This window comes from Lagopus muta, chromosome 1, assembly GCF_023343835.1.
Source record: "Lagopus muta isolate bLagMut1 chromosome 1, bLagMut1 primary, whole genome shotgun sequence".
Taxonomy (NCBI): Eukaryota; Metazoa; Chordata; class Aves; order Galliformes; family Phasianidae; genus Lagopus; species Lagopus muta.
The window spans coordinates 178,496,155-178,606,534 of NC_064433.1; the positions used below are offsets into that span (position 1 = coordinate 178,496,155).

Consider the following 110,380-nt stretch of genomic DNA (forward strand, 5'->3'; position numbering starts at 1 on the left):
GTTTCACACCACAGGCAAGCCACATAGGCAATTACTGCCATGCACACTGCTCTATAGCAATATGTAGGCTGCATCCCACGCCCTTAACAGTCCTTTGCAGTGTGTTTTTAAATGTACCACTGTTGCAGTGATGAAGATTGTTTATCTATAGTTTTGAATTACTCTGAAGGTTAGTACCTTTATTTAAAGACACAAAATTTTATTAGCATTTGGGATAACATAGTAAGGTTTTCATTTATTGTTTTTTCCTGTTGGTATGGTTTTGTTAATCAAGGTTGTAATACAACAGTATATGAACTTAAATAAATGTTATAGTTAAGCTTATTTTGTTCTTGATCGTATTTTTTGAAGAACACTGGGCAATCTCGTAAGAGCAAACGTGGCACTTTTGTTCTCTGTACATCTACTACTATCAGTAGTAGGAGATGTGTGTCATCTTGCATGTGATAAAAAGGGTCACAAAGGCCAGGCATCCATTTGTAGGACTGAGCTTATGAATCTTTCATAAAAAACACCTGCTCCCTATTATTGCACAATGATAAATCACCTTGATACAGTAAAAAACCTGTAGCCTTCCACAAAAGAATACCCTAATTTTCTTCCTGATAAAACATTCTTTGGGAAATTTTAATCAGTTTATGGGAAGGCTTTGGAAGACCAATAGTGAAATAATGAGTTCTTCATAAATTGGATCTGTTGAATGCATTGCAGAAGCCAGTGTTCAAAGTAAGTGACTTACATTATATACTGGGCATGCTGTGACAGCCTCTTCCTCCAGCTAAGAAATCCATTAAATTCCTCAGTGTACAGATCACTTGGTTACAGAGACATTTGTACCTCTAAAGATTAGTTGGACAGCACTACGGAATAGAAACGCAAAAATATTTTCTCTCTTTATGCCATCAGATTAATTTATTAGCATGATTTTACATACATACCTTTTTTAAGCGTTGTCTAATTGAAAGCAGCTTCAAGTGTGCCTCCAATTAAGCGATGGGTAACTCTTTTACAACAGAAGAATACAAAAAGACCCCTCAGCTACATCTGTAATGAGGCTTTGAAATCATCAGGACGAGGACTGAAGGAAGGAGTTGGCCAGGACAGAAGGAATGGTGCAAACACGGAACCCACAAGCTTACTTCTGTGTTCCATGCAATGTAAACCTTGCTAATTTGGAACTAAATGATGACGGGACACTGTTGCTTTATGTTATCAGTGCATATCCTGAGGAGAGCCGCAGTCTCAAAGGCCTTTGTTATCTTTCCCCATGTAAGATCTACCTTCACACAATACCTCATCTATTGCCATCGCCTTGCGAGACCTGGTGTGTAAAGGACAGAACTCAGATGAACAGATAAGAGATGGTTATAAACAGTTGGTGTGTCACATGGCGGATTGCAGCCACAGTGCTTTTCACAGACCTGAATAAAAAGATTAAAAAGTGGTTTAATTACACTGGTAGGACTGCTATGTGCTGATAGGGCATCAGTCAGCTCTCTGTGTGTTTGGCATAGCCGAGGGGCTCTTCTGTGCGTGATGTAATAGGTATTGAGCAACGTCCAGGTGTGTGCACACATCACCGACTGATCGGAGTAGTGAGTCAATACAACACAGCAAAACAAAATCAGAGTCAGATTCTGTTCTCACTGACACTTACATAATTGAAAATGAGGTAATTTAGGATTCATGCTGCTGTCTGGGAAAACAAAAGCCCAACAAACTGTGCTTGAAAGCCAAGCGTAGTCTCATCTCATGAGAAATATTATTTAACATCTGAGCAATATTAGGTAAAAAGAAGAGCAGTGTTAGCTGGTTAGGTGTTTAGTCTTAAGGACAGTTTATTCCAGCTTCATGTCTGTAACAGAAAAGGCATCCTCTCTTGATTTGACTATTTTTCATTTGATTATTTTTAAAGCAGTTAAAAGATTTGTAGCAGGTAGCAGTAGTGCTTGTTTAAAACCTAAACACCTTGACTTGCATTTCCAGTCTGCTGTTTAGCTTTCCAGTTTCTTAGTTACAGGGTGGCCCACATCAGCTCCCAGATTCCAAACCGTAGCAGAATAGAAACTCTTCTTGTTTTCTTCTAAGAGCAGCATCCCGTAAGTCTCCACATGAGAACCAAATGTGGCACTGATGAGTCCACGTGTTCTCTGAGGAAGATTTTTTAAAAATCAACACAAATTCTATGTGGTAGGTTTCATAGAATCATGGAATGGCCTGGGTTGAAAAGGACCTCAATGATCATCGAGTTTCAACCCCCTGCTGTGTGCAGGGTCACCAACCACCAGACCAGGCTGCCCAGAGCCACATCCAGCCTGGCCTTGAATGCCTGCAGGGATGGGGCATCCACAGCCTCCTTGGGCAACCTGTTCCAGTGCATCACCACCCTCTGTGTGAAAAACTTCCTCCTAGGGTTTGCTGGTCTTTGTTTCTATTTTCTGCTTCGTTGTGGTGTGAAGCATGATTATGAATGAGCTGCCATGATAGCAGCTGACTAATGAAGAACTGCCTGCCCAAAAAAGCACAGCTCAGCCACTTTGTAGTGAGCTCTGCTGCTTAGAAGCGTGTATGACAGTGGGATCTAGATTTGCTTTATATCGTATTCGTAGTAATTTTCCTCTTCAGAGCAAATTTCCTCAGAGCACAGCACAGAGGTTCCATGCAGAGGATTGTGTGTCAGCACTCAAACTTCATCCTGTAAGCTGAAAAACTTACTACAAAGTGATTCTTAATTGTAGCACTGAGCACTGCCAGGAATTTGTATCTTCATCTGTTCCCTGCTGTTCTCAGTTCAGCGTGAGGGGGAGCTGTTTTACTGCACTCAGCGTCACTCTGGGGAAGAGGAAGCCTAAGGAGGGCAACTGTCCGAAGGACTGGCTCGCAGCCTGCAAGAGCTGTGTAATTCACCTTGGATTTGGTTCTAACTAAAGTCTGTCTGTACTGCTGAACGAAAAAGGGGATGAGAAGCATGCCACAAGTTAAGCAAGCAATGCCCCTGATTCTCCAAAGTGCTTCATAACCATCTTGGCACTTCTTGCCAGCACCACCTTGCTCTGCCCGAGCAATACTTCACCTTAGTTTGCAAGATCATTCATTCCTAGAACACCGTCTGAAAGGGAGGTGGGTAGAACTGCAGGGGGTTTTGCTCCTCCCAACCCCACACTGCCCCAACACCCTTTACATCCTTGAACAGCCGCAGATAACCTTGTGTTACATCCTGTTTGTGCAACACAGTATCCAGTGTCACTCTAAAACAGCCTCTGTAAGTCTTTCTGCAGCAGGGGGCTACTTCAGAAATGGACCAAACTCCTTGTGCAATGGGCCTAAGGCAATAATGTACATGGCACCCAGCAGAGAGCCAGACACCAACCCATCCTTGGTCTGAATGCCTGCTAGACAAAAAGCAAATTCAGACCCATGCGATGGCAAGCAGAGAAAGACACTAATGAGGCTGGCTAGATATTACTTCTTGTATTTATGTCTGACTTTGTTTTAAAATTTTAATCGTATAAACTGATATTAATTGCACATTAAAGATCTGTATAATGTAAGAGTTATTTCAGATACCTTGGCAAGCTTCATGGAATGACAATTTTAAAAGAGGAGTACCAGTTTAGTCCTGAAGTGCCAAACACCTGAACGCAGCTCAGGAGCACAGTAAGGTTCTTCTCTCCATGTCAACCCTTGATTTGGGAATTCCCCATGGGAAGTACTTACATAGCAAAGACTCTCCTGCTGACAAGTGGTCCTAAATGGACCCCCGTGGCAGCTCAGGAGGTCTGGTATTAAATGGGGAGGTTGGTGGCCCTGCATGTGGCAGGGGGTTGGAGATTCATGATCTCTGAGCTCTCTTCCAACTCTGGCCATTCTGTGATTCTGAGGCACACTGACACCTGAGTGCTGACACTACAGCTCTCTGCCTGTGAACATTTCAGTTAAGCTTCCTGATAAATTCCCTCAAAGAAGAGAACAATGGAGGTGGAGTGTGCATGCTGCGAGCACAGCCTATGGATGTACATTCACATTGTCCTTTGACTGAGTGTATGCACATTTAGTTATTATTGGGCCAAAATAAACAGCAGATTATTCAAATGTAAGCTCGTGGGTACAATGTCTGAAGGGTTTCTGGAAATTTCAGCTAAGCACAAGTACTTTATCTTTTGTTTCTTTTCATATAGCCTGCAGTTGGTACAGAGCACTTCTGGATAAAGGTTTCAAAGCTGTCATTCTTTAGTTGCCCCACAGACCTGAGAAACCCCTACGAATATACTCCTTGTCTTCTATAAATGAAAATCCATCCCTGGGGGAAATCTGAATGCTATCACAGACAGAAGATTTGGGACACAGTAAGTAGAAGCAAAGCAGTTCTTCTTATGGAAGCCTTAACACCTTCAGGGAGAACCTAAAAGATCCGTGTCCAGGTGAAAAACAAAATCACATGAAATCATTAATCTTCTCTCCCTCTATTGAGGTTACACATGCTGTAAAAATGCTGTAATCATTAAAACAAACCAGGAATCCTAAGTACGTGGGCTTATATGAGGGGCAGGTGAGAACTAAAGAGTGTAAAATCTGTTAGTATAGGTAATTCTTTAAATGATTTTTTAAAGATGTAAATATTGTAAGTAGGTACCCAGGTAATACAGCTGTGCTCACATACTGCACATGGGAAAACCAGGCAACCTCCCACTGCCCGCCTGCACCAGAATCACCGTGGTGCGGCTTCCACACACCTTAGGGAGCGGCCATTTTGGCACTTCAGGTGTGGACATCGCCAGCATCTCCAGCATCTCCAGCATCACAGAACTTTCCCAAATATTAAGAAATTAACCTCATGTGAATGAAAAATCCATTCCACCACGTTGCTGAGGGCTCTGCAGGCTGAAGAACCTTTTATGTTCAATCTGTCCAGCTTTCCATAAAATGAGTTCCAGCTGTGACTCAGAAACACCACTACATTTTGGGAAATAGCTTCACTCCTTTGACTCCTTTACTTCACTTCCAGAGCACGTGATTTCCTATCTTTAAGTTCAGTTTTCTCTGCTTTTGGGAAAGGAAACACTGGGGGGTTGAGTGGGAATGAAAAACGGGCTTTGTGTCAACAAATGAAGATACTGAGAAATTTCTACAAGCCAAATACCTGTTCTCTATGGCAGAATTTTCCTGTACTGGTCTGTAGAATAGTGCTTTGGCAACAGAGAGTTGGTTTCTCAATAACCAGCACTCAGGATACGTGGTTTAGGACAGTCAGACTGCATAGCACCCATCACTGGGAATTGGAAGACTTTCTTCTGCAGCTATTAGAAAAGCACTCAGCCTCTCTCCCCACCCCTTCCTTCTCCCAGCATAATGCAAAGAAAAGCCCCAAACACCTGCCTGTGACAAACACAGCCAAATTCTGACACTCAGTAATCTAGAAACAGTCAGGCACCACTGGGCATCCTGACACTGCTTCAGCCCCAAGGTGGCAGGAAGGTGCATCATTGCCAAGGAGTCCTCGCAAGAGCACAACACTTCCTCACAGCTCAATCCTAACAGATGAACTGATTCAAAAGGGGGATCTTTTATAGGTATTTGCATTTCCTTGGTCCCTGCAAATATGAAGCCTAACATTTTAGTGAGCTCAAGAAGCAGCAGTGATGTAACGGGTGTATTTTATAAATTCAGAGTTTCATAGTAACAAACAATAGTGACCTAATTCAGTTACTGCAAAAATTACATTCAGCTGTCTTTATCCATAGGAACAAGCCGTATTTCCACTCACACAGATGGACATCCTGGTTTTATCTAAATAGGATGCAGCTCCCCAGGCAACCAGTTTGATGTGATTCCTATCCACAGACCATTGACAGTGGAAAGTTTCAGTCAGGTTGTATCTTCCAAACTGCATCACCTGCTGGCACCCACAGCGTTGCACTGCGCGCTGCTGAGGATATCTGAGGTCCAACAGAAGTTACATCAGAAGTGGCCAATTTTAAGCAGACAGCTGTCTTCAACAAATCAATATCCATTACAAACTTCACCTCCATATCAGATCACTGCTCATTTTTCTTAGAAATGACCTCTTCTAAATGTGTTTCACATGACTAAGACAATTCCCAGGAAAAAAAATAATACCAAAATGCAGCATAATGTGTCCTCCTGTGTCTGTAGCTTACTAAGATAGTAAATGCATGAGGCTCTCAACTAGCAGTCCGCCTTATCTTCAGAAGAAACATTTCTGCCAATGGTTACGTTGGTCAGAAGTAAAGAGCATTTCTACCCAGGTTTCCCTTTTTCTACTCTTATACAAGGAAACTGTATACTTACAGACAATACAGTTTTGGGAACTATTCACTAATTTTGATGTTTAAAAATTAACAAATTACTGGAACAAAAATAATTAGAAAGCACAGTCTTTGTGGGTTACCATTGGTTATATGAGGCTTTGCAGAGGTAGCATGCCAATTTAGACACTAAACGGCAAGCTAACAGCACTGCAGAGGAATAACTGTATTATTTCCTCTGAAGTTAGACTTTCCATAGACAATTGAATTAATATTAATGGTTTCAGTGCTTGTTTCAAATAATGAGGCTAAATTGCAGCCCAGCAAGATGAAAGTATTCCCTTTCAAGTGGAGCATCTGTAACTCATGAAGGAAGGACAGGATCTGCCAAACACTTTCATGCAACATTCATCTCAATCGGTGAGAGTGTATTTCACTTATTAAAAAATAAAAAAGCCAAAGAACTTCCTCTGTCAGAAGCATGAGAAAGAAACTTCAGCAAACAGGACTGGATTTTCTTTAATCCCTGCTTAACAGTAAAAACTGTCCAAGTGTTTGTTATTCAGTCTTTTGATAAGTTCCATTTCCAGAGAGCAAACAGCTGCACCCCAGCAGAGCACCGTCACTCCTCAGTGAAAGGCACAGGGCCCTTTTGGTTCCAAGGATCAACACAGCTTTATGGCAGCATCATGAAAACAAAGGATTCCTCTCCCTCTGTTAACATTAACATATAAAACAAAGACACAGCATCAAAATTGTGAGAAAACACAATTCAGTGAAATGTAGATTAGACCAGAAGTTCGTTGCCTATGCTGCTGTAAAAACGTGCCAAGTGTAAAGTAGAAGAATGTGAGAGTACTCTGTTCATAATTTTAAACACAGGGATGATTTGGAAAACTTTATTAGATGTATGAATGAGATTGTTGTTTGAGGAGATTCTTCTGTTATCAGCATGCACTGATGAGCCTTTTTATTTCCTTTTATTTCAGAAGCAGCAATGTTGTCTGTAAAAATGAGTACAACTACTATTGCTTTTTGTACTCAAAACATAACATCAGTGTTCCTGAAGGTACTCCAGATACAGAATGACTGTCTCAGAGGGACATCTTGTACACCAGTGTAGAGCCAGTCTCTTTTATCACAAGAGTTAGTTACAAAAACAAATATATATACACATATATTTTACAGTATTATAGTAACACTATAGCAAAATAGAAAACAAGTGATTTATAAAAATAAAATACAAGCATAATTTCACCAGGAATTTTCCACCAGGAAAAAAGCAGCAGTATTACACCTGGCTCAAGGGTCATATCCCATTTAACTAAGCTAAGAAAAATATCCTGAATTTCCAGCTTGTTAAACAGGAAGTTCTCCTGTTTTCAGTTGCACTTCTGCCAACTACCACTGTGGCATTATCTTTAACGTACGTTCCCTTCCCCTCACTCCTGAAATGTACTCCAGTCACTTATTTCATCATGCCTGCTTTTCAGATTGTCCATTCTGCACAGCCATGTTACTATGCCAAATTATTACCTGCAAGACTCGATATCGATCAGTTAGACGAGTGATGATCCTCAGGCTTTAAGAACATTATGTATGAGCAAAGTCCCTGCAAGCCACAGAAAACAGCAAAGCACTGCTTGCTTTTAGGCTGTATTGCAAACATAAGTGGAGGAAGAAAATGTTTTCTTGATAACAAGTTAATGAAAAAAACCACCCAAAGCCATCCACCTAATACTGATACATATAAACATTTACAGTTCACCTGATCCAATGTTTAATATGCAAATAGAAATCTGAAATGCTAAGACATTTGCTGCTGAAAAATAATCTCTTCCAAAAACACACTGGATCCTTCCAAGTCACACCCAGGGTTTCCAGCCAGGAAAGAGGCGGCTCAGGTTTTTAGGGTCCATGGCCTGCTGTATCAGCAGGTTCACCTGCCCTCCCACGCTGAGCACCGTTCCCTCTTCAACGCCCTTCAGCTTCTCCTGAAGTCTCATCAGAACGCGCTCAGCCACCTTGTTAAAGCTCTGGTCATCACTGCTGGCAGAAAAAAGGGAAACCAGCACTAGACACGGATCCTGAACAGAACGAGCAATGCTGATCTATGGAACTGTAAAGCACAGCAACAGTGCAGTTGGCAGATCAAAAAGAAAAGTAAATCTGGCACCTGGCTTTCCTTTTACATGCTCGTGGATCAGCACCGAGAGTAGAGCTCATGTCAGCCTCGTCCTCTGGTCTCTGCTGCAGATATAAAGCTTTCAAAGGGTTCATGGTCCAGTCAAAAAGGGGATCATAGAGCAGCACCTATGTCATAAACAAGCATTCACTTAATTTCAGCTGTTAATTATGTCTAGTTCAGTGCCATAGAAGGAAGGGAAACATTCAGTTGACGCTCATGCTAACTATAATATCCATACTGACTTACTGGGGGGAGGGGAAAAAATTGCTTAGCAGACAATGCAGCAATAAAACCACATCTAATCATGCCAAGTTCTTCATACTCGACTCAGTTTTGACATTCAGTCCCATCGTAACAACAAAGAGGTCTTCTTTTTTCATATTTTTCTAAGCACTGAATATCATCATTAATTTTTGGTGCACAGTATAGGCTGCTTAAGGGTTTAATTCTTTTCTTTGTGACTTATGCAAAGAGTATCTACTTCTGTTAGCAGCACTCGTGCAAAGAACACAGCTCTGTGGCTAGAAGACAGTCACAGGTATTTTAGATACAGGAAGGGGAAATCTGTTTGTCTGAAACAGTCCCCAAAGAAAATGCAGATTAGCATGGGCTTGATTTTACTGAATTAGCATGAATTAAGAAATCTGACCAACTATACTAAGTCTAAATTCAAGAAAACAAACAAAAAACACGTAAGTATTTGGTACAGCAATCTGTTCAAAGACCAGAGATTGAAGATACTGTGGCAGTTTGCTCTTGGAAGAAAACAGTTACCTCCACAATAGTCAGCAAAGCTTCCTGAGAGTTTCTCATGACAGCCATTGTTTTCTCACAGCATCTAGAAAATATTTCACTGTATTATTTAACAGTTACATCAATAACAGCGCATGATTTAGAGAGCAGCACTTAGATTTGGGTATCATCAATAGATATCTAGGTCTCCCCTCAAGCACTGGGACTATTTAACATAAAACAACCAGAGTGCCTGAACTACTCTGCTGCCTTCTTGTGACCACACAGTGGTACAATACAAGACCACTCACCTTCTGAAGACTCCTTCTACTCCAGTAATGCCCATTCCATCCACAATGTCCCTGGTTAATCTAAATGGAACAGTCTCTGGTGTGGGAAGGATTTTACCTTGCTCAAAAGCAACTCCTAAAATAAAGATCAAATATATGTTAAAAAAACCAAAACAACAAAAAGAAAAATAAGGATTCTCTTATCTTTCCACTTACCCAAATCTATATGCACCAGTTCTGCAGTTTGTTCATCTATCAGGATATTCTGAACATGTCTGTCTCCAAGTCCAAGGATGTAGCCAACTGAAAGAAAAAGGCAAGTTTGAAACCCTAAGTACACACCATAAAAACCAGGGAAGATTTTACTAAATACTATTAGAATCACTTTAACACATGTAAACAAATTGAGACTAATTCTTCCCCCATGTTCCACTAAAGAGCAAATGCACTTCACAAAATTCCTACAAAATTCTGTCATTTAAATTCTGTTAAACTGTAGATTTACTTAATTTTTCAGCAAAAAAAGAGAGTGTTTCATTGATTCATAGAATGCCTTGCACTGGAAGAGACCTCAGAGATCTTCTAGGTCCACTCCTGCAGGCAGGTTTGCCAATCACTAAATCAGGCACCAGCTGAGGCTGCCCAGGGCCCCATCCTACTTGGCCTTGAGCACCTCCAGGAATGGGGCACCCACAGCTCTCTGAGCAGCTGCGCCAGTGCCTCACTGCCCTCTCAGTTCCCCAGGCATCTGATTTAAATCTCCCTTAAATGTACAAGCAATATGCTAATATCTAAAGCAGGGTATATTGCAACGTATGCAGTATGCTAACAAACATATTCCAGAGATTCAATACTGAACTGAGTCACCCAGAAGTAATGCAGAACTTCTGTACATATACTTCCTTATGGAGACAGAGAAATCAAAGAAAAACGCCAGATTTGAAATCAGCGTTTCAGTCACTCCTAATGACAGCACTACAAGGAAATTAAAATACTGAAACATTTTAGGATACAGATGAAGTGCAAAAACCCTTAAAGCACAACAATAGAATTATTGTTTGAAAAGGTCCTGAACCTAAACACATAAATACTCTATAAAACAAAAAAAGAAAGAGGAGAGGGGGGAAGAATCAGCAGCTTTAGTTAGAAAAACAGTGCAGGTGCTCTTGCTGGCATTTTTTGTCCCCTCCAACTCCCCTTTTCTGACACGTGACAAGACCAGAAGTGTCATTACCTCCAAAGTGGTAAAACTTTCTCCTTCCACAATCTAAAAAGCCACGTTAATAGATCAGTGTGATACCTATAGAAGATGTAGCCACGCTGCGAGTGTACGCCAATCGCTTCTCAAACCACACAGCTGGGTCCCGGAATTTTTCCATGCAGAAATAACGAAACACAGGTTGAAAATTGTCACAGACCTTCATGAAGATGTTGTATTTCTCTTCAGAATGTTTCTTTTGTGCATCCTTTAAACACACAAACAACGTTTTCTGTGTGATCAATTGATTTGGAAGGAAATATGTTCCTTTTCTTTACCCTTTTCCCCACCCCTCAAATGCTGTTCCCACCCCCTTCTCTGAGCTGTGAATGAATGTCTTTTAACAGCAAGTGTTAACACACCCAGCTGTCTGCTTTACTGAGCAATTAAGGAGCTGGACCTTTTAATGCTGTCTTATTGCAATTAAGACAGTAATTCATCTAAACTTCATTCTAAATTCATATTCTTGTACTCAGGTATTTTGCTTTATTCCTAAAAATAAAGTATTTCTCAATGCAATGAGAAATATGGTGACTATCAGCTAATTCAGGGTAACTTCATATTGAATCTCGTGGGTCTCTGCAATGATTATTTTGAAATTCCAATATATTTACATTCTAGAAAACATTTCACTTCTTCACAGAATCACAGAATGGCACAGGGGTTGGAAGGGACCTCAAGGATCATGAGTCTCCAACCCCTGTTGCCCCACATGCAGGATCACCAACCTCCCCATTTAATACCAGACCAGGCTGCCCAGGGCCCCATCCAACCTGGCCCTGAACACCTCCAGGGACGGGGCATCCTCAGTGTCTCTGGGCAGCCTGTTCCAGCACCTCACCACTCTCACAGTACAGTTCTAGGAGATTCAGTCATATTCAGTTCTTTCTTACAACAGGAATTCATTCAGCAATTTTGATTTTGCAATAATTCTTCCCAAGCTGCATTCAGAACAGTCTGAAGATCTATTTGAACCATGCCACAGGTCTCATTTGTTATTACACGTCAAAAGCATAAAGGAACCCTCTTGGAATGGCAGAGAATTTTTCTTTAATTATTTTGACTCACCATCATTATCTTCTGGCACTGCAAACTGGAGTAATCGTGAGGCCTGTATCTCTTGTGGGCTCCCTTGTCAGCGTTCACAAGGAACTCCCCAATGGGGGTTGTTCCTGTGCACCACTCGAGCACACCGCTCCTCTGCGAAAGGGGAACTACCTGCACAGACAAAACCAGTGCTGCATGGGGCAGAGTTAAACACACACTCACACACACGTCTCCACAACCATGCATCCTGCAGAGCAGGGTGGATGGATATTCGCATTTGTTTAAGGATACACAAAACCAAACCGTACAGCAGACCACAACATATGATCTTAATACACAGGTAATATAAAAAAGTCATATACAACGAATACCAAGCTTTTCTAGCAAATACCTGCACATTTTTTCCTTAGCCCAGAGAACCCTCTACTACATACTTCAGTACAACTTAATTATTCTGCCCAGTTTCCCTGTTTGGACCAGTGTTCTAGAACACAGAACGGGCTTTGAGAGCCAACAGTCTGCTGGCCTCAGAGAAATAGCTCTGGCCTGTTCCCTTCAGTTTTCTTTCCTTATGGAAGTCTCTTCATCTCATTATACAATCCCGCCTTTCTTCCTCTCTGTTCCTGTTCCTTTTTAAACACGTAAAACCACACATCTTTATTGAAAATTATTTTAAAATGTGCATCAAACTCCACCTGTGAACTCCTGGACTACGCTGGCACTTCAGATACCTTTCCTTAGAGATTCTGGAATGCACAATTCTCACTTGTCAAAGACAAGAACTTCAACTTTTAGAGTACTTACTCATGGCTCACCTCCACAGCTATTGCTGTAATTCCCAACATACAAAAAAGGAAAAGGAGAAGAAAATTTCTGTTGAAATGCTCTTTCTGCATTTACACTTAGAATTTTTTGCCATTCTCAATTCCAACAGAAACAGATCAGCAATTCAAATCCCGCAGGAACAGATTCCAGACAGAATTTCTGGATTCTACTGCAAGGAACACTGCACAACTAAACAAGAATTCATTAAAGAACTATGCTCATGTTTAATAACTTACAATTCAAAGGCTGCAAATGACTTAATTTCAGTCATAAGTTCATACAAAGAAAGCTTTGAACAGTATCTCTATATACAGTGAGCAGCAGCTTTTTAAGGGTTGGAAAAAAATGGTCTGTGATAACAAATTTATTCCACACTTTAAGGCACAGGGCCAGTTCTCACAACACACAAATAAATACAGTTTTATATTATCCTAGGGTCAAAAAGAGGAGACAACACACTTTGTCATGTATCAGCAGTATTTTTTCTCTGCTGCAGCAGTGGCCCAGGGTTACCTTGTATCTTCGGATGGTTAATTTTCTCTTCCGCGTTTCTGTGTTCTGCTGGAGCAATGCGTTACACATCTGGAAAACCTGCTGCATAACAGCATCTTGCCTCAGATCATCACGGCCCTTTTGCATAAATAGGAAAAAAAAAGCACTTTTTCCAGCATCCAACTTCCTGTTCTGCCACTCAGAATATCATTAACTTGACAAGCTGCCTTTTTCTTTTCACAAATGCTATTCAATTAAGGTTTCAAACAACCTACGTACCTTAAGGTACCCTTTTGTTTTATTTTTTTTACAAAAGTTGCCTTGTTCTCTGTTTGTAGCAATCTGACATGCAGACAGAGAGCATCAGTTGGTATTGCTATTGTGAGAATACAATGCATGCCTGGAGACTCCCATCTCTCCTTAAAACTTTTATGATTATCCAACTTTGAACTGCCAATCAGAATTCTCACAACAGCTCCTGAATGTTTACAAGGCATCGGGGCCAGGCAGAAACCAACCGAGTTCACTGAGAAACTGTTCAGATAGGTAGGTGATATTTACAAAAATATTGAATGTTACAAGGTATTTTGTGATTTCCTTTACTAAAGCATCATTGAACAGGGAAAACTGAACTGTGTAAAGTTTGCTTATGGCACACAAGTGATACCAGAGAAAAATGATCCGACAATTTAAAAATTGCCACTACAACAGACAGAGCCTACCTTCACCAGCTGCCTTCTTTCTTTACCATCTGATCCTATACAATTGATTATTTTTGGCAGATTCAGACCTCCTGCTAAGTGAAATTCTGGCTTAAAAGACCTTACTGTCACCAAATTTTCATATCTTCCTGTGGGATCCACCTGAAATTATAAATTGGCTTAACATCAATAGAAATAATACCTGCATTTGACTCAGAGAAAACATTAATGAGACGTTTGCAAACCACATTTTAAATATTATTGTAAGTGTTCTGTCATTTACAATGATAATATCCTTAAAAGCTACAAAAATATGCTGAGCAAAGGCATGAGAGTGGTTCCTGCTTGCTCGCCTCACTGGTAGAGGGGATGTGGGGCTGTAGACTTCTCAACAATGACACAACTTCATCTTGTGCCAACAAGCATTCTGCCAGAAATTATTCATGTGTGGTCAGAGGACATTCACCTTACACTGGGCTGCAAATGGGCCTCATCTATGATTCTCAAACTGTCCATATCTGTGACCTGTCTCTTCAACCACCCTACTGTCATGGTTCTATGTTTTTTGTTTTTGTTTTGTTTTTTGTTTTTGGGTTTCAGTATTCCACATCAAAACATCATGCAGTGTACGGGGCATTAAAGTGTCACTGCCCCAATTCCAAGTACCTATCCCTGTACATTACAGCAGTCACGGGATCTGGCCCTTCCGGGTGGGGGGGGCGCTCTCTTGCTGCCTGGCAGTGGGTGCTGGAGGGTGCTTTCCTAGCCGTTCCAAGCTTTTCAGGTTTGAATCGGTCCCGGAAACTCTCTCTCTCATCTTGTCTGATTTTTTAATCTCAATTGCAATTAAATTGTATCTATTGTGTTATCTTGTATTCCAATATTATAGTAAAATAAGTTCTCCTCCATAGATTGTTGCCGCTGTTCTTTTCCTCCCTTCCTTCCTTCCCATTTTTGTGGGACTGGGGTGGGGGGGGAGGGCAGAGGCCTGTCGCCCCTGTCACGGACATAGATTGATCTGGTCAAATCCGTGACAGATTTTTGGCGCCCAACGTGGGGCTCGACTGCTTTTTAGCTTTTTGAACGAATCTCTTTTTCTCTCTGCTCTTAGAGAGCTTCTTTAGGGAGCATTATCAGTAGTTCAGGTTTCTGTGCTGGAAAACCTGACCTTGAAAGATTAGGCATACTGCCAGTGTTCTGGGATATTTGTAAACTTTGAGCACTACTTAGTCTGAGTAGTGCCTTTTTTCCTTTTTTTTTTTTCCCCTCCTCTTGTTAGCTTCAATTCATTAACCCTTTTTTAGCAAGCACCAGTGATGAACCCACTCGTTATCGTGGGGGTGCTGGGTAAAGGATTTAAAGCAATGGTGTTAGTCACAACCTACTGGCCAATAATCCATCTCACACTTACGTGTTGTGGAATTGCATTCATATATAACTACCTAAGGGCACTGATGGAGACACCTATGTTTTACCTATTTGCAATGTGGTATGATTTGAACTTTGACATCTACATCCCAGAAGGAATGGCTAATTTCTCAAACAACTACATCCCAGAAGGAATGGCTAATTTCACAAACAACTACATCCCAAATGGAATAGCTAATTTTACAAACAACACGATGTTCAGACCAGTCTCCGGGTTTTCTTCTCGGTTTGTCAAACGTTTTTTGAATCCTGAATTAATACCCATGTTGTTGTTCGCGTCATCAATTCTCCTGAATGTATTCCAATTCATTCGTAATAAGGGAAAGGAGTCTCTTCCAAAACTAGAGAATGATGATTGGCAGGGAATATGGAGAGGTTTAGGAAAGGTTTTAGAAGCATGGGGACCCGCAGTGTCATGGGATTTTACTCTTGAACACCTGTGGGATCCTGAGAAACTAAGCCAGTATCTGAGTCAGGGACTATGCGGCTTACATAAATCTAAGGAGGTACAACTTATTTGGGGTTTGGCTTGTGCTTACCGTGCCCTATATAATACCATTCGGGAGAGAGAGAGTTTCCGAGCTGAGGTTCAAGCCAAAGGGGAAAATCCCCAAGTCAAATCTAATCAATCACAGGAGACACCAGTAACAATACCGGTTGCTCCTGTGGAGGGCAAGAAATGGAAACGAGTGTCTTCGCGTCTTGAACGAAAAAGAGAAGAAGAGGAGGAGGAGGAGGAAGATCCAGGCGAGGGGCCCTCCTCAGAACCACCACCATCGCGAAGGGCAAAAGCGAAAACTAAGAGACATGCAGAAGAGAGTGATGAAGAGGAAGTCTCTATTGCTACTCGCCGGCCTCTAAAGATGACTGAAATCCAAGGTTCAAGAAAGGAGTTTACACGGCACCTGAATGAAAGTATTGTTTCCTGGTTGGTTCGCTGTTGGGACAGTGGGGCCCACAGCTTGTCTCTGGATGGTAATGAAGCTCGCCAACTAGGTGCCATTGCCAGAGATCCAGCTATTGATAGAGGAATTAGTCGGTGTTCGGATGAGGCTGCCTCCCTCTGGGAACGAGTGTTAATAGCCGTGAAGGAAAAGTATCCCTTCAAAAATGGCTTGAAGATTGCGATGAAGAAATGGGATACAGTTGAAAAGGGTATCCAGTATTTGAGGGAAATAGGCGTGGTGGAAATGTTGTATGACCCTGACTTTGTTCCTAACCAACCACACCAAAACCGCGACCCTGAAAAGGTGAGGACAACGCCTGAGATATGGCAGAAAATCGTGACAACAGCACCAGACAAATATGCCGCTACACTAACGTCAGCGTGTGACAGGTACCAGGAACAACAGAGAACGCCCTTAGTTTATGAATTAATTGTTACGCTTCAAAACTACGAACAATTGCTGTCCCCAATTCATTCTGCCGTTGCTGCTATATCAAGAATGATGACGGAGCAAGTGTCTCAACTGATTAACCGTGACAAACCTGTAGCAGTATCAGAGACGCTGGATGAAGATCAGGATAATCAAAAGAGTCTAATGAAGGAGATCAAGGAGATGAAGGCGATGATGCGAGCCCACCTAACTAAAGACGATGAACCTTCCTTCTCACGTGCACCATCAAAGATCTCAGCTGTAAGAAGCAAACACTCTCCAGCTCAAGTAAGGGGTAATACACCACGAATTGCCTTATGGTATTACCTACGTGACCATGGAGAAGACATGGGGAAGTGGCACGGTCAACCTACTCCTGTACTACGAGCCCGGGTGAAAGAATTACAAGGCAGATCTACCACCAGTGCAGTTGCTCCAGTTACCACAGGTAATGAATAGAGGGGCCCTGCCCTCAGTCAGGGGGGGGAAAGGGATAATAGAGTATATTGGACTGTGTGGATTCGATGGCCTGGCACATCAGAACCACTGAAATATAAGGCCCTGGTGGACACTGGTGCACAGTGCACTCTGATGCCCTCGAGTCATGAAGGGACAGAATCAATCCATATTTCTGGAGTGACCGGGGGCTCTCAAGAATTGACTGTGTTGGAGGCCGAGATAAGCCTCACTGGTAAGGACTGGCAAAAACATCCTATTGTGACGGGCCCAGGGGCTCCATGTATACTAGGGATTGATTATCTCAGAAGGGGGCATTTCAAGGATCCTAAGGGGTATCGATGGGCCTTTGGAATAGCTGCTGTGGACACAGACAACATTAAGCAGCTGTCTGTTTTGCCTGGCCTGTCAGAAGATCCATCTGTTGTGGGGCTGCTGCGAGTAAAAGAGCAACACGTACCGATTGCTACAAAAATGGTGCACAGGCGTCAGTACCGCACCAACAGGGATTCTTTGCTCCCCATTCATAAGTTAATTCGTCAACTAGAGAGCCAGGGAGTGATCAGCAAAACTCACTCGCCTTTTAACAGCCCCATATGGCCAGTGCGTAAAGCCAGTGGAGAATGGAGGCTGACGGTGGACTACCGTGGCCTGAATGAAGTCACACCCCCACTGAGTGCTGCTGTGCCGGACATGTTAGAACTTCAATATGAACTGGAGTCAAAAGCGGCCAAATGGTATGCCACCATTGACATTGCTAATGCCTTCTTTTCCATCCCTTTGGCCAAAGAATGTAAGCCACAGTTTGCTTTCACATGGAGGGGCATTCAGTATACCTGGAACCGTTTGCCCCAGGGGTGGAAACACAGCCCGACCATTTGCCATGGGTTGATTCAAACTGTATTGGAACAGGGCAGCGCTCCTGAGCACCTGCAGTACATTGATGACATCATTGTGTGGGGCGATACAGCAGAAGAAGTCTTCACAAAAGGAGAGAGAATGATCCAAATTCTTCTGAGTGCTGGTTTTGCTATTAAGCGAAGCAAAGTGAAAGGACCTGCCCAGGAGATTCAGTTCCTAGGTATAAAGTGGCAAGATGGCCGTCGTCACATCCCAACAGACGTGATCGACAAAATCACTGCTATGTCTCCACCCACTAGCAAAAGAGAGACACAATCTTTTCTGGGTGCAGTGGGCTTTTGGAGAATGCATGTTCCAAACTACAGCCTCATTGTAAGCCCCCTTTATTATGTGACGCGAATGAGAAATGAGTTTACATGGGGCCCTGAGCAGCAGCAGGCTTTTGAACAGATTAAACAGGAGATAGCCCGTGCCGTGGCCCTAGGGCCAGTACGGACTGGACAGGGTATAAAGAACATCCTCTACACTGCTGCTGGAGAGAACGGTCCCACTTGGAGTTTGTGGCAAAGAGCCTCGGGAGAGACCCGAGGCCGACCCCTGGGATTCTGGAGTCGGGCGTACAGAGGGTCTGAAGAGCACTACACTCCAACTGAGAAGGAGATCTTAGCCGCTTATGAAGGGGTTCGGGCTGCTTCCGAAGTAGTCGGTACTGAAACACAGCTCTTTCTGGCACCTCGACTGCCAGTGCTGAACTGGATGTTTAAAGGAAAGGTTCCCTCCACCCATCATGCTACTGATGCCACTTGGAGTAAGTGGATTGCACTGATTACACAACGAGCACGGATGGGGAACCTCAGCCGTCCAGGAATCCTAGAAGTCATCATGGACTGGCCTGAAGGTAAAAAGTTTGGAACACCACCAGGAGAAGAAGTATCACGTGCTAAAGAAGCCCCACCATACAGTGAACTACCAGAGAATGAAAAGAAATATGCCCTGTTCACAGATGGATCGTGTCGTATTGTGGGAAAGCATCGCAGATGGAAAGCTGCTGTGTGGAGCCCCACACGACAAGTTGCAGAGGCCACTGAAGGGAAAGGAGAATCAAGCCAATTTGCAGAGGTAAAGGCTGTCCAACTGGCCTTAGATGTCGCTGAACGGGAGAGGTGGCCAATGCTCTATCTCTACACTGACTCATGGATGGTGGCAAATGCCTTATGGGGGTGGTTACAGCAGTGGGAGCAAAATAACTGGCAAAGAAGGGGTAAACCTATTTGGGCTGCTGAACTGTGGAAAGACATTGCTGCCCGAACAAAGACTATAGTTGTAAAGGTGCGCCATGTAGATGCTCATGTGCCCAAGAGTCGGGCTACTGAAGAACAGCAAAATAACCATCAGGTAGACCGAGCTGCCAGAATTGAGGTGGCTCAAATAGACCTGGACTGGCAGAACAAGGGTGAATTATTTCTGGCTCGGTGGGCCCATGAGACCTCAGGTCATCAAGGGAGAGATGCAACATACAAATGGGCCAGAGACCGAGGGGTGGACTTAACTATGGATGCCATTGCACAGGTTATTCATAACTGTGAAACATGTGCCATCATCAAACAAGCCAAGACGATGAAACCCCTCTGGGAGGAAGGACGATGGCAAAAGTACAAATATGGGGAGGCATGGCAGGTTGATTATATCACCTTGCCACGATCTCGCAATGGTAAGCATTATGTGCTTACTATGGTGGAGGCAACCACTGGGTGGCTTGAAACATATGCAGTACCCCATGCTACCGCCCGAAACACCATACTGGGTCTCGAGAAACAAGTCCTGTGGCGACACGGTACCCCAGAAAGGATTGAGTCAGATAATGGGACTCATTTCAAAAATTCTCTTGTAAATACTTGGGCCAAAGATCATGGCATCGAGTGGATTTACCATATTCCCTATCATGCACCAGCCTCTGGTAAAATTGAACGATACAATGGATTGTTAAAAACGATGCTAAAAGCACTGGGTGGAGGAACATTTAAGCACTGGGAGAAGCATTTGGCAGAAGCCACCTGGTTAGTCAATACCAGAGGATCTATTAATCGTGATGGTCCTAACCAATCCAGTTCCCTACATACCGTAGAGGGAGATAAAGTCCCCGTTGTACATGTAAAGAACATGTTAGGAAAGGCAGTTTGGGTTCTTCCAGCTTCTGGAAAAGGCAAACCTCTCCGTGGTACAGTTTTTGCCCAGGGACCAGGATCCACTTGGTGGGTAATGCAGAAGAATGGGGATGTCCAGTGTGTACCACAAGGAAACTTGATGCCGGGGGAGTGCAGTTACTGATTCTATGTATATGTATATAGCCATGTGTGCATTTTAATCATTTTTTGTTTGTTTGTATATATGTATATATATTTTAAGCATGATGTAACGATGTAGAATAAGGGGTGGAATGTCATGGTTCTATGTTTTTTGTTTTTGTTTTGTTTTTTGTTTTTGGGTTTCAGTATTCCACATCAAAACATCATGCAGTGTACGGGGCATTAAAGTGTCACTGCCCCAATTCCAAGTACCTATCCCTGTACATTACAGCAGTCACGGGATCTGGCCCTTCCGGGTGGGGGGGGCGCTCTCTTGCTGCCTGGCAGTGGGTGCTGGAGGGTGCTTTCCTAGCCGTTCCAAGCTTTTCAGGTTTGAATCGGTCCCGGAAACTCTCTCTCTCATCTTGTCTGATTTTTTAATCTCAATTGCAATTAAATTGTATCTATTGTGTTATCTTGTATTCCAATATTATAGTAAAATAAGTTCTCCTCCATAGATTGTTGCCGCTGTTCTTTTCCTCCCTTCCTTCCTTCCCATTTTTGTGGGACTGGGGTGGGGGGGGAGGGCAGAGGCCTGTCACCCCTGTCACGGACATAGATTGATCTGGTCAAATCCGTGACACCTACATTTCCTTGTGCCACAAAGCAACCCTACTCAGTTAGCTGTAAGAAAAGTTGTTTACATTACAGAGCTCCTATTATTTCAAATCATTTGAACAGGGGAAGAATAAAAATGAAGAAAATAACAATTTCACCCTACAGATGAGCAACACGTGGGACCAAGAGGGCCATACAAACAAGTGTGACTTAGTGTGAGTGGCAGTTTCACGCCTCTGAAGTCAAAGAGCCTAAAACAGTTCCCTTGCCTATCTGTTCAGCTGTATAGACACAGCCAGGGGGACTTCAACACAGGGAAGTTCAGCTTCAAAATTTAAATTTTAGATGGCTGGCTCAAAAAGCAATTACATACTCCTGAAACTGCTAGGCTTCCTAGGTAAAGGAAATATGCCCACATGTTTGGACACCTAAGGATAAGTGCCAGTACATCCACCTATTTATGCTAAGGAGAATGGATCATTCACCATTACTGAATGCTAAAGCACATAAACTAGTCCCTTAGGAATAGCAGAAGAGGCAGACCTATTACACCTCTCACCTTTCTGAACATTGAATGCTGCCCTAAAACTCTGAGCTAGCACCTACAAAAGAAGAGATTCAGATCCAGATCTTCTCTGTGGTGTAGGGATCTCATCACCCCTTTAGATGATCAAAGACTAACCAGTGACAAAATCATTTTCATAAAAGAAACCCCTATCTAGTAAAGCTAAGAACTTTGGGTCAAGGTCTTCTAAGGGCCTTCTAATGAGAAGGATCTCAGCTGGCATCTCCCACCTCACAGGGAAGTAATCCAGATAAACTGACCTGTAAAGATCTCCAGAATGTGATAAGAGATACGCAGTCTGACTGTCATAAAAACTTGAAGGTAATCCTAAGATACAATATTGTAGCATATAATTATTTCAATTTCAATCACCTTAATTTCCATGGTAGGAACAACAACATCCTCCAGGTTCTTCAGTTTAATAATTGGCTGGTCAGCTGGAATACTTATTCCTCCTGTAATTAAATGGAATTCATACCTTTATACTTAGAATTATAAACATACATTTATGAAAAGCAGTTTACACTGCTTTTGGGACCCAAAATCCCACTGCATCCTTCTGTTCTGAGCTGATGAAGATGACCACAGCACAACTGGAGTTTTCTGGAGCAAAGTCCAAATCTTACAGTGTGAGCAATGCCTACAACCTTTAATCCAAGCTAAATTCTACATTTAAAAAAAGCAGGGCAAAATGTTAGCACACTACCTCCTTTAACAAAGTATCAGTATCTAGATTTTTTTTGTTGCTGAAAAACATGTGTAACACATACCTTCACTACTGAAAATGAAAACCATCAAATCATTTTTTCATGACTTACCTCTTTGGGCTTTCCATGGAGTAGCATCTACATTTGCTAACGTGATGTAAGCATCACAAAGCGCTTCTACATCTCTAACCATGTGAGCTCTCCTTTTTCTTATGATGTTGATTATATTTCTAGCAGCCTCCATTCGGTCCTTAAATATAAAAACAGAAAAGTATAAAAATCAGATATTGCAAATGACACTTTGTTCAACTAAAGATGCATAATAGCAAGCAGTTACTTAAGTACAATTGAGATCCATTGTATGAAAACATAGAAAATTGCAGTAACTGACAGCTCTGTTGATATGAGCTCAGATAAAGAGAAAAATTGAATATTACTGTGGGCAGAAATGGAGCAAGTCTGTCCAGTCAGAGTGCAAGAAAACAACAAAAATTCTTCAGAAAAAAAGGGACAAGGTGGTTTTGGCTGTTCTTTCCTCATATTCCTGCTTTCATTGCTTACTCCCAAATGAAGTAGAAGCCTGAATACAAGGGAAGAAATATGACCATGTGTCCCTTCTGTACCTAATGTTGTCAGACTTAGTTCAGTTTAGAACAGGCCTACTCTGAATGGTGGGATAACAAAAGAAAAAACAGCCACATACAAATGTGGTGAAAATTTGTATCAGGAGAGGGGTAGGAGGGTAATGACAAACAATTGTTACAGTGAAGAGGGAGAGAAAGGGCATTAATCCAGACATGAGTTGGTTCCACAGGCAGGTACCAATAAAAATTAAGTAATCACAAAATTATTATGAAGCTGCAGTTCAGCATTACATATCACCATGGCTTTTAACATTAACATCATATAAAGAAACAAAAGCACACTACATAAGGTTGAACACTTTGAATAGATGTTACCACTTAAGGCTCCTCTCAGTATCAACTTTCAACAACAGATGTACTCAAGCCCCTACTTAAATAACAAGTAAAGGACATTTATCACAAAATGCTATGCAATAACTGGGGGGTATCTATTGCAGGAAATGTTAACCTTGGTTTATTCAGCTTGAGTAATAACCTATTTCAACAGTAGTAATCACTTCACACACAAAGAAAGTTCTACTGTCACAAAAAAAAACCTTTTTTTCCCTCTCAAATTTTCTTAACAAAAGTCAGCTGCTGAGCTCTACAACAAAATATTCATTAAAACAAATAACAGAGATATTTATTACAAGACTGAATGTGATTAATAGAATTTTTCACAGTTACCACATCAAGTTGTGAAATTTCTTTTGGTGCATTTTTAATTAACTTATTTATTCTTTTTGCATCTGTTTTTGTCAGGAGTTCATCTTTGTTAGCATTTGCCAAGGCCAGTATTATAAACAAAGTGTGATGTGGGTGATCCAGTGAAATCCTGGACATCAGCTGTCAGGGAAAAACAAGAAGATTCCATTATTGAAAAGCATACAGGAGAAAGAAAAATTAATTAATTAACAGCATTAGTTTTTTAAGCTTCTAACACTCTCCATGAGAAATAAAGAATAGGAATCACTTAGACATTACCTCCACAATGGTAATACATTCACAATGCATTTCTATATCTGCATAGGACTAGTTTTATACAACAACAAAACCAACGATGTAACAATGTAAAAATCCCAATCTTCTCCCTCCTTGATCCCTCCATGCATCACTCATTTCAATCAGCACTTATCATGTCCATAACTCATTGGACTGTGACTGCACAAAGGAAGATGCATATTGTTTAGGAGAATGTACCACTACATCTATCAAAGTATCTTCAGAAACAGAAATGATGAGTTACATTATTCAGAACTTCATGAAATCCTAGACCTCCCATCATCTTGGTTCCCATTCGAGCAGCCAGCTGGTACATCAGAGGCAAAAACTTGTAAGAAGGGATTTTCTCTGCATTTTTCTGTAGTGGAGAAAATTCAGTTAAAAAGTTGCATTAAACACCAAAAAGTATCATAATCATAAAATACCAGGGAAGGGGGAGACATCCTGTTTTTTTTTGTTATATTTAAACAGAGTAATCATTGCTGTGTGACCAAATGGCAATCCAGTGAGCATCACAGCAACTTGGTTCATGTTCCTAGGCCTTGGTGACAAACAGTTCTTGCTGTTCTATTAGAGCAGAGCTTAGACACATTAATTCAGAATACCCTCAAATCTAGATTCACTAATTAAAAAACAAAAACAACAACAAAAAAAAACTTACAATCTAGCTTAAGACAATAAATAATTGGGTGTTAGAAGTACAATTAAAGGAAAACTTACTATTCTCCAAAGTTAATTATAAGACAAAATGAAGCAACAAATTCCACAGACCTGTTACAAATTCAGATCATTCATTTAAGAATGAAAAGACATCCTGCATCACTGCAGAAATTACAGAACCAACCAGAGAATGAAAACCTTAATAATCCTTGGTTACTGTGTTTTACAGAGAGCCTAAAAGAACATCCTTTCATGCAGAAGAGTGTACAATACATATCTCTAGAACAACATCCTCACAGATGATGAAGAAAGACATTCGTAGCATACAAGGAATGTAAAGAGCAACACTGGAAACAGTGAAGGATCATGAATACATTTCAACCTACAGACATGTCAACTTAAAATGCTTCATTAAATTGAAATAAAATTAAAATGCAGTGAGAATGACATCTGTCACTGATAAGCAACTCACTGATGAGCAATAATGACCAGAAAAGGCAGGCCTTGATGAAAAAGGTAAGGAAATACAAAGAAAAGCATACAGCACAGCACAATTCATCTTCTAGAGACAGGAGCAGAAGAAAGATGGATAATGAATGTAAAAGCATCCTCAGAAAAAACAGCAGGAGACATACCTTCATCATCTCATTGACTCTGTCAACTCCAGAATTTTCAAGCCATAGGGAACACAGTCGGAAGATCCACATGTCATGTTCCTCTCCACTGAGCAAACAGCTGATGTAGTTCTCCACTGCTTTACACAAGAAACGCTGACGATCCTCAGTTAGGGCATGGATGGCACATTCATCCAGCTCAAGCTCTCTCTGAACCTTCACTGTATATCTATGTGAAGAAACATTATTTTTAAACAAGAAATTACTTCTCAATTAACTGACTGGGCTGTCCCTAGTTCTGCTGCTTACCAATTCCATTTTTTTAAACTTGTTTCATATGTACAAGCACAATGAAATAAACATCTATGAAATGAAATGGTAGAAGCTATTCCTGTGGTGCATCTCCAAACAAAGCCATCACTCTAAGTAAATACTTACTGTCTTTTCTCTTTTAATGATTTAATCTCAATCTTGGTATAAATGTGAATATCCAGTACAAATCATTTGTGTAAGAACTTCACTTTCCAACTGCTGAGGTTCAGATTTCACCACCTGCTTGCAACTGCTCTCACTTATTCTTTTAATAGTTCTACATTAAGATGAATTCTAAACTTTCACCAAATGTTTGATAGGAAAAAAATGTCAAACTCGCTTATTTTTACTCTGTCAGATGGGGAATAAATGAATTCTGGCTCATGATCATTCGTACTTTTTAACTGTTGCAAAGCTCCTTGGCTTAGTTTTGGCCCACACCAACCAGAACTTTCCTAGACAATGTCCAAGCCCAGTTCAGTAACTACAGGTAACGAGGACTACGGATTCAGCCATTGCTGTAGAGATGAGAGCCATGCTGTACCACTTGCCCAGACAGATAGAGAACTAGTAAAGATGAAACCTTTAATGGCTCTGTAGTAACCACCTCTCAGTTTGAATGCTCACCTATTGGTCTGAACTCTACGCTCCCTCAGGAGGCCAACCTCCTCCTTGGCCTTCTTCAGTAATGCCTGCTTATTTTCAAACTCTGAGGATTTCATGTAATTCTCAATTCGCTGGTACTGATTATCCGAGAAACGAGCCAAAGACAGGAAAGCCTTTGTCTTTCCTTTCTTCAGTTCATCGCTGTTGTCTCCGTGGTGGCTTGCAGCAATTTCCACAGCCTAAAAGTGAAGTTACAATAACGGTAAGGCTGATAGTTGGCTACTGGACAATATCTGACCAAACTACTACAAGAGAATGGAAGGGACTCCTGGAGGTCATCTTACCAAATCCTTCAGGCAGGGTTCAAGCAGGGCTACTTGCTTGTCTGAACTAATTGTGTTACTTAAGGATGCCTCTGATGAATATATATAAATACAAAATAAAATCTATCAGGCTACTTTTGTAATACAACCTATTTTTAGAGTAGCTAGGCATGAAGTTTTACAACCTCGTATCAAGACATGGTAAGAAAAAACAGAAAAATAGTCAAAAAGGGCAAAAAAGGAAGGGAATTGTATGTGAAAGGCACTGATACAAATTACCAGAGTGATGAAACAATGTAGAAAGAGAAAAGCAGCTACGTAAGTTTTCACAGATTAGAAATAAAGAAATGCGGGTAAATTAGACACATTAACAAAAACATTTCTGCTGTGGCTAAGATTTTTTTTAGGTGTCTGTACTTCGAAGCATGAGTGCAAGATTTTCCAGCACCTGGGCTGAAACTGCTACAAATACAATCCCCATACAGTACATATGACCAAGCCAATGATCAGCCCCTGAAGGTGAAAAGATGAGAATGGGGTGGAAGGAAAAAGGCAAACATTATAAGTCATTATCACTTCTAAGCCAATACTAACAGATATTTCACTGTAAATTCTAAAAACCATATTGTGAATACTTCATATGATTACAATGTTACATAATGCTATCTGAAACTATAAGGTTTTTTGTTTTTTGTTGTTTTTTTTTTTAAACTAAGAAACTGTAGTTTTGACCCCTCAAAAATAAAGGTTGAATTGTAAAATGTACTTGACATTGTAACAAAATATTCTACAACAGCATTTATCCCAAAGACTGAGCATTTCAAAGACTGAATGCACCTTCTCTAAGTATTTCTGCATGATGACTGTAGGGTTTTCCAAACATGTTTCTGCTAACCAGGTTCCACATAGCCTCAGACACTCTGTATACATCAATTTCAGGTGAGGATCATTCTCCACCTTTATGAAAGCAAATTTGGGGAGAAAAAAAAAGAAAACAAGGCATCAAATGAAAAAACACTGACACATTAGGTAGGCAATTTATAAAGCTTTTAACTCCTCTAAACATAATTCAGTCACTTAGGTCTATTCTCCACATACATAGTAGTCAATAATTTGAATCACATAAGAACAGTACATACTTTAAAATATCTGACAAATTGAACAATGAAAAGCACAACAATAATAATGAAAATGAACAAAAACAAAATAAATTCAGAACTGTTTCCAGAACAGTTATTTCTAAAATACCCATTTAATTTGAACAATCACTGTGCACAACGTAGGAAGGATCAGGTATTGTGATAACTATATGTGATCGTTACATTTTTCAGGCAGACGTGTATGGAAAATTGGTTAAAAAGTGCTCTGAAAAGATGATGGAGTAGATTTCCAATGGACTTCCCTGCAGATTGTAAGCTCAGCTTTAATTCTACAGCAGGACAAGTTTCCAAAATATGTGCATAGGACACATACTAAAAGACCACCTGCGTGAGGTGACAACACTGACTATAACAAGCTGATGAATATCACAGACTGTATATCCACACAATAAGGACAAAGGATAAAACAAAGGATGAAATCTTTGTCCTGTAACAGAAGATGTACAATATTCCCAACATAATATACTTAAACAGTTTTGCTTGGACATTATTGCATTTAATAACTGGCACAGAACAAGAAGATATACTTCTATCAGACAGCATTGTACAAAACATGCTAATTTGCTTTAATCAAGGGAAATTGATATTAATTGATATCTGAATTTAAATAGCTATAAATCTCGCAGTGGTGGCACTGGAAGTTGAACTATGAATTCTGACACTTGCCACTCCTATGGATTCCCTCTGAAATCCCTTGTTACAATTTGCTAGTACAGATTTTATTTTGCTTTCACACATCCTGAGACTGAAAAGAACATTTTATAATATTGCAGATGGCCTTTTTATTTTATTCCAAGAGAAAACCACAGATACCATTTTAAATAAGTTAATTTCCTTTAGATCTCACATTACACAGCACATACCTGAAACCAATTTGCATCTAATTTTTTTATCAACTCTTTCAGAATATTCAGTGCAAGGCTCTCTTCCTTTTTAGCCCAGAAAACCTGAGCTTCTTCCAGCTGCCATTCAGAAACTCCATATTGTGTGGGGTTGTGTTGTTTGATCTGAAACATAGCTCTTTCTGGAAGCTGGGAAAAAAAACAGTTAATCAGCAATTCTTTAAGTCAAATACATGGATTTTTGTTTTGCTTCTACACTTCATCTTAATTTGTTCTGTATGTGCAGCATATTCTGTCTATCTAATGCTAAGTATACATTTCGATGAAAGAGATGAAGCAATCTTTCCACAGACTTGAACAAAATCCCAATTTGCAACAAGAACAGAATTGAACTTCACAAACCCCCACATGAAATATCAACGTGAACCTTTTAAACGTCACACAGCTTGAAAGGCCCAAAAGTATGTCCCCAAACTCATACATGACCTACAGCACTGAAAAGATTGGAATGGCAGTGTTTTCAGAAACACACTGGCTCAGCATGTCAGAACCTTTTAAACCTCCCCAGGTATAACACCTCAATTTTAATTATTTTTTTTTTTTCTATAATTAAAAATCAAAGTAAAAAACATGAACTCCTATTTAGGCTCATACAGGACACTCCTCAGCATAGTGTCAGTAGCTGGGTAGGCCAGAGATTTTAAAAAACATTAAGGTAATTTCCCAAACAATTTTAGAGGCACTGAGTAAACTGCTCTATTTTATGAAGTCAAAGACTTCTACTAATTAAGTCATTATTCACTGAAAGATCAAGAAACGTTCTGAAAGCAAATTTTAATGTACTTCCTCATACTAGTAAATCATCTTCACAGGTTATACATTTAGCTGGAACTATTTCCTACAGAAATTTCCTACATTCAAGGATAGGGATGCTCTATAAGTTATGGTTGAGTTACTATTCCAGATGCATTAGCTAGAATGAGCCAGAGTTTTCAGCATGAGCAGCTGCAGAAACCATTACTGCAAATCCCACTAGGCCATTCACAGAGATATTCCACACAGTACAATGGTGCTGCCAGGATATAAATCCTCAAAGATAACACTATAGAAACAGAAGCAATAGACTTCTTTCAGCAGTCTTAATGTGGAAAACCAGAACAATATTGTGCAAGTGAAAAAATGGATATAGAAAACTCTACAAAAGAAAAGTAATAGAGTCATAGGAAAATTCTTTGATAAAAATTTCATTTTAATATTATCTTCTTCAGCAAGTGGCTTATGGCTGTGAGCAAAAGTTAAACAATATGCCAATAAATACACTGAATAAGTACTACATATTTTAAGTCTCCAAAAAGTCAATTCATTGAAAAAACTTAGAATACAGTTTAATGCTGTTGAAAAATCAAGTCATTTTACAAACTGGAAAACTACACATCCATCACTAACTTTTCCTGGAATTTGTTACCTGAGTATTATTAGCAGTTCTTGCCAATTTAGAGAGCTCCATGAGATGTTTGGTGAGAATGTCTTTAATACATTCTCTTTTGTCACTTTCATGCTCCTTTTCAAGCAAGATCTCCAAAATTACAGTGCGCAGAGCCATGACAGGTTCCTGGAAATGGAAGTCACTGTCCTCAAGAAGCTGGGACTGTCTCTGCCATTTCAAATAAATATCATTCAGTTGTTGAGTTGTAGCAGGTCTGCAGTCATTACCAAAATGGAAAAGACCTGTTATTAATTCTTGTTCTGAATATTTGTGGGATGCAAGATGAGTAACAACAGTAAACTAGAGAGGCAGTTCACAATCTACAGTTCAAAACCAAGAAACAGCCCAGACAATCCCATTGTAAACAGTGTTGATGAAGTTGTTTTGAAAACCATCAGCAAAGGGAATCACATGCACACAGTCACTGGACTACTTGAAGAACTCCCATTTTGCTCTACCGGTCACATACTGATTAAAATAAGAATAAATCCAAATTCTCTGGCACTGTAGCAGTATAGGTTTTCATTGTACGTATGATTTTCTAAGTTCATTAAGTGCAAATACAAAGGTTCTTAGTAATCCTGACACACTAACTCACAGTAGAACGCCTGTAAAACAACCAAACTGATACAACTATGGCAGAAGTGTGATATTAATTGGCCCTATTAAAAAGCAATATTAAGTATTTATCTGGAATGCTGATTGCAATACTGGTTCTTGACAAAAGCGGTTCGGATTGAAGCAATTTTCAATAGAATCCCAGGGAGAGAATATTCAGTTATTTCAGCAGACAAGAAATTAGGAGGCCGGCTGCTGCCCTGAGGTGCACCAGGGAGCTCAAAACAAAGGAAACTGATTACAATACAATATTGGCACAGTACCAAACAGCTAAAACTAGACCACAAAAAAATTTCAGTCTGGAAACAGAAAGTATCTGTATTTGTGCTCCCATTCTTAAGCTAACATCCATATCTTTTTAAGGTGGAGTGTGAAAAGTTTAGGAATAAAATTTGGTAAGGTTATTTTAAGCTGTGTACTAGATCTGATTATCAAAATTCAGAAAACTGAAAAAGCAGTACAAAACAATGCTTTAAAGATACCTGGAAAATAGCAGACCTATATTTTCCAGCTCTCCAATGAGCTGTAATCTGCAAAGACTTGGATATAATGTATACACAGACTCGAGACTGCCTTTGCACAGCTCTTCCACTTCATTCACCCTATGGATGTAACAGAGAAATAGCAATATTTTTTAAAATTGGTAATAGTTTTCAATATCTACAAAGAATTCCAAATAACCATGACATAATTTCCATGCAGTGAACAGAAATTAAACAGCAAATATAATTTTGTAGTACTGTTAAGTTAAGAAAAAAAGCAAAAAAGTTTGACAATAAATGAAAATATGATAAATATAAATGAAGCATATGGAATAGCTGACGTGGAAAAAAAACAGTCAGAATCTAAATCTATTCAAGAGGACTGCTAAATAAGGGATGCATAGCATTGGAAAAATATCTCTAATTAACACTAAAATTACACATGCACAAATTAAAAAACAGAAATTAATTTACAGTCCAGAACAGCTAATTTTATTCTGTGAATGAGTATTAATTGAAACCCACAAAACTCTGTTTTTATAAAGAACCTGTGACTACAAACAAACACACGTGCACACACACACACACATGCACATTATACTCTCTCCATCTCCTTCTGTAACAGCAGAATGTTGACACAACTGGGTTTTTTTTGCTTTGTTTTTACCTGGCAACCTTAAGAGTGTCATAAAAGGTAGAAAATTCTTTATCTCGTAAGGATTGAAGAGCATCATACAATGATTCATGGTACCCTGATCCACCAGTCTCATTCCTTAAAAAAACAAAACAAAAACAACATAAAATTAGGGGGAAATCTATGTAAAGGAGTCAACTTTGTCTCTATGATTTTATGAGAACATTATCTGGCTGGATGAGCTCCTGTTTCACATTCCAAAAAATTATAATGCAACCTTCTCAATGTCAAAGAAAAAACAGAGTTCATGTTATATTCACAGTACTATACAAAACTGGGAAAGCCTGATTAACCAAAGGGCTGCACAGCCAACCCAGAGTGACCTCTACAGACTGCAGAAGTGAGCTGACAAAAACTGTATGAAGTTCATCAAGGAGAAGTGCAGAGTCCTGCACCTGTAGAGAGCAACCCCAGGCTCCAGGACACACTAGAGAATGCTCAGCTGGAAAGCAGCTCTGCAGAAAAGGGCCTGGGGATCTTGGTGCACACCAAGCTGAACAAGAGGCAATGACGTGCCCTTGCGATTGAGAAGAACAGAGGTATTCTCCACTGCATTAGGCAAAAGTAACACCAGCAGGTCAACAGCAGTGATACTTCTCTATTCAGTGTTGGTGCCTGCACCTGGAGTACTGTGTCCAATTGTGCAAGAGAAACATGGACATGCTGGAAGAAGTCCAACTAACAAAGGGCCACTAAGATGATGAAGGAACTGATGCACCTGAAGATTCACCTCCCTGAGCCTCCTTTGCTCTAGGCTAAATAATCCCAATTTCCTCAGCTGTTTCTCATAAGACTTGTTCTCTAGATTCTTCACAGCTTCACTGCCCCTCTTTCAACACTCTCCAACAACAGGGAATGGCTGTTTACAAGGGTGGATAGTGATCGGGGGAATGGTCTTAAGCTGAGACAGGGGAGATTTAGTTTAGATATTAGGAGGAAGATTTTCACTCAGAGGGTGGTGAGGCACTGGAACAAGTTGCCCAAGGAGGCTGTGGATGTCCCATCCCTGGAGGCATTCAAGGCCAGGCTGGATGTGGCTCTGGGCAGCCTGGTCTGGTGGTTGGCAACCCTGCACACAGCAGGGGGTTGAACTAGATGATCATTGGGGTCCTTTTCAACCCAGACCTTTCTAGGATTCTGTGAAAAGGACAATCACTTCCCTGGTTTTACTGGCCACACTATTTCTGATACAAGCCAGGATGCAATTAGCCTTCATGGCATGAAGGGAGGGATTGCTCCTTAAAATCAAGTAGCCATGAATCAAGATTTGTTTCCTTTTTATTTCTTGATAACATTTCAAGGCTTAGTGATTAGTATCTTTCCCACCAGTTTACAAACTAAAAAAAAAAAAAAAAAAAAAAAAGTGCATATCTCTCTTACACAATTAAGACATCTGCTCTCTGCACAAAAATAAAAAATTTCACTTCACTTAGGAAGAATGTTAAGAGATATGAACAGACAGGAAGTAACTAAAGTCAATATAAAATGAAGTACATATAAAATACGTCTAAGTGAGAATGATGGCATTTTAGTTCGATGATTAAAATAAAGTAGGTGATCTCCATCACTGAAATTATAATCTAACGCCTTCTGTTTGCTTGGAACTGAAACCACTGTCTTTCAGTCAAGAAACTGAAAAAATAAGTTGGTTTACTTGAGAGATGAGATGCTGTCCCACTGCATATTCCTCCATGCTGCCTGGTAGCGTATTTCCTGTAGTTCTGCACACCACTCAGTGTTTTCATGTTCCAGTCCTTTTAAATACATGGAAAGAGTGTGGCAAAGCCCAAAATTCTGCAAAGCCTGCAATTAACAAAGTTAATGAACTTTGCTTTTCTTCCTCTGACAATATGAATTGCTTTTTTTTTTTTTAAAGGATTTGTTTTACCTTTGGTAACAAAGAAACCTTTGCTAGTAAGGCAGAACCATAAACATTTCTCAACTCAGCACAAAAACCTTTAATAAGACAGCTATTAATCACATTATCAACACCTGCAAACGTGGAAAATGGTTTATTACTACTGTCACTGGCAGTCTTTGAAATAAAATTTTCATGATGTGTTTGAAATGAACCATCTGTTGACGTTCCTTCATTCCATTATTCCTGTGTAGTAAGCCAAAATTCACTTCACTGTTTTTTCCTGGGGAAGAAGTTTCCTACAACTGTTTAATTCCTATCCACTTGAAGGCCATGATGATATTATAATTGTGATCACTTATCCACATTATACGCTTAGCCAGTATGAATTGGCTAACACTGTGGAAGTTTAATAGTGATACTAAACAGTTAGAAAATAACAGGAAAATTAAATGAAGCGTAATGCAGACATTTATGTTACTACAGAAGTGGTGCAAACATTTTTAGGACAAAAAAAGCAAAACATATTTTAAGTCATCAAAACAAGACAACATCAATTCCACTTATTGATTTCACACAAAATACAATTTTCAATAAGATGGTAGCCATAATGTAGAGGTTTAAAGAATCAGATGGAAAAAATAACCAATTACTTTTTATATTCCATCATTTTAAGAGCTGCCCAAAATTTGTATAAAATAAAATATATTTTGAAATGCTTCACAAAGTTCATGATCCAAGATAGAGATTATCTATCTTGGTCACTCACTTGGGTGAGTGACAAAAGGACAATAACTGTGGATGTTTTCAGGACAAACACTGATTTGTCTTACATTATATAGTTTGGCTACCTATAAAGACAGAGGATCTCAATCACCAAAGAGGTCTCTTTAGGTCATAAAACAACCTTGTTTTTTAGTATGAATGACCAAATACAGTGGATATCAATTCCTACATTCATTTCCTGTTAAAAAATAAAATTACCTCTATTATCCCTGCTTGGCGAGTAGATGGAGAGAGGGCTGCCTCAAGGTCATATGTTAGAAGGGCTTTATCCCATACTGCTTCATGCTCATATGTTCTTATCCTATTGTAAGTTAAAGTTTTAAATTTAAGTTCCTTACTGAGAAATGAAACCAATGACTTCAAGGAACATAAGATCATTAACAAATGATACCGTGCTAATGGCTGTAACATTCTTCCTCCACCACAACCATAGAGACTGTCAGGCTCTCCAATACTTTTGTATATGTCCATGAGAAGGTCCTAAAAAGTACACCATAAAATAAAGAGTTACCTTTCCTAAAAGTAGTTCAAGTGAACTCTATACATACCACGTACATTCATAAACACAGGTCCCTTCCATGTAACATGTTGTTACCATTGCTTAATTTTCTGTTATGCAATATCTCAGTAATACCATCACTAAAAGAGAAGTTTGCAGCATAGCAAAGCTTGAAACTAGGTAAAGCTCTAGAATAATGAACTAAGGAAAAAAGTATCCTCAACTGGGATTTTATTAAGTAAGATTTGTATGAGATTATACTTCTGCCGTTACTACAACTGCTACACCAGCTCAGTGATTTGTAATTAGCATTTCTCTATGACAAAACAAAAATGTTCTATTTGGCTGCTTACTACCCTAAGGTCAAAGTCTGCTTTGCTGTCATTGAAAATTTGCCACCTAGCGAGCATTTCATGTGAACAAGCACTGCATTTAACATGTCTGTCAAGGCCATTGAGTTCACTCTGAGAACAGGTAGAATTTTCAAACATAGTTTTTCAAGTTCAACTAGACCGGCTGTTAGCTCAGATGAGACTTACTACTATGTTTATATAAAAGGCCCAAAGATTATTAAGGACACGTATGTACCTGTAAACTTATGCCAGTTTCTTTACTTTTTTCATTCAAAATAGCAATAGTTGATTTTTCACTTTCTTCTTCAAATGTCAAACTTTTAGCTGCTTTAAAAGAAGACCTACAAGAAATGTTTGAACTGGTAAATTTCATACAAAGAATTAAAGAAATGATAAAAGAACATGTCAGAATTAAGGCATGTGTATGAAATGCAAGACCACTTATGTTATCTTTCCAGGTTATTCAAAACAGCTCTTACCAGAATAGGAAAATAGATCAACCGAATTTAGAAGATTTCAGCATCAGGGGTGGTTTTTTTTTTTTCTTGGTTGGTTGTTTTTTTGTTTTCTTTTCTTTTTGGGAAGTACATAATGTCTAATTTTTATTAAATCAAATTGATAATTTGCTTTTGTGATTGCCTGAAGCAAGAATGCTCTCTTCAGTGAAAGAGTAGAAACAATCATAGAATCCCTTAAAACCATACTTTTCCATGTTCCATGTTCTCTGACTTGGAGTTATCTGCAGGCAGAACCAAGCTAGTAAATTAGTTTCATATTTGGATCTTGCTGTGGCAGAAGTCAAAGATAATTGTGCATTATGTCAGAAAGCTCCCTCTATGTAGGATCAGTATAGGATCAGTTCTACACTAGAAATTATGAAGTTAAAACTACATAATTCTGGACATAGTTCTGTAGTTTTTTTCTCCTCTTGCTTCAGTTTTGGACATAATTGAACCACTGGTACACTACTAATACTAGAAAGAAAACCTGAAAAGTGTTCCATTTAAAAAGTAAGATTAAGTTCAGTATTAGCTTTAGCCAACTTCCTCCAGAACACACAAACATTTCCTACTTAATAATTACAATTACCATGATTGTGAGTGCACCACATCTAGCAAGCAAACTTGCAAGGTTGGGATCACTTTGAAGCACTGGCAGAGATATTTTAAATGTCAGTACAAAAGCCTGAACATTTATTTTAAAGCTTCAGTGACTCTTCATGTAATAAAACAATACTGGAACACATGAAACGTGATCAATTTTACTAAACAGTTCAAGAAACCGCATTTCTCAAGGCTCACCTTTCTTGCTGTTTGTCTATGTTTATCTTGTCTGCGTAGATTTCTGCATAGAGCAGGGCTGTGAAGTGAGCAGCACAAGACTGTGCTGCTACAGCAACCTCAAGATAATTCAGATCTAGCCAGAAGCTGTCATCAAAAACTGTACCTGAAACAGATCTGATTTAAAAAAACAAAAAGACTTTAATACTACTTCAAGAGGCCTTCTCTCTAACATTAAACAAAATAAATCCAGCTCAACTATAAAATCTTCCAAAGGCTAACATTACCTTAGTCCCCAAATCCCAATCTGATATCACAAAAAGTTTATCATATCAAAAGTTTTCAGAAAACTCTTTCAGCATAGTTAATGCTGTTTAAGGCTAGCCAGTTTATTCCATAACAAATATAAGGCCATTACTAAATCTGTATTCTTTTAAGAAACTTCTTTACTGGATTTTTCTTTCTTAATCTAGACCATCAACAGATCTTAAGACATAATTAAAGCTGAGCAATATTGTGGAAAGCCGTACGTCACCTTTTTTGCCTCCTTAAGTAATCAACAACAGCAAGCATGGTTCGTCGAGATACTTTATCCAAACTTCTAAGAACATGGGTTTCTTGCTCTAGGATATATATTTCAAAAGAGAGAAAATAATGAACTTGCTTCAGAAGTGTCCTTTACATTGCTTTCATTGTCTCATTAAGATCATTTGCATAGAATCACATTTGAAGAGACCTCTATCATTTTTTCACTCCTGTCCCTGAACTAACTGGAAGTTTATCAAAATTTGTTGCCTGTGTTCAAAAACATCCAAGGATACTGATCTAGTCCTTATGGCCATGCTAGGCAGAATCTTTAAGAAGAACTTTAAATATACATACTATTATTAAGCTAATTTACAGAAATCTTAGTGTAAACTGAAGCCTTCCCTTCACCTCTCCAGCAACCTGAAGCTTGTGTGACTTGCCTGTAAATACACGGTACAGACTCATTTCTTTAATGAAGGAGGAAGTTGAAAGACATGGCAGAGTAGCTACTGAACAAACAAAGAACATTAACATGAAATCACTGTGTTTGTGTCAAATAAGGGTCAGGCTCAGCTAAGAGAAATACATGACTTCAGATCTTGAAAATCAGTTCAGTCATATTAGATCATTCCCATAGTCTAATAATGGAGATCTTTTTAGACAGATTTCTGCTCACTGCAAACACAATCTAATTTGAAAGGACAGTCATCAGCCTGAGTAGAAGGTACATTACAGTGAGACAGAGCAATTCAAAGTTACATCCCCAGGCTAAAAGACCAATAAATCTCAGTCTATTTCAATCTACCAAAACAGTACTTTCTTTCAATTGGAACTTACTGCCTTACTCAAACTCAGCTACAGTTCTTTTGGATTACAGCTTCCTTTCAATCTGCTGGAATGGAAAAGGCCTCTTTATGGAAAAGGCCTCTTTAAAGTATAGAAAGACCGACAGCAACATTGGGTAGATGTTCAAGCAAGAGTTAACGTTTACCTAAGGGGAAAATCTAAGAGAAAATTGCCTTTATTCATATTTTTTTGAGGAAGGCAGAAAATTAACTGTCATCTAGTAATTTTAAGACACAGTTCAAGTTTTAATGTAGCAGTTTATCATATCTGAATTCAGGAAGTAATAAACATTACTCAACTGAGAATAAGGAAAGGAGCCATAGAGAACAAACAACTTGGGTCCTGCCAATGAAAAAGCTTCAAAATCACAGATATCTCTACTGGTCAAATAATTGGACAAAAGTTTTTAGAATTCTGTCTGCCTACAAGTGTGCATCATGTATTTGAAGTCAGAAGACGGTAACTTTTTCAAGACTAGAATTTCTCTTTCAGATGAAAAAAGTATATATATATTGCGACATTACCTGAGTCAGAATTTGGTGGTGTAGCAGATCTACTAGATGAGGCAAATCTGCAACAGGCAGTAAAGAACTTCCGTACGTGAACCGACAGAGTATTTCGCCAAGATTCGTTTGAATCATGAAGAAGGATATCATGAATCAGGTATGGAAGCAAAGTTTGACTCAAGTCCGTTTTCACCTAGAGTATAAGTATGCACAGCAGTTGCTAAGAAAAGGAACCATAAGCCCATTTTTCTCAGGTTATAACCAAACTCAAGAGCCTAATGGCCGTTCTTTCTTACTGAAAGCTGAAATGTATCGATTCAGACACAAGACAGAAAACTATTCAAAACAAACACAAAATGCTTAAGAAAGAATAGGAAGTGTACAAAAACGTGTAACCCTCTATAGGGTTATACTACCCTTCTGTTAATATAATCATGTAGAGGTGATCTGATCATAATTCTCTCCCAAATATATATATATAATATATATAATATATATAATATATATGTAATTCTTCTCTCTCCGTATCTCAAGAATATACTTAATGAGTATCTGCAGCATCTGACCATATAATATCCGATTTACTGTTAAGCGAAAGTAGCAATATAATAGAAATTAGTATTCGATATCTAGTTGAGTAATCACATAATTTTGTGCATCACTGCCCACAGAGGTCTGTGTATCATTCAGCTCACCTCACACAGTGGCTTCATTAACTGGAGAACTTCATTTTGTACGCCTCCACTGTCCAGTACTGAACGGGTTAAGTTCTTGATCCAGGTTTCGTGACTTTCTCCCAGAGGAATCCACAGGTTTGTATCATCCAAAGATTCTGAAGAAGCCTCTGAATCGTTTGTTGGCATTGCCAAAACCTAGAAAGAAAAAATATATGTTGCAAATATAAATAAATGCATCATTTAAAAGGAAATTCTGCCATCTGCAGAGGTTAAAACATTAAATGTGGACTGTGCATGAATCCATTGATCAACTTCTCTCATGCAAATGTAAAATTACACAAGAAAATCTGAAATAAATCTTAATGATAACACAAAAAAAATAAAACATCAATGATAACACCAACAAGGCCATATTAGATGCCACATTTACACAACTACAATAACACAACCTTTTCTCTGACCTACTTCCCACCAAACTTCTGTGTCAAACAACGGAATCCTGAGAAAGAACGTATCAGGTTACAAAGTAGGTAATCAGAAAATGTCTGTCTAGTGATGAAAGCATGCAGCTTTCTAACATCAAATTGGTAATTTCCTGCATAAAGTAATTCCAAATGCTAAAATAGAAATGAAAAACAGGCAGTGTACAAAAGCAACAGCATTTGCAATCAGACAGATGAAAAAAGACAGGCCCTGGATTCAATAAAATCCATTAAAAAAAACACTGACATTTGCTTTCTTTTATACTTATTTCTATGCTTTCTCTACCATTATATCATATACATAAGGTGTGTCAAAAGAAGTACCTTCTTCTTGGACATTCTGAAAGGTTGTAGATAGATTAACATGGGATCACCTTTATTTTTATAAACTTCCCAAAATTCACTGCCAGAATTGGTGGCTAGTATGTTTTTCAAACAGGAAACAGCAGCAGATCTAACATCAATACTGAAAGAATAACACAGAGAATATTATGATTAATAATTTCTTTTGGCTGTTTTACTTTCAAAGTCACCTTTGTAAGTATGCAAGTCAAAGAATTCCATAATCTAGCAACACATATGTCTAGTGAGACAAAGGTTGTGAATAGGGTATGCCATCCCTTATTTTGCTTTAAAGCAAAGCCTCAGTATTTACACTACCTGTTCTAACCTCTTCTGCACAAAAGAGATTCTAACTAAAGAATCTTTACTAGACAATTTCTGGCTTGACTGAATAAGTAATGTGAGCCTTGAGGAAGCACATGACTGGGTACCAGCAGGCACAAACCAAATGCATTTGCATATGCAAACAATATACAGCTGCATGGCCCCTATTAAACTTCGAACTAAATAAGCACTAAATAAATACACTCACCAATTATCTGTTAAAGCAGTATTTATTTGTGTTAACATTATGAAGACCCACTGAAGCTTTCTATCTTCAACCAAGTCCACTGCTTTAGAATCCAGTGCGTTTTCAGCATGCTGAAGAGCTATGGTGGAGAAATCCATGGGACCTATTTCTCCCAAGCAACTTCCAACAGCCTCTGCAATGAAGGTAATTTTGTATTCTTACATACACTAAAACAAAGCATCACCCTAAAAAGTTGTGACAACTCAATCAGTATAAACCATTCCCAGAGCTGAGATTACCACGTGATAAAAGCTGCATTTATAAATAATCACTTGATAAGCTGTACGATTAAAATCAAGTGTATAAGTGTTTAAGACTAATCAGTAACACAGTTGTGTTTCCTAATTCAATTTTCTGACATGGCTCTGAATTTTCTTTAAATTCTGGATTTTGTTTGAATCAGACATAGATTTTTTTTTTGCTTGTGTCCAAATTACTAAGGGCAAAAGGTCAGAATCACAGCCAGCAGAACCCAGTTTTCATTCCCAAAGAGGATGATAAACACATGATAGAAGCCTGTAATCACAGTAAGAATTACTACCTGTATTTTACTTAAAAGTGATGCATCAATGTGCACGACTGCATACAAGGAAAAAAATGACCGTGAAGACGTTGACAAAATTAAAAGGGATATTAATTTGCATTACAAAGGAACAAAATGTATTTCTTGCTCTTTCCTTCATACTCATCATGCTTCTTGAAAACACTTCCATCTTCTACAACACTGCTTTTAACAATCAGAGCAAATAAAGAAAAAACTGAAGTTATAGGGTTGCATTTAACAAATCATCTGAGGAAAGATGGCGCAGGGGAGGCTGAAAGATACAGCTAGCAGAGGTGCTGAAGAATGGTGAGCTGCAATTACCTGGCATTCATCACTTGTTAGTCTTTTAGACTAAAATATACATCAAGACAAAAGTTCTGACGATGTGTGTACAGAGCTGTTTTACACATCAAAACTGAGGAAACACCCCTTTCATGGAGGTAAGTCCCACTGGAATAAGAGGGGATTTGGATTTTAGCTTCAGTCAAAATGCTTTTGGTGCTAATTTAAATGGTGAGGATCACTGTAGTGATACACAAGAGGCTTTAAAATGGACAACAACTGTTTTAATTTTCACTAAAATATGCCTTCCATATTTTCAGTTAAGTTCTCTTCCATCCTTCTTGCTGTTTTCAGTCTACTAATTAACCCATATACAGGCAGATGTCTCTATTGAGCATAGAAGAGACTAAGATCAAAACTGCTCAGAGTTGACATCATTCCTCAAAGCTGTTACAAACAGTGACAGAAAATAAGATACACCAATCTAACAAGGGAGACTTCCAACAACTAAGGCAGAATAGCAGTGGGAAGAAATGTTGAGAACTGCTGAAGTTTCAAATCTTGGCTTGCAATGACAGCCCTAGGAGATCTGTGGGACTGACAAACTTACCCAGCACTGCTTTTTCACCTGCATGATTAACTGCCATCTTTGACAGCTGCAGTAAGCTCACCACGAGCTTCACCATTACAGAATCTTCTGGTTTTTCTATCATTCGTACAGAAAAATAAAACAACAAAAACATTAAAATGTCATTTCTCTTGTTGTATAACTGCTGTCAGATACTTAAACTGGTCTTGTACTGAAACAAGTGTTAACAGCTGCTCCCTGTTCAGCTTCCTCATACCATTCAGCACTTCAAAGACCTATGTGTTACTACTCAATCACTTTCCAAACCTACAAGGCCTAGATCCTAGATTATTCAGGCTCTGCTGTGATGCAAGAAAGCTTGCATCACAGCATGATGCTTGTTCCATGAAAGTTCCATGTTCCATGAAAGCTTGTTATCCTATTACTCCCTTTTCAAGCAGAATTTTGAGACTGAAATAGTAAATTATACTTAAGATGTAGAGACATAACAACATTAGGAGAGACTACCATTCTTCCTCAAATTTTACTCTGCCTTTATCTACAGTGAATAACATCAGCTTTTTTAAAATTTTCCAGTGAATCAGTAAAACAAGTAGATGAAGACTTGATGTAGAAAAGAAAAATGAAACGACCTTATTACAAACATCTGAAATCCAAAACAAAAAAGAACTGGGACTGTACTGAGAGCTGAAACAGAACACTGGGACATGGCAAGATTCAACTAAACTAAATCCAATCATTTTAAACTTCTGTGAGATTTACTTTCTAACATACTATGTCTTTCCAAAATCTAGCTTCATTACATTTAAAGGAGTGGGGAGATTTATATACAATAAAACTCATTAAGCAGCCATAAAACAATACATTTATGCTGTATGCTACCCCAGTCATTCACAATCATATGTGATCCCACTCCAAGAGCTGGATGGGCATTTTACCCTGTTAGTCATATAACACTTCATTTAATATTCATAATACACTCTGCAAGAGGTGTTTCAGATTCTGCATCAATAATCTATGCTATTCTATTTCACATGTGAAATTATAATGAAGTTACATTGTTAAATATACAAAAACTAGGACAAATAATTCACTATCAAATTAGAATAGAGTTCTATTAATATGCATCTAAAACCAGACACAAAAGAAACAAAACCCATCATCAGATATCTGTACCCTGAAAAATCTTCAGGAGGTCCTTCATCTGATCCTTATATTGTTCCAACTGTTTACGTAAATCATACAGTCCTTCAAGTCGTGTTGAGGGCAGTGAATCACAAACACTAACTGAGAGAAAGCGATTAATTTCCTGAAAAACAACATTTTGTTATAAGTACATTCAACATACAATAACAGCTGTAAGTAAAGGAATGCTTCTCAGCAGTCCACAATATGGAAATTAATGCATGCAAGGTAAGGATGGAGACCTACAGTCTCTTACAGTTTCTGAAGCAGGTAGTAAAAAAAATATATATATATATTTTTTTCTAATAATATATATATTTTTTTAAATTTCTAATTTAGATCTGTCTCAACTATATATACAGCTCAAAAACTACTTTTCTTTCTAAAGTTTGTATTGAAAAACTACTGTCACGAGATATAATTTAAAATGTAGTTACCTCCAAAAGAGAATATGGCCCTTTACTGTATTTTATCTTCAGTTGAGTCGTTCGCAGCTCTTCAAAAGCAGGGTATTCAGGAAAAGGATCTAAGCGTTTGATTGCTTGGTAGAGATATTCATTATCTTTATTGTCTATCACCAGGTACTTCAACAAGCCTAAGACCTGAACATAAAAAACAAAAGAAAAAAAAAGTTAAGCAATTTTGAGCCATAGCTCTTATTTAGGTTATAAAGTCTGCATTTCCCTCAGATCCAATAAACTGCAAACTGTACGAAAAACTGCTAAGATAATTTATTTACATTATTAAAAACTGTAAAATTTTTAGAGGCATGGGGAAATCACACATACTCTGAAAAGAAGTTTTTGCTATTGCCTGTTGCCTAACTGACATCAAAGAATTTATTACCACAGCCTGATCTTTTATCCTGCCTTTTGATTATGCTGATTTCAAGTACTGGTCAGCACAATCATCACAACATTGGCTATGTTTCAGCAACACACTGCATCCAAGCAGTCATTCTGATCTCACTGTGTCACAGAATCAGTAACCTGAAATCCTGAGAAAAGCCTAAAAATAATGATTTACTGCCCAAACCACTGAGTTTTGGCAGAATGTTTCATAATAAATCTTTAACTTAAATAAATACTTGTATGCTGGACAACATAATCCTTCGAGAAAATGCTATTTTGTGCTTTACTCTCTAACTACATAAATGACAATGGACAAGGGATAAATACAAACAACAGCAACTCAAACCTACCTAGCAACTCAAACCTACCTGTGGCTGAATCTTAGGCTGGTCCACAGCAAGAGGTATCAGTGTTCCTACAATAACATGAAGGTGGCTCTCCAGAGCATCATTGCAACACGTAACTGCTGTGTGGCAAACATGCTGAAGAAGATCACAACAGAGTGAAAAGCTGCGCACGGATACATCTCTAAAGACAGGGGGTCTGCCACAGGAAACAAAAAGTGAAATTAAAGAAACACAAATTGTCATTGTCTCAAGTATTAACCTATTATGAAACAGGGACAAAGAGAGGAAGAGGAGCAATACAACTAATCTTCATGGGAACAACTGATTCTGAACTTAACAATTCAATCAGCTCTAATGATTTAGCTCAGGAGGCACCTGGGAACCGAAACTCACAGAAGTCAACTGACTCACTTTAGTAAATGGAGTAAAGTGCAAGCAGAAGAATACATAATCAAAAGGAAAAATAATAATAATAAAAAGGCTTTCAATTATTTGTCAGAAGTTTTAATCTTAAATTCCAAAATTGTCAAAGAAAAGCAGTGTAAGTTTGGGAAATTTCAATTCTTTCTATCAATGAATTAACATCTAAGAACCATACAGATACAAAAGATTACAAGAACAAGAAAGCACAGATACAACATAGTGTAACTGTCACACTTACCTGCTGCTGATGTGGTGAATCAGGGTATAAATCACATCTCGGAGGACAAAAGCCCACGCACCTCCTAAACCATCTTTTATTTCTTTGAGTAATAGACTAACAAAGAAGTGATAAATTATAAGAACTCTGTGCTTCTTGTATATATTGTTTGTATCTGATGCATGCTTACAAAGGGCTAGCAGAATTTTCTGGAAAGAATCCTAGAAATAAACAGAACTATGAGTAAAACGATTATTCATAATGCCAACAGAAATATACTTTATAGCAAGAAAAAATTAAGTGATATATATATATATATATACACACACACACACACACATACATACACATATATATAAACTAATTCCACTGGTGGGCAGTACTAATTTCTACGCTCATTTGTTTTAGATAAACACACTTCAGAAAGTTGTCTTCTTTATCTTATTTTTAGATTGTTTATGGATTGGCAAAGTAAGTTGAGCTTTTGCAACATATGCAGTAAAACAGTATAATCTCTGAGAAGACACATTTCTGACGAACTATGCTAGAAGACAGGAAGATTTTTAAGATTTATTGCAAGGGATGTGTAATTTTATATACCTTCCTATCTACTATTAACAATAAAAAAAATCAAATGTCTAAAAATACGACTATTTCATTTTCATTAAGAGAAGCTAATTTTTATATTTCAATTGTAGACAATAACTAGATACAACTGTCCAAAAATAATTACTTTAGAATGTTCTTCAGACATATGCCAAAGAAATAATTTGCATCTAAATAGTGTCTGGTATGCATGCATTTCCCCAACCTTCAAAACAACTCCAGTTATTCATTACTGTATATGTACTATACAATACAATTCAACTTCAACCCTGGAATGTCAGTAAGGTTATCATGTCCCTGTACTGAGGACTGCTTTCTTTTCAGAAGCAGCACAGACAAGTTCCTAAGATTGGGTTTTTCCTCAAATATACATAGTGAAAAAGTCTAGTTAAACTAAAAAGTATCCAAAAGAAGAGTTTTATACTGATAAGGAAAAATTAGACATCATGACATACTTACAGGGCTTTTAGAAAGAACTGCAATGAGACTTTTTAGTTTGCTTTTATGACAGTTGCTAATGTGGTCCAAGGTTGCCTTAATCACATAAGAAGGAAAATGAGGAGGATTAGGAACAGGATCCAATTCCCTGAGTGAGCAAACAAGAGATGTTTGTTTGTTTTTTTCCAATAATCAATTCCCATGTGTTAAATGAAATAAACCTCATGGAATAGCCGGGTAACTCCTAGAAGCTCCTCTCTGCTTTCAGTAAGTCAGAAGCTCCAAAAACACTTCTTATTTTGAACCGTCCTGTTGCACCTGTATGGCAGCTTTCTAGATCTCTTTTTTTTTTTTTATTTTTGCAATGCTTTTTTTTTTTTTTTTTTTTAAAAGACTATACTGCTAAGAAACCAATCATTAGTCTTATCTATGGTACTTTGTAGGAAAATTTAATTGCAAGTCATGGGGTGAAGCTTCTGCATTTCTAGTTCTGGGAACAATTTACCTGAAAAAGAAGGAACTGGGAATCTTTTAAAAGTAAAAAACCCCACTCCAAATTGGGGAGGAAAAAAAAAAAAAAAAAAAAAAAAAAAATCACAAAAACCAAACAATAAAAGGCTCATAAAAATGAAGAAATTTTTGACATTTGATTATTGCTATTAGCTAGGAATTAATTTATTTAGCATAGCTTAAGCAATTTCTTTACCAAAAGCAAGAGCAGCCACTGAGGGAGCTCCTAAGAAAAGATCAGCTTTCACTTCTCACTGGCTACTAAATATTTAGACCTCTACAGGAAGGACACTAAAAGCTGAGTAATTTTACAGAGAGTAAAATTCTACATGGTCCAAGATAGAACTGATCTAAACAGACACTGCCATAGTCTAGATTTCATCAACATACAACGAAATTCTCTTGCCTGCTTATTCATTCTTTCAATTAGCTGAAATATTACGCAGAAAATCTCCTTACTGCTCTTGGGGAACAACTACTGGGAAATTACGCACACAATATATCATTGCAACTGAAAATAAAGTCCTTTAATTCTCAACTTTAAAGTTATCATGGAAACATAGAATTACCAAGGCTGGAAAAGACCTCCAAGATTATCCAGTCCAATCGTCCCCTGTCACCTGCTTTTACCTCACTAAATCACGTCCATCACTACAACAACCAAATGTTTCTTGAACACAAAACACGTGAAGGGCATATTTTAATGCACAAAATTATATGAATATACAGCATTTTAAAAATCTGTAAGTACGTACCTAACATATTTACTTAGATGAGATCCCTCTTCTGCCTTAGCATTAGGTGGTTCATGTAAAGTCATCAGAAGTTCAACCACAATCTCTGATAAATTATTATGAGATAAATTGTCGATTTGCTAGAGGGGAAAAGCGGTGTTTTAGAAAGAAAAAAGCAGTTAAAGTAATTTAACATTTCTTTAGCAGCAGAGGAAATATTTTCTTGTGTGGATTCCCTATTTGTTACAATATCCAAGACATACAATTTATTCAGGAACAACTATTGGTCAGGTCTCATTTATGACAGCCAAAGGTAGAACAGTTAACTTTCATTCTGGATTTTACAGAATCACAGAATTGCAGGCATTGGAAGGGACTTCAAGAGATCATAGAATCACAGAATCACAGAATGGCCCACATTGAAAAGGACCACAATGTTGATCTAGTTTCAACCCCCTGCTATGTACAGGTCACCAACCACCAGACCAGGCTGCCCAGACCCCCTGCTAAAGCAGCTTCCCTACAATAGGTCGCATAGGTAGACATCCAGACAGGTCTTGAAAATCTCCATAGAAGGAGACTGCACAACCTCCTCTGGGCAACCTTTCTTGGGGGAAAAACAAATAAAAATTAAAAAAAAAAAAAAAAAAAAAAAAAAAAAAAAATAATAATAATAATAATAATAATGATGTTTTACTACAGGTTCTGAATACAGAGCCTGCCTCTGGGGAAGAAGAAGGATCTTCTTCTTAAGTATGAAAACATTTTAAGAGGAAAATATGATGTAGGTAAAGAGATGCGTAACAGATGAATTCAAGGAGGTTTAGTTTTTCAATTTTAAATAAATAAATAGATAGATAAATAGATAAATAAATACACTTCAAACCCACTGAAAGATTCTATTGAATATATACTTGAAAAAATTGGGATACAAATTCAGGTTGTTTGCTTTTATCACAGCAAAAATCTTCTACCTTTAAACCTGAAATATCTGCATTTTTACAGAATGTATAAAAACTTATTTCAAGTCTGTTTGAAGTCATGCAACTCAATTTACACATTTAAAACAGATACCTGTTTCCCTAAGCAGTTTTCATCCTTGAGCACATCGTAGACTTTAGAAGCTGTCTCTCTTTGCTCTGCTACTTCCCTCTGACCGTGGCTTTCATAGGCAAAATGTGGGAGGATGTTCACAAGTATCTTGGGAAAACAGTCTGCCAGAACTTGCCTCCAGTCTTTTCCAATCTTGCTACCAAGTGATTTCACATCTTCAAACTGACTTCTAATCACCAGGTGTGGAACCAAAACTTTATAACAAGACCTACATGCAGCAAATACATTTTCAAAATCTCCCTGAAATTACACTTTTGAAAAAATCTCAAGCACAATATAGCAACCAACTATCATTCCTCTACTGGATCCCTCCATAACTAGACTTGTAATAAATGTCTTCCTACTGCTATACAAAAAATCCTTGCAGAATTACTACAGTATGCAATATACTCGGAATACAAGCTGTCAGTACCTTTTCCAACAATAAATCTAACTGCATTTAGAAATACAAAATCCTCTGTCATAATCTAGATAAACTGCTTTTGTATAGAAAACGTACCTGTAAAATTCCTCAAGACCATTATAGTTCAGAAGAACATAAGGAAAGGCAGACAGGCTATATCCACTGTCCTTTATTTTCAGCCACTCCACCACCAAATAGTCCAAGTGTGATGTCATGAAGTCTTCTATATTCTTATAGCCAAAAATGTCAGACACTTTCTTCAAAACCTGTGCAAGATTATAAAGTAGAATGCAGCATGATATTATGGCATTCTGAAAGCATTACACCTCCATGTCCTTCCCCTGCTTCTGAATGCATATTTGTGCAACTCAGTTCCTATTTAGCATGGGCTATTTTTACATTTTTTCTTTTTAATTGCTGTACCTCTGAAGGAGGCAATAAGAGTGTGAGAAGTACTGTGCAAAAAAAGGACAAAGCAGTATACATTATGCTGGATAAAGACTGCACATAGAAGTGGTAATGAATAGGAAAGATGGGAGAAAATGGAGAGAACAGATACACAGAAAAACAACCAGAGTGATAAACTGCAGTAGAAATACTGACAATTTCAGTACATCTTTGTGACAGCAACACAAGAATTCCAAGACACAAACCTTCCTAATACACTGCATTTTCTTTATGTATTTTCCATTTTGGAAAACTCACTTTACTTTCACTGGATAGAAAGATTTGCTTAAATGGTGCTAAAATCTTTAATGTACAAAAATCTCGTTGCATTTCAGACCTGTGCTTCTAAGGTAGATCACTATACAGATAATTAGATATTATTACACATTTTTTCAGATTTATCATGTTAGTCATAGACTGCATGAGAAAATGTAACAACTTCCAACACTAACAAAAGCATTTTATACCATTACAATACTGCTTTGCTTAATTTACAACCTAAATACAAAATGAAATTTTTTACTTGCCTTTTTCACAAGGTGAGGTTCTAATCCATTCTCTTTCACAGACTGGCAAATAGCAAACAAAGCTTGCTTTTCACATACAGGACTGCAGCACAGAACCATGGTTATAAGCATCAGCAAAACTGCTTTCCTATTACATTGTTTGTCCAAAACGTCTTCAGGATTTGCATCACCACTGAACTTCAAATAAGAAATAATGACAAAATTATAAAAATGCTGTTAAAGAAATCTCCAAATTAATAAATGAGGATACAAATCTCCAAATTAATAAATGAGGATACATAACTTAAAATGAAGGGCACTGACATAAATGCTTCTGAAAATCTTGCCTTGGTAGCTTAGGAATTACTTTCCCTAGCTGCCTGCTGCACTCCTTAACCAGTAGTTCCTGTCTCCAGCATCTCAGCACACATGCTTGTACCTCATATACTCCAGTTCATATTTAAACATCAGCGACTCAAAATAAGGCAACATACTGTACAGAGAAAAGACTGAAGCACTAAGCCTCCTTTTGCTTATCTGCAAAATTTACTGCTTCCAAAACAGACACTGCAGCAGGAGTTTCCTTGCCTTTTGTTTTTTAATAATTTCCCTACAAATAACATGTATATTACCATGCAAGAAAAAACACCAACAACCGATGCATGCCGGAACTGTTTTGTTATTCAAACACAGTTCTTCATTCCTAATGCACAGTGTTGGCAAGTGACACACACTGAATAAAAGCAACATGAAACAGCAAGCCAAGAACAGGAGATAATGAGAGATGACAGCAAGCTGAGGCGACAGAGGCAAAAGAAAAATTAGATGAAACAATGACAGGTTGGAGCAATGGAGAGCTGGTGGTGAGAGTACAAAGAGGTCGAATGAGATGACCGAGGGATAAACCCTCCACAGCAAGTCCAAGATACAGGACAGCAAGTCAAACCAACAGAGAGAGAAAGCACAATTAAGGGATAACATGCAGAAAGATGGCAGAGCAACAGACAAAAACAATATGGAAAATGGAGATGGTTTGGCATGATAGCAACTATGAGAGAAAAGTAAAAGACGCTAATAATAAAAATAATAGTTAATGGAATTCCATAGTAACATACACCACTGTATTTCCAGTTTCTACAATTGAATTTTCTTCTGAATATTTTATTTTATAAGCAAATTTTCATTTTGTGGAAATCACTGCTCTAGTACCACTGGAAACATGAGAAATCTGAAATCTGCAGGTTTTTTTTTTATTCTACTTCACAATTTGAATTTACTTTGCCTCCTATTCACTATTTGTGTTTCCTAGAATATTATGGCTCCCTTTCTCTTTGATTCTTAAGTGTTACAGTAGTGAAAAGTGTAACAACAAATAGTATCACAGAGTCTGGAACATACACTGAATGAGTCCAGAAACTTGTCTTGTGGGCTAAAAAGCAACTGCCTATATGTATAAACGACTTCTTGTCTACCACCATTTCACCACCTCAGATTATCAAACATTTGGAAGAATTAATATTCTCAGAAAATTAAACACATCTATTTCAGAAATTAGCTTATACATAACCTGAAAATTTGGCAAAACTAATGACTAGGTCTCGTTACCGGATTTCCCATTCCTTCCTGAACTCTGAGATACAAATTCTCAAAAGCCTTTTGCTGGAGCTTCAAGGGAAGAGGTTTTGACAATCCAGAAGAATCTCTCTGTTTCACATCTTGAAACAAACTTTAAAAAAAAATGATATATTAGCATAATATTTCATTTAGTTTATTTACAGCATATAACACATAATTAGATTTTGCTTTTCTGAATGCCCTAATATTTTTCTTAACTTTCTTGTACAGCAATCCTTCCATTCTATCCCTCAAACATTATCAGTAACAGTAAGAACATCTGCTGGGCCTAAATGATGGTGAAAAGCTTGAAAAGCAAGTTTCCTAGTGTCAGTCAACGAAGGAATCCAAACTTCAGTTGCCTGCCACAATGGAACACCCCACGTCACGAAGTATGTTGGAAATACATTTACTGAACAGATATATATGTATAAAGAGATTCTCAAATAATTCTTAAATTCTCACTTCCATTTGCAACAAAAATTGCAACACAACAGTGGACTGGACCAAAAGGAATTCTAGCCACTTCTAAACAAATGAGCACAGATACCTAAGGAAGACTATCACATACTTGCCTTAAACATATAATTCCCCCGAATATATGGTAATATTTGACCACAGGGGGGTCTATGCAGATCATGAATTAGAGACTGTATTTAGTACCCCTTAATAATTTCCTGTTTCATGAATTTTTGAACCCCTGTAAACTTCTGCCATCCAGACATACTCGGGATAGCTGAATGTTGCACGAAGATGTAAACAACATATCCTTAGAATCTTGAATGTGTTAGTTCTACTTGATGTCCTCTACTCTTTAAACCGGAAAAGACTGCCAAATTTAATTTTGTTCCACTTTCGTAGTTTTGTAATACCTCCTGCAATTCATCTCTGCTGGGGCAGAAGTGTTCCAATTTGTACAGTGAACAGATGTATGTAAAATATTTCTTACTTCTGAACATTCCTTCTATACTACTTCCATTATTTTTGAGATATGGAGAAAAAGCTGCACATGCTATTCAAAATACCATCTACCCTTTGAAGTAATTTTTATGTTAAAGAATGTAATCTATTTCTAAACTATTTCATATTTGAGTTTTGCATAACAAATCCAGAGTAAAATTTACAATTATATACACATTTTTATTTATATGCACAAATATATACACACACACAGGCAACAGAGACAACATTTGAACACCTTAATGAATTAACTTGGTAGGCTTCTATTTCCCTCAAGATCAAAGGCCCAAGACTACTGAAAACAGTAGCTATACAGAAGCAGAAGTAAGACCCAGTTAAGTGAAATTCACTGTTACAAACAACAAGAAAAAAAAATCTACATCGTCACCTGGTAATTGACTTTGCAGCAAGAATAGAAACTTGATGGTGACTATCTGCAAGAAAATGTGGGAAAACCTCACTCACAGGAAGATCTTCATCTTTTACATTAAGGATAGCCCACTTTGAATAAGGATCAGCCTGAAGAAAATACACAGAAGTCTTACAATGAAATGTAAACTGATACATGCAAAAAAATCTCTAGATACTGCCTTCAAGTACATCTTAAATTATATAAATGTTATATAAAATGTTTCAGTAAAACTGGGATTACCTCAAGCAGGGCTTTCATGCAGTTTAAAAGTGCCACTCTTACTGGTGCTGTGCATCTCTTTCCTTGAGCTAATTTCCTGAAATGGGAAACATTTGAATAACTGAAAAAGCTGCCAATAATTTTTAGTAAAAGTCTAACAAGTTTCTTTCTGCTGTTGGTAGTTCACTACTTTGTGCTCAATAGTTATTTTGGCAGAATTTGATGATTTTATTGGTAATCTACAATTATAAATGATACTCATTTATGGTTGCTGAAGGTATCACTTGTTGTAGCTACTCATCCAATTTAGATATGGCACTCAGGGACATAGTTCAGTGGGCATCACTGTGATGGGCTGATGGTTGTACTAGATGGACTTAGAGGTCTTTTCCAACCTTAATGATTCTATGAATTCAGAGCACATTCTTTGTTAAATACAACTGTCATAATAAACTTTTATAAACTTATAAAACTTTTAGATACAAATGATGCAGAAATTATGAAAAGTTCGACCCTGGATAAACAAAATGCATGTGGATTCATAGGATACCAACAGCAAGATACACAACAGCACTACACAACACTACACCACAGACTTCTACATTAAATAGATAAAACATACCAAAAGGCTCCAACAACTGTCAAAAATCGCCCTTGTGCAATCCTTGTCTCTTCACTTTGTGCACTGGACTGGGCCAAATTTACTACTATAGGTAGCAAATTATTTAGAATTTCTTTGCACACATCTTGGTCTCGGCGGTACAAAGAACATACATCACTGTGAAAGTAAGAAAACAGAAAAACTTGAACCACTCAGCAGCCCCCAAATCCTCTAGCTGTTGAACTACAATGACTCTAATGCATGCTAAATAGTTTCTCTCTTACGAAAGAGGTGTAAGAAGCTTAAGAACTTCATCTACAGGCAGGAGGTTTTCTTCAACAGGGAGCTCCTTCAAGAGCAACAAGTACTGGGGAACAACAAAAAAAAAGGAAAAGAATTAGATAAAAAACAAAAACTATTACACACTTCTAGTAACTCTTGCACAAAATCCTGGAGTATGGATAAGTAATTTCAGCTCTTACATGCTAGAACCTGATCATCATTATCTATTTAACAAGTAATTAAATATAAACATCTTGCTTTTGTCATTATCAACTTAAAAAGCAGCACAGGAGCAGAAGTTCTGTAAAAAATCTTACACTCACCATGTGCAGATGCAGTGGCTTAGCGCTATCAAAGATGCTGTCATCAATGAGCATTAACAGCTTCCTTTGTATATCAGAGGCTCGGAAGCTCACTGTCTGAATTTGGACAGTAGTTGCACAAACACATAAGAATCTCAGAATTTCAAGGTGAAGTAAATCCTGCTTTGTCAACTGTTCTTCAGCTAGTGGGCTCACAGCACCTGAAAAGGAGACATGCATGTAAGAAATGCCTCTACAAGGTTAATAAAATAACTTAATAAAATTGTATATCTTTATGAAATTAATTTGAGTTCTCCAATACACAGAGTACTAGCAACCTTTAAGTTTTCTTTGTTATTGAGCAGATGACTGCATCAGTAACTAGCTTCTTGAATGTTTCCTAACTCTAAGCTCCCCACCACAAATCAGAGACTTTCAACGTTATGAGACCATACATTTTCCAATCAGCACTACAAAGAAAACAGCAGAACCATCTGTAGCTGTGTATTGTGTTGTTAGCCATTATTCAGGATATATTTTAAACCACAGACTCGAAACTTCCTTAACACTGAAATTATGACAGCTGCCACTATATTAATATCTGCAACCTAAAAGAAATGGCTACAACTATCATTTTTCTGTAGAAAATGCAGAGTTCTAACTTTCTGCAAACCCAGGCTCTTTAGAACTATTTACTGAATTTCTGGAGAAGATATTTCTAAAGCCAGGATGGGAAGAAGAGATCAGCTCTTTGGCAGAAATGTAACATCACAATTTCTTTCTTCAATAATAAAACAGAAAACATAGTTCTGATTAGAAACCAAGGTATGTATAATTTTAATAAGAAATTAAAACAGAATAGAACATCAGTAGGTCTTAAAAGCAATAAACACCTGCCCAGAGGACACACAAATTCATCCTCTTCCTCCTACAGGTCTAGAAGTGCAAGAAAGCTGATCCTGCCAAGAATATCAGGAAAAGGAGAGAAGTAAAATAGGACTACTTTTGAAGAAAATGAAGCACAATCTAATGACAGAGAGAGGTAGTACTTTCTCTTTTCTTCTTTTCCAAAACAACTGTCTGGCGTTGGACAAGTTAACTAGTTTCCTATATCTTACTGCTGATTAAAATATAAAATAAACTTTCCCTTTTCTGATGATCTAAAATATCTTCTTAATATATTTATAACCCTAAAGAAGTAAAAAATAATTACTGCTAAGAAAGCCTCTGGTTCAACTACTACCTGACTTAAAGTAGCACAATTTGGCAATTACTGTCACTGAAGGAAAGAACAACTTGCCAAAACAAGGGCAGGGGTGAGGAGTTTCCTACATGTTTTGCCAACTTTTTTGGACACAGAGAAAGCTTACCTGTTATATTTTGCATCTCACCAGACTCATTTGTATCACTGATGTCAGTCACTGAATGATCATCAAATAGATCATCAGATATCTGATTATCTGCTTCCATCATACTCTCCTCAGGGTCATTCCCCACTAGGTCCACTTCTCCTAATTCACTTGGTTTTCCAGTAAAAGTCATCTGACAAAAATATCACATCACTTTAAAGTTGACTTTTAATGACACGATACAGGCATAAAGTAATGAAAGACAGTACAATTTCCCAGTTAATTCAAACAGATGAAGAAAAAAAAAGGGATACAGTGAAGTGAAGATTTCACACCCTGTGGTAAGCCTGTCTTACAGCATGAGATGTTTGACTTGAACTATACTCTTTAGGACACAAACTTTCTGACACAGAAGCTCATCTTCGTACTTTTGATGGTGCCAGTGACAGTCAGTATTTGAAAAAGAATCCTACAGAATATGCACAAACTTCTCACCATACCTCATAACTACACAGAAAGGAAGGCAGAGGACCTTTTTGAAAACACAGTAATTACTACTTCCTCCACTAGATGGAAGTGAAAAGAAGATTCTTAGCTCCCCTTCACCTGAAAAACAAAGCAATTTCCCTACTTCAACCTGACTACAGCACTATTCACCAAAACCAGAAATTTCAAGAGGTGTACTAAATGCAGTGAAGCACCAGCCTACCACTTTTGTCACAGAAAGGAGAGAGAGTGAAAATTAAAAGACATAATATCAGTATCTTCAATAAAAACACCTTTATAGTGTTTTAAGGCACATAAATACATGAAACTATAAAATAAAAAGAAGCTTTTAAAATTTGAACTTGCATTAAAGTTAAATGTCATGCGTTACAGTAATTTGTGTTCAAAATATACAAGTGCTAAACAAAAATGTTTCCAGTTAGAAATCTCCACAGAACTCAATGCATTGTAGTTTGTTTTTTTCAATAATTCGTACCTCATTTTCTTTGCCTCCTAATTACTACACTGCAACATATATTCCTCTCATAGAAGATCACACATTTAAAAATGCAGAGAATGTACTTACCAGATTTTTGCAGATATCCAGAAGATCATTAATAAATTTTGATGTTAACAAACGCAGGAATAAATTAGACACCATCTTATTAGCACTGTTCTGTAAGAAAATAAGATGTATAAATAGGTTAATTCCATTTTTTTAAGTACCATACTTGTGATATCCAACTTTTTGATCTCATTAATGAAGAAGCACACATTACTTTATGAGCTTTACCTTGGTACAATTGCATAAACACTTTGTACACTGCGTTATCAAAGTTCTCAGTGAGCCGAGCTGAGCATCTTCATTTAGTTTTCTGCTCGAGTTAGAAATGCTTTCTCCAACGTAATGAATGAGGGACTAGTAAAAATACAGCAGTTAAAATACATCAGTTAAATTCCTTTATATGTTGGCAGATACACAGCACACACATAAGGATGCAAAGGATGGGATTCATGATTCTTGTGCATCATTCTTACAGCTTTGATACTTAGAGCCTGCATTAGCTGAGTATGGGCACATTTTTTGCTCTTTTCATTTTTACAATGTTTCACTCATCCTGCTACAGAAATGACAAAGAGATGGCACAAACCTGTCTGAAACATTCAGCACAAAAGAAAAATACCTCTTCATAACGTAAAGTTTTAGATTTTCATATTTGAGAAACCACCAGATAATAACAAAAATTGTCAAAAACAAAAACTAACAAAAAAAAAATACCAATAGCTGTCTTCATATTGACACAAATGTCAAGTGATCTTCAAAATACCCCTGCATAAAAGACCTATAGAAGAGATGATTTTTTTTTATCCTAAATGATCCTTTGTCTGCGTCACCACAATTATTTTACCTTTTTAAAGGGGATTACACAGAAAAGTGTCAATATTCAGAATTCTTTCCACTGTAAAACCGATATATGGATATATTAATAGAAGTTCATTGACTGCTCATTTTAACCAGCAGTAACATATTTAAACCTTTCTTAAATGTTTTTTTATTTTTTATTTTTTAAGCAGTATTGAGGGGAAATACCAAGTGTGCTGACATGAACAGAACTTTTAAAATGATTTCATACTTAATGTTTTTTTTTCACTTTAAGTTGCTCCCAACCAGGGTTGCTGCTTACCTTAGCTTTCTGAAACAACTCTGATTTACATGCATCCTCTTCTGTAAATACACCAGTGTAGCAATAGCAGCCAAGAACACCAATCAAGAGACTGACACATCGGACAAGGTGTTCCACAGCAACAAGCTTAGACTAAATCAAATACACAGTGTAAGTACCAGCGGTTCAATACAAAACATTGCCAACAGAACACAGAATTCTTTAGTCTCTTTTTAACACTTGTATATATACCTCATATAAATATTTCATCAGAATTAACAAAGCTTTGCATACTAGTGTTTGGCATCTTGCAGTTGCCTTATCTCCACAACAAGTCCTTTTGGCCTCCCATGTTAATATTCTCTGCATGTTCCTTGGCCCTTATGCTTCTCTCTTTCACAGTTATTTCTCCCACTCCTTTACGTTCCATAATCATAATGCTTTCATCACTCACATGTTCTGCTTAGCTGTTTTACCTTTTACTAGGATAACAATAGACTAGTCAGGAACTGCAACACATTCCTACCACTGGCTCTTACTATCTTAGTAAGCTTGTATGTTCTTCTTTCTTCTTAGCACCCATCTTGTCAACAAATAAATGTCACAGAGGGTTGTGTATGCATGCAAGCCTACTGGCAAAAATATTTTGGAGAACTATTTTACTTATCTAAATTATTTGAATCAAAGGAGGAGAAACAACAAACAAATATTTTTAATTTCTCCAGAACAGAAACCTAAGAGGATTGATACGACATTCTTGAAAAGCAGGTATCTAAAACAGGTGAGTAAACGCATGTGTACACACCACTTTTACACATGGAAACCCAAGAATAAGTTTTACAACACTCAACTAAAGTGTCTCCTTTCAGGCCTCAGCACTGCCTCTTTTATCTCACCAAACATTACAGGACCTTGACATTGAGTTGCAAGGGCACAGCACTGTATCAAAATCAAAGCTGGTCTGTAAAAGAAACTAGAAGTTTAAAAAAGTTTGTTGCTTTTCTTTTCATCAATTTTTCACCACTGTGTGTTGGTTCTTCCACACGTCCTGATTTTTCTGCAAACAAGAAATTCTGCTGTTTCAAGAAGTGGAAACTACAAAATGAATTGCAGCATAATTCAGGTTCAAAAAGACCTCAGGAGGTCTCCAGTCCAGTCTCCTACTCACAGCAGCTCAGAGCTGAGGCCAGACCAGGCTGCTCAGTGCCTCACCCAGTCAGGGCTTGGAAAACTCCAAGGATAGATACTACACAAACTCTCCAGGCAAGTTGTGCCCTGCCTCACAGTCCTTATGCAGGTAACATTTTCCATGTATCCAGTGTGAACTTCTTTCAGTTTAGGCCTGCAGTTCATCACTGTGAAGAGTCTGGCTGTGTCTTCTAGGTAACACCAAGTGCCTCCACAGCCCCACCTCTGCCCCAGGCTGAACAAGCCCAGCTCCCTCTTCATCTCCTCAGAACCAAGTGCCCTTGATTACCTCACAGCAGCCTCTACTGAACAGACCAAGTATCTGTCTTGTACCAGAAGGCCCAAAACTGGATGTAGTATTCCAAACACTTATGTGCTCTTCAAGTACACTTCTACACTGCTTTTTTTTTTTTTTTTTTTTTTTTTTAAATACAAGATCTATTTGAGACCTCTATGACTCAAGCTATCTTTGCAGATAGGGGGCATGGGGGCATTAAAGGGGAACAGAAGTCGAAGCAAATGTTTTGAAACACTTCAAAAAACAAGCTAACAATGATTAATGTAGCAACTTTACACACACTTCCTCTACATACTTATGGAAACCATGGATATTTTGCCAGCGATATAAAGAAAAAAAAAATCTCCATTTCATAGTACTGAAAATAGCTTTAAAATCCTTGCAGTTCATATTTGGCAGTAAAATGAGTGAAAAACCCATCTGCTTTCCCTTGAAAACATAATGTTTGAGGGCGCTACTATGAGGATGTAACAGTTATGTTCTAACTTACCTTAGGAGCATAGTTACTTAAAAGCTTTTCTGACATTGCTAAGAGACAGCACTCCAGTGTTTCCCTAAGACTTTGGTTGATGACAAGTCTTGAACCAGTCACATTTTTATCTGCAACATTTACTGCAAAGTTAGTGAAAATATCCATTTCATCAAATGTTGTCTGCAGATACAGCTCTTCAACATCCCAAAAACTGTTTTCTTCTTTCCCCTGTAAGTGCTGCACACTTAAAGAGGAGACATTGGTTTTACTTTAGCAGCCAGTATATGACATAGAAGCCTTTAAAGATATTAATTAAATGCAAGAAATAAACAAAAACAAAATAAAATACTTTAACGCCTTGCATTCCTTAACTCACTTAATCTTTAATCTCTGAGATTACTTTCACTGTGGAACAGATACAACTTTATCTGTACCTTAAGAAACCATAATGGAAAACAATGTTTGAACATACACTGTAAGTTCTACTGCAGTTCATATTCCAGCATCTGTTTATGTTAAGATGGCTGATGTCAACCTACTGTAAATAACTGGAACACAAATTCATAAAAACCCTGAAAATAATAGCTTTAAATTCTACACATAAAAGTTTTCTCTTTCATTACAAGTTACATACACTTTAATTTCATTAAGACAAAACTGAATATTGTCCAGGAACTTTATCAGTGAAAGATGTAATAGCCTTCACAAAATGACTCCAAGGAACTCAAGGAGCTTGTGACTGAGGCCAGATATGTAGGTGGAGTAGCACGAGGACACGTGGGAAGTAATCACCTAACCTTTACAGATTTTCTGATCACGAGAATTCCTAAGATATATGTCTTCCTCTAGAATGGAAGGTTATATATATTCATGATTGTTAACACATTTTTATAAAGTTAAAAATTATTTGAAAAAATATAACAGTAATACCTAATGGAGTTATGTGTAAAGAACCAAATATTTAGCTGTGTTGGTGAAGAGAGATATTATTCCTTGTAAGATATTTTGCACAGTACCTGAAGCTTTGACTTTGTTGGCAAGAGATTATTTCAACATCTGTTTACAGCATCTTATAAATTCAAAAGCTTTATTATGATTTATAAATATGTTGTGCATAAAGACAAAATAACTCAAGGAACTAATGCATTTTTCATTGCCTCTACTTGCTTAAGTATTTAGAGATTGATTTAAAAACATACCATTTAGCATCACTTTGGAAAAACGCCATGGCAGCTCTACTGTTCTTCATTGTAAGGCTCACAAGAATTTTTTGTAATGTAAGATGAGGGAAATCACTGGAAAAAAAAAAAGAAAATTCTGCATTCTCATCAAATCAGAGATGTTCTTGCAATCCTGAAGAGTGCACAAACACTAACCAGATTCACTGCATACCTTCAAAGAAGCTTAAGCTTTCACTTAAAATTTCTAACACATACTTTGTACATCTGCTACACTATGGACAGATGACTGTATTATGCCCTGAGATGATATCCTCCAGCAAGTATAAAAACCCCTCAAACTCTTCTAATGCATTACCTTCATACAATTCTGCACATCCACTTTTCCCTGGACACTCTTCTGCATTAAAAAATGAACTTAAATACACAAATATGCCACAAAGGCTTTACCTGCAGAGCACAGGAGGCAATTCCGAACATTCTTCTATTTCTTCCTCCAAATTGCAAGGAAGTACCCATTTCATTATTGCATCCTTTAAGACAGAATCCAAATTTCTTTCACAGTTATTCTGTTCCAATCCTACATCCAAATTTTCTGGCACTGAATAAGCAGACATCACTAATGCTAAGCAACATACTGCAGAACTGCAACAGAAGAAGAATGTGGCATTTTTGAGAAAAAAAAACAACACAAAACAAGATGGTATTTCTTGATTAGCACTCTAGAGCAAAGTCAGTATTTCTGCATGTCTGGAGAGTATCGAGTGCACAAATAACTTAATAAGCATGCATACTAGAAAACTCCTTTATTACAACTTGCATTTTCAAAAATCATGTTTTCATGTTACAGATATATTGTAAAGACTGTTTCAGGACAATGATTTCAGAATCCAAATATATTTAGAAGATACTTTTTAACTTTTAAAAAAAAATCAACCACATCTCTTCCAATTAGATTTTATATTTTTAGGCAGATTTAATATTTAAAGATGCTTGACTCCCCTATTCCATCTCTGCTTTTAGACTATGCATGTATTTATATCAGTTTCAAATGCTTAAAACACCGATGTAGATAGTTCTCAACAACAATTGCAGCCACAACAACAACATTTTGAATAATTGAGTGATTTTGGTTATATAGTAAAAAGCAATGTGAATCAGACACAAAATATTACTGCTTCTCATTTTACCTTGAAGGCTTGCATGCCGGTCCTGAAAATATCTTCCAGAGTTCTTTATCTGTCACAACAAGATTCCCTTGAATCATAGCTCCAAGTAATCCAAAGACCTCTGTTTCAATTTGCTGAAAACTTATACTACGAATAGTAAGAGACCAAATCTTTAACCATGTCCTCTGGAGCTCTAACTTGTGGGTGCTCTTCAAATCAGTTTTCTGATTTTGGCACAAAGCTACCTCTGTAAGACACTTCAGCACATAGGGAGTCCTTTCTCCTCGTCGCTGATGAGGCAGTAACTGGTGCAGGATACTGAGCAGCGGAGGTAGCTCACAGTTAGGAAAACTCATGGGATATTTTGATAGTAATCGAGCTGTAATCTGTAACCTTAGAAACACAATGTGAAGCATGTAGTATGAAACATGAAAATTTGTCTCTTCAAAAGTAAATGAATAATGTATTCTTTGATTGTCATTACATTTTCCAGCAGTTCTACAGCTTTTACTTTTAGTGTCTGCCTGTCTAGCTTTACTATCTAGCTTTACTACCTTAGTTTCTTACAAGCTGACTTCTCTGGTTTCTGACCATGAGGTAGGAACATTTCAGACAAGAACATTACTTTTGCCCTTCTGCTGGATTAACCTGTCATGCACTCTGATCCAGGAAGTGACTTCAAGGGTGTAACATACATAAAAATGACATCCATACAGATAAGAAAAATAAAATTCATCAAATGAACAAAATTTTAAGCTGGAATGGTAAGTTTTCAAAGAGTCTTGCTCATAGCAATGAATGCAGCTCTACAGTACTCAACAGTATTTCTTGGAGACTGCTACCTCTTTCTACTCAGAATGGTGCGCTGACCTTCAGTCAGATCCTAACCAGTCACTTTGTCTCAACACTGAGCAACAAATAATGCGCACCCACCACCTCGGCTCAGAGCCCAGTTCACATGCAGCTACACTGTTCTAGTATCTTGTACAGCAATTGCCAAGAAAAGACAGAAAGAAAGGGAGGAACAGTAATAGCAAAATTATTCAGTGTAATCTATTGAATATTTAAAAAATGAACTTTCTTGAGCTTAGGACTACAGTTGTTAAGCTCTGGAAAAACCTAGCCATTGTCTTTTAATAACCTCCTGACTGGATGTTGTGTTGAGGGACATGGTTTAGTAGGAGCTATTGGGAATAGGTGAACGGTTGGACTGGGCGATCTTTTAGGTCTTTTCCAACCTTAGTGATTCTATGATTCTATGATTTCTCCTATGCTCTCTGCTACAGCTTTCTTCTCCCATGGCAGTCAACAGTATGTGAACCTCCACCTCCATTTTAGATGCCTCTCATGTCAACCACAATTCCTCTTTACTGGTGTACAAGCTAAGAAACCAGGCACTGCACTTTAAGAGTTTTTAGGCAACGTATTAAGGCAAACTGTATACATTTAACACAATTACACAGTCAGCTTAAGGCAGTAAATCTCAACTTCATCCCCTAATCCTCATGGGCTGTATGACACATACAACATATACTTGAAGACTGGCATAAAAGATAGGTAAAAAAAATAAGAGGCATTAATACTTCATGCATTGTAACGCAATTTAACAGACCGCATTTGTAATTTCTTAGGAAACCAAAGATGCCAAGTTTTTAAAGCTAGACTACCAGAACCACTACTCATTACTTTCCAACAACTAATCTGAAAGCACAGAGTATCCAGGAAAACAATGTAAGGATGTTATTACCAAGGTACGACATGAAAATCCTTCTGTGATCTTTGCAGGTTGTCCCGAATTACCTCCCAGCCGAGCTCAATCCTCCTGCGCTTGCTGGGTAGTGCATCACCACCTGACTGTGTAACGGTGTACGACTGAGTAATTTCCAGAACTTTGGTATCCTCTGTAAACACCTTCATGAAGAGCAATTAAGTACACAAATTAAAGAAGGTATTTACAGGAAAACTGAACTGTCAAATTGAACCAGTCTTTTTTTTTTTTTCTTTTTTTTTCTTTTTTTTTTTACCAGGTTTAAAGACTCTGTAAGTAGTATTATATATTATTATTTAATATAATTGAACTTATACTTACGTTCTAATAAGCAACACTAGTGAAATCTAGTACAAATTAGAAATTCAATCACTTATAAACTGCACAAAGGCTATAAACTAACACACCAAAAAGTACTAATACTTCAGTAAACGATTTTGAGGAATTGTTGAAAGCTACATTACTTTAAAAAGCAAAATTTGACGTAAGTATATACATCATATTCAGTTAAAAATATGTTACCTGATGACAAATATCAGCCATTAACTCAATCAAACTTTCCTTTACAGCAACAGAACGTGAGCCTGAAGAATACTTTCCTCTACTACCTATCATATTTATTTCATTCACCAGCAGATCAAACAGGTTATGTAGAATACTTTGCCACTTTGCTGAGTTATATGCACCTGCACATGCAAAAACAATGAAAAGATAACAACATATGTGCCATCCACTTGATACAATATATAAGCCTACCTACAGGATACAAAATACAGCCAAAATTCCTGTAGAGCATACAAACCTTGCCAACAAATGCAGACTGACAGAATAACCCTTATAATGTGGAATGAAGTAAAAAAGTGAAAGGAAGTTAAAAGATAATTTAATCACTGTGTAAAGTAATAAGCACAGAGAAGAATTTTGAAATATACAATTATTTGCCTAACTGGAAGGAGTAAAACTACATGCAATGAGCAAATCTGGAGTAACTATAAATTCTTTGCCGATTGTAGTCAGAAGGAACCACCTCCAAAAAAAGCGTTGCTGTCACTGCAATAGGCCACGACAGGCAAACACAAATTACTGAGTGATGTTCTCTGACCAGTGTTATACACTAAGTCAGACTTACTCAAACTACAGCAGTCATTTCCTAATGGTCATGAACATATTAGAATGCATATGGCAATCTAAACTCCATCTAAGCTAACATTCTTCTTATCTAAAGACTTCAGGCTTTACTCAGTAATTAGTATAACCTCCTTGTGAGAACAATCAAACTTTACAGGACTTAATACAATTGATATCCTCTTTGTGTATGCAGTTCAAAAACTCATTTTCAGTGAAATCTACAGTAGAAAACCGCTGGCAAGCCATCATCTTTTCCATTAATATTCGCAAGACTCAGTAACAGAATTCAGAAAGTTAGCACTATAATTTGAGCAATCACATACAGAGAGCTTTTAATTGTACCTTCTTCCTGAGACTTTGCACCCTTTGGATGATGAATATGAACATGGAGAAGAAATAACTCAATTATTGATTCCTTCAAGGAATCTTTTGGCCTATATTGAGTCCATATATAAAGCACTGTAGGCAAAATTTCTTCCCCAATTGTACAAATCCGTTTGCGACAGTTTACAGCAAATGTTTTAAAGAAGATATTCATTGCTGCAATAATGTGATCCAGGCCTGCAGTATTTCTCTCCTGCCTGCAATACAAACCAAACATTCCAACTTCAGAAGAAATAGTCACATTTCTTTTCAAGACAATTGTTAAAATGTAAATACTAGCATGCAGTTCTATTCTGAATATTATTCGCCCAGCAAATGTGAAAGTTATGAGTGAGGAGTTTATTAAAACAGCACTCTAAGACAGAACGAGGAAATAAATCTGAAGAATTATTTGCTTTTACTCAAGGTTAATCCCAAATACTTCAAATAGATATTATCTAAAATCAGGAATTAGCATAACAAACAAGCACTTGCAACATACCTCACATACTGCATTGCTGTTGAAAAAAAGCTGAAAACATCAGCTCTCAACTCATCAGTTTGGAAGCAATATCCCTTCATCAGTGTGTGAATTATCCTGGCCACCAAGACTCTATTCATCTTCCCAGAAGGTGTGAGGTAGAATTTTCCATACAGTATCAGCAGATCTACACATACATGATGTGGATATGTCACAAATACACAATTATGTTCAGATACATATATATTTAAGAGTACATAAAACACTTGAAACAAAATATTACATTAAATATATAGAAGTCATCATTTTCAATTCAGCTGTGTGTCATTATTCACCGAAGTTAACCAGGAGGGAAAAAAAAAAACAACAAAGGAGAAACCATATGTAGTCTTCTGCACTGAGAGTAAAGTTAGATTCATTCTGAGCTGGAATGCAACCTGCTTTGTGGCTACAGCCACACAGCCAACTTCCCTTAACTACTACGTTCTCCTAGTCTACATGGACTGCTCAGCCTGGTGTGCTCCATTTGTTGTGAAATACACAACAGCTCTCTGAAACAACTTACAGTTACATACACGCTCACAAAGAATTTGGTGTAGCAGAAACAGACAAACAGATTAGAACAGTTGGTGCTTAGGCTCCCCATATTTCCATTAGATAGGCACAGATCGTTCTCTCCAGTCACCAGAACCACGCATCCATGCTTTGCACTCATTTAAGAAGGTTCCTGAGGGAAAGGCCTCTTCCAAAAATGTTTGCTTTTTTCTCTCTTGGCTGATTTAAGAATCCCTACCCATCTTTTTTATCAGCATCCTGCAAATAACAGCAGCACATTACCAATCCAGCCATCATCACCAGTTTAACACATCAAATACACACTCTGATTACTATTTGATTTATGCCACCCACAAGTGACATGATAGTATCCACTGCGAAGATCCAGAAGAAAGAAAGGTCAGTCCCACGATCTCAGCAGCTATTCTGGCAGGACACCTTAGATGAACAGACACCCACTTCTCAGGCCTTCTCTAAGAGAAAAAATATAGGTAGAATGATCTTCTGGTAATCCCAGCTGCAGTGACTGCTTTGCTCACAGTTATGCTCCGAGCTCCTACAACCTTTGGGATGCAGAATGACCAACTGCCACAACATTTTCCAGTGAAGGGGTTACCACTGGGACCTTCTGTCATGATCTGGCCCCATGCTTCCATCACCCTTGAGTGAACTTCAAGAGTCGGTTAGTTTGTTCACTAGAGTGACTATCATCTAGAAGAGCCTGACAACCCCCAACTCTACTGGTGAGCAGGTTGTCACAGTTCGGAGTGACTGAGCTTTCGACAGACCAGACCTCTGAGGAATTCTCTTAAAAATTTTTTTAAATACATTGTTTGGCTGACATTGATAACTTCATCCAGAATTTTGATTCTTAGATTCCTGAACTGTGGAGAAGCCAGCCCAGGACAATTATAAAGGCTAGTGTTCCATTGTCATGCAAGCTTGGGTAAATTTATGGGCAATTTGGCTCCTTCAGGACTCCTAACGCCACCTTCACTGGGGCATTATTAACTCTGGCCTCCTATTCAAAAGGGATACAAACACATTCTTCCCTAGCAGGCATAAGGCTGTTTGCAGACTCAGGTGACTCTCTGTATCATGTAATCAGATCATATCCCTGCATTACTGTGCTGCATCTAATGAAATTATGCAGAGCTATGCACCAGCTGTCTGTTTGCCTTTTTCTGCTGCACCAAATTCTTTGTCAATGTGTATGTAACTCACAACAGTAGAATTCATTTCTCTTCTCTGCCTTCTTTGTTATCTGTCTACAACACTATAGGCTTATTGTCTCATGCCCTATCTACCTGTCTTCAGTTCTAACCTTCTCAAGTCCTTACTTGCAGCTTGCCAGCCCCTTTGTCTTCTCCCGCTACCTCAATGGCTCCTAGCCTTAGGTAGCTCCCACGTACAGTTCCAGTTTCTCTTTCAACTTCCAATTCTACTTCCATGGCCAAACGGTACCTACTTCTTTAATTTCTCAGATCCCACTCTCAGTCTTTCCAGTTTTCCAATCACATCTACCATCCAGAACTGCTCTAGATCAGTCTCTTTGCTTCGTCAGCCTCATGCAGGACTTTTTGCCTCTTTTCACTCCCAGTATCATTAGACTCTTTTTCTGAATCCTTTGCAAGTTTACTTTCATTTTAGAGTTAAGCAACTCTCTTCAAGATACCAAACAGAGTATTTTCTCATAAAACACTTCTCAAAAATCAAACTAACTCCAAAGCACAACACCATGCAAATACATTATCTTTATGCTTTGCTTCTACACTTCCTTCAGAACTACACATGCAACATTCAACAAACTGGACTGTAGAACTTCTAATATCTTTTTCCTCCCACCAAATCACTGTGCTATTACATAAACAAATGTAAACAGTTAAAAGAAGAAAACCAACTCTGTCCCAGCTGAAACCAGGACAAAAATGCACATACTTCTCCGTGCTAAATAAATTAACTTCTAAGAAAGTCAAATTCAACCCTCTGAAAAGTGGAAAACTATGTTTGAATTTTCAGTCGTGGTTCAGGTTGCATGCTGTGTCTTTACTCCTTCATCTATTTTTGTCTGTGTAAATGTGGAACTTTTTAGTCTTTTCTTTATATACAGCATATAACATATGTGCTTATAACAAGAGCGAATCAATGGTTTTTTAAGATCTTCATGAATGAACAAAGCTAGGATAAAAAACAGTAGTGCATTCACTCCTAGTGAAACCTGAAAATATTACCTGGCCATTGCTGCTGGGATATCTCACACCAGTATTTCCTTACTGAGAGGATATCCTTTAGGAGTATACTACTGCAGTCAGATCCATAAGCAGCACAACTTGCTGGATCTTTTATAATATGCATGACATAGTTCAGAAGTTCCTGACATTCCAGTCTGGGTCCTCCTATGTGGAAAAAAAACCATGAGACTCCAATTAACTCACAGCATGCCAAATAAATCTGGAATTATTTAAATGTAAAATGAACATAATGGACTTTACTTAAAACTATGGTTCAGAAACACTATTGTTAGGAATCATCTTATTGTTTCTAAGAATGAAAACAGTTATGTGAGAGGAGAGAATGTATCACTGATAAGCACACTGAATTACTGCCAAATAGGAGAGAGAAGGAGCACAGAGAACGGATTCACATGAAGATATTTAAATCATAAACTTCTGGGAATGACCAGGATGAACTCCACTCTGGTAGCTTACCTTGAGTAAAACATGAAAGGTTAAAGCAAAGCACTGAAACAAAATAATAATTCTAAATGAATATTTACTACTTACTTCGATTAGCACGCCTGATGAAATATTTGACTAAACTGCCAATCTCCTGCATCCTTTTTTGTTTGGAAGTCTGGGTTGAAGCAGATGCATTTGGTTTTGTCAGTCTGAGGTTTTCCATTTCCTTCTGGAAATATTTCTTCAGAACACTTCAAAAAAGCAAAGAGATATGGATCAGTGAACTGGAAATTTATGACTCGAGTAAAACAGGCTGAAGTTTTAAACCAAAACATCAGTGCTTAATCTTTTCATAGAATCATAAAGGTTGGAAAAGACCAAGATCATCTAATCCAACCATTCACCTACCACCAATATTCCCTCCAAACCATGTCCCTTTGTACCACATCTCCATGTGTCTTCAACACCTCTAGGGACAGTGACTCCACCACCCCCCTGGGCAGTCTATTCCAGCACCTGACTGCTCTTAAGGAAATGTTTCCTAATATCCAGCTTGAATACCACAATTCTGATTCTTAAAATGTAAAACCAACTGAAATATACAACAGCCTAAGCATGATGGAAATAGCTGTTAGTTTGTAAGATAACCCAGCAGCAGCTTGAATAGAAAACAAACTTCCCTATAAAATATGCATGATGTTAAACAAAAAATACAGAATTAGAAAAGGTGCAATACAAAGGCTTTTTATTTATGATGCAACATTATACCACAAAATAATAAATACTCTATACTGTTTGTCCCTTCAAATCCTACTTCTGAATCATGTAAAATTAACATACAGCATGATGAATAAAAAAACATTTTCACTGGTTTTATCACTGGCAATTAGTGCAGACTTTCTGGCCCCTTCTGACCCTTTGTATTCAGTTTAAAGACCAGTTTTGTGTTCCTTTCACATTTCTAATATGCTATTAGCTATCTCAAAAGCAACACACAAAACGTATCAAAGACTTTTCACAATATTTTCAGTACAGCTGTGAAACAAGAATTATTCAAAAGACATCCAATTAAAACATAATGGAGAGCCACCCAAACACCAGCCTACAAAAACTTCAGATATACTTTTGACAAGAAAATAACAACTGCTCTAAGAATTCACCATACACCCTCTGTATGGGAACTACTGAATCACAGCCTGAACCTCCGATTGACCACCGGAGGCAAACAATGAGAGCACAGGGAGCACAGCCTGGGAGCACAGGTGAAGGCAATTCACCTCTGCTACCAGAAGGGGTGGAGCCTTACTCCACCTCTCCCAGACCCCACTTAAGAGCTGACTACCACTAAGAAAAGATCTTGTTTGCAGATTGCTTCTCTTGGAGTCTTCTCATTGAACCCAGAACAGGGGTAAGCTTTCCATCCGTTCTTTTTTAGCATGATAACTTGTTTAGCCTACCTTTCTTATATATTTCTTAATTATAACATCCATATATTCATTGATTATAAACCCTCTCTGCTGACCTTATAGTACACCTAAAGTAGATTATTTCAAGGGTGGGTCTCTACAAACTTCATAGCACAAATTCCTTCATTCACAAGCCTCAGTCCTTCTATTGTGTCTTGAAGAATTCAGCAACACAAAAAATTTTCACAAGCAATATGCATACATACTATAAATTGCAAACTAGATGCACAGAATAATTTTCAATAAACAAGAACAATCCATTTTTTCAAGAACAATGACCATCTAGTTAACAATCAATTTTCTTAGCAGTTAGGACTACTGCATCTTTCATGCATGCTAAATACTGCACAAAGCCATTTAATGAATTTTTAGTTGTTCTTAAATTTTCTTCCTTTAGAAGCTGATACGAGTTGTTACTCCTTCACAGACTGAAAAGAAGTCTGAAGCCATTTGCAGAAAGGTAAGTACTGAATCAAGTCTGATAAACAAACTAGTGATGTGCCAGAGAACTGTAACCACCCACAAACTGAAAAAGCCGTGCTTTCCTCCAAACAAGAAAGAAAACTACCTGAACACAGCATCCCAGTTGAGTTGGTTTCCTCTCCTAGAATCGGAATTCCGATCCAGCTGGAGAACTGTTTCAGGATCACGGAGGAGTCGCTTGAAATTTTCAATTTCATTCTGAGAAAGTATATAAAAGAAAAAAATACTTATTAATGACTCCCCTCCTTAGCTGAGACATACATACCAGAAGAAAGATTGTTACCCTTCGTTCTGTAGCTCTCTCATTTTCAAGGCGACGACAACACATAAGCAGATCATGCAATGCAAGACTCATGGTTCACTTTAACAACTGTACCTGTAGATGGGGAAAAAAAAAACCCAAAAAAACCAGTAAGACCTTTTCTAATATACTGTCAGACCCAATTCTGACAGTTAAAAAATTGGGAATACAATACATTGAACAACTATAGTGTTACTTCATTCCTCTGTGGGCTAGTCTTATGGGTCACAAGACTGGAGGCCAGAATCTGATGTTAAGAATTGTCAATTTTCACAGAAAAAGTCCTGGACAGTAACGGCAAAGATTGCTTTCGCATCCCTCTGATTTCATTTCTTCCTATGAGTAATAACAGAGCGGAGAGTTGACCAGATAATATTGAGTGAAATACCATTGGCAACAGGATTAGAATGACACAGACAATCAAACAGCACTGATTTTTTTTTTTTTTTTTTCAGCAGCTAGTTGTTACCAAAAGCACTCTTAACATCATGCTGCTGAGAGATGCTAGCACCACGAAAACTCACTCTCTACCCTCTAATATCCTTCATGTTCTTGGGTATGCACTAGCATACCAACTAGCTCTTTTGGGCTCCTCACACCAAAGGATGCCTGAGTACCAATCACATGGGGAAACAACTTTTTTCCTTTTATGACTACTCAAAGTATGCACCATCTCCTTTAAAAGAGATGGCATTTGCTTGACTTTGCATTTCTGCTTTCCAGAAGATTATGCTGATACAGATCATGAAATGGAACCATATATAGTTTTCATGCTTCTCCTTTAGGTGACACTGGACATATGCTGCTGAGGATGCAATAAGACACACAATGCATACCACTGCCTACTGAATACTGAGGTGGGAATACAGAAATACCCATTTAGACAAATAAGGCAATTATAATAGCAGTCAGATCTGCTGTATTTATCTTACTCTGCTTCAGCCACCAGCCGGGACTAAGGCTGTTCAGAAAGACATGGTGACCAACAGGGAACAAAAGAATAGCTTGGATTGAAAGAGACTTCAAAGACTACTGAGCTCCAACTCACTTCCTGAGCTAAAGGCTCAGACCGTGATGCAGTACTGTAGATGGTGCCTTACAAAGGCAGAGCAGAAGGGGACAGTGCTCTCCCTGCTGCCACCCCTCTGTTGATATAGTCTTGGATGCTGGTAGTCTTCCAGGCTGCATGTGCACACTGCTGGCATGAGCCCAGCTTTTCGTACCTCAGGACCCCTTAGTCTTTCTCCAGAGGGTTCTTTCAGTGTGTTCTTCTCCTTGTCTGTATGCATGCATATTCAAGATTGCAAATGCAATACTCGGCCTTGTTAAACCTCATTAGTTGTCATGGGCTCACTTTTCAAACCTGTGTAGGTCCTCTGGGTGGCATCCCTCCCTTCTTTCGTGCCAACTGCATCACTCAGTTTGGTGTCATCAGCAAACTGCTGAGGGTGCATTGCATCCCATCATCTAAGTCACTGATAAACATGTTAAAGGGCACCGGTCCCAAGCCACCAAGCATGGCTGGTGTCCACCTGGACATAGGGCTGCTGACCACAACCCACTGGCTGTGTCCATCCAACCAACTCTCTATCCACTGAATGCTCCAGCCTTCAAACCCATATTTCTCATTTTCAAAGATAAAGATGTGGTGCGGGACCACATCAATGCACAAGCTGAGATAGACGACATCAGTTGCCTTCCTTTGTCCACCACTGCTGTCACTCCATCACAGAAGGCCACCAGATTGGTGAGGCACCATCTGCCCTCAGGAAGCCGTGCCTTCTCCACTCATTGGCTCCTCAACATGAGTAGAAAGCAACAAGTAACTTTCAGAACACTAACGGCTTCTAAAACATCGAGGGGCTGTGCCATAGGAACAACAGCAAAGCATCTCTAAGCCTGAATCCCCGCACTGCTCTTCCTGCTGTCACTCCTCCAGGCACCCCAGCGCAGCTACCAAAGCCACACAAAAGCACAGCCAAACACCCTGCAGCTGCTCGCTGCTCACAGTAACCTCAACCACCGTCCCCTCCACCAAGAGCTCCACCACAGAATCACAGAATGGCCAGGGTTGGAAGGGACCTCAAGGATCGTGAAGCTCCAAACCCTCTGCCATATGCAGGGCCACCAACCTCCCCATTTAATACTAGACCAGGCTGCCCAGGGCCCCATCCAACCTGGCCTTGAACACCTCCAGGGATGGATGGGGCATCCACAACCTCTCTGGGCAGCCTGTTCCAGCACCTCACCACTCTCTCTGTAAAGAATTTTCCCCTGACATCCAACCTAAATCTCCCCTCCCTCAACTTAAAACTATTTCCCCTTGTCCTGCTGTTATCGACCCTTTCAAAGAGTTGATTCCCCTCCTGTTTGTAGGCTCCCTTTAGGTACTGAAAGGCTGCAATGAGGTCACCCCGCAGCCCTCTTTTTTCCAGGCTGAAAAAACCAGCTCCCTCAGCCTGTCTTCATAGGAGAGGTGCTCCAGTCATCTTCTTGACCCTCCTCTGGACCCTCTCCGACAGCTCCCTGTTTTTTTTTGTACTGGGGGCTCCAGACCTGGACACAGTACTGCAGATGAGGCCTCACAAGAGCAGAGTAGAGGGGGACAATCACCTCCCTGTCCCTGCTGGCCACCCCTCTTCTGACGGAGCCCACCAAGGGCTCCACCAAGCCCCACACCACGCGCGGGGCCCGCCGCCCTCCCGCGCCCCCCGCCGTGCGTGCCCCTCACCTCGGGGCGGGGATTGAGGGCCGCGGGGCACCTCGCGCGCAACGGCCGCCCCGGGCTCCGCCGCACAGCGCCGGGAGCAGCGTGCAACGCGGGCGGGCGGACCTGGAAGCGGATACTCGGGCCACGGCGGGTTCCGGCGGAAGGGGCCGGGCGCGGCGCCGCTCGGCGGAGTTTCCGCGCCTTCCCCTCGGTGGTGGGGCGGTCGCGCTGCCCCTCGGGGAGTCGTGCCTGTCTGCCCGGCCCCCGCCCGCCTCGCCGCTATGCTGCTGCCGTCCGACGTGGCCCGGTTGGTGCTGGGTGAGTGAAGGAAGAAGGCGGGAGGGAGAGCTCGAGCGCGGAGTCCGGGGCCGTACCCCGCCTCTTCGGCCGCTTCTACGGCGCTCCCGGCCCGCCTGGGGCTGTCACTGCGCTGCCCGAGGGTCGCGGGTGGCTGAGCCGGGGGCGGGCGGGGCGGCTTTGGGCGGGCAGGCAGCTAACGGGCGGGGCGGTAGGGCGTCGGAACCGACCCGAAATAGCTGATGGCGGCGGGTGAAGGTGAAGGTTCTGCTGCTCTCCCTTCCCCTCCCCGTGTGTGCCACCTGCGAGGCCAGTGTGAGAGCTCAGCCCCTGTGCAAAGGGTGTTTTCAGGACTGAGGCGGTAGAGCGAACTGTTTAAATGACCGCGTCGTGTGGTTTATGCCGAAGATGAGAGCAAACGAGGTGAGGGCCGCGTTTTCTTTGAGGGCAGTGGGGCATCAGAGCAGCTTCTCAGAGAGCTGCGGGCACCTCATCCCTGAGGTGCTCAAGGTCGGGTTGGATGGGGCTCTGGGCAGCCTCAGAATGGGGCAGTCCTGCGCGTGGCAGGGGTTGGGGCTGGGTGGGCTTGAAGGTCCCTTCCAACCCAACACGTTCTGTGATATGACAGAGCAGGTGAGCAGTGTCAGTGAGCAAGTCGCTGAGGTTTTCTGGCACTTTCCTTTGTATTTTCCTTCAGTTATCCATCATTCTCCTGACCCAGAGCCATTAAGGTTGTGTCTTCAGTGTTTCTCCAGCATGGTTTAGTTTAAATTCCACCCGAAATGTGCATTGCTGCTATCTTGAGAACTGAGGCCATGAGGATGGGTTGTATTTATTCTGGCAAAGCAACAGAAGGTTTCAGGAAACTCTATGCATTTTGAAAGGAGATTTGAAACGACCCAAGGAAGATGAAGATTTCTCCCTGAGCTTTGCTGTAGCAAGTTGGTTGAGTTACAGATTGCTGGGCTGACAGCTTATCTGTCAGGCTCTCAGACACTCTCAATAGAAAATCTTGGCTACATCCTACATACGAGGGATGGTCCATCCCAGCTCGTGTTGGCTGTGGCACAGTGCATGCATTGTGTGCACTGAGCTGAGCAGCTCAAGGTGTGGAGCGGGTGTTCCCTGTAGTGAGCTCTGCTCCCCATTAGGGATTCCTCCTCCATGAGGCATCGCTGAGCTGTGAGCTGGTAAACAGGCTGACAGTGCAGTGCTTCCAGCTGAGGATTTGTTTTCTCTGGCTTTCTGGTGATGTGAAGGTTGGTGGTGATTGAGTTGATAAACAAGGGTAACATGTAAGATAAGCTCACCCAGAGGAAAACTTGTAACAAAATGTATATTTTTCTAAAGAACATGAGCATCAATTAATACTATGAGTTAAGTTTTTACATTTCTTAAGTAGAGCAAAATTAGGAATCATTCCTAGTTCAGAAGGAACTCAACATTTTTTGCTTTAATTTAGTTTTGGCAGCGTTGAAGATTGTGTAATATTACATAATTATTAAATACATGCACGAGCAGGTAAGTTCCATTACCCAGAGAATATTGATTCAGCCATTTCTGAAGGTTGGTAGGCCTTACTTTGCAGGAGGTTCGCAAGCATTCAGTCATCCCATGTGGTGATGTAGTAGTAGATTCAAGAAACATTGCACCTTTTAATGTGTCTACATGATTTGGATGGGAAGAACAGCCATACCAGCGCAGATCCAAGCCCTATCTGCCTAATACCTTGCTCTCAATCCTGGCCAACCATGGGTGGAAATAAGACCAGCATATAATTATATTTTCCCAAAACACACTTATGGCTTTTAGCAAGTTAATGGTTTGAGTGTTTTCTAGCAAAATGCGGGTGAAGAATGAAATTTAGTGGCCCTTTCATTTCCACAGTACCACCACCACTATTTGTCAGGTAAGCCAGCTCCTGCATCCCGATTGCACCCACAGTGGTTATTCCCAGACTTCAAAATGTGCTTATTATTTGGAAACCAGAGTGTGGGCTTTTTGTGTCTGGAATGTGGTGCCCTTTCCGGATATGTTTGGATCTGCTAGAAGATGTTTGTCTTCACGCAGATTTCAAGTCAGCATTTTTCTATAGGCATCATTGACCTGAGGCAGTCCATTTGCAGGTTCCATGTAAATCCGTATGCTGTTGTATATATAACCTTCATTGTGTAATTAGGTTTGTATTTTAATGCTTCTTGAAAATATTTCATGTTCAGTTCTGTTACAGACTAGAAAGGAAAGGCATTTTCCTTTGTGGCTCTTTGTTCTCAGCTCCTTTATTCAGATTGAGCTCTTTTTATCTTTTAGTGTTATAGCAGTTGACAATCAAAGCAGGGCTTGAGAAGCTTGATGAAAGCAGACTGTATTTGTAATTTTGGAAAAGCAGATTTTTTCAGTGTGCATCCTATTATGGTAGCTGTCAAGTCCTGGGGTGTATGGGGTGTGCAGATGGCACCTCATGCATCTGTTCCAAATGAAAATCACAGGAATCGAGTGAGGAGAATGTTTTTATTTTGTTAACTTTTATACAACGTATTTGTGGAAAAAAGTTAGAAACACTGTTCTATCAATTGCACGTTCTACCTGTTTTAGAACAGGATGTGTGCACAGAGTTGCACAGTATTCCTTCTAACGGGGAATTCCTCTAGAAGTCCTTTTAACTATCAAACTATGCTGTTTAGTCTGTGTGAGTTTCGTGTGCTGATCTCTTGAGCCAAGGATCGGAAGTTGCCAGTAGGTGCCCCCTTCCAGCCTTGAGTTGTTTGTAACACGGTGGAGTATCAGCCATGTTTGGTGTCCTCTCTGGTTTTAAAGGAATATTCTGCAAGATGTATGTTCTTTTGAACTAACTCTGCATCCTCATCCAGCATAGAAATCCTTAGCAAGTGGCTCACCATGGTACACAGCTGTTTGTGTTAATGCTTTGATGTCCACTCAGGAGAAGAAATGTATGAAATATAATGGTTTTATCTGATTTGTTGCAGGGTATTTACAACAGGAAAAGCTTCTAGCTACCTGCCGTGAATTTATTTTAGAAAGCTCTGATTTGAAGGAATATGCAGAGCACTGTACAGAGGATGGGTTCATTCCAGCCTGCTTGCTGGTGAGTTTGTTTTCTGAACAGTAAGGTAAATTGTATTCCACCAATGGTAAAGAATATTAAGGTTTTTCAACAATTGCTTCTGAAATGCTGTTTAAAATGATGTGAAGGTGAGTTGAGGATGTGCAGGTCTGACTGCAGATCATTCACTTCAAATTTTGTGTTCATTGTTGCATTTTGTGACATTGGTTGCACTCTATGTGGTTTGAGACAGCTCAGCACCAACAGCTGAGGGTCAGTAGTGTTAGTCTTCTGAAGAGCTGCTTAAATGTGGTGTGATACAGCAGATGAAGAGTAAGTTGTTAGAGAAGATTCTAAAATCAGTGTGTTTTTCTTTTTTTTTCAGTCCCTGTGTGGAAAAAACTTGACAACTATTCTTAATGAATATGTAGCCATGAAAACAAAAGGTAAAGCTTCAGAGCAAAGCTCTTTCAAAATTTTTCCTATTTCTCTGTTGTGAACTTCCTTAAGGGAGAGAAAATTTCTCCACCTGTGCTTGGATTTAGTGCAACTTTGTCTGTGCTGGAAGATTTCCCCATTATGTAGACAGCTATAAATTAGAACATTGTATAGTGAGCAGGTTGTCTTTGGAGTTTCCATACTAGGTATTCTGACTTCATGTTTGAGTGAAGCACAAAGATACAACAAAGTGTGCAGAATGTGTAGGGTTGTGTTTTTTAAGTTGTGCTGTTTCCTGTGAGATAAAAGCCAAGAAGAATCCTGTGGTGTGAAGTGTTTGTTGTCTGGTTTTTAGAACTGATTAAAATAAGTCTGAATAAATTAATATTTTATATGAATAGTAGAAGGAGAATTAGAGCTTTTCTTGTTCAAAGTTTAAAAGCAATTACTGAGCTTGTGCATGTTGCTTAGTCTTAACACTTCTTATACATGTTGCATGATCAGACTGTAGTAGTGTTTAGATCCAATTTAAGAAATGTCACGTTTGGATTACTTTTTAAAATATTGGTCTTTTCATGCTGTGTTTGATAGGAATGGTAGCTTAGGCAGAAACTTTCTTTCATAGCAGTTTCACGTTGGCACCTTGAAAATAGTATGTATGAGTGCTTGCTTCCTTTCGTTTATACTTGAATGTTCTGTACTTCGAGTAGCAAATGGTTTTGCTTGTTTGTGCCACAAAATAAAGCCTGAATTACAGAGGGCCATATGCCACATTACAATCTTCAAAATCATCCAAGTGGTTTGGGAACACAAGTCCCACTTTCAGAACTGAGGAAGTTAGTTTAGGTTAGCGTGTGTTTGCCCAGGTATCAAAACCATGTGCAGGCTATGTTGGGAAATACTGTCTTGAACATCTTTCCCTCCGTTTCATTTAGGCTTCTAAAACTGAGAACTGCTTCCATGACGAGTGTATATTTGTATCAAATCAAGTTCTTTAAATTAGGAGCTGGGGCTCTCTAATTAGCAGAATACTGAGAAGACAAGTAGATAACTATGGTTAAATGATGCTTGAATCATCCCATCATAATTAGTTGACTGTGATTTTACTTTTCTCTATGTGTTACTTGTTGTAGGCACTTAAAATGTGTTTCTTATTTTGTTATGGTTTGCTCTAGAAACAACAAATGAAGTTCCAGCAATGATGTCATCTCTGTGGAAAAAATTAGACTATACACTTTCTCAGATAAGGTAATGCAGTTCTGCAATCAAAAAAGTAAATTGTGCCATAAGATTGAGACCCTACGTTGCTCAGCTCTCCTTATCATTGAATGAGAATGCTTTTGCTATCTATTGCCTCTGAAAGATGGTGAGAGAGAGAGGTATGGAGAGCTGGTAGTTATGCAGACATTTCAAGATAATGCCCTCCTTATCTGCTGTTATGGTTTTATATGTGGCTTTCCACTCATAAGTCAATACATTATGAGTCATATAGAATCTGAAACCATTGTGGTTACTTGATCAAAAACCCAACACATTCTTCATCTGAAGAATCTGTGGCCATTGTTTAGAAGTGTAAAAACAAAAATCAATAGAAGAAAACTTTGTGAAGAAATGCTTAACTGTGAGCAGACTGATGTTAGCTGTATGATGCCATCACGATGCATAGTTGAGTGCTTCCAGTGTGCTCCATTCATTTATGTCACCTGCTTTATTTTCTAGGAGCATGCAAGGCTCCACGGGGTTTTCTGCTAATCAGAGGAGTAAGTATCTGAACCATTCATATGGGATCAGTTGGCTTTATGTTCTAATGATCTGTTTTGGTGAAAAACAAGGGAATGCTGCAGCAAGCAGTAACTCAGCCTTACTCTTACAGTATTGCCGAATCTCTACTGCAGTAGTTTTTAGCATGTGACTGCTCTCTTCAGCACAGCCTGTGGTTTACTGTGACGGTCAGGAGACCAAAAAGAAAAGTTGTGCCCTTTGCAGGTGACTCGAAGTGTCAATACAGTGTTTTCTTATCTGCTGAAATCTTTTTTTTTTCCCTTTAATGCCGTTCAAATGTCTAAAAACTGCTGCTTGAATCCTGAAGCGGTTCACAGAGGAACTGAAAACGTAACCAGTCTTATTACGATGTGTTTCCAATGAATGACAGTTTTAAAGATTGTTTTCATATGAACATGTATCAAGCAAAATATATTGTTCTTCCTAACAAAGAGACACTTGTTCTGTCGAGAATTGTTTCTTCCATTGCAAAAACTGCTGAGAGAACTTTTAAAGGCAAAGTTATTTAACTTGAAAATACATTTTTTACTTTGTAGCACTATTGAGTAACCTGTATGAGAAAAGGGAACATGAAATATAATAATTATTTTTGGATCTGAGATTCACTGGATTGGATGGCATTCTGTTGTTTGAATTTGCCAGGTTTGGTATGATAAAGAAATACAAGAAATAACCTTGTCTTTGCTATTCCAGCCAAGGTCAGTTATGAGTTGCATTTTACATAGTGAAATGTCATTTTGGTATGATTTGTTCCTGTTAATGTTTAAGCAGTGGTATGAGTGTGGTTACAGTGTCAGTGTAAGTTGTCTGTATTTGAATTCTTTTGGTTCAAACCTGTAATGCAGGAGACAAAGATGAGTGGTGCTTACTCGTTGAGTTTCATAAACCAGTTGTTGAAGCACAGAAAAGTTCCAATGAAACACCTGTAATTAGGTCTAAAATTACTATATTCAAAGACTGCTTCTTTTTAAGCATCCTTTTTAAGATGGTTTATCATATATTTTCATGTCTTTGCTATCTCTAGCACGTACAAGAAGTGGAATTGTAGAAATGAAACGACAGAGAATGCTTCAGCAATCAGCTCCTCCAAATTCAGGACTGTTATCTGTAGCCCCTCAGCCCGGACCACAGTATCCCTCTTCTACCGTATCTCCTCAAGTTATCCACAAGCCAACAATAAATCAGAGTATATCACAGGCAAGACTGAATACATTGTTTGTTCACCAGCCACAAGCCCAAGAAAACAAGATCAGCAGTAAGTGACCCTGTTGTTTTTTCTTTAAAACATTTATGTCTGTGGAAGTTCTGGATATAGGTGAATATCTTCTAGAATTGGGACTAACTGTCTGCTACTGGAAAAGTTTTAGAGAATTTCAAACTCTTCATAACAGTTAAAGTGATTAAAATAAATGGAGTGCCAAAAGAGAAATGGCTCTTGCAAACTTGCTGGCTAACATCGGTTCAGAGATCAGAAGTGCATCAATTTGTCATTATTTGATTGTGTGTAATTACACTCTCCCAAGGCACTTGTAGCAGAGAAAATAAATTCTTTCTCAGGTTTCTCCTCTTTAAAAGGAGTGCTTCTCATTCTCATGATAATACAAAACTGTTTTTGATTAATTCCATGGAGTTGATTGGAATGTAATAAATAATGTGAATATTTCTATATTGCCCTAGAGTGTCAATGGAAAAAATATTTATGTTATTGTCTCTTTCTGCCTTTATAAAGCAGGAGATTTCATACACATTCAAGTTCCAGCATCACAAGAACGAAAGCTTCACTCAAACTTGCTTTCTCCAGGAAGGAGAAAAAGGTGATCACTTCTTTTAGATCATGTAGAGGTTTTCCAGTGTTGTAATCCTTAGCATAAGTGAAATGCAGTTTGCCACAGTGTGTGTATATTTCTAACTTTTCTGAAGTCAGACACAATGTATGCATAGAGATAATTAAGCGATTGTTTGATTTTGTTGTACTTCCAGTATGTGGTTAATTTTATGTTGATTATGATCTTTCATTTGCTAAGAAGGAAGTATTTGATTTAGTGAACATGACAAATTGCTTGGAATGTTTCAGTGAATCTCAAAAGAGGAAAAGTGTGGCAACATCTGGACCTCCTGCAGGAAGTAAAAGTTCTCAAGATCCTGATGAAGTAATAATAGAAAAAGAAAGTGAGCCACTTGAAGAGTTTATAGATGGTAACTTCCCAGTGAGTATACAATTATGGAAGGTATTTACATTTAAGAACCAACTTCAGACTAAAGAGAACTACATTTTTGTGTTGTTTGTTGTAGGAATTACAGAAATTAACTTCTGAAGCTAAATGTATTGTTTATATTTGAACTTGCTCTGTATATTGAGCTTGTGAGGATAGCATGTTTAGGCAGAGTTTTGGTAGTGTTTTTTTTTTCCTTGATCTACTGACTTTGCTAAGACACGTGTGAGCTGTTAGAATACTGTTATTTTTTTAGCAAAGGAAAACCAGAAAGCACAATAAGCCTTGCTGCACTTCAGGAGAGCAGAGAGAGCGATGCTTGTGATGCTTTTCATAGAGATGTTGTTCAGTCATAGATGGCCTGTCCTGGTGGACAGTAAAGATACTGCAGTCAGAGGTAAGTCAGCTTATTCAGAAAGAGGAGGAGTTTGTAACAGCTACACAAGAAGTAGTTGAAGTAGAGCTTGTCATCAGTGTCTGTTGTATCAGGGAGCATTGTGTATATTGAATTGATTGTTTGATTTTACAAGTTGGAAATTTATGCTTCTTTTTTGTTGATAATAAAAAATAAAAAGCTGACTGCTTTGAAATTCTACTTTCTAGCAATTGATTATTGAAAATGCCAGAGAAAAGATCCTGAGCAACAAATCTCTTCAGGAAAAGCTAGCTGAGAACATTAACAAAATCCTGGGCAGGTAATAGAAGGAACCTCTAAATTTCATCTGTACACTTATTTGATTTATTTTTGAGTTCTGAACTAATAACTGCTCTGTTCCAGTGATGGCAATGTCACTCAGGCACCTAAACAGGCAGAAAGTGGCCCAACAGAACAGGAGACTTCAATTGATGAAATCCTTGGACTTCAGGTGGGTCTGGTTTGTGCTTTTTACATTTTTGAAGATCAGCTACATCAGAATGGTCAGTAATGGAGACTTTGCTGAACCTGTGCCTACCTTTAATCTGGCATTGTCCTCCTCTCCTCATTCTCCTTCCCCTCTCTATGAAAGACAGCTGAGCCCATCTAATGGGTAACTTCTACCCAAGGCACAGTCCCACAACTTCCCTTTATAATCATCATCTCTTACCTATTTGGTGAGCTGGTTCAAGGTCTGAACCAAGAGATCTTTTGCTGGAGTTAAGTTTTAGCCAGTTTAACACCCTGAATTCATTCTTCACTGTGCCAGGCAGTGGAAGCCGCAGCAGGATTGCAAGGCAGGGAAGTGGGACCACTTCTGGCATATCAGAGTGTTACAGAGAACTTAGAAGATCTCCTGGAGGTCATGGCATGTATTTAAATTCTTGAAAAGGCACTGAATGCCCCACTCATCTTCTTCTTGGGCTGCTACCAAAGAAGTCAGCCTGGAGCAGGAACCTTAGATCAGTGTCCTCTGCAGCTGTGCCTCCCAGCTGCCTGCCACAGAAAAGTAGTCATGTTGTAGAACAAAGTGAGTAGATTAAAGGAAACTGTCTTTTGCATAGTGTTGTCTTACAAATGTATGCAAAAACAGGAAATCAAAAGTTAGTTTGGGGATTTTTTGCCTGTGGTTGGCTAGTGCAGCCTTGCAGTATTCACACAGTCTATATGAGCTTCCGCTGTACCCTGAAATTCAGTCTTTCTTAACAAATGCTTGTCATTATTTGGAGAGTATCCCAGCATGCATGTGAGGGCTGTAATGTGTGCCAGAAATGTTGGGATTTTGCAGGGCTCTATTTCTTCAGTTGTTAATATTTTTTACAGACCTGAAATGCATGGCAGAAACATTTCCTATGTTTGTCTTCATGTTTATGTGATGAACAGAAGTAACAGAAGTGAAAATAAGATGGAAACGATTCTTACCCATTTTTCTTCGAGCTGTGAAAGCAATTGTCTAACAGTTCTGCATGTCTTGTCGTAGGGTGAAATTCATATGTCGGAAGAGGCTATACAGGACATTCTGGAACAGACAGAATCAGATCCTGCTTTTCAGGCGCTCTTTGACTTGTTTGATTATGGTAGGGTATATTGTTCCAAACTGTACCATTGTTATAAAACAGCAAGAATTATGATATTGTTTTCAAACATTCCTTGAGGAAGCAAAGCTAGCTCAGCAGACCTCTTTTGCATGAGAAATAGACTGTATGGCATCTGTGTCCTGTGACTTGGAATTGGATTCTGGCAAACATGACTGTAAAGTACTGAGGATTCATTTGGCTGAAACGTTAGACTCTTCTGATATAAGGGATGATAGCTCATGTCTGTTTTTCAATTCTTTTGTGTTATTTTTCTATTTGATCAGGAATATCCTTGCATAAAATATGTTTCTGTACTTTTGCTGGATTTATTATGAGTACAGAGTTTTTGATGTGTTTAGGATAGTGTTTCTTGAACTTGAAATCCATATGATTCATTTAAAATGCATTACTTACATTTGTATTTAAAATAATACATTTAATCATTCAGCATACTCTATTTTGAAAATAGGGAAGAACAAGGTAAACAAGAATTTGCCTGTTGGTATTTCTGGTCAGAGTGGGGTAGAAAACACAATGCTGGTGGATGCGGATAACCTGGAAACACTTGAAAGTTCTTTAGGAACAGAAGAAACTAGTAAGTGTAGGTTTTGTTGTCTTTTGTTGTCTGTTTGTGGTTCTTTTTCCCTCTAAAATTCCTTCTAATCTGTTCATTTTTTTCATGATGAAAGTATCTCCAGACAGTTAAATTGTTAATATTTTTGGTGCTGATACGTCCTCTGATGTTTACCTTGTATTGCCATGTGGATGCACTTAGTGTGTAAGAAAGTTTCAGGCTATTAAACTTTTGCAAGTAATGTTGTTAAGCTCCTGTATGAAAGCGGAATATCTGCAAAACTTTTCTCATTCAGAACAGAGATTCTATGTAAATTTTCACTGTAGAGCACATAAAGATAATGTTTTACATCTAACCTTACTACTCTTTTCTATCTATTCTGTATTGTGTTGGTTAATTGATCCCCAAAATAGCCTTACTCTGGACAAAAGGTTTGTCTGCCCCATTCTTAACAGCTGTCAGTCAGTAGCAGGTATTGAAAAAAAGTCAAGCAATCTTTATCCTGAAGTATTCTATGAGCAACTGACCTCTTATGTGTATGCTCATTATTTATGCTTAGACTGAATTAACAAGTTGTCCAGTCTGTGTAATCTAAGTGTATTTTGCATGTACTCTCCACGCAACTTGAAAGTAAGGATGAGTAGTGTTATTCCTACTTCATTTTACATGGATCAGTTTTCCACTTAAGTGATTAGTTCACTCTAAAACCCTGGACAATTACCATTCTTTGTAATAACTGTGGAACCAATTTAGTCTCTGTTTTACAGGTGATAATTCTAGAGAAGTGCTGTCCTGTAAAGGTTTTCAGTTGGAAGAAACACCGTGTGCCATGAAGAATCCCATTAATGATGACGATATGGCAAAGAAAAATGCAACCAATGACCAATTGAATGGAAATTGTAGGCTACGGAAGGAGGCTGACGTACTTAAAGCCATTACCCATGAACATATTGATGAGCTGGAAATTGCTTTTGACTCTGTGCCTGTTCTGACTGAATCTAACAAGAGGCAAATTTCTGATAGCGAACGTCATGAACACTGTCAAGATTCTTATGGTAAAAAAGACTCGTCCACACTAGTACCTGGAAGTGAAAAATGTATGGAAATTGAAAAAGATACACTAAGTCATAGTGCTCAAAGTAGTCCTAATTTGGAATGTGTTCATTCTGGTAGTCCGCAGATTCCTTTGGTTTCACTGGAAGAGGGTTGTAGAGCTGGTGAGAACAGAACACGGCCTGCAAGTAAATGTCACTTTTCACCACACACATCAATACCTGAAAAAACACTCGCTAAAAGCCCTCCTGATGGAAGCCCTGTCCACAGTGCCCTGCTGAGAAAAAATAATACATCAATTTCTAGCCCATCAGCAGATTTGGGAAAAGAACAGGCTGTAACAAATGGTACAGCTCCGTTACTTAATATTTCACAGGAGAACTTGAGCCACCGTACTAACCAGCAAGATCAGAGTGTGCACTCAGACTGTGCTGCAAAATCCACAGTGAATATATCAGATCTTGGCAAAACTGAGTTGCAGCTTGAAGCTGCTGGTACTTGTAAAAAAACACAGTCAGATGATCAGCATGCACTTGATAACCCTAAGAAAGACTTTAACCTCCCTTCAGGACTATCGAACTCAGAGGGAGCACAAGTGGAAATGCAAGAAATGCAAGAAACTTCATCTTCTGCAAAAGCAGATACTGATAACATGTATTTCTCTTCCGGTGATGATGCGTGTACAGGAATTTCTGTGGTATCCACTGAAAATAACCTTACTACATCTGAAACGTGCCGCTCTCCTCTCCCAGAAACTGCTTCTTCAACAGATGAATTGAGTACTGAAGCCAAAAGCACAAGCGGTGCATCTTCCAGTAGTCAACCAATGGATGTTGATCCTTCTAATATCATGTCCCTCAAGATCATCATCAGCGATGATCCGTTTATTTCGTCAGACACGGAGTTAAATAATGCTGTTTCCAGCATCACAGGAGAAAATTTGCCAACGATAATATTGTCATCTCCAGCCAAATCCCCCAGCAAAACTGCAGGCCTGTCCAAGTGTCTGACTTCAGAAGACACAGAGAAAAGTGCAGAGTCAGCATTGGCAGAGCAGAATCTCCTTGTGCTCCGACCTAAGGATCCTGTGGTCACCGCAGTTAACACTCAGAATGAGGACTGCACTGTTTTTTCAGTTGCAAGCACAAGTAATCTTTCCAAGGAGGGAGGTTTTATTCAGTTGATGCCGGCAACAAGCACAGCTTTTGGCAGTACAAACAACCTGTATATAGCCACCTGTGTGACTGACCCAGCTGCCTTAGGCACGGCTGTAACTCCTTCCAACGTGGTTGTACTGCCCGGCAGCTCAATGCCTCTTGCTGCCCAAGCACCAGCAGTCCAGCAATTACGGACTCCTCCTAGATCCAGCAGTACATTTGCAGGAAACCAGGCTATCTCCCCAAGCTTCCCACAAGGTAACTTCACTATTTGAAAAATGTTGTTGTGTTTCATTCTTTCATAAAAGTGAGCTGAATTTTTAAACGTTGCTCTTTCTGCCCCTTGAAACCAGGAACTCGTGAGCATGTTAATTGCTGCTAAAATTAAATAAAAGCCATGGAGAGGCCCTGCCTGCTATGCATGGTAATTCTGTGTGATAGAATGCAAACAATAGGTACTTCCACTAAGCATCAAAAAGAACTATTTGATGTTGGTATTTCTGCCTTTAATTAAAAGTTCAAGACTTAGGATAGCTACGTTCTACTACTTCATTTAATTTTGAACCATTTCTCAAAAAAAGGAAAAGTATTGGATTAAAGGAGCCTATCAAAACTAATAATAACACCTGTTTTCTAGTTGAAATGTATAATAAGGACCATGAAGATTTTCAAAAAAGGCAGAGATTTTCCTGCCAAAGGTTTGGCTGTACACAATTCTAAGAAATTCTGTCTTGAAGCTTTTATTTTCACTTCCACATGTATGTATGTCGCTCTGAATGTAATGCCTCTATTTCCATGGAAACTACAACAGATAGAAAGAGCACTATTTGGTAGAGCAAATTCTCAGCTACAAAGCACTATTTTCAATACAGTCACTGCCATTAGCTCTGCACTTTTGCTGGCAATGGAAAAGAGTCTGGATGTCACACTTACAAAAGTCTGCTCCAGCAGATGTGATCAGCTGTTTTACTGCTGCTATGACCATGGACCGTGTTGTTGCTAGGAAAAAGTTGCTGCCCACATGGTCCACTTTTCACTGTGCTCACAGCCACTGTTGGTCTCTGTAAACATTCAGCAGGTGTTGATGAATTTCCATTGGTGACATCTTTTCCACATGTGGGAATTCAATGGCAAACCTTTGATCCATACACACTCCCATGTCAGATGCCATTGTGTCAGACTGCCCCTCTGCTGCCAGCTGTCACACAGCAACAAAATGCCACGGGATATTGGTGGAAAGGTTCAATATCTACTGCAGTACCACCAGCATCCACCTCTGACTTTGTGGGCCAACATCGTAAAATAGGAAGCATTACTTCTGGAGCAGCCCTTTCATTTTTGTTTCTATGCAATTGTAATACTTTGATGTGTTTTTAGGTTCTGCTATTATTATCACATCTCCAGTGCAGCCTGTTTTGCAAGGAATGGTGGGAATGATTCCTCTCTCAGTAGTGGGACAAAACGGGAATTCCTTCTCAGCGCCTGCCCGCCAGGTAGCCTGTCACAATTCAGTCTGTCTCTTTTCAAAATTAAAGCTCAAGTGATAAGATTTCTTTTGCTAAACTGTAACTGAATATTTTGATTCTTTTAAGGTTTTGCATATGCCTGTAGCTAATCCAGTGTGCAACAGAAATGTCCCAAAACTTCCCATCCCACCCAAATCACAAAAGATTCCTGGAGCAAGAAACAAGACCAATGCAGGTATTCACTTTGCATTCTTGAGGAGGGCAGAATACATGTGAAGGTTCTAAAGATGTATGAGTTCTGCGTAATAAATGCCCTGGGAAGAGTAAAGGGAAGCTGTCTGTCCATGTGTGGAGCTCCAGTACAGGAGGGATGTGGAGCTCTTGGAGGGAGTCCTGAGGAGGGTCACAAAGATAGAGCTCCTCTCCTATGAAGACGGGTTGAGGTAACTGGGCTTGTTCAGCTTACAGAAGAGAAGGCTCTGGGGAGAACTCATCGTGGCCTTTCAGTACTGGAAGGAAGCTTACAAGCAGGAGGGGGACCTACTTCTTACACTGATAGTGACAGGATGAGGAGGAATGGCTTTAAACTAAAAGCAGAGATAAACTAAAAGAGGAAATTTAGGTTAGATGTTAGGATTACATTTTTCACTTGTAGAGTGATGAGGCACAGCTGCCCAGAGAAGCTGTGGGTTCCCCATCCCTGGAGGAGCTCAAGGATGGGTTGGATGGGATTCTGGGTGGCCTCAGCTGGTGGGGGCAGCCCTGCCCACAGCACAGGTTTGGAACTGAATGATCTTTAAGGTCCCTCCAGCCTAAGCCTTTCTGTGATTCTATGACAACTTGTGCATTAGCCAGTCTACCTTTTTTAAAAAAAGCCGTGGGCTTAAGCATAAAAATGAAATAGAATGAAGCTGCAAATTAAGAAGAAACTGAGGATGGTGCAGTTAGTCTGCTTTCTGGTTCTCTGGGTGACCAAGAGAGCTCTCTGTAGTTACTTCCCTTCTACTTGGAAATTTTGGCTGTGCATTTCTAAGTCCATCTCTATTGGTTTTGTCTTGCCAAACATCTGCTACCCACACGTAGATAGCAGGTTTCTTGGTCATGCTCTTTGCTAATTTGTTAATCCGTACATTTTAAAGTAAATGAAAAATTTGCAGGACTTTCTCACTAGATTTTATTGATTCTCTACCAGCTAAAATGTCATTGCACTAATTGTGAGATAATGTACTCCAAATAGTAGTAGTAGTCTACCAATGCTTTATCTCTTGTTCCAGGAAAACCGGTACCGAGCGTATCCGAAACGTCAAACCATATAAATGCTCGAGCACAAAGGTAAGAAGTACCAGGCATTCAAAGCTGCTTGCCTTCTCCTGCCATGAATTTCTTCGTACAGCATTGCCTAGGAGGAAGGCAGCTTTTTGAACAGTGGTATAATTAGGATCCCCCATCTCTTTTCCCAGGTCGAAGAGCGGCAGCCTCCCTAATTGTTGTTACAGGCTCCATTTGCTACCTTATTGTCATCCCTTCTGGCCTCTGAACTTTCTGCAGTCGTTATTCCCTATTCTCAGTATTTTGTGTGTTGATAACATTTATTTATAGATTGAAGAGAGTTGAGAAAGTCAAAATGAGATGATATCATTTTGGTAATTCAGCTTTCTGTTAATTTTAACTGTCTCCAGACAGCTGAGCTGAAATTATGCAGTAAGAACAAGTATGTTTCTGAAGTATTTTCACCTCTTTTTCAGGACTGGAAATTCAGACAAGCTCATCACTGCAGAGCTAGGAAGGAAAGTGGAGGAGAACTTGCCTGCTGCACCAGCAGAGAGCACAAGCTCAAATTCGAGACAAGGTGAAAGTCACAGGAGAGTGCTTTGCTTTGACAACATCCTACCCGCTGCAGGTGGAAACACCCAAGCACAGACTGTGAAGAGTTTGCCCCAAAAAGAAAGAAACGAAAACTCTTCATTTGCTGTTGATTCGGCACCATCCTCTGCCAAAGCACAGGCAGCAAAGCGAGAGAAAGATAAAACATTGCCTAGAATTCTCTGTAAGCCAGAAATTGCTGGCACCAGAAGCACAGCTGTGAAGGAGCCGCAGCCCGAGCGGAAGGTTGTAACGGCAGGGCTTCCCTCAGATCCCTTCCACAAGGCTACAGCAAATAAAGAAAACGAACTGCGAAGAGATAGTGATGAAAAACAGAAGAACCAGGACACTGCCAAACTGTCCAATGGCCAGCAGAGTGTTAGCTTATGGAATGAGAAGACGGTTGCTTCGGTGCAAGAACTAAACAAGAAGCAAGGGTCACTGTCAAATGGGAACAGCAAATCTTCACCACCTGTTTCTCTGTCTTCAAAGGAGCCAAAGCGAGAAGCAGCCAAAGTTTCCAGCCAAGGCCTTTGCCTGTCAAGTCCGTTCACCAAGCAGTGTGTGGAAATGTTGCAGGACATTCAGTGGCACAGCCCTAGTGGTAAAACAGTTGAAAACGGCGAATTGCCAGTACCCCGTACCCCATCTGGAGTTGGAGACAGGCATACAGATGACACCGCAGACAGCGTACGAACCCCAACCTGCCGGCGATTCAACGAGGACAGCGCAACCCCTAGAATCATGGTCCCTCCTGCCACACCAGACCTGCCTGCCTGCAGCCCTGCTAGCGAAACTGGCAGCGAGAACAGCGTCAGTATGGCTGCCCACACGCTGATGATCCTCTCCCGGGCTGCTATTGCGAGGACTAGCACTGCAACTCCTCTGAAGGACAACACCCAGCAGTTCAGGTCTTTAAGGAGCACAGTAAAGAAAAGGAAACTAGAGGACTTGAATGAGGGTGAGAGAAATTCTCGTTCCACAAATAGGAAAGACCTCCAAAGCTCTCCAACGCCATCAAAAAAGAAGAAAATAAAGGTAAGTACAGACACTATTGAAATCATGAATGTATTAAACATGTATATTGTTTATAATGGTTCAGAGGTATTAGTCCAAATCCTTGACATCCTGTTTATGTTTGTTGGTTGCTAACACTGCCTCTTGGCCTGTTCTGAACTAAGTTCTCTTAAGATGAATGAGCTCTTCATTCTCATACTCATAGAATCACAAGGTTGGAAAGGACCTACAAGATCATCTAGTCCAACCGACTCCTATCAACTGTCCAGTCATACCTATGAAAATCAAATGATTTCCTTTAAAAAATGAATGAGTTTGTAAATTCTAACTTCAACTTAAATTTCTAGATTGAATTTAGAAATCAGGCCAAATTAGACTATGGCTTTCTAAAATCCAAACTGTTCTTGCATCCTTATTTACTACTAGGACAAGCCTACATTTGATGTATTCTCCCACTTTGTAGCCCAGAGAACCTTGCCTTTGACTTGAGGGTTTGGCAGATAGCAAAGGTGTGAGACAAAAAGGTGATGTATGTCAGCAACCAAAAAGGAGGCACAGTATAACTTTGTTACAACTAAGCATGGCAGTCACACAGTCCTGACATATTCTAAGTGAAAAGCAATCAGTAACTCATCCTGCAGGTTCCCAGGGCTGAGAGGTGTGCCTGTTGGAAGTGGGGGGGGGGGGAGGGTGCTGCTAAAGTTGAGAGTTGAATTCCTGCCCACAGGCACACGGTTTGTATGCTGCAGGTATACAGATGTCTGTATGCACTTTGGTATCTGATTTCTGAATGAGCTTTGTGGAGTTCTTTCTGCAAAGCAAATGGAAGGTTGAGAGAAGACGGAAAGCTTCCAGACTGCTTTGGTACCCCCAGCTTCTCAGTATCTAACACAAGTGTTCATTTCTTCTCCTACAGAAAAAGAAGCTCCCAAATTCTTTTCCAGCAGGAATGGATGTGGACAAGTTCTTGTTATCTTTGCATTATGATGAATGAAAGAAGGTGAACTGTGACAATATAGAGCTAGGTATCGTTATTGCTGAGGTTTTGCATGAGAAATTAGTTCTGAAGGGTGAGTTGCACTTTCAGTGCACTGAAGTTTCACTTTATAGCAAAATCATGCTGTTTCTGAAGCAGGTTGCTAAGTGTAAATATTGAGTTGGTATATGTTTATTTTTGAAAAAGCACTTGCGTAATTATAGAGCCATTTAATTTGCAAAGTTGTAAATTTGTATAAATGTAATGTTAAGAAGTTGTATGTTTCCCATTATACCCCGTTGTCTGTGCTCTGCTGCATTCTCTGTTACCCATGGGAACTGCTTCGTCCCTTCACACAGCAGTTGTACATTTGAAGGTGGCGTTTGTAGTTCACTGCTCTGAGCCCCGGCTGGTTAACCTCCAGCTTCCCCCCTTGCTGAACCCCACAGGAATTTCACCTTTGGCTCTGACTGGTTTGGACTCAAAGTCTTTTCTCCTGGACCTGTATTGTAAGGCTTTGAGAGAACGAACAGAAATACCCAGTAACAAAACAGAAGGGGAAAGAACAAAAAAAAAACCCCAAAGCCCACCCAAAGCATTTCTAATCTCTTGGTTTTCCCAACCAGGCACTGAGATAGAGGGATTTCAATTTGTGTAGGCCTCACATGTTTACAGGGTTTGTTACACAGGATGTCTTTGATGCAAAATTACTTCCAGTGTGAATACTTAAATTGTAGCCCCAGCCAGACAAGGATTTCAAGTGCTCTACTGCAGAGGTAAATTCTTTCATCCATCATTTGTACTGTTGAGAAAGCAGTTGTTAGTATTACTTATCCTTTAGTAAGACACAGTAAAATTTGCACCTCATCTTTCTGTTTAACATAGGACTTGCTGTAGTTACAGAAACTCTTCAGGAGAAGAGCAGCTCAACCTGCATTTTACGTATTAACATTAGCATGGGAGCAAACGAGCACCCTCATCCTTGCTCCAATAGTGCAGAATGCTCTCTTTTGGTGTCCTCCTGGGTTCTCAAGTTATTGAGGTCTTAAAACACTGCAAGTTTTCCTGTAAGAGAGCTGTACAGCAACAGGGCAATGTTTCAGATAGTATACAAGGATTCCTAAGGAACCAATATTATGCAGTAGATGTTTATATTAAACCCATCCAATAACTGAATACTGCATAGCATTTACAGCTTGAATAAATATTTTTGTTTTAATAACAAGTGTGTCTTGTTTAATGTTTTGCTTGTCAGCCAAGCAGTTTGGTGGATATTGTATAGATGTGTTATGGTGGTATATATATCAGTCATTTTTTGTAGACAGAACTGAGTATTAAACACTGGATTCTAATAGCACTAATTCGTAGAATAGAACCATAGAATGGCCTGGGTTGAAAAGGACGACAATTATCATCTAGTTTCAACCCCCTGCTATGGGCAGGGTCACCAACCAGCAGACCAGGCTGCCCAGAGCCACATCCAGCCTGGCACTGAATGCCTCCAGGGATGGGGAATCCACAACCTTCCAGGGTGAAATTGCCAGGGGCCAGAGCAGGAAAGCCAAAAAGATGTTTGCTGCAAGCCAGCCTTTCATGCTTGATAGTACTGAATGCTGATGTGTGATATTTTTAAGCAATTTATTTGCCACTTATTTAAGGCAGAGCGTTGCCCTTCCATAGGGCAGCCAGTATTCTCTGTGCTTCACTTTCAGTGCACGTAATGTGGCAGTGCTGAAGCCATGAATTATCAGTGTGCTTAGTTATGCTTTCAAGCAAAAGGTTTCCAAGCTGCTGTGGTTTGGGCAGGTGTTATTCAGAAGAACAGATAACAAAGTGTGGATGAAGGTTACTTTTCTCCTTTCTGTGTAGCATTTAAACCCACTGCATGTTTGCTTCAAGTATGTTCCTTGGCAGAGAAAAAGAAAGAACACCACAAAACCAGCACCCCTCACAGCCAAGCCAAAGTATTTATTCCCCTTCCTTAGTGTAAGCAAATTTAAAGGCAATCATCTGGTAAAGGTGACTTCCTGCTGAAACATATGCTAAGGTAAGAAAGCAGCTGTCCTCTATCTCAGCTAAGAACTGGGTAGTGTCTGAGTGGTTTTCTTCTGCAAGCGGCTTTGGGATTAGAACAGGTGGGTGGAACAGCCTATTTCTGCCCTCTGGTAAAAAGCAGTTAAGAAACTGCATCTATCTCGCTGTAGTCCTGAACAAGATTCACTCTGCAGGAAGGTATTTTCCTGTTTCCCCACACTTACAAAATAAATGCTGAACTCAGTTTCCCTGAAGTCGTAACCGTGAGCTCCTGAGTGCAGCCACAGGGCAGGGTTATTGAAGGAGGGAACGGCGCTGGCACAAGTGCAGGCCTGAACCTGCCTTGTTCTGAGCAGTGGCAGAAGCGTCCACCACAGGTGGTCACGTGAGCAAAACAGGAGAAGCAGCACTTTGATGTGAGGCCACCCTTAGCTGTGCTCTGTCAGTACCTGCAGTTCTAAGTCAGTCACGCCACCCTGGCTCCCAGCCTACTTTCCACTGTCAGGTCGTAGGAGCACTGCAGGAAGCTGTGTGACTTAAAGAACTCAGTGGCACTTGAGAAACCACAAGTGAGAGGAGCCACAGGTAACATCAACATTCTTTATTGTCAGCTCTTGATACATTATTGTGATTTCACATTTTTCGTTTGTACTGTATAAAAACTTGTGTTGAGTCAAAGGTATAAAAGCCCAGTTGTCTGTATCAATAATCAATGATGTGTTTGGAAGTTTTAGAATAGCTGCTGGGGAATTCACCCACCTACTGATTAGAGGTAACAGCTGCTGCTCATCGCTTTCATCACAGATTTTTTAAGGCTTTTTGTTTTTCCAGCAACTGCTTGGGCCTACAGCTTCTCTATCAATATTGCAGAAGCACCTCCTCCTCCGTTGCAAATTCCTGCAAGACCATACTGCCCCTGTTTCAGTGCGTGGACCATGTGAACGACAATTCTTGCTCCAGACATTCTAGATAAAAGAAAAAAACATTTACATCTTAGTTTGAAGATTCTGAATTTGACTTGCACAAGATTGCTGGCAGAATACAGCACCGATTCCCTGGAAGGAAACAAAAACAAGAGCATAGAACCCATAGAAGATCAAACAACCCCTTTCTTCTACATTTAGAAACAACACAGGTTCCTTTTCTCCACGTACAGTACTTAAAAAGAAGAGATTTAATATGTGCTCGGCCACTGCTGTTTTTTGGTAAAGGAAATCACCTCTAAGTACTCTGTGTGCAACAAAGTATCGATTATTAGAGCTCTTTCAAAGAAGGTAATTAATACTAAATCTCTTCCACTAAGAAACAAATCAATGCTAATTATTCCAGCTACAACTTGCAGTAATGTAATATGGTGCACTGATCTGGCTCCTGCAAAATCAGACATCTACATTCTGTCCTTTTTAGGGACAAAGGTCGTATTTCTTTATCAGAGCTGATGTTATGAAGGAGATAACAGCATATCTTGATGGATTATGGCTTGACTACAGCTTTGCCAGCAACCTTCTGCATGATGAAGTACTGGTTCTTCATGTACAATGCAGTTACTTATCTCTATTTAGTAAATTGGAAGGGGATTTGTCCTCCTGGACGTTGCAGCACGCTCACCCTTAAGGAGGATTACTGGGATGTACTTAAGCCACAGCACATTGCAGCTGCTGGGGAACACAGCAGGGAACTTCACTTCCATAACCTGAGGAAAGAACTTCAGAGCAAACATCCCCCAGACCACCCTGATCTGCTGCATTAGGTGACCACAGTGTTTTAGATCTGCTGTTGGGAGTGCTTTGACAAGGCTTGGAATTTGACATTGCTGATAGGAGGAAAAATCTTCACACCATAGCTTATGCTATTTTCGTTGTTTACCTGTAAGTTTTACTAGTTTAACTGGTTGATTATTTATTGCTGCTTATTCAGTGATATTAGTGATTTATTTTAATTTGTGGCACCAAGCAAGCCTGAAATGTAACACCTGAATTCAGTCAGCACGGACCTCATACTGAATTTCTATCAGCTTTCCTACTTGCACTAAATTTGAAGACGGAATCAAATACATCAGCAGCATGTAGAAAAAAGTGCCTCTGTGCAGCCAAAAAAGAATGCTTGTTTACATACCCTATGGGATGCCCAAGAGAGACAGCGCCGCCATTGATATTTACTTTTTGTGGATCAATACCCAGCATTTTAATATTGGCCAGCACCACAACACTGAAGGCTTCATTGATTTCCCACATTGCAATGTCTTCTTTTTTCAGGCCTGTCTCACTTAGAATCTAGAAACGGTAATAAACGTGATTATTGCTGTGAAAGAACTAGGAAGCTAAAGTATTTTATAGAAATAATTAAGTCTCCTGGGAAGTCAAACTGCAGACACCAAGTCCCTATGCTGTATGCCAAGCAGGAGATCAGAGCTCACATTCCAGGAGCACTTTGTCAGATGGGGAAAAAACAAAAAAGGGCTTCTGGAGCACAAACTCGAGTTTCTCACAAAAGCAAAAATGGAGATTACTCTATCCCAAGAATACATTTTCATCACACTTCTACTAAGTGCACATCATCACCACACTGCACACTGACACAGTGCTGCATACAGTTGCATTTAGTTCCTCTCTGGGGTGGTCTGTACCTGTATAATCACATTTATTTTGCATTTTAGTCATAATTGCTTGAAAACTTCAACAGTGAAAACAAGGCTATAAGTTGGTGAGAGCAGAGTAAAACAAGGTGCTCTCAGAATACGTATGAAGTCTGTCTCTCTAAAATCTGCACTCTTGCCTCAATCCTCTGCAAAACCTATTTAATTTCAGTGGTAGAGGAAAGTACACTGAGGGATGGAGCAGTGCTGAGGAAGTTTGCTTCCACAGATCACAGAATCACAGAATCACCCGGGTTGGAAGGGACCCCAAGGATCATGTAGTTCCAACCCCCCTGCCCAGCAGGGCCACCAAACATACACATTCAGATCAGGTTGCCCAGGACCCCGTCCAACCTGGCCTTAAACACGTCCAAGGACGGGGCATCCACAACCTCCCTGGGCAGCCCGTTCCAGGGCCTAACCACTCTCCTAGTAAAGAACTTCCCCCTAACATCCAACCTAAATCTTCCCTCCTTCAACTTAAAACCATTTCCCCTAGTCCTGCTGTTGTCAGCCCTTTTGAAGAGTTTACTCCCCTCCTGGGTGTAGGTTCCCTTCAGGTATTGATAGGCTGCAATGAGGTCACCCCGCAGCCTTCTCTTCTCCAGGCTGAACAAGCCCAACTCCCTCAGCCTGTCCTCATAGGGGAGGTGCTCCAGCCCCCTGATCATCTTAGTCGCCCTCCTCTGGACCCTTTCCAAAATCTCAATGTCTTTCTTGTACTGAGGGCTCCACACCTGGACACAGTACTCCAGATGGGGCCTCACAAGAGCCGAGTAGAGAGGGACAATCACCTCCCTGTCCCTGCTGGCCACCCCTCTCCTGATGGAGCCCAGGATCCCATTTGCCTTTCGAGCTGCCAGAGCGCACTGCTGGCTCATGTTCAGTCTCTCGTCCATCAGGACCCCCAGGTCCTTCTCTGCCAAGCTGCTCCAAAAAAGAAAGAAAGAAAGTCTTCTGAAAAAGAAGCTGTTTTATTCCTACCTTGGGAACAGCGTGTGCAGGTGCAATGGGAAAGTCAATAGGATCAACAGCAGCATCTGCAAAAGCTGTGCAAACATTTAAAAAAATAAAAAAATCATAAAAGCTGTTGTTTAAATACCTCTTGTTTTTACCTTATTTTCATTTATGCAAGCAGCAAACCCAGGTAAGAGAAAAATTGAGTGTAAGGTTGCTGAAGATAATATACATAAAACTCAGTGCCTTAAGTGCACAACATCACAGTATTTTCAGATGTTTAGAATTATTCCACATGCAAACTGTATGGTCAAAAGCCTGCTGCCATGACACGTGACATTTCCAAGGCCACACTGAGGAGATGCAGTCGTAACGCCTACAGCCACGCGTCCTCTGCTCCATGCACGAAGGACAACGGGACTGGCAGGACTGCCACTCAGATTGCACCATCAGAATATTTTCCACTTCTCTATTCAAAGATGAGAAAAGAAAAACCTTACCAACTATCCGTGCCAGTGGTTTAACTTTCAGTCTCTTGGCTGCCTCTGTAGTCATCAGAACCAAAGCAGCTGCTCCATCATTCAGAGTACTGGCATTGGCAGCTGTAACTGTTCCTAGAAAAGGTAACGTGTTTTAACAGAGGGGGAGATGAGAGAGCTCAGGTAGATCCTGTAGACCCTTCAGCCTTACAAGGTCTCAGCGTAACAGCTGTTGCACTGAAAGAATCAGTGGTTGTTTGTTTGTTTGTTTGTAAATACTTGTTTAATCAAACCAATTCATCACATGTATTCATAAGCTACATCTGAACAGCAGTTCAGACCATGCCTTCTGCACCGGCAGCGCTGTCAGCATTAACACAGAACCCCAGCACAAACGTGTGCTGCAATGCCAGCTTTGCCTTGGCCAGGTTCCTTAGCTACAGGTGCACGGAGGCAACAGGGCACGATGTGCAGGCACACCAGGAGCTTATAGCTGTGGTGACCAAGGCCAGCTATTTCAGTCTTCAATGTAAATGCACAAAACAGAGGTTTTCACTGCTGTGCAGGTTCTTCTCATTCTATGACATTTTGTGCTGCTGTGACACCAAGCTCGGACTTCTTGGTAGGATCTTTCTTTAGCAGGCATTGAAAAGGTCATAGATTACTGCTGTGTATTCAAGCTCTGGTGAACAGCACTGTTCACTCTGATAGAGCATTCTTGCACTTAGTAAAAAAATAAGCACTTGATTTAACAATATTTACCATTTTCTTTCTGGAAAACAGCTTTCAGCTTTGGAACTTTATTAAAATCAACCCGCTTGTACTCCTCATCTTCTGTCACTTCTGTGTCTGGCTTTCCTGAAATTCAGAACTGGTTTAGTTTTATGTGTGCAGTCCTTTCTCAAACACTCTTAACATAGTACATGGATTAAATGTTCTCTAACTTAAACAACTTATTTCAGTAAAAAATGTAAACTTTCTTTCATTTTCATTCATTTTTGGCATGCATAAGTAATTCATATAATCACAGAATGGCCTGGGTTGAAAGGGACCACAGTGATCATCCAGTTTCAACCCCCTGCTGTGTGCAGGGTCACCAACCACCAGACCAGGCTGCCCAGAGCCACATCCAGCCTGGCCTTCAATGCCTCCAGGGATGGGGCATCCACAGCCTACTTGGGCAACCTGTTCCAGTGCATCACCACCCTCTGAGTGAAAAACTTCCTCCTAAACTCCTTGATGTCATTTATTCACAGCAGATTATTTATACTTCTTGATGAGCAAATGAAAGGGACCAAGAGCAGATCTTTAAGGTAATTCACAGAGAGATTCAAACGTCATCAATTTGTTCCACCTGAATTTAGTACACGGTCATCTCCTTGAAGAAGTTACAGCATGTAACATTAAAGGAAAAGAAACAGATAAGCAGATACAGACAACTGACTGCCGTTAGCAAAAAGTCTGCATAGCAGTAAATTCTTTGCATCTGAGGTACAAATCATAGAATCATAGAATCATATCTCACAAACACGTGTGAGCGTGCACACTCCTGAGATATGTATGCCTACACAGCATAACTCGCACCGAGCGCAGACCCTGTCACAGCTTTCAAAGGAGAAACAGCCCATTTCATCACACCCTTCCACAATACCTTTTTTTGAGACAGTGACAGGAACGATTTCTTTTTTGAGAATTCCTGAGTCCCACGCTGCTTTGCTCTTCGTGTAAGAGCCTATGGCATACGTGTCTTGCTCCTCTCGTGAAATAGTGAACTTCTTTGCCGTATTCTCAGCACAGTTGCCCTTGGAGAAAAACAGACACGTCACACTTGGGGTTCCAGGAGATGCAAACAAGAAATGTAACTGAAAAACCAGCATTTTCAGAACTGAATGTGACTGACATTTGGTGTTCGTTTCTGATTTGCACAGTCATGACCAACCAGAAACTTCTGCCTTTGGAATACCAACTTCACATTCAGTACATGTGTTCTGAATGCAGGTTATGATGCTGTGAAGGAAGGCACACTCCACACAAGGGGTTCTTCTAAGTTAAACAACTGCATGCAGAAGTTCTAAAGGCTGACTTCTCCAGAGTCTAGAGAACACACAGAACAGCGTGTTTGCATCATCTTACTGGTGTTCTTATGCTGTTCTTAGCTTGTCTACTCCAAAAAGCCTCTCAATCGAAAGCTATTTCAGTTGAAATGCATGAGAGGTGTTCAGCCAACAGTATAGGTAGAGTGCATTGTACTGATAAAGAATAAAGCACACACAGAAGCACTGAAAACAGTCATTATCCTTTCAAACTGTTCCCTCCTGATGCTTGTTCTTCACTATCTCCATAGCAGGTTAGCATTTTTCTGAACCCTCCCTCACTTCGCACTGTTTTGTCCAACGTATCCTGCTGATGAGCTAAGCATATCAGCTGACTCAAACCTTCTAACAGAAGATATGGGATACATACACTGGGGGAGGGAAAATAAGAACCAATCTGCCGAAGCAGAAGTGGCCATCCTCAAAGGCATCGTGCAACCTGACTGCTCCCACCCACTGAGACAGGAAAACCCACCCACAGGTGGAAGAAATCCCCTTGTCTCTTTTAACCCCTGCTCTAAGCTACTCAGACTTCAATGAGAAAGAAATGTGAACACACATTTCCCACCCCATTCCAGCCCTCCATCTAGTCTCTCCATTAAGGTACGTTACTCATTTCCAGCTGTGTGAGGCCAACAGTTGATACTTCAGAACTCTGCAGGAATATTTACCATATGGATATGGTTATAAACGTCTGTAAGTCCATCTTTCACAATCAGATCTTCCAGATTAACTCCTCCATAAGGCGTTGATCCTCTGCTCATTGTATAGGGAACATTGGACATGCTCTCCATTCCACCAGCAACCATTACATCCTGCTCAAACAAAAGCTGAGGTTATCAATAACGCTGCGTGTTCTACATGACTTCATCCAGGAACTGATGCTAAGAAAATATTGAGTGGACACTTCGTATTTCCAGCCACTCTTGGAGGAAAAGGAATAAAAGACTTCTTTATTCATTTTAAAAGCAAACAGCTGGGACAACAGCTGAAGAGAGCTAACCCATGTGGACAGAACACCAGACTTCTGTCTGGTGCATCACTTTGGAAAGCTGCAAGAGCCATCTCAGCCTCTTCTAATTCAAAAGCTCCCAAGATCACATCACAGATTTTATTTTAAACACTTCATTTTTCTCTATATTTCTCATTTATTCTTCATAAGCAGCTCCACAGCAGTCAGAATCTAAGAGAGCCAATGAAAGACCGAGGTTTAGAATTATCTGAAGCTTCACACAACACTGTTACATCTCATGTGTAAAGAGATGACTTACAGTGAGGGTTTATCATCTGAAGGCACCAGCAGTTCTATGAGGGATGTTAACAAAAAGTCACCACTGAACTTGAATTAGGCTGAATCACCATTTACATTTGGCATTTACAAATAAATCTGCTTCTCAAGCTGAGGCAGAAGAAACAAAAAAGCAAAGCTACAAGGACCATAAGCACACCTACTGTCCCCAGGCTGTAAACCACAAAATGCTCAGTGTTTTGCATCTTGGGATGTAAAGAGCAGCTGTCCTTAATGGCATGGCTTTTTTGAGATACAAATAATCATAGGAAAAATGCAAACACAGCAGCATTATTCTTGGAGAGCTCAGTAATTGTTGTTAATACAACCACAAAAGATATTTTACATGAAAATAGTAGTAACTAGGTCTTTCAATTCAGGCTTGGAAAAAGAATGGCTAAGTTCAGAAAAGATTATAAAGTAAATCCAGGAATAGCAGCGTGTAGTAACAAAGAAAACAATACCAAGAAAGCTGGAAATAAACTAGAAAGGCAGTAAACTGGAAAGGCAGCAGAGATATGGCAGTGATAGACAGGAGGAACAGGAGTTCCTGGCATTTCAACTCCATCAGGCAAAGAACTTGGAATTAAGGCAACTGTTTATATAGTCCTTAATGTACACAGACTCAAGCCTCTGGGAGCTGTCATGCACACACCACAAATACTCCCAACCCACAGCCAAGAAGAAAGAACAAAACCCATCCAAAAAAGCCACAGCGTGGAGCTCTGAGAGCACACCGAGCAGCACCAGCACGTGCTGAGCCAGGCAGCACTGCATGCCTGATGGGCTGAGCTGAAAAGTCCACTTCTCTTCAGAGCACGCAGCAAATAAACCCAGAGCGTGAGCAATCCAATGGACTCAGCAGATGTCAGCCACTAAATCCAAGCAGAGCTGTTTGCACAGAAGTGCTGGACCTGATTCAAAGTCCAGTGAAAAGCCTTGCACTGAGCTCAGCAGGCACTGGGTGAAGTGTCATTGTCTGCATAGCAAGGCCTAAGCAATAAGTGGTTGCCCAATCACTATTTTCACATGGGAGATGAGAAAATCAAATATTTTACTCTTGCTCTTGGGTAAACAAGATATATAATTATTAAGTACAATTCCCACTAATGGGCCATTGATTTTGTAAACTAAAAATATACCTTGAACTGTTGCAAGAACTTCTTTACAGTGAGGTGACGGAGCACTGGAACAGGCTGCCCAGGGAGGTGGTGGAGTCTCCTTCTCTGGAGACGTTCAAGACCTGCCTGGATGCCTACCTGTGCGACCTGGTGTAGGGAACCTGCTTTGGCAGGGGGGTTGGACTCGATGATCTCAGGAGGTCCCTTCCAACCCCTACAATTCTGTGATTCTGTGATTCTGTGAACTGCCAATATCTTTACTTCAGAGAACCTTAGAATACAGTGGACAGAGATGAGTAATTCTCCTTCATCCAGCTCTTGAATGAAAACACAATTCAGCAACAACAGATATTTTCAGCCTCTTTGAGAGCAACAGAAAAGCATGAGACATCTTTAACACATTTAGAAACAACACTGCTTTAACACGTGAATGTACCTCATTGAAGTGATCAAAATATGTGAAAGTCAAGATCAGATCTCTCCCAACAAGCACTAAGTTTAGAAAAAAATTCTGGATTTTTTTCAGATGAAAAAGCCTGAAGAATTCCCTAAATTTTACAGGAAAGGAGGTAGAAAGGACTTATATAAAAGTAAATCCACCTTATTTGCTCAGCTCTGAAAGTAAATCTGACAATTCCCACACTATAATGCCTTTCCTTGTCTGCTTCAAACCAAAATGTATTTAAATTACTGTAAATAAATAAATAAATAAATAAATAAAATATCAAGGTTGTGTAACCTTAACAAACCTCACTGATTAGCTTCATTACTGCAAGTCAAAACATATCCCAAATCCAAGACCACAGCCACCACAGGACAGGATCCACAAGGCCAGCTGTGTGTCCCTTCCATAGAGCAGCACTGACACCACATACCTGGCTGCCACACATCAGGCTCTGGGCTGCCATCATGATGGATTTCATTCCTGAGGCGCAGACCTTGTTGACAGTCGTAGTATCAGTGGAGATGGGTAAACCTGAGTCAGGTAAATTGTACAAACAATTGCATTATCTAAAGGGAGAACATTAGATTGGTGTTTCAACAATATTTCACATGGGATCAATTCTACTTAAGCCAGTGTCCAGCTCAGGCAGTTTATCCACCCTCACCCCTCGTTACTGTCTTTGGAGACTGCTGCTGCTTCTACCCTTCAGACAACAGACTCAAGTGGTAAGATGTGAAGCAAGTAAAGAATTGGTCAACAAAGATAATTCGGAACATCCATCATCAGTGTGACATGGTTTCAGCCTCTCCAGGTTCTACAAAGGCTGTAGGCAATAACATCCATTGTGCACACGACAAGTGATTGCTGAGCACAAAGCCCACTTACACCACTCCACCACAGAGCGAGCCTTTGGCCCGCATGGAAACAAGTGTGCAGCCTGTCCTGAAGGGAGGCTGGGCACCTCCCTGCTCTAACTCACAGCTCAGTCATCTCCAGTAGCATTAGCAGCTGTCCATGTGAAGAAAAAACCACCTTTAAACCCAGAATCGACACAATGCGTACCTGCACCCAGGACTGCCTGTCTTGCTGGAGCTTGTCCTTGTCCAGCCTGCAAGACATTACCCATATACGCTTCTTTCACTTCTTCTGCAGGGATACCTAGAAAACAAACGTGATTTGATTGTGGATTCTTTGCACAGCAGATGAAATTATCTGTTATGAACCTTCCTATTAAAGTTTCTTATAGAAAAGAGACAAAACCTATCACGTCCAACCTGTGTGCTAAAAGCATTCCAGATCTCCATCCTCATATTCATAGGGCACACTGAACTGGGGACCTCACATGAGAATTCCCTCACCAGCTCTCAGAACAAGTCTTCCAAGTCTCACCAGTCACCTGATCAACAACACTGTTATGGATGGTTGAACATACAGAACTTTCTACCTGTGACAACAATGTCCAAAGAAACAGCTCTGTTTGCTTAATGCAGAGAGCCGCCAGCTGCCCCAGACAGAAGAGCTGCGCTCTCTCTCCTCTGCTGCCCATGCAACAGTCCTGGTGTTCCACTTATTGTAATATGCTGTTTCAAGATGCCTAAGAAAATTAACCCTCCTCTCCTCCAAAGTGATTTTTTGGCCAACTTAAAGCTACAGACAGGCTCACAAGGGTGTCAGAGGAGTACTGTGTAAAAATGGGCAGGGAAAGGAAGGACCCTTGGTTTCAGCAACAAGCAGCCTTCATATCAGTTTAGGTGTGTCGTAAACCTATGCCCCAGACAAGCAATCAGCACGTTCTATGCAAGCGGGAACATCACAGATACTCCTAAGTAACAGCCTGCTCTTAGAAGCAGCATTTACACGTGGCAGCAGAGTCCAACAGGCAAGTTTATTTAAGTTTATTAAAATATTATTAAGTTTATTTAAATATCACTTACAGATTAAAGCCTTAAAAGTGCTATGGGGGAGGGGGAGGAACACCAACAGAAAAGTCTGTTCTACCAAGCAACTTCAAACCAAAATACACAGACTGATAGCGTTCAGAGCTGTATGAGGTTTTCTCATGCAAACAGATTTACATGTACCTGCTCTGTCAATTGCTCCTTTAATTGCAATGGAACCCAGTTTAGTAGCTGACAATGATGAAAGAGAGCCTTGGAAAGATCCAATGGGTGTCCTTGCAGCACTTGCTATCACCACTTCCTAAGAGAACAAGCATGGAGTAAAAGTCACAGCATCTTTACACACGCACACATACCCCAAAGTTTATCCTTTTACTCTTTCATTCATGTCACAGCTCCCTTTTCATTCAGTAAGCAGCACAGAGCACCAAAACTATCTCCATTGGTGCATACAGCACAAAGAACAAAGACAAGGAATTTGGGACCTGTGCACCATTGCAGGGCTATGACCTTGTTGGGATGACAGAGTGTGATGGGATGGCTCTGAGGACTGCAGCGATACAAGCTCCTTAGGAAGGACAGGCTGGGCAGACGAGGTGGAGCTGCTCTTTATATGAGGGAACAGTTGGAATGCGTGGAGCTCTGCTTTGGGAAGGTGATGCCTGAAGCAATTACAGGCCTGGAGGGAAGAGGTGCCCAAGCTGGGAAAGGCCAAGCTACTAAATGCCTCTTTCATATCAGCCTTCACCAACAAGGCTGCCCTTTGGGAATCCCTGGTCCTAGAGGCCAGGCTAAAAGGCTGCAGCAAGGAAGATGCACCTTTGGTGGAAATGAATCAGGTCAAGGAATACTTGAGCCAGATGGACACCCCTAAGCTCATAGGCCCTGATGAGACACACTCACAAGTGCTGAGGAAGCTGGCTGCTGTCAGTGTAAGGTCACTCTCAAAGATCTCTGAATGGTCGCAATAACTGGGAGAGATGCCTACGAACAGGAGGAAAGCAGGTAGTTCTCCCATCCCCCAGGAGGCTGCAGGGAACTACAGGCCCATCAACCTTGTCTTGACACCTGGGAAGGTGATGGCACAGCTCATTCTGGAAACCATTTCCAGACTCATAAACAGTAACAACAAAAATTATCAGCATAGATTCACCAAGGGGAAGTCATGCTGAACCAAATTGATAAACTTTTGTGATGAAATCATGAGCCTGATGGATGTGATGGGAACAGTAGATACTGTCTACATGAACTTCAGTGAGGTGTTTGACACCATCCCTCTTAAGGTCCCCATAGAGAAGCTGGTGATGTACGAGCTGGATGGGCAGACAGTTGGGTCAATAAAGGCTAAAAGGCTGGGAGCAGAAAGTGGTGATCAGTGGCACAAAGTCCAACTGGAGATCAGTAAGCAGCCTCTGCTTGGCACCGATGAGGCCACACGAGAAATGATGGGTTCAGTTCTTGGTCTCCCGGTATGAGAGACATGGAAAGAGACTGGTGAAAGGCCACAAAAGTGGTTAAGGGACTGGAATATCCAGCACTGCTCAGTCTGGAAGCTCGGGAGTATCTCAACAAGTATCTGAAGGGAGGGTACAGAGGATGGAGCCAAGCTCTTTTCAGTGGTGCTCAGTGCCAGGATAAGAAGCAAATGGACACAAACTGGAACACAGAAGGTTCCCACTGAACACCAGGAAGCACTTCTGCACTCGCACAGGTTGCCCAGAGGTTGTAAAGACTCCTTAGAGAGAAGTTATCTGGAAATCATCCTAAGAAACATGCTCTACATGACCTGGCCTGAAAAATCTCCCTTTGGCCAAGTTTTTAACTCAAGTGCAATGATGTATAAAGGCATCGTACCAAATGCCAGGGAGTTAAATATTGTTGTACTGACATGGTCTGTACATCACAGAAGGTACTGTCACTACAATTTAATGAACATTTACTCTACACTTACTGAGTTAAAAGCTCAGGCCTTGGAAGCATCTTACCAGGCTTTGCCAGAACACCATCAGATTACAGATGTGTAAGCTGTAGTTTAAGCCCTGCTGTGACATTCAACTTCACATCTGGTAGTCTCTCAAAACAGATTTCGTATTAAATCTGGCTTAAATGTTACATCACTACGTCTACCTACCAACCCTGTCAGAGCAGCACAGGGGCCTGGCAGCAGAAAGATGAGTGTTTTAGATCTCTGTGTGCCCTGGACAGCCGGACAGCTCTTGAGAAGAGCCAGCAAATATCTCCAGCTGCAGCAGAAGGCAGACAAAGCCTTAAGAAGCAGACATGGCAGTGACCTGCAGTTCCGCGGAACGTCACACTTACATTCAATGTGCGCTGCGACGCGTAGCCGCGGCTCGCATACTTCAGAGCCTGAAAAATAAACACACCCTCAGAATTTCACAGCAACGAAGCCAACGCCGCCAAGAGAAATAAAGGCAAAGCCGTTTACTCAGCAGCTCGGCGCAGCGCCGCGGCTCACAGCGCTGACCGCCACACGGACGGGGCGACGCCCGCAGATGACGGCCGGACGGCGGTCGCGGCACAGCGCGGCACGGCTCTCTCCCCGCCCGCCCAGCTCCGAGCGCACACGCGGCACTGCCGCCGCGGCCGCCCCACCCCGTACCGGAGCCCGCCCGGTGACCTTGGCCGGGCCGCTGCAGCCCCGCGCCGTGCCGGCCGTGTAAAGGGAAGGAACGAGGAAGGCTCCCTCCGGTTCAGCGCCGCCCGCCCCGTCTCACCCGCAGCGGCCCGGCCGCCGCGCACCGCCGACCCAGCATCGCCACCGCCGCCATCCTGCCGCCAGCCGTCACCTTCACCGCCGCCCCTCCAAGCAGCCTATAGGCGGCCGCGCGCCGTCCCCTCCCCGCTTCCCATTGGTGAATGGGCTGAAGGCGGGACTAATTCTTGCCCTGCTATTGGCTGAGCCCGAAGCCGGCCCGCGCTGTCACACGCCGCCTCCCTGCCCTGCCTTGCCCTGCCCTCGCTCCGCGGCCGGGCCGGGCAGTGAGCGGCAGCGGGAGTCGTATGGTGCTGCGGACCCTTCGCACAGCCCTTCGCACGCCTCTTCTCAGCTCCGTGGTAGGCATTTCTTAATTTCTAGGTGTCCGAAAGCCTCCGGACAAGAGGTGAGAGCCGGTTGGGACAAGCACAGGCCGCAGGTGTTTGCTGCGTTGCTTCGCTGGTAGCGGGGGCCTGGGGAGCCTCGCAGGGAGAGCGCAGGGTCTGTACGAACCGCATAGTCATAGAATCATAGAACAGCTGAGGTTGGAAAGGACCTTAAAGATCATCGATTCCGACCACAACCTGACCATACTGCCCTAGCTCTAACAACCATCCATTAAATCATGTCCCTGAGCACCACATCCAAATGGTTCTTAAACACATCCAGGGATGGTGACTCAACCACCTCCCTGGGCAGCCTATTCCAGTGCTTCACAACCCTTTCTGTAAAGAAGTTTTTCCTGACATCCAACCTAAACTTACCCTGGCACAACTTGAGGCCATTTCCCCTCGTCCTGCCACCTGTCACCAGTGAGAAGAGACCAGCCCCGCTCTCGCTGTAAGCACCTTTCAGGTACTGGGAGAAAGCAATAAGGTCTCCCCTCAGCCTCCTTTTCCCCAGACTGAACAGCCCCAGTTCCTTCAGTCTCTCCTCGCAGGCCATATTCTCCAAGCCCTTCACAAGCCTTGTTGCCCTTCTTTGGACCTGCTCCAGTACCTCCATGTCCTTTCTGTACTGAGGTGCCCAAAACTGAACACAGCACTTGAGGTGGTGCAGGGACTGGCAGGTACTGATTCAGGAAGAACTGAAGATGTAAACCTGAAAGTGTATGTGAGCACCATACAAGAAAGACAACCGTAATGCATTTGGAATACTGTGCCCAGTTCTGGGCTCCACAGTGGGAAATGGACAGGGAACCTCTGGAGAGAATCCAGGGGACAGCAGCAGAGATGTTTGGAGCCTGGAGCATCTCCCTTAGGAGGAAAGGATGAAAGACTGGGGGCTGGTCAGCCTGAGGAGGGATCTTATCAATGCTTATGAATATCTAAAGGGTGGGAGTTAAATGGATGGATGGGGCTAATCTCTCTTCATTAACGCCCAGCAACGGAACAAGGGACAATGGGCACAAACTGCAACATAAGCAATTCCATAAAATGTGAGGAAGAACTTCTGTGAGGGTGACAGAGCTCTGGAACAGCCTGCCCAGAGAGCTTGTGGAGACTCCTTCTCTGGAGGGATTCAAAACCCACCTGGATGCTTTTCCGTGTGACCTGCTGTAGGAACCTGCTGTAGCAGGGGTTGGACTGGGTGATCTCAGAGCTCCCTCCCAGTCCCTATGATTCTGTGATGAGGCACAGATGTGTCAGATCCAGGCTGGGAGCCCTGAGCCATGCTGCTGCACCCACACCTCCAGCCCACATGCAGATCCCATCTGTGGAGAGGTTCCCCAGCACTTTGGTCCTTAGAGCTCCTACAGGGTTGTCTGCCAATAAAACAATTCTAGTCATTTATTAAGGCACTGTTTTTGTGGGGATCTGGCTTTTCATCTGTAGAGATCGTATGCCTGTGCAGGTATCCTTGAAGCAGCACTGTGAATGCATTGTGAATGTAGAACCATTTCTACACACAGTGCAATTTCCACAAAGAAATCCTCAGGAGAGGCACTCAGTCTGTTCCTTTCTCCTCCTGTGCCACAGCCCACTGGGATTCTGCCAGCTGTGCCAAACGTAACACACTGGGGTCAGCACTGATGTGGCCACACCTGGAAGAGCTCTTGGACTCCCAGACATATTGATTAAAATACCATTTATTGGCATTTGCACAAGAAAAAAGGAGGGTGCAGATAATCCCATGTCCCTTAAGATGCTGGGAACCCCAAGCTGTACAGACACCTCCGACCCAGGGCAGGACAGGTGTTTTTGAAGTAGCATAAGGTCAAAAGTGAGTCTCAAGCTGCAGAACTCTAGCATGTGAGAAGCCACGTGAAGAAAAAAGAAACATCTCTTCCCAGAATATGTATTTCAGAATACAAAGCTTTTAACATCAAAAAACACAGGAAGAACTTTCAACGGGCCAAACAAATAATCCATCCAAATCAGCTCCCCTGTGTGCCATGTGCTGCCACGTGCCTGGGGATGCAGCTGGGTGCAGCGTCTCTGCTGGCAGCTTGGGCTGCACTTTTCCCTGAGAAGCAGAAGGGTAAATAAACAGAATGTTTACATACAGGCCCCCTTCCCCGACCCCACATGGAGGCACAGGACCACGTCCTTGCCGGCTGCCACCTGGCCCAGCCCAGCAGGCATCACACCGCGGGGAGGGAGAAAAGCCTTTTGCCTGTGAGATGTCAGTGGCTGTAGGGATAGGGCAGGGGACAGCAGGCATCGGCAAAGGTGCTCTGCTGGGTGCTCTCCAGCATTTTATGGCTTTGGTCCTGTGAAACTCACACATCCCCCTTCTTCCTCCCCCTGTACCTGTTGCTTTCACCAGTCAGCTTATTATTCCCTTTTTTTCCCCCTCCGTTTTCACTTAACTCTTTTCTTCTTGGAGAGCTTTAAGATTTTTTAGGATAATTTATATTTAGGAGAATTCAAGAAGAGAGAGTTCACTAGAGACTGCACAGAACAGCACAACTGCCCAGTGCTTGAGGCTGAGCAGGAGAGCCACAGTGCTCTGGATTTCCTGACCACGTATCTTCACTGTTTAGTAATGGCAGAGGGTATGTCCTGCCTTCAATGCATCCGTTAGACATGTATTTATCTAATACACGACTGCATCTCCAGCAACTCCTAGAGACAACCCATGTTTCAGCATTTTAAGCCAATCTGCTGGTTTTTATTAAGTACTCCCCAGTGCTGATGTTGCAGGGCTTCAAAAATAGTTCTTGACTCTCTGCCTTTCTACTTCCAAAACATCCATGGTTGTATTCTCTAGGCCATAGCCCTAGTTTCCTCACTTCTATGGCAGTTTGCTTTC

General features: G+C 40.1%; 3 protein-coding genes across 4 annotated transcripts; 1 reads left to right on the plus strand and 2 right to left on the minus strand.

Annotated features, from left to right (window-relative positions):
* Window positions 1–7,151: 7,151 nt before the first annotated feature.
* On the minus strand, window positions 7,152–73,712 carry ATM (ATM serine/threonine kinase). Of its 2 annotated transcripts, none has more exons than XM_048934926.1 (63): window positions 73,589–73,712; window positions 70,840–70,932; window positions 70,642–70,754; window positions 68,713–68,858; window positions 68,161–68,325; window positions 65,396–65,561; window positions 64,873–65,111; window positions 63,925–64,088; window positions 63,382–63,545; window positions 61,656–62,027; window positions 60,916–61,110; window positions 60,487–60,582; window positions 59,306–59,531; window positions 57,351–57,482; window positions 56,459–56,584; window positions 56,252–56,341; window positions 55,201–55,372; window positions 53,852–54,051; window positions 53,531–53,613; window positions 53,268–53,423; window positions 52,667–52,742; window positions 52,403–52,533; window positions 51,046–51,166; window positions 49,462–49,638; window positions 48,584–48,753; window positions 48,046–48,292; window positions 46,993–47,111; window positions 45,749–45,875; window positions 44,705–44,904; window positions 44,065–44,239; window positions 43,283–43,447; window positions 42,837–42,969; window positions 41,682–41,777; window positions 40,207–40,378; window positions 39,657–39,798; window positions 38,869–39,045; window positions 38,192–38,366; window positions 36,829–36,916; window positions 36,315–36,470; window positions 35,249–35,354; window positions 34,553–34,641; window positions 34,360–34,462; window positions 33,172–33,320; window positions 31,491–31,595; window positions 30,824–30,943; window positions 29,703–29,937; window positions 28,259–28,426; window positions 27,073–27,192; window positions 25,934–26,151; window positions 25,016–25,223; window positions 23,965–24,078; window positions 23,406–23,564; window positions 22,207–22,345; window positions 21,761–21,843; window positions 13,821–13,961; window positions 13,120–13,236; window positions 11,803–11,952; window positions 10,777–10,942; window positions 9,693–9,779; window positions 9,498–9,612; window positions 9,229–9,292; window positions 8,443–8,579; window positions 7,152–8,312 (listed from the first exon to the last, which is right to left on the minus strand). In XM_048934926.1, the coding sequence occupies exons 2-63, from the start codon at window positions 70,909–70,911 to the stop codon at window positions 8,132–8,134; spliced, it is 9,198 nt and encodes a 3,065-aa protein (XP_048790883.1). In that variant the 5' UTR covers window positions 70,912–70,932; window positions 73,589–73,712; the 3' UTR covers window positions 7,152–8,131. The 2 variants fall into 2 exon arrangements, with proteins under 2 accessions (XP_048790883.1, XP_048790877.1); XM_048934920.1 differs by having other exon boundaries at window positions 7,152–8,315.
* A 27-nt stretch (window positions 73,713–73,739) lies between these two features.
* LOC125688927 (protein NPAT) lies at window positions 73,740–93,950 on the plus strand. The gene is made up of 18 exons (XM_048935553.1): window positions 73,740–73,885; window positions 76,852–76,970; window positions 77,314–77,374; window positions 78,542–78,614; window positions 79,086–79,126; window positions 80,173–80,403; window positions 80,878–80,962; window positions 81,223–81,355; window positions 81,965–82,056; window positions 82,140–82,227; window positions 83,257–83,353; window positions 83,823–83,954; window positions 84,695–86,395; window positions 87,515–87,630; window positions 87,730–87,838; window positions 88,878–88,935; window positions 89,349–90,504; window positions 91,400–93,950. The coding sequence occupies exons 1-18, from the start codon at window positions 73,849–73,851 to the stop codon at window positions 91,475–91,477; spliced, it is 4,407 nt and encodes a 1,468-aa protein (XP_048791510.1). The 5' UTR covers window positions 73,740–73,848; the 3' UTR covers window positions 91,478–93,950.
* Window positions 93,951–94,079: 129 nt separating this feature from the next.
* On the minus strand, window positions 94,080–107,259 carry ACAT1 (acetyl-CoA acetyltransferase 1). The gene is made up of 12 exons (XM_048935387.1): window positions 107,145–107,259; window positions 106,729–106,776; window positions 104,593–104,710; window positions 103,574–103,669; window positions 102,942–103,042; window positions 100,329–100,472; window positions 99,216–99,366; window positions 98,327–98,422; window positions 97,586–97,699; window positions 97,113–97,177; window positions 95,609–95,766; window positions 94,080–94,458 (listed from the first exon to the last, which is right to left on the minus strand). Exons 1-12 carry the CDS (start codon window positions 107,196–107,198, stop codon window positions 94,338–94,340), a joined length of 1,266 nt encoding a protein of 421 aa, XP_048791344.1. The 5' UTR covers window positions 107,199–107,259; the 3' UTR covers window positions 94,080–94,337.
* Window positions 107,260–110,380: the final 3,121 nt, after the last annotated feature.

Bases quoted from the DNA above. Each gene is read 5' to 3' on its own strand.
- ACAT1 (XM_048935387.1), bottom strand. From the start codon at position 107,198: ATGGCGGCGGTGGCGATGCTGGGTCGGCGGTGCGCGGCGGCCGGGCCG. The intron at 103,670-104,592 runs GTACATGTAAAT...TTTGTTTTCTAG, and splicing joins AGGAGCAATTGACAGAGCAG to GTATCCCTGCAGAAGAAGTG. The intron at 103,043-103,573 runs GTACGCATTGTG...TACCTGACTCAG, and splicing joins ACAGGCAGTCCTGGGTGCAG to GTTTACCCATCTCCACTGAT.
- ATM (XM_048934920.1), bottom strand. From the start codon at position 70,911: ATGAGTCTTGCATTGCATGATCTGCTTATGTGTTGTCGTCGCCTTGAA. The intron at 40,379-41,681 runs GTAAGTTTGTCA...CCTTCATTGCAG, and splicing joins AGGTGAAAAAGCAGTGCTGG to AGGCTGTTGGAAGTTGCTTG. The intron at 9,613-9,692 runs GTAAGTGGAAAG...TCTTTATTTTAG, and splicing joins ACTGGTGCATATAGATTTGG to GAGTTGCTTTTGAGCAAGGT.
- LOC125688927 (XM_048935553.1), top strand. From the start codon at position 73,849: ATGCTGCTGCCGTCCGACGTGGCCCGGTTGGTGCTGG. The intron at 82,057-82,139 runs GTAATAGAAGGA...GCTCTGTTCCAG, and splicing joins ATTAACAAAATCCTGGGCAG to TGATGGCAATGTCACTCAGG. The intron at 90,505-91,399 runs GTAAGTACAGAC...CTTCTCCTACAG, and splicing joins CAAAAAAGAAGAAAATAAAG to AAAAAGAAGCTCCCAAATTC.